Source organism: Chelonia mydas, chromosome 3 (genome assembly GCF_015237465.2).
Source record: "Chelonia mydas isolate rCheMyd1 chromosome 3, rCheMyd1.pri.v2, whole genome shotgun sequence".
In the NCBI taxonomy this organism is placed as follows: Eukaryota; Metazoa; Chordata; order Testudines; family Cheloniidae; genus Chelonia; species Chelonia mydas.
In genome coordinates, this window is record NC_057851.1 from 201,128,883 (window position 1) to 201,266,428 (window position 137,546).

The 137,546-nt window shown below is 52.5% G+C and overlaps 8 protein-coding genes and 2 long non-coding RNA genes across 22 annotated transcripts in view; 4 read left to right on the forward strand and 6 right to left on the reverse strand.

Moving 5' to 3' along the window:
• The first annotated feature begins 1,347 nt into the window (after positions 1-1,347).
• MEA1 (male-enhanced antigen 1) lies at positions 1,348-7,085 on the forward strand. Its single transcript, XM_037896299.2, has 4 exons — positions 1,348-1,610; positions 3,842-4,136; positions 5,981-6,083; positions 6,302-7,085. Exons 2-4 carry the CDS (start codon positions 3,858-3,860, stop codon positions 6,463-6,465), a joined length of 546 nt encoding a protein of 181 aa, XP_037752227.1. The 5' UTR covers positions 1,348-1,610; positions 3,842-3,857; the 3' UTR covers positions 6,466-7,085.
• PPP2R5D (protein phosphatase 2 regulatory subunit B'delta) lies at positions 6,966-54,146 on the reverse strand. Of its 2 annotated transcripts, XM_037896297.2 has the most exons (16): positions 53,949-54,146; positions 51,416-51,505; positions 39,596-39,785; positions 37,592-37,791; positions 37,025-37,135; positions 35,720-35,812; positions 34,477-34,607; positions 33,986-34,045; positions 32,888-32,996; positions 31,577-31,630; positions 27,772-27,942; positions 24,082-24,209; positions 21,595-21,696; positions 12,482-12,554; positions 11,750-11,866; positions 6,966-10,370 (listed from the first exon to the last, which is right to left on the reverse strand). In XM_037896297.2, the coding sequence occupies exons 1-16, from the start codon at positions 53,973-53,975 to the stop codon at positions 10,233-10,235; spliced, it is 1,794 nt and encodes a 597-aa protein (XP_037752225.1). In that variant the 5' UTR covers positions 53,976-54,146; the 3' UTR covers positions 6,966-10,232. The 2 variants fall into 2 exon arrangements, with proteins under 2 accessions (XP_037752225.1, XP_037752226.1); XM_037896298.2 differs by lacking the exons at positions 6,966-10,370; positions 11,750-11,866; positions 12,482-12,554 and adding an exon at positions 17,834-17,876 and having other exon boundaries at positions 53,949-54,100.
• Positions 54,147-55,586: 1,440 nt separating this feature from the next.
• LOC119565720 (cell wall adhesin EAP1-like) lies at positions 55,587-58,806 on the reverse strand. The gene is made up of 3 exons (XM_037893562.1): positions 58,558-58,806; positions 58,062-58,153; positions 55,587-57,887 (listed from the first exon to the last, which is right to left on the reverse strand). The coding sequence occupies exons 1-3, from the start codon at positions 58,804-58,806 to the stop codon at positions 57,053-57,055; spliced, it is 1,176 nt and encodes a 391-aa protein (XP_037749490.1). The 3' UTR covers positions 55,587-57,052.
• Positions 58,807-59,543: 737 nt separating this feature from the next.
• On the forward strand, positions 59,544-88,164 carry PEX6 (peroxisomal biogenesis factor 6). Of its 6 annotated transcripts, none has more exons than XM_037896301.2 (17): positions 59,556-60,470; positions 61,040-61,203; positions 63,694-63,777; positions 65,210-65,312; positions 65,964-66,100; positions 66,419-66,530; positions 70,158-70,366; positions 71,093-71,288; positions 72,082-72,158; positions 72,634-72,766; positions 74,119-74,324; positions 74,434-74,495; positions 78,606-78,714; positions 81,896-82,012; positions 82,890-82,967; positions 84,318-84,457; positions 85,994-86,241. In XM_037896301.2, the coding sequence occupies exons 1-17, from the start codon at positions 59,583-59,585 to the stop codon at positions 86,089-86,091; spliced, it is 2,913 nt and encodes a 970-aa protein (XP_037752229.1). In that variant the 5' UTR covers positions 59,556-59,582; the 3' UTR covers positions 86,092-86,241. The 6 variants fall into 6 exon arrangements, 4 of the variants coding, with proteins under 4 accessions (XP_037752231.1, XP_037752229.1, XP_037752230.1 ...); XM_037896302.2 differs by having other exon boundaries at positions 59,559-60,470; positions 86,001-86,241; XM_037896300.2 differs by lacking the exon at positions 85,994-86,241 and adding an exon at positions 86,505-88,164 and having other exon boundaries at positions 59,568-60,470.
• Positions 88,165-89,870: 1,706 nt separating this feature from the next.
• GNMT (glycine N-methyltransferase) lies at positions 89,871-95,932 on the reverse strand. The gene is made up of 6 exons (XM_037896304.2): positions 95,678-95,932; positions 93,282-93,409; positions 92,308-92,421; positions 91,411-91,553; positions 90,692-90,813; positions 89,871-90,392 (listed from the first exon to the last, which is right to left on the reverse strand). The coding sequence occupies exons 1-6, from the start codon at positions 95,881-95,883 to the stop codon at positions 90,221-90,223; spliced, it is 885 nt and encodes a 294-aa protein (XP_037752232.1). The 5' UTR covers positions 95,884-95,932; the 3' UTR covers positions 89,871-90,220.
• Positions 95,933-97,142: 1,210 nt separating this feature from the next.
• Positions 97,143-108,746, reverse strand: CNPY3 (canopy FGF signaling regulator 3). 2 transcript variants are annotated; one of them, XR_005224970.2, is made up of 7 exons: positions 108,290-108,746; positions 106,620-106,743; positions 103,707-103,803; positions 101,807-101,929; positions 101,435-101,552; positions 100,961-101,257; positions 97,143-98,923 (listed from the first exon to the last, which is right to left on the reverse strand). XR_005224970.2 is itself a non-coding variant. In XM_037896305.2 (6 exons), exons 1-6 carry the CDS (start codon positions 108,408-108,410, stop codon positions 101,022-101,024), a joined length of 819 nt encoding a protein of 272 aa, XP_037752233.1. In that variant the 5' UTR covers positions 108,411-108,636; the 3' UTR covers positions 97,143-101,021. The 2 variants fall into 2 exon arrangements, 1 of the variants encoding a protein (XP_037752233.1); XM_037896305.2 differs by having other exon boundaries at positions 97,143-101,257; positions 108,290-108,636.
• Positions 108,747-108,819: 73 nt separating this feature from the next.
• Positions 108,820-115,292, forward strand: LOC119565878. Of its 2 annotated transcripts, none has more exons than XR_005224972.2 (2): positions 108,820-111,171; positions 112,529-115,292. It is a non-coding gene; the product is annotated as an uncharacterized LOC119565878 (long non-coding RNA). The 2 variants fall into 2 exon arrangements; XR_005224973.2 differs by having other exon boundaries at positions 112,593-115,292.
• PTCRA (pre T cell antigen receptor alpha) lies at positions 112,422-123,303 on the reverse strand. Of its 2 annotated transcripts, none has more exons than XM_043544187.1 (5): positions 122,919-123,303; positions 120,521-120,838; positions 118,542-118,583; positions 114,851-114,956; positions 112,422-113,558 (listed from the first exon to the last, which is right to left on the reverse strand). In XM_043544187.1, exons 1-5 carry the CDS (start codon positions 123,301-123,303, stop codon positions 113,351-113,353), a joined length of 1,059 nt encoding a protein of 352 aa, XP_043400122.1. In that variant the 3' UTR covers positions 112,422-113,350. The 2 variants fall into 2 exon arrangements, with proteins under 2 accessions (XP_043400122.1, XP_037752236.1); XM_037896308.2 differs by lacking the exon at positions 122,919-123,303 and adding an exon at positions 121,351-122,843.
• Positions 123,304-123,369: 66 nt separating this feature from the next.
• On the forward strand, positions 123,370-128,924 carry LOC114019321. 2 transcript variants are annotated; one of them, XR_006290003.1, is made up of 3 exons: positions 123,370-123,526; positions 124,683-124,756; positions 126,210-128,924. It is a non-coding gene; the product is annotated as an uncharacterized LOC114019321 (long non-coding RNA). The 2 variants fall into 2 exon arrangements; XR_005224971.2 differs by lacking the exon at positions 123,370-123,526 and having other exon boundaries at positions 123,581-124,756.
• POLR1B (RNA polymerase I subunit B) overlaps positions 128,920-137,546 on the reverse strand; it is a 34,940-nt gene continuing 26,313 nt past the window's right edge. For all 3 annotated transcript variants that reach the window (XM_037896306.2, XM_043544185.1, XM_037896307.2), the window contains 3 exons: positions 135,095-135,291; positions 133,905-134,158; positions 128,920-131,559 (listed from right to left, as the gene is read on the reverse strand). In XM_037896306.2, the coding sequence (XP_037752234.1) occupies positions 130,677-131,559; positions 133,905-134,158; positions 135,095-135,291 (1,334 nt within the window). In that variant the 3' untranslated portion in view covers positions 128,920-130,676. The remainder of the gene's footprint in view (positions 131,560-133,904; positions 134,159-135,094; positions 135,292-137,546) is intronic.

Here is a 137,546-nt window from a genome sequence, read left to right on the forward strand (position 1 = left end):
TGGGGTGACTCAGAAAAGGACACAGGGATCATTGTGGAAAATCAGCTGAACCTGAGCTCCTAGATTTGATGTGGTAGGTAAGAGAGCAAATATTATCCTTGGATATATAAGCAGGGGAGGTGTTATTACCACGGTACAGGGCAAACAGAGCCCATTACGGGAATACTGTGTCCAATGTATAGGTCCACACTTTGCAAAGATGCTGACAAATTGGAAAGGATTCAGAAAAGGACCACAAGAGTGTTTCACAGTCTGGAAAACCTGCCTTACGGTCAGAGACCAAAGAAGTTCAACGTATTTTATTTCCACAAGAGCAGTTTAAGTGGTGGCTTATCAGTTATCACAGTCCATAAGTATCTAGTTTGGGAAAAGATTTCTGATAGCCATGGGGTCTTTAATCTAGCACACAGAAATACAGCAATATCCAATGGCTGGAAGGTGAAACTGGAGATAGGAAGCAAATTTTTAACAAAGGGTAATTAACCATTGGAACAATTTATCTAAGGCTGTGGTGGATCCTCTGTCACTTGAAGTCCTTATATCAAGACTAGACATGTTTCTAAGAAAGACACTCCCACTCAGCAGGAATGGGCTCATAAGAACGGCCATACTGTATCAGACCAACGGTCTCTGACAGTGGCCAGTGCCAGATGCTTCAGCAGGAATGAACAGAACAGGACAATTTTCCATCTCATCACCCAATCACAGCTTCTGGCAGTCAGAGGTTTTTGGGCACCTGGCGCATTGGGTTGCATCCCTGACCATCTTGGCCAATAGCCATTGATGGACCTATCCTCCAGGAACTCATCTAGTTCTTTTTTTAAACCCAATTTAAAAATTATGTAGTAAAATAAAGGAATCACTGGGTGACATTCTCTGGCCTGTGCTGTGAAGACCAGACTGATCATATTGGACCCTTTCCATTCCTAAAGTCTACAAATCTGTGAAGAAGAATATGCTGCCTTGTCACAGTAAATATTAAAAGCAAAAGTTTTGGTAGCAATATACATACACACTGCTGCTTCAGAGTACACGCCAACCTCTGACTTCAGAAGGAAACGTTCACTGGGACCAAGTTGTTCCATAACTACCACTGCAGCATATTTCATGGGTTCTGGTGGGGGTGCCATAAGGGGCAGGGAGGCCAATGGAGGACTCTGAGGGGATGACGAAGAGAAAGGGCCATGGGGGCTCTGAGGGGAGGAGGATGATGGGGAGAGGCCATGGGGGGCTCTAAGCGGGGTGATTTGGGGAGGAGGAAGAGCCAGGAGGCTCTGGGGGTGGTGACAGGGGGGAGGAGGGAGGGGCCATGGGGGGTGTTGATGGGGGCTGTGGGCGAGGGCTCTGGGGGATTTCAGGGGGAGAAGGGAGGGGTTATAGGAGCTCCTAGGAGGAGATATGGGGAGGGGAGGGTGCAGGGGGCTCTGAGGGGGGTGAGGGGTGAGGGGCCATGGGCGAGGGGGGCTGGGAGTGACAATGTAACTACAATACCCATAAGGCCTGTCTGTGACGTCATCCCCATTGGACAAATACGAATTTCCGCGTCCGGGGGCTAAAGCCGGAAATCTCGCTCCTGCCTGGAGACCGGGAGAGACCCGGGCCCGGATTTGGTGAGCTGCCCCTGCAGGCAAAGGGGGCCGGTTCGAGGGGGGGGGCCCAGCACGGGGTGGGGGTGTGGAGCGGGGGCCGGTTCAAGGGGGGGGCCCAGCACAGGGTGGGGGTGTGGAGCGGGGGCCGGGTCGAGGGGGGGGCCGGGTCGAGGGGGGGCCCAGCACGGGGTGGGGGTGTGGAGCGGGGGCCGGGTCGAGGAGGGGGGGGGGGCCCAGCACGGGGTGGGGGTGTGGAGCGGGGGCCAGTTCGAGGGGGGGGGGGGCCCAGCACGGGGTGGGGGTGTGGAGCGGGGGGCCGGGTCGAGGGGGGGGGGGCCCAGCACGGGGTGGGGGTGTGGAGCGGGGGCCGGTTCGAGGGGGGGGGGGGCCCAGCACGGGGTGGGGGTGTGGAGCGGGGGCCGGGTCGAGGAGGGGGGGGGCCCAGCACGGGGTGGGGGTGTGGAGCGGGGGCCGGGTCGAGGAGGGGGGGGGCCCAGCACGGGGTGGGGGTGTGGAGCGGGGGCTGGGTCGAGTGGGGGGGGGCCCAGCACGGGGTGGGGGTGTGGAGCGGGGGCCGGTTCGAGGGGGGGGGCCAGCACGGGGTGGGGGTGTGGAGCGGGGGCCGGGTCGAGGGGGGGGCCCAGCACGGCCTGGGGGTGTGGAGTGGGGGCCGGTTCGAGGGGGGGGGCCAGCACGGGGGATGAGGAAGGGAGGCTGGTGGGGGGGCAGCACGGGGTGCGTGTGGGGGGGGGGGGCGGTTTGAGGGGGGGCCCAGAACGGGGTGGGGGAGTGGGGGCCGGTTCGAGGAGGGGGCCCAGCATGGGGGATGTGGAGGGGAGGCTGGTGGGGGGGGCCCAGCACGGGGTGGGGGTGTGGAGCGGGGGCCGGGTCGAGGAGGGGGGGGGGCCCAGCACGGGGTGGGGGTGTGGAGAGGGGGCCGGGTCGAGGAGGGGGGGGGCCCAGCACGGGGTGGGGGTGTGGAGAGGGGGCCGGGTCGAGGAGGGGGGGGGGGCTCAGCACGGGGTGGGGGTGTGGAGAGGGGGCCGGGTCGAGGAGGGGGGGGGGCTCAGCACGGGGTGGGGGTGTGGAGAGGGGGCCGGGTCGAGGAGGGGGGGGGGCCCAGCACGGGGTGGGGGTGTGGAGCGGGGGCCGGGTCGAGGGGGGGGGGGGGGGGCCCAGCACGGGGTGGGGGTGTGGAGCGGGGGCCGGGTCGAGGGGGGGGGGGGCCCAGCACGGGGTGGGGGTGTGGAGCGGGGGCCGGGTCGAGGGGGGGGGGGGGCCCAGCACGGGGTGGGGGTGTGGAGCGGGGGCCGGGTCGAGGGGGGGGGGGGGCCCAGCACGGGGGGGGGGTGTGGAGCGGGGGCCGGGTCGAGGAGGGGGGGGGGCCCAGCACGGGGTGGGGGTGTGGAGCGGGGGCCGGGTCGAGGAGGGGGGGGGGGCCCAGCACGGGGTGGGGGTGTGGAGCGGGGGCCGGGTCGAGGAGGGGGGGGGGCCCAGCACGGGGTGGGGGTGTGGAGCGGGGGCCGGGTCGAGGGGGGGGGGGGGGCCCAGCACGGGGTGGGGGTGTGGAGCGGGGGCCGGGTCGAGGAGGGGGGGGGGGGCCCAGCACGGGGTGGGGGTGTGGAGCGGGGGCCCGTTCGAGTTGGGGGGGGGGCCCAGCACGGGGTGGGGGTGTGGAGCGGGGGCCGGTTCGAGGGGGGGGGGGGCCCAGCATGGGGTGGGGGTGTGGAGCGGGGGCCGGGTCGAGTGGGGGGGGGGCCCAGCACGGGGTGGGGGTGTGGAGCGGGGGCCGGTTCGAGGGGGGGGCCAGCACGGGGTGGGGGTGTGGAGCGGGGGCCGGGTCGAGGGGGGGGCCCCAGCATGGGGGATGTGGAGGCGAGGCTGGTTGGGGGGGGGCCCAGCACGGCCTGGGGGTGTGGAGCGGGGGCCGGGTCGAGGAGGGGGGGGGGCCCAGCACGGGGTGGGGGTGTGGAGCGGGGGCCGGGTCGAGGAGGGGGGGGGGCCCAGCACGGGGTGGGGGTGTGGAGCGGGGGCCGGGTCGAGGAGGGGGGGGGGCCCAGCACGGGGGATGTGGAGGCGAGGCTGGTTGGGGGGGGCCCAGCACGGCCTGGGGGTGTGGAGTGGGGGCCGGTTCGAGGGGGGGGGGGCCAGCACGGGGGATGCGGAGGGGAGGCTGGTTGGCGTGGGGGGTGAGGCCCAGTGCTGGAAGTCTGCGTGGGGGCTGGAGCTTCTTTGACCCAGTCCCCCCATAGGCTGAGGCGCTGGCGCATGGCCGCGGAGCTGGTGGCTGCACGGACAATGGGCCCTGAACGGATCTGTCCCAACGAGCATGAGGAGCTGGGGCCGCAGGAAGTGCCTGAGGGAGCCCTGGACCCCCCTGGAGACTGGAGCAGTGAGGAGCCGGAGGAGGAGGAGGAGGAGGGCGGCGATGGCTACTTCTACCAGCCCCTGAGCCAGGATCCAGAGCTGGGGTCGTGGGACACGGGTTCGCTGGCAGCTGAGACAGCCCCTGTAGAGACAGCCCCTGGCATCCAGGAGCGATTGCAGGTCACGTGGGGGTGTCTGGCGTGTGGGGGGAGTGTGCAGGGCAGATGGGGTGCTCTGCTGCCATCTTGTGAACTTATTGTGAGTAAAGTGATTTAGGCCCTTGCTGGGGGCTGTCTCACCATGACACGAGGAGCTCTGTCCCTCACGTGTTTTTGCGGAAGCAGAATTTGAAAGCACCCGACTCCCCTCACAATGCCCTGTAAGCCTAGGGGCACTAAACTGCATCATTGGAGATCATGAGTCCTAGTCCCAGCTCTTCCACTAACTGCTGTAACTATTCCTTGCACTTCACATCCCGTATCAGCCAGAGGCTCATACTGCTGCCTTGGGGGCTAACATATCGATCACCCTTTCCACAGACAGAGTAAATGAGAGCTTATACAAGGTCCCTTCTGGCAAAGCTGGAAGTAGAGCTCAGATCTCTGCAACTTGGCTCTGTTACTTTATATACTTTGTGTCTCTCCTTCACCCTGTCTTTCAGAAATAATAGTCCATGACCCACACTGACACAGTATGGCTCAGTCATCTTTTAGCAGCTGGGCCCCATAGATGTTTATGGCTCCATGCTTGTTCTTTGCACATGATTTTATAGACCTCTATCACATCCCCCCTTAGTCTCCTCTTTTCCAAGATGAAAAGTCCTAGTCTCTTTAATCTCTCCTCATATGGGACCTGTTCCAAACCCCTAATCATTTGTTGCCCTCTTCTAATGCCATGAGGGGACCACATCTGTATGCAGTATTCAAGATGTGGGTGTACCATGGATTTATATAAGGGCAATAAGATATTCTCCATCTTATTCTCTATCCCTTTTTTAATGATTCCTAACATCCTGTTTGCTTTTTTGACTGCCACTGCACGCTGCGTGGACGTCTTCAGAGAACTATCCATGATGACTCCAAGATCTTTCTCCTGATTAGTTGTAGCTAAATTAGCCCCCATCATATTGTATGTATAGTTGGGGTTATTTTTTCCATTGTGCATTACTTTACATCTATCCACATTAAATTTTGTTGCCCAATCACTTAGTTTTGTGAGATCTTTTTGAAGTTCTTCACAGTCTGCTTTGGTCTTAACTATTGTGAGCAGTTTAGTATCATCTGCAAACTTTGCCACTTCACTGTTTACCACTTTCTCCAGATCATTTATGAATAAGTTGAATAGGATTGGTCCCAGGACTGACCCTTGGGGATCACCACTAGTTACCCCTCTCCATTCTGAAAATGTACCATTTATTTCTACCCTTTGTTCCCTGTCTTTTAACCAGTTCTCAATCCATGAAAGGATCTTCCCTCTTATCCCATGACAACTTAATTTACGTAAGAGCCTTTGGTGAGGGACCTTGTCAAAGGCTTTCTGGAAATTGCAAGTGTTAAAAGTTCCCATCTAATGGATGTTTGTTTATTGTATAGATAAGATGGGGGCGGGGGGGGGGGGGGAAGTGTGTTACAGACACATTATTATGCTTGCACTAGTTTCAAGGCTTTTCAGAGCCAGGCCTGTCTTTTATGGGGCCCTGAGCTCAGTTGTGTTCTTTAGTGACAGCTCTTTCAGCAGGGCCCAGAACTGCATTACGCACTCTAAATTTGTCAGCACTGATTGTGGTACACTGAGTGAGGGAGGAGGGGAAGTTAAATCAAGACAGACCAAAAATCCTGACCTAGTCATGTATTAAATCTCATGATTTTGGGGGATCTGACTCATGACTCTTTGGGTTGGCAATACTGGGGAGCATGCTGAGGCAGAAGTGTAATGAGGGGCTGTACAGGAGGATGGATGCAGAGGGAGACCATGTTTCTGCCCCAGGCTTTGCTGAAACTTGAGGATTTTGTTGTGCACTGCAGATGCTGAGGCTGCATCTGCCAGACCCCCCTGTGGATAGCGAGGAGGAGGAGGACGACGGAGCTGCAGCTCAGAGCAGCCGAAGTTCCATCCCTATGGATCCAGGTAAGAGAATCCCCTTCCCTCTATTCTAGACTGAAGTGGCATCTGTTGGGGCTAGAGAAAGAGGCAGCTCTCTCATGCTGGGCGTGGTATCAACACCAGTACCTGGCTGCTTGGAGGTGGAGCAGAGCTCCCAGAGTCTGTCTGTTTGAAGGCTTTGGGCCTGGGTGCTGTCTCAGCAGCAGGATCTGGTCTCATGCTCTGACTTTGTTTGGCTCTAGCACATGTGGAGTTGGTGAAAAGGACGATGGCTGGCGTGAAGCTCCCGACCCTGGGAATCCCCACATGGGCCAGCGAGATCTCAGATGACCAGTGGACGGCTATGGTGCAGCGAACGCTGCAGGCCAGGCAGAGTCTCAGCACCTCTAGGCCGGAATGGAAATGAAGTGCAGAGCCAGGGTCAGGTCCCTCTGTACTCAGCTACATCAGCTCTCCTGAAAGTGCTACCCTGTGCACTTTAAGCTCCGGTTATATATGGGAGGTCGACCACTGCCATCCTTCTCTGGAAGGGTCAACAATGTGACTTTACCTCCCCACAGTGCTGAAGTGCTAAGATGTTCAGTTTGTCTCCCACTGAGGAAATCTGTTTCCTTGTCTCTTCCTTTCCCACTCCCAGCTCTTGGATAGTTTGATGTCAGTTATTGTGGTGTCCTCATGCTAGCCCAGTAGTAGTTCTCTGCCCCTAAGGAACCAGACTGCCTTCGTAACCTCCAAGGGCAGAGTGTTTATTGGCTCTAGCCAGGTCTGTCTGTGAGGAACAACAGATCTGCACTAGGTGCCATGGATCACAATGAGGGAAAGGGTATTTCCCTCCTCACCCATGCATGTGCTGTCGAGGGCAAACAGCTGTGCTATACCATGTCACAGGAGGTGGAGTCCAGGGTGTTGTCTTTTCAAGAGATCCATTTTATTTAGTTCTGTACATACAGGGACATCTGTACAAAATCCAACACTTTCATACTATAATGCTCTACTGAAAATAAAGTACACCATATGTACATATGACCTGTAAGCAGTTTAATACTTGTGTCCAGGGGGTGACTGCATTGTTTAGTTTTGCTTTTCCCTCATGAGGGGAGGGGCTATGTGAGAAGTGGCAGAGGCAGCTCCAGCTCTGTCTGTGTGAGTGGGGAGGGCACAGGCAGAATGCTAGGAAATAAATTTTGTACAAAAGACAACTGTGGCATAGCAGACAGTTACCAGCGGCCGAGTACTAGCTGTAATTCTGTTGGATGATAGTTCTGCAGAGGTGCCACATGCACTCACCCCTTTCTCACACTGCCCCACCTTACATATATAGGACACGGGAATGAATAGGCAGCAAACAAAATTTAATGTTAAAGTACTAAACACAAAGTTCCCTGCCCCCAAGAAGATTAAAAAGAGGGCTATGTATACATCTAAGTCATCCAGCCCACAATGCTCCATCGCTATGCCGCAGTATACAACCCAGCCAGGTACTAGTGCTGTCCTGGATAGAAATGGAGGTGGAACGTTTCACTGCTACTCCCTTCAGGACAGGCCCCAGAGCCCACCCCCCAGGAAAATCCTAGCCTGAAATGCAGCTACATCCTCCATCTCTTCTACTGCGAACCCACTTCTCTACAGGATTCAGGCCACCTACACCCAGTGCACGCTCCACTGGGGCAGGTGCCTGCTCCCTGGAACCTTCTGGAGCATTTCAGAGGTGGGCTGACAGGCAGCTTGCTTCATTGAAGGCTCTTGCTTATGTGTGTTACAACCCCAAGGCCAAACTGACTTCTTCCTTCTTCCCATTCCCTTGCAAACCCCTTCCATTTCCTCAGCCCAGTGCCCCTTTCTGCTCCACCAGTGTTATGAAGGGCTCAGGAACCCATCCCCACGGACTCCTGCATACCTTCCTTGCCCCTACTCCAGGATAACAGCTGCTATGTAGCCAATAGAGGTGCTGGGCCAGGCATGCGGTAAGTGTTTAGCACCTGGCTCCATGCTAACGATCACATTCAAAGTAAGCAGTAACCGCCCCAATCTGTGATTCATGGATCCAGAAGAGACTTTAAGTAGCTCACAGGGTGAAGCAGATAGAGAGGCCATTCTGTTTGGGGCTGGGAGGGAAGAGAGAAAGATCTCCAAGGGATTAAAGAACCTACTATGTAAATTACCACCCCCCCCCCTCTGCTGGGGGAGACAGGCACATCTAGCATGAGGGAATTCAAAAGAACATGAATGAGCCAGGGTATAGAAGGAATGACTTAGGAAAAAGCTAAACAGGGGGAGGGGGAGGGGGTAGGGATGGGCAGGGGAAAGGAGATACCTGTGAAGGGTCTAAACAAGGAGAGGAATTTAACATGAGTTAGGGGTCAGAATTAAAAGTAGGGGCAGTGGGGTGAAGTTAGGGAAGAAAAGACAGGCTGAAGGTCAGGAGTGAGAAGTATGAGGCTAGAGCACTGTCTCCCAAGGGGAACCCCGGGAGACAGACAACACAGAGATGGAGCAGGGAATACCCTTAATATGAAGAGCAGACCTGGTACTCTAGGGCTCTTCCTTTTGTAATTTTCCATGATTTGGAAATGCAGTTAGGGCTTGAGTGGGTTGGCCAGTGCTGTCAATCTGTGTTATGAGCGAGGCCAGTATTTGTTTAAAGGTAGCATAGAACAGCGAACCCACTCACGCCCTTTAAAAACTAGTCTCCCCAGGGTGACAACTGGGAGAGCTGTGATACAAAATCAAGTGTTCAGGAGAGAACCACCAAAACACTGCAGCACCCCGGCCAATAGCACCCACAGATTACCTGCTAGGATGAAGGCCCTGGGCTGCTGACAAATACATTCCTAATGATGAAGTAGTATAACTAGTCCCTTCTATGCTACAAGAGAACTAACAGCTGCACAACAGACAAGAGAACTAGCCTCCTACATGGCCAGCGTAAGGTGAGCCTCACTCAACGCCTGCAGCAGCTACAGATTCCAAAATGCAGAGGCAACAGAATGCTCCCAAACTTAAAGTGACCCAAGACCCACCTATCACTTTAGTGCCAGTGGCTTACAGGAGTGAGGCTATCCGCACAAGCTTCCTGGACACGACAGCGGGTGTAGCGATGGAGCAGCAGATGCCCCCGTGATATGGCAACAAACCACGGCTAGCACAACTTCCGGTTGAGTATGCAGACACATCACAGAACAGGGACACATTGGTCACGTGCCCCTGAAATAGCATGTTGAATTCGGGCACTTCATTGCTGGAAATACAGTGACAAGTTTGAGGGAACTCAAGACAGGAGCAACAATGGTTGGAGGAAGTGACAATCTTTCCTCATTAGAGCTTGGCCAATAAAAACCTTCGGGGGTGGGGTGGGGGGGAAAATCATGCTAAACGAAGAAGGGAGAGGGTAATTAGTTGAGGGTGGTAAAAAGGAATACAAGTAATAATGGGCTTACATTCAGAGACTGCAGAGCACTTCACCCAGCAAAGGATTAGCCCACCTTATTGGGGGGGATGGGGGGGAGGAGGAGAGAATAGACTGGGGAGATTCAATTAAGTAAAGGAAAAGTTAAGGTAAATATCTGTTTTCCTGCCAAGCCAGATTATTAACCAGTGGAATCACCTCTCATCGAGAACAGTTACAATTCGACTGGAAAAGGCCCTTGAGAAATCACTGTAGTGAACAAATCTGCCCTGGACTTGATTCAACCAGCTGAGCCTCTCTCTGCTGTCATGGCTACAGTTCTCTGATGCACAGATGGAGCAGGGTGTGGGTGTGGAGGATGGTCCATGCACAGGGCCTTGGGCTGTGTGCAGAACCATGTGACGTAGTCTCTGGCTGAGAAATCCCATCCAGACACTGAGCATTCGGGAGGCTTTGGTCCTGCGTCAGTAAGCAGCAGGGAATGGAATGAATCCTGCCTGGAATGATGCAGAAATGGACTGGTTGGGCTCCCTTTGCAAACGCACACACAAAACAGCGTTAAAGGAAAAAGCAGGAGGATGTGACAATGCAATGAGATACGAGGTACAATGTAAAACCAAATCTACCCTGAAAGAATGAGAATGGCGTGGACAGGCACAGCTCACCATGTTCATTCCCTAGTTATACATTAGAACCAAGTGCATTTCTGGGTACCCCTGGGGGGGAGGAAATGGGGGCCAGGCCTCCCAGGGCAGCTCCCTAACCCGTCAGAGCGCCTCTTGGCTTGAGGTGAGGAATTCTTCTGCTCTCTTGTGGGCCTCCAGGGCTTTTATAGTGTAGACATCCTGAGGAAGCTCAGATTTCCGACGCAGCAAAACCTTCTCCTTCTTGATGTCTTTCAGCATCTAGAGACAAAGTCCACGGTCAGCGCTCAGCTTCTGGAGATGAACTAACTTCCCACCCAGCGAGAGCCCCATGCCCCTCACTCTCACCCAGATCAACTTTGATCATCTCCCCTTCCCCCAGCCCAGAGGGACAGAGGAGGCTCTTGCTCATGTGCCCCTTGCCTCACCCTGTGAGAAGAGACAAAGCTGAGCAGTAACAGCAGTGCTCCACCCAGCTGCCTATGTTTAAGGAGGCTCCGCTTGCTGGGGAGGGATTCTGCCTACTACCCAAAGCCACATGCGGCCCTACCAAATTCGTGGTCCATTTTGGTCAATTTCACGGTCATAGGATTTCGAAAATCATAAATTTCATGATTTCAGCTATTTAAATCTGAAATGTCACGGTGTTGTAATTTTAGGGTCCTGACCCAAAAGGGGGGGAGGGAGGGAGGGAGGGGGGTCACAAGGTTATTGTGGGAGTGAGGGGGTTGCAGTACTGCCACCCTTACTCCTGCACGGCTGCTGGTGGCGGCGCTGCCTTTGGACCTGGGCAGCTGGCCGGGACCCAGCTCTGAAGGCAGAGCTGCTGTCATGATGGCATGGTATGGTGCTGCTACCCTTCTGCGCTGCTGCCTGCAGAGCTGGGACCTCAGTCAGCAGCTGCCACTCTCCGGCCACCCGGCTTGGAAGGCAGCAATGCAGAGGTCAGGACGGCATGGTGTGGTATTGCCACCCTTACTTCTGCACTGCTCCTGGCAGGGTGCTGCCTTCAGAGCTGGGGGGAGGGAATGGGGGCCAGGCCTCCCAGGGCAGCTCCCTAGCCCGTCAGAGCACCACTCTCCGGTTGCCCAGCTCTGAAGGCAGCGCAGAAGTAAGGGTGACTATACTACAACCCGCCTAAAATAACCTTGTGACCCCCTGCAATTCCCTTTTGGGTCAGGACTCCTGATTTCGCTGGTCTCCCCCATGAAATCTGTATAGTATCAGGTAAAAGCACACAAAACACCAGATTTCACGGTCTTGTGACACGTTTTTCATGGGTGTGAATTTGGTAGGGCCCTAACTATAGACACACTCCTGGGCTCACATGTGACCTCAGCACGACTCAAAGGGGAGCTGGACATTCATATGGAGCGCAAGACTATGCAGAAGTATAACAGCCAATGCTAAATTTTTGAAGGGCGATAAATCCTCCTCCTTCAGGGTTTAAGAATCTCTAACTGTCTCACCTCTTCCTACTGTGGAGTTTTTAACATTTCCTCTGAAGCATCTGGTGCTGGCCCCTGGATACTGGACTCAGCTCTGATCCAGTCTGGCAATATCTTTGTTCTAATGGAACCACCTATAGTGGAGGGACGGCCTCTGAGGAACTCTGCCTAGGGTGCTGGACCATGACTCACCTGCACAGCCTCTGTCTCCACTGTTTTCTTCAGTAGCTGAATGTCCTCGGCAGTTGGGGTCTCTGTCTCCATGCAGTAAACAGGAGGCAAAGGTGGGGGCGCGTAATACATGGGGTACTGCAGACAATCCGAACAATCCGGGAGGTTAGTTCAGCACGCAGGCACACAGCACTCCAGCACCAGAATCCCCCATGTCTGGCTGGGCCCCAGGGGAATTTCACATGCTCCCAACCTAATACTGCAAAGCACCTTCTACACCTCAAGCCAGCACAAAGGGGTTAGACAGTATTCCTGAGCCAGGGAGACTCCTGCCCTTCGCTGTTCCCACTCTGCCTGCTGAGCAGTGGTGGTGTGCCATGCACAATGCCTAGGCTGGCACAGCAGGAGAGTGCTGGCCACTGGCACACTCCCTACTTGATAACCTGGAACACACCTAGGCTTTCCAGGGGACAGTTGCTCCTCCCGTATCAGATGGTCAATGCCACTGAAGTAAGAGGCCAGCTGGGAGACTGGAGGTATCTCCACTAGCTTGGCAACATCCTCAGGTAACTGCACTTCATGACAACAATAGGGGACTGAGACTCAGGCTGCCACTGGGGCTCCATGGCTGGTCAGGACCTTCTGCGAGGAGGAGCCCAGTGACAGGTTCTGCTCTTTGCAGGCCAAGGCAGCAGGCGTTTGGAACCCCAAGGCTCTCTCTCCCGTCCATCCCATTCCGAGTGACATCATTACCTGGGGGTTCTGCCGGGCCAGCTCCTCAACCTTGTGCCACATCTCTTCTCGCTCCCTCAGCTTGAACCTCCCTCTGCCGAGAAAGGGAAGAAGTTAAACTCTAGGGAAACGTGGCAGAGATGGAAATCCGATGGGGGGCCTGGAGACAGCAGGAGACATGGGGGGAGGGGAAGTGAAAAGGGGGTCACTAATTTTGTCCTTTACAACAAAACAATTTCTGGGTGGGGGGGTAACACCTGGAAACTGGGAACACCTGGCAGCTGGAGGAGGATGCATTCCATTCAGTGTGCCTGGGAAGATTTTGGGTGGGCACAGAATGGCTGTCTGTCTTTGGGGGGTATCAGATTGCTAGCTGGGGGATAGTTGGAGGGTAAAGCACTTGGAAGCGGGTTGTTTGAATGATCAGTTCATGTGTTTGAGTTTGGAGGAGGGAAGCATGTGGATCTGTCCCCAGGATTACGTGCTGAGGCTAGTTTGGAGTTACCACTCTCGTTCCCCAGGCAAGGCACAGGAGCACTGCAACTGCCCTACCAGATCCAAGCGAGGGTCCATCTAACTCAAGGTCCCTCTCCAACACTGGCCAGGACCAGAAGCTTCAGAGGATGGCACAAGAAAGCCTCAGGTGAGCAAATCAGAGATTTTTCATACAGTTTAAGTCCAGAAGGGACCATCTGATCATCTAGTCTGATCTCCTGTATAACACAGGCCAGAAAATGTCACCCAGTTACCTCTGCATTGAGCCAAACAACTTGGGTCTGGCAGATCTTCCAGAAAGGCTCCAGTCTGGGCCTGAAGGCATCAAGAGATGGAGAATTCACCAGTGCCCATGGGAGTTTGTTCCAAGGGCTAATCACCCTCACTGGTAAAAATCTGCACCTTATTTCTAAATACATTTTGTCTGGCTTCAGCTTCCAGGTGCTGGTTGTTGGTCTGCCCATCCCTGCTAGACTAAAGAGCCCTTTAGTACCTTGTACTTTCTCCCCATGAAGGCATGTACACACTGTAATCAAGTCACTTCTCAATCTTCTTCTGATAAACTGAACAGATCGAGCTCTTTGAGTCCCTCACTCCACGGCGTTTTCTCCAGCTTGGGGCTCTTTTCTGCATCTTCTTCAAATTTACAACATCCTTGTAACATGTGGACACCACAACCGGAAGCACTTGTGATGCTGCACTCCATATGCTTTATGAAAAGATGCTTATAAATGTGACTATGATGTAACTGGAATATGCTTTATGCAAAAGGTCTCTTGTAAGGTATCATAACAAAGTTTATAATTTACTGAGTGTGTCCACCCGATTGGTCGCATGTGTTATTTCTATGTCTGGAGTTAGGAGAATAAGATGTAAATGGCTCTTACTGATGTAAACATATTAAGTGGAAGCCATTAAGGGTGCTTCAGAATCAGTGACCTGTACTTGGCTCTGTTTATCTGCAGTCCTTCCTGTGTACGTGTGGGCCAGCCCAGGAAGAATGGAGGCTGGGGTCTCACAGGACATGTGACCATGTCACCTGATACTGGAATCCATCTTAAATCTGGGACTTTTCCATTTAGAAGGAGGGGTGGGGACCCAGAGAGACAAAAGATTCCCACCTTGTGCCAAAGCTAGAAAAGGGGGTGGAGCAGGACAAAAGGGGCTGCCAGTCATGAGAAAACGCCTAGTTATCACCTAACATGTCTGCTGGAACTAACAAGGACTGTACCAGGGGAAAGGATTGGGTCCAGACTAGGAAGGAGTCTAGTCTGTGAAAAAAGCTTATTGGAACATCTCTGAGGGTGAGATATTTCCTGTAATCAGTTTCTTAACGTATTAGGCTTAGACTTGTGTGTTTTTGCTTTATGACTTACTTTGTTCTGTCTGTTATTACTTGAAACCACTTAAATCCTACTTTTTATACTTAATAAAATCACTTTTGTTTATTAACAAACCCAGAGTAAGTGATTAATACCTGGGGGGGCAAGCAGCTCTGCATCTCTCTCTATCAGTGATACAGAGGGCGGACCATTTATGAATTTACCCTGTGTATGCTTTATACACAGAGTAAAACGGATTTATTTGGGGTTTGGATCCCATTGGGAACTGGGTGTCTGGGTGCTGGAGATAGGTAACCTGCTGAGCTGTTTTCAGTTAAGTCTGCAGCTTTGTGGGCATGGACCAGACCTGGGTCTGTGTTGCAGCAGGCTGGCATGTCTGGCTCAACAAGGCAGGGTTCTGGAGTCCTAAGCTGGCAGAGAAAATGGGCTCAGAGGTAATTTCAGAACGTCAGGTGACAGTCCCAAGGGAATCTCTGTGACTGAACCTGTCACAGCAATATTCCAATATTGGGATCACCAATGCAGTATGCAGAGGTAAAAATCACTCCTCCCTGCTCCTACTCACTATTACCCTATTTCTACATCCAAGGACCGTATTAGCCCTTTTTGCCACAGGATCATATTGGGAGCTCACGTTCAGTTGATTATCCAGAATGGAACCCCTGTATTTTTTTACAGTCCCTGCTTTCCAGGATACAGTCTCCCATTCTGTAGGGGCTGGCAGCATTCCTTGTTCCAAGATGTATGGCCTTGCATCTGGGCTTCATTAAAATGCATTTTGTTTGACTGGGCCCAGATTACCAAGAGATCCTGATTGCTGTGTGTCACTGAGCCCTTTCCTCAGCATTATTTACCACTCCATCATTCTTTGCGTCAGCAGTAATTTCATACTTACTACCACATCACGCTTGAAAATGCTGACTAGTGCCTGCCTAGTACCAATCACTGCAGAACCCCGCTACAAACACCCCTGTTCTATGATGATTCCCCGTTGAGGGCTACTTTCTGACACCTGTCAGTTAGCTAGTTAATTCACTTAATGTGGGCTCTTGCTGATATTGTACAGTGCGCAACTAAGTCAAATGCTGACAAAAGTCTCGGTAGGTTGCATCTATGCAGGTGCCTTTATTGACCAATTTGTAATCTCACCAAAGAACAAAATTGTGATTCTTTACCAAGACCTATTTCCCATAAACCCATGCTGACTGGCATTACAGGCCTATGATATACACGTGCAACGCCATTCCATAAGGGAAGTTTCTTCCTATTCCCATCAGTCAGAGAGTGGTTTTATGCCCTGCAGCAGGACATTTTTTAATTCCATCTGATGTTACAAGAGGCCACTTACCAGCCTTTACTCATTCTCCCACTATATTGCCTGTACAGACACACTGTGGGAGTGGCCTGCCCAGCCAGAATGCACAAAGCCTTTCTGAGCAGTAGGTGGCTGGGAAAGCCCTGCGTTCTACAAACTGAGGGTAGAGATACCCTACCCCCTCAGTTCCCTCCGCTCCACAACCAGCTACAAGAGGGAGCTAATAAACCTGTAATTAGTTTACTATAGAATTGGTTGCCAGTGTAGTCTTTGGAGTAAGATCTGGGGTAAGTGATTGGTCTCTTGGGACTGGGAGCAATCTGATGTGTGATTTTTGGTTTAGGTGACCATTATCACTAAGTTCAGTTTGCCTGCGTGGCAAGATAGATTGAGAGTCTAAGGCAGGGGCGGGCAAACTTTTTGGCCTGAGGGCCACATCGGGTTTCCAAAATTGTATAGAGGGTCAGCTAGAGGAGGCTGTGCCTCCCCAAACAGCCAGGCGTGGCCCAGCCCCCTACCCCACCTGCTTCTCGCCCCCTGACGGCCACCCCGGGACTCCTGCCCCATCCACCACCCCCTGCTCCCTGTCCCCTGACCGCCCCCAGACCCTCCACCTGTAACTGCCCCCCGCCGCCCCATCCAACCCCCCTCTCCTTCCTGACTGCCCTCCCGGGACCCCTGGCCCCATTCAACCCATGCTTCCAGCTCTCTGACCGCCCCGCCCCCTTTCCACACCCCCAGCCCCTGACCACCCCCTCGAACTTCCCTGCCCTCTATCCAACCCCCCACCCCCTTACCGCACTGCCTGGAGCACCGGTGGCTGGCGGTGCTACAACCGCACCGCACAGCACAGAGCACTGGGTCAGGTCGGGCTCTGCAACTGTGGTGCCCCAAGAGCTTGCAGCCCCGCCGCGCAAAGCATTGTGCCCGCGGTGTGCTGAGGCTGCGGGGGAGGGGGAACAACAGGGGAGGGGCTGGGGACTAGCCTCCTGGGCCAGGAGCTCAGGGGCCGGGCAGGAGGGTCCCGCGGGCTGTAGTTTGCCCACCTCTGGTCTAAGGGGACTGTCTGTGACTTCATGGTAAGACTGGTATAGTGATCCAGGAGTTCACATTTGCTACTGGCTTGGTGAAATCTAATTGTAGAACACACTACCAACTTGGGGTGTCGGCCCTGTTTTCTCACCATCTGCCCTGAGGTTGGCACTCACAGCTGCGAGAGGCTCCAGACAGTGATCATGAAGGCGTGTCCACAACTCCACCCAGCCGCCCCTCAGCTTTCACACAAGGCAGTGTGGACACATGCTCCTGAGCCTGCCATCCCTATAGCTGCACCAGGCCCAAGCTACTGAGGTACAGACGATCAGCTAGTTCATAGCAGGACCAGATGCACCATCTTATAGGGCTTGACCTTCTAATTCTTCTCCAAAGGTCTGGCCTTCTGAGCAGCTTAACCCTGTTTAAGGAGTAACTAATCGCTCTTTGGACATCAAGGTGCATGGCCTCATTTCTCCCGAAGGGCTATGGGGCTCTAGAAAAGGATACCAGCATTGCCATCAACCCACTCAGTGTATGGCCCAGGGGAAATGGGCATGCCTTGAACTGCCCAGTGCTGCTCACAAAGGTTGTGTGGCTGCAAGGTGCGGGAAGTGATCAGTTCTGCAGAGGCAGGCACTGTGGGTGGTCATTAACCATTTAAATCATAGACTTTAAGGTCAGAAGGGACCATTATGATCATCTAGTCTGACCTCCTGCACAACGCAGGCCACGGAATCTCACCCACCAACTCCTGTAACAAACCCCTAACTTATGTCTGAGCTACTGAAGTCCTCAAATCATGGTTTAAAAACTTCAAGGTGCAGAGACTCCTACAGTAAGTGACCTGTGCCCCATGCTGCAGAGGAAGGTGAAAAACCGCCAGGGCTTCTGCCAATCTGCCCTGGGGGAAAAATGTCTAATCCTTTTATGAATCGTCCTAAACTCTTGGCCTCAGTGATACCTTGTGGCAGTGAGTTCCACGGCTAACTATGCCTGGTGTAAAAATAAGTTTCTTTTTATCGGTTGCACATTGGTTGGCTATCAGCCTTATGCGACATCCCCTTGTTCTTGTGCTATGACACAAGGTGAACAGGAACATCCAACATACCTTCCCTATCCCTGTAATTATTTTGTATACCTCCTATGTGCCCTCTTCTTTCTAACCTAAACAGTCCTCATCCTTCTCAATCTCTCCTCTCCTCAGTCTCTCACTGAAGGGGGCAGGGTCCTATGGAAAAAACAGCACGTGATCATGTAATTACAGACACTATTATTATACATATGCACAAGAGGGACGAATTAATATTGCACAGGCAACCTTTATACTGGCATTTCCTATCTTCTAAGCGCTTGACTTTGCAATGTTAATAATGTTCTTTGAACACAGTTTTGTGCATGTAACTTGCTAACTTTGAAAAAAGCAAGCTGAAAACACACAAATTCCATCATGTGGCATCAAATTGACCCCCAAATGGTCATCAGCTGGGTTGGAAATTTTAGAACCACCCCACTGACCTCTGCAACTTGAGCTAACAGAATAACTGACAGCATTAGTAGATTATCCTCCTCTATGTGGGCCAGCACTAGAGGAGAATGAGACACACACTTCCCCAGTTGATTTCACAAATATTTACTGACAGCAGAGGAACGGTGAGACTCAGGAATCATGGACTCCATTTCAGGTTCTGGAGGGGAGTATTTCTAATGGGCACAGACTCTTCTGCCCTGTCCCCTACAACCTGCTTGGCCCCAGTCCCGTTTCTTCCCTACCTCAGCTCTTCATCCCAGTCTCATTCTCCTTGTGAAGAATCACAGGTCTTGAACCGAGGCCCGCAGACAGTGCTCTGCCGTAGCTACCACCCAGCGGAAAACCCAAACCAGTAGAGAAGGGTGCTAGCAAAGCTCTAGTTCACAAAGTCCCCTCCACAAAGCTCCTAACTGGGGAGAATATCCAGCCCCATTCATTGGCTGGGAGGCACTACTTAAACCCAAAAGAGGCATAGGAGGTTGTCCAAGGTAAATCCTGGGCTGGCTACTACTGTACTATGGACACTGTCTACTTGCCTGATTCCTGAGCCCTGTCTTCCTGCCTCCCAGCCTGTTCCTGATTTCTGCCCTCTTTATCCTAGTTCCCATCTGCTCCCAGTTCCTGCTTTCCTACCTCACTCCAGGTCCCTGTTCCTAGACCCTACCTCTGATGCTGACTCCGGCTCCAGCCCTCAGCTTGGCACCTGGCTCCACCTTGGCGCCTGGTTCCACCTTCAGCTTGGTGCCTGGCTCCAGATCTAGCCCTGGCCCCTGGCTTGGTGCCTGGCTCTGGTCCTGGTTCCAGTTCTAGGCACCTGACTCTAACCATTAGGCATGACTGCCCATACCCTGGTCCCTGTATGCCTCACCTAACCAGTCCCAGTCTTTTCCCAGCAAGTCCGAGTTTCGCCCCTCTGGACTCTCCATCCCAGGTTCCCCCACAACCAGTCCCAGTCTCCTAGCCCAGCATATCCCAGTTCTCCTTCCTCCTGGCTCCTCATCCAGGCTCCTTCCCCACTCACTCACAGTCCCAATCTTCTTCCCTGGGCTCCAATTTCAGTGTCCCCCGTGTCCGTTGCCTTGTCTCTTTGTCCCAATCTCTTTGCCCAGCTAGTGCCAGTTCTCCCCTTGCAGCCCGGCTCTTTGTCAGGTCTCTCTCTGCTCCAACTCCCTCATGGGTCCTCAGCCCCAGTCTCCCCCTGGTTCCTCATTCAGTCTCAATCCCCCCTGATACTGGCTCCCAGAATCCCAGTACCAGTCTCCCCCGGCTCTCCTGGTCTCCTTGCCCAGCCAGCCCCAGTTTCCCTCACCCTAACTTTCAGGCCCAGTTTCCCTCTCCCCACCCCTGCCAGACTCCAGTCCCAGCCTCCCCCTCAGGCTCCTTGTCCCAATCTACTCTCCCCACTACTTTGCTGGTCTGGCTCTTGTCCCTTCTGCATTAGAGTCAGCCAGCTCTCATCTCCACACTGCCTGGGCCCAGCAGCCAGGGGGTCATTAAGAGCACAGGAAAGAATCTCCCTGCTCTCAGTCCAGGGCCTGGACCCAGCACAGCCCAGAGCTGCAACTGCAGGGAAAGTCCTGCTCAGCCCTGGCTGAAGCATGCCCAGTGCAGATCGAATCCTTGGGGAATTTAGCTGCGAAACTCTTGCACATCTCTACTCGACAACTGGGTAAAATTTGGGCAGATTTTCACATGGGATCTCAAGAGGCATATCCCTGCCACAAAAGTCACCTCCTGCCACATTTCAAATCGCTGCTCCAAAGCGGGGGGTTGTGGGGGGGGGGGGGGGGGGCAGAAGAATACAGCTTTTCACAGACCAGGCTGTCAGAAATTTTTAACATGAGCAAAACAACGTAGTTCCATGCTTCTATACATTTTATGTTCTCTGACCAATTTTGGCTGAAATTTTCTAAAACCATGCAGTCAGAGCCAGACCTCCTGCATGGAAAATGTCAGCCGGAACAGTTAAAGTGTGGAAAAGTCATAAGTTAATGAAAACAAGGTGTTTTAGGGTGTGTCTGCTACTGCAGCTCAGACTCCCACCCAAGTACCTCCATGCAGGTGGCTGGGCGAGTCTGTACTTGGGTGGCTTGCCTGAGCTGCGGCCACGCTGCTGTTTTGAGTTCACTAGCTGGAGCAGAGCAAACAAGTCTGTCTATCTGCACTGGAAAGCACCTCCCAGCTGCAGTGCAGACATACCCTTAATGCAAAGTGCTGGGCAACCCCACCTACATTACAGATATATTCCTTCTAACAGCAACAGCCCTAGTGTGGACCCTTGGGAAACCCTCACTGTCATCAGCTTTCAGTGTGACAAAGTTCATTTATCCCAGCTCTTCGTTTTCTCTCTCTTAACCACTTTCTGATCCATGATGGAACTTTACCTCTCAGCCCAGGGCTACTTTGTTTCCTTACTAGCCTCCTGTGAGCAAAATAAATGATGCCATCCTGTTCTTTATCCACTGTTCTTCTGATACCTTCAAAGGGCTCTGCTAGGTCAGTGAGGAACAACTTTCCTTGGCAGACGCCATGCAGGCCTTTTTCTCAGCCTATCCTGTTTTACTAGGTATTTTTTATTCTAGTTCAACCTACTTACCAAGTACCAAAGTAAGGCTCGCAGGGCTGTAACTACCCCCAGAGACATTTTAAAAATAGGTACAATATTTGTTACCCTCCAGTCCTTGGTACAGTACCTGACTTTAACAAGCATGTACGTATTAGCAGCTCAGCCACTTCATTCCTACATTCCTTCACAATTCTTGGATATATCACTAGGGGCTGGGGACCAGAGCCCCTTTAATTGATCAATTTATTCCAGCACCTCCTCTTTTGACAACTAACCCCAGACAATTCTTTATAATATGAGAACAGCAGATACCTCCCCAAACGTCCTCTGTAGGGAAGGCTGCAAAGAAATCATTATGGCCCCAATTCAGCAAAACCCTTAAGCAGAGACTTAATTTTTAAGCATGTGCTTAGGTTCCATTGAAGTCAATGGGAGACGAGAAGGTGCTTAAATGCACTGCCGAATCAGGGCCTTCGTTTCTCTGCAGAGTCCTTCTCCTCCTCCACTTCTCCCTTTGTTCTGTGATGGCCCAGCAAACCCACCAGTTCTGCCATAGGCTTCCTGCTTCTGATAGACTGACAGGATTTCTCAGTTGTTTTTAGCTTTTTGCTCTTCGGTGTCTACCTCTGCCATCCTAATTTCCATCTCGCTTTTTTCCTGCTTTCATTTATACTCCTTCCCCTTGGCTTCCCTAGATTCTGAACAGTCCCTGTTTGACCTGAGCAACCACTTAAACCTGACTGCTAACCGTACTGGCTTTTAACTTGCCTCCAGGACTTTCACCATATGGTCAAGGAGACTCAGATATTAGTTTAGGTCAGCTGTAGGGAGGCACCTGCCCAAGCTACTCACTTCTGCTTCTCTGCCTTGTATTGCTGCGTGCAGTCATCAAACAGCTTCTGGTTCATCTCCATGAACAGCTTCAGGGCATTGTAGATCAAGCCATGGATCGTCCTGCAAAGAAGATGGAAGAGGGACACTGGGTCACAGGTAACATCAAGGTGCCTGTCCCTTATCCTGTTGGGAGGGAGACAGTCATCACTTCTGCTTGTGAGAGCTTGACCAGAGCCCTTCCTGTGGTCCCAGTACTCAGTGTGAAAAGAACTGAGACCTGAATCCATTTGACTATTCCACAGGGCGAGGGAGCTCTCTTCACAGTGACTGGGGCTCAGTTCAATGGAGCCGTAACTAGTAATGCTGCTGCGTTGGTGGTTCCCAACACAGATGTCAGCAGGAAATCAGCATTCAAGCCTCCAGGGCCTTTCCTATTGGGCATCACATAGTTGAAGAAGCTAGAGATGGAAGAAGCTGGGGGACAGCTTGGGGATTTTCCCTACAGGGCTTTGTTCAACACAGTTTTAAAGCTGCATGTGATGGGGGTTCGCAACGTACCAGCCGGATTGTTTGATTTCCCCACATGGCTTCACTCCATTAGCTCAGTTACTGTGTACAGCAGCCGCTGCAGCAAACTGGAACGTACACCACCTCTGAAGGGGGGTACTTAATAGCAATTTGGAACCGGGAACTAGCGCTCCGTGCACTGTGAGAGCAAGCCACCTCCTCCTCTGGTGTCAACGATGCTTGCATTGTGTCACGCCTTATTCACACTACACCGTAAGCTCCTGGGGCAGGGACTGTGTCTTGTCTGAAAGTGCCCTGCCTGTTTGTGGTGCTGGGAAATCAGAACACAGATTGGAATCATGCCCAGAAGCAGCATGGGCTAGTAACACAAGGGCTGGAAGTCACGCAGTCTGGCTCCTGTAAGTCACCTCACCTCTCTGTGCTCCCTCCTCAGCCAGGAAAGAGGACTCAGGATGCTAATTGCCTTTGGGAACAGTTTGCAATAAAGGGATAGCTCCTCAGTGTTATTTTTTGACACACAAAGTGACTGAGTTGGGGGAAGGAAGGGGAGAACTTCTGGGTCCCTCAGCCCATTCTGGGAAAGCAAGGGTGGCAGTGAGAAAGCTCTGAGGGAAAGCAGGACTAGTAGAAAAATACCATCATAAACTGGAAAGAGGCAGAAACAAAGTACAAGAGCTGTCCTGTGCTGCTCCTGGGAAAGTACCAGGAGAGAAAGGCAGACAAAGGAGGGGGAAGATTAGACAAATGAGAAAAGAAACCTCAGAACCACTGGAAATGGCTCTGTCAAGTGGTGCAAAGCACATTTCTGAATCATGATGGGAGAAAGGTGGGCCAAACTACATGAAGAAGTGCATGTGTGAGAAGTACTGGTGTGAAAGCCAAGGCCACAGTTACTATTTCCTTTCCTGTTGGTGAGCTTAACATTTACCCTGCCCCTTAAGGTGAGCTGCAAAGGGAACAGTTAGGTTTGTGCCTCTTTCTGATTCTTTATGGCGAAGAGGCGAGCGAAAGCAGAAACAGACAATGGTGCAATAGTTTGCAAACAGTTTTTATTCTGCAGCCAATTTCTCTGTATTACAGACACACTGAATTCCAGCTCCGTCAAGCTCCCCCTAAATTGTATTAAAAGTGCCCCAGTTTTGCCTCTTTCCAGTGTCCAGAGAAGGCCCAGGGGCAGGGGCAGGGAGGGCTTTCCTGCCTTCTCCCCCCCACAGAAATATCAGGAAATGCCCCCTCCCCAGGCTTCAGAGCCCAAGCCTGAACATTTACACAGCTATTTTTAGCGCTGTAGGGCAAGCCTAAGCTCTGAGACTTCCTGCCGCAAGTTTCTGCTGGCCCTGCAAACGTACCCTCAGGGGTCTCAGATGTGTGGTGTGAGCTTCCTAAGTCATTCACCCAAGCAGCAGGAGGTTCAGTCTTTTAACTCTCTTAACCCCTATTTAACTGAAACAGCTAACAACAGTTGGAGGAAGAGCTGGGTGGTGGGAGGGTCACAGGAGGATCTGGTGCCAAGCACCAGTGTGAAGACATTTGCAGCAGTACAACTGTCCTGCGGGTTGTGCTCTCTCAGTGCTCTCTCTGTTACCTGGCAGCTGGAGACACCAGACCAGCACATTCACCAGTGCCTCTGTTCAGCCCCGCAGGCCGCAGCGCTCCGTGGCTTGTGAAACTGGGCTAGACAATCCCGACACACCTACCAGTCAGACTCCAAGGGCTAGAGATATCAGTCATCTAACGGACCGGGTTGGCTGAACAGCCACCCAAAATGACACGTTCAGGCCCAGGCTGCTGTCGTCTCCTTGGGCCTTTCAGATCTAGTACACCCATCCCCTTGGTATCTGAGCTCCACGCCTCCTCTCTGCCCCAAAGCCACCCGCGGCACCACAATGTGCCCCTGCAGCCAGCAGCAGGCTTGCGTGATCCTGGATGCCCACTCACTCATTCCTAACGGCCCCCGGACACACAGAAAGGACCTACTTGTTCCAGTGACTCTTGGAATTCTTGTAGAGCGCCGGGAACATGATCGGGAGAATTTTGGCGGCGTTGTCGCTGATCAGGCTCATGATGTACTCATTGTTCCAGTAGTACAGCGCTCGCTCTGCCACCTGCAGGAGGAGGGAAGCAGATCTCTGTATAGGCTCCTTGCAGACAGGTCATAGGGTGCATGTCAGAATTCCACTCAGCACCAACCAGGCAAAAGTTCTGGCATTACCCAGCCAAGAAATCAGACGCGACAGTGCTCCGGCTGCGGAGCTTGTCTTTGCCACCTCTGGCAATGGTCCTCTGCCTGGAGAGACCCATCCCTTGGTTTCCGGTCTTTCCTAGTTTACATTCTGCTGCATTTACACCAAGAGCTCCTCCTCTCCGTGTGCAGGTAGGGTCCTCAGGGCTATGCCTTGGGTAGCCTCATTTGGTCACATGGCTTCAGCTGCTATTGTTATATTGATGACTCTTTTCAGTCATATCTCCAACAACTCTTCCTCGTACTGTCCAGCCTCCAGCCAAAGCTCAACAAGGGCTAAAAATGGAGTTCTTTCCTCCCTGGAATCTCCCCTCCCCGCCCTGTCCAACAGGGGCATCCCTCTGTGTTCTCTCTTCCTCTTGACCCTCCAAACTGACATCACTGCTAAGCCTGGTCAGTTTCTCTCCACTACTGTCTGTCCCCAACTTCTTGTCCAGGTCCTGACCATGTTTCACCTCCCTCACGGCAACTTCCTTCCCTTCAACCTCACTCTCTTCAACCAAAAATGCTGTCAAAACCTTTTCCCCTGCCTGCTTCTCTGACCACATAAGACCCTTCTGCAAATCTCTCCCAAGGCTCCCCTTTGCTCTCCGTACAAAACTCAAGTCCCTTGTCTTCACCTTTGGGTTCCTGCACAAATTGGCTTCCACCTTAATGTTCTTGTCTCTCTCTGCTCCCCGGACCACCTTCCATATAGCTCCCGAGGCTAAGACTCCTCCCTGACCTGCTCCCCAGTTCCTTTACCCTCTCCCCCTTATGCTATGCCTTTACTGCACACTTAACCCTGGTGACTGGCACTCGGGTCTCAGCACTGGGTTAGCCTACCCTGAGTCTGAGGATCCCCACTGCAAAGGCCCATCTGTGTTACTGTGTCCCCACTATTTCTGCACTCGCCCGTGTGTGTCTGGGGACATATCCCATGGTTCTTTATCGGAGACACTCTATGATTCTGTCAACTGTGGGAGAACCTGTTGGTCCTTCAGTGGGACTGTGGGAATGGACTGGAGGACTATGTTCCAGCTCGAGTTAAAGCGGAGCTCAGGTTCTAACCCACCCCTGGAGGTGGGTAAGCTAAGCCCAGGGTTAAAGCACCTCCAATCCCTGTGTGGCTGTATGGGGACTCTGGGCTAAAAGTCATGTAAGGGCCTGGGTTAACTGTGCAGTAAAAATTTATCCTATGAGGGCACTTCAGCAACAGTCCTCACCCTTCCTTCAGGGAAGAGAGAAGAAACCTTCTCTCTCAAAAAACCCCAAATGAAAAACAAAGCAAGCCCTGTGGCTCTATCACGCCAGGTCCCTGCCCATTCTCCCTGCATGTCCCTGCTCAGCTGCAGAGTCATAGATTTAAGGCCAAAAGGCAACATTGTGATCATTGGGCCTGACCGCCTGTAGAATACAGGCCATAGCATCCAGTAATTCCTGCTCTGTGGTTGAGCTGGAGTATATCTTTTAGAAAGACATCTAGCCTTAAGACTCCAAATGATGAGGAATCTACCACACCCTTAGGTAAGTTGTTCCAATGGTTAATTACCCTCACCGTTAAAAAAAAAAAAAAAAAAGAGAGAGAGAGAGAGAGAGAAAGAAGAAAAAAAGAGCCTTATTTCTGGTCTGAATTTCTCCAACTTCACTTTTGAGCCATTATATCTTGTTATGCCTTTGTCTGATAGATTAACAAGCCAGCTATCAGACACCTCTTCCCCACAGAGGCACTAGACTATGACCAAGTCACCTCAAACTCTCTGATAAGGTAGTCTCTCGCTGTAAGGCAGTGTTTTCCTCACAGATCTTTATTTTCATAGCTCTTTTCTGAACCCTCTTCATTTTTTCAATATTACTGGACACCAGAATGGGACACTATATCCCAGAATGGTTTCACTAATTCTGTCCATGTGCAGAGGTAAAACCACCTTCCTACCCCTCCTCAATATCCCCTGCTAATACAGCCAAGAATTGTATTAGCCCTCTTAGCCCACAGCACTGCACTGGAAACCCATGTTCAGATGGATTTCCATCATGTCCCTAAGTCCTTTTCAGAGTCCATGCTTTCCAGGATACAGGCCCCATCCTGTCAGTGTGGCCTACAGTCTTTGTACCCAGCATTTGGCTGTATTAAAATGCATGTTGTTCAGGTGACCAAGTGGTCCAGATCATTCTATACAATTGACCTGTCCTTTTCTTTAGTTACCACCCCACCAATTTTTAGGTCACCAGCCAGCTTTACCAGAAATGATTTTACGTTTTCTTCCAGATTGTTGATAAAGATGTTGAATAGCACTGGGAAGAGAACTGACTGGTGTGGAACCCCAGCTGATGATTCCATTTACAATTGCTTGTCGAGATCTATCAGTTAGCCAATTTTTAATCCATTTAACATGGGCCACGGTGACTTTGTACCGTATCAATCTTCAGATGATCATGTGGGACTAAATCAAATGTCTCACAGATATCTAAGCAATGTATGTCAACACAATTACCTTTGTCAACTAAACTTGTAATATCATTAAAAAAACCCTGTATCACATTAATTCAACAAGACCTATTTTCCACAAAACCCATGTTGATAGGCATTAATTATTTTGCCATCCTTTAATTCCTGACTTTCTTGATGCATGCCTGCTTTTGTGTGGTGTCTACCTACACTGTGAGTTGTGTGGGGAACAGACCACCTCTTTGTATGTATCTGTGAACCACATGTCACACTGATAAACAACAAGAGGCAATGCAGCGGAAGGGTGTGGAGAGGAGCAGCTGCTGAATGGCTCTATCCCAAAAATACCAGGCCTGCCTCTCAGCACTGTATCATGGTGTTAACATTTCCACCTTCCCCAGCTCCCCTTGGGTGTCCCTAAAATGGAACCATCAAGTGACCATGAAGATCTTCCATCCTTTCTGCTCTCCCCCTCCACAATGGATGATCTGCTGCCCCCAGAACCAGGCCAGTGCAGCGCAAGGTATCCTTTCTGCGGGCATGCAACACTGGGAATTCTCATAAGAACAGAGAGTCTCACTGGCTGATCATCCTCCAGTGCGGCAGACAAGTAGATAATTTGATCTCAAAAGGGCCTGGGCACAGTACTCAAGGACATGAGGAAGCTGAATGGGGCCCATCTCCCACTTACGAGAGGCAGCACAACATACCTGCGCTAGCTCCTCAGCGTTGTAACACTCAGAGCTGGGGAAAACATGATCGGTAGCTTGGGACGACATTCATAGTCCTACTTTTCCTAAACTATTGGTCTGGTGGCTCACTAATGCCTCCTGTTTTTGTGCCATCCTCAGGAGTCATCCTGATCACTGCTGCCACAAAATTTACCATAGACTCCTCTAGCGATCACAGAAACATGCTCCAGAGTGTCAGATTCATCCTAAAAACAGGACCCGGGTGCAAAGCAAAGCCAGATGGTCTTGCTGAGCCTGGAACCTACCTGGAAGTGTGGGCTGGACACACACTTGGCCAGCTGCCTGAACAGGGGCTCCATGACCTTCACAAACTCGGAGGGCTCGATCACATCCAGTATTTCCTCCAGCTCGTTCAGAAACATCACCTCCTTGGGACTGTGCGTTTTCGGCCAAAACTTCAGCAAGCCCACGATCACCTGAGCAGGTAAAGAAAGGAGCTTAGGAGCAGAGTGCAAACCTACTGGCAGTACTGTCTAGCACCCCCGACCACAGAAACCCAGCACAGCCACGTCCCACCCACAGCAGCAGACGCAGCACGCAGTGCCTGTACATATGGACTCAGTCTCTGACTCACTCAGGTTAGGCACACAAAACACCAGCTCCTTCATGCCTCTGAACCCCACCCCCTCCCCCATAGCTCTGCATCCAGAGACCCTCCACCAGCACAGAGGTCTCGAACTGCTCTGTCCTCCCAGACCTTAGGAGGCACTAAAGAGGGCTCCATCAAGGTATTTGGCCCTCAGAATCCCAGTGTCCGGGACAGTCCTTTGAACTATACGAGGCAGGACAGGCACTGGGTGAACTCTCTTCTGGACTCTCCTCCTCAATTCGGAAACAGCACAGCTTCCCTTGCTGCTCCTCTCCCTACCTTGCCAGAGCCACTGACTACCTCTCCAGCACACGGATCCTCTGGGCTGCAGACCCAGAAGCTGAAGGCACCTATACCACCCGGCGCCTATCCCCACGTTTCCCTGCAGGCAGCTTGGACAGGATCTGGCTGCACAGAGAGGTGGAGTGCATAGATGCTGGCTCTGACCAGGAGTGCCACCTAGCAGCAGCCATAGATCTTTCTTCCCTGGCTACACGCTCTTTGTTCTGCTCAGCTTCTCATCATTCCCGTCAGCGTGGTGGCTGACAGCCTTCTCAAGCTAGGGCACTAAGCAAGGAGACTACTTCCCCCGGCCCCTGCTCCTTCCCAAGCAGAGGAAAGCTGCATGGGTAGTGAGTGGGTTTTCTGGTAATTTGGACTAAAAAGTTCCTTCTGACCCCTGGCTTTACCCATTTTGGGACTAGCCCATGTCCTAAGGGTTCAGACTATACAGGGAAAAGTGATCATCGCCTGCTTTTCACTCTGTCCCCATGAGAACATGGGGCCACTCAAAGTGACATGCTGGTGAATAGAGAGCAACAGTGAGAAATTCTGCTTCCAGGGAAATGCAGCTGCCGTGTGGTGCTCACGGCTGCAGGAGACTCATGACAGGGACTGGAGACTTTTACAAACAGTCATGTTTGTTATAGGGATGCTGAGACTCAGATGTTCCAAACTGATGCTTCAGGGTGTAAACTAATCACCATGGGGTCAGAACGGAAGTTCCCTTCCACATGCAGGAGCGTACCATTTACTGAGTGTAATATGGGGGGAGGGGAGGGGCAGGGGTGGTGTCCACTGTCACCTGAGGCATCAGGTACTGGCAGGGGAGGGATACTGGACTCAATGTACCATGATCTGGCTAACCTATTGTCCCAAAAGGGATGTGACAAATCCACTGAATGCCAAATACCAACACTTGGTACCTTTAAAGTCAGAATCCAGAATGCACTGAGTGAAAGTTTTAGCCAGTCACTTCCAAATCAAATCTCTTTCTGAAACAGATACAGCCACACGCTGCAGAGTCTGCAATTTGAACATTGATTTGGGAGAGATGCATTGCATGAAAACTGCACACGCCGGCTTCAAACAGAATGCTTTGCAAGAGCAGTTCTCCTAACATTGTTTGTAGTTCAACAACCGGGGTTATGAAGCCGAAGTGTCAGTGGATGTTCAGAGAGAGCTTACAGGCTGCTCAGATAGCACTGGTTAAAGCTGAACACAACACTCATGGCTGCAGTGCCTGGTTGGTGCTGCACAACTGAAAACATTTTGGAAACACCAGTCTTTCAGCAATTCCTAGGAGAAGCCTGAAATGCTGAGCTTAGCCCAGGCAAGCAGCCTGAGGGAACAGTAGTGGGCATAGAAGCAGCAAGAGGAAGGCTGCTTGCATGATGTTTCCATCATTCCAAGGGCTCAGCTATGCAGGGACAGCTCGGTGTCCACAGCACTGGTAGTTTTGCCATGCAAACAATAATTCGTTTCAGTGACTCCAAAGGCAGTTTTCCCTAGAGCTAAGGTTGGGCGAGATGCACAGGAACTGGTCTTTGCTTTGTTTGGTTATCACTAATACTGCCATTCTGGAGCATGTTTTATTCAGCAAGATTTGGTATGGCAGCTCTTGCATTATGGCTGAACGAAGGACAACCAAGGCAGGGATCAAGCAAACAAGCACCACATGAGGCCCCTGGTTACTAAGGCTTGGACACTTTTACACAAACACAGTGCGTTCTGTGAGGACGCTGCCTTGTCTTCACAGAATCTGTTTGGTCAGTGCCTGATACAATGCCCCTTGCAGTGAGTGGGAGTCCTACCATGGGCACTGAATCAGGCCTCTGCTCACTGATTTGCAAAATTCAGTAATGAGTGTTTGAGTCGTCGGTATGGATCTACCAAGCTTCGCTGTGTGAATGCACAGCGAAAACCCTGCAGAAATTCTCTGCTTCCCTCCCCCATCTCAGCAGCTCCAATACTTTGAGTGGCAGGCTCAGCTAGATCTCTCTTGCCTGGGATCAGCAGGGCGGTGAATTACCTGGCACAGGAGACATATGATTCGCCTGGCAATGAGAATATGGATGACTTGGGGGAGTGAGTGGGAGGGCAGGAGGAGGCCTATTTCCAGAACATGCAGTATGGGAATGCTGGAGCTAGAATGTGCAAATGGCTGAACACAGACAGGCTCATTGTCAGCGTGCAGCTTTGCCAGCTCAGGTGCAAAACCACCCAAGCTGTAAATATTAGTAATTAAAATGCCATTTCCACGCATGAGCCAGTAGCCGTCTGCCAGAGCTGAGCCTGTGTAGAACAGAGCCACGTGAGGCATTTCTCCGCACTCTGCCCTGAGGAGTGGAGCCCTTGATCTTCCTCTCACGCCCTCTGTCCCGTCACCATTGTTCTGCTTAGTGTTACTTAGTTTGGGTCTGCAGAGCCACAATGCAGGAAACACATCTGGGCCCTGTTTGCACTAGAGCACCATCTTGTGAAAATTTAGTCTTCAGCAGCATTACAACTTGAAGGCAAACTCAGCTGTCAGGATTCAATGTCCCGGAGGTGAACTGGCTGGAGGGGATATGATACTGAGGCTCCAACAGCTCAGTAAAACAAAGCCCTCCACAAGGGACAGCTCACCCAGGCTAAACAGACCTTTCTGGTCTCCAGTTTCCACACCCTCGCCCGTAGTCTTCCGACCAGCTCTAGGGGGTTTGGATTGAGATCTCAAACACCTGCACTTCTCTATCAACTCTTGCTGGTTTCTTCGGATGTCCAATTCCCAACCATCTTCTCATGGCAGAAGCTGCGTAGCCAGAAGGGGAGCTGCTACGGGAGAGAGGGTCTTTGCATGCTTTGCATTCTGCTATAGCAGGACTGGAATCACACAAGACAGACTCACTCCAAGCTGTGCTCCACTTGCTCATGTCTTGTTTCCAAACTGAGCCTGCTCAGACCCCCAAAGCCTGCCTGGCTGTGCATGATGAGACTATCTAGTCCTGCCCTGTGCTTGTGACATGTCAGATGACCGATACCTTTCTGCAGGCCAGTTCCAATGAGCGAAAAAATCCAACTTATGCCAGGTCTCTCTGGAGTGGGGTCAGAGTAACTTAGCTGCTAAAGTGTCCAGAAATGATCTTGTGATGTGAACTGGGGCCATGGCTGACATGACAAAGCCAAGCAAGGGCACTCACCGGTTCTGTCAGGCTGCTGTCTTTCTCCAAGAACTGCACAACACAGTATGCCAACTGCAAGGAAAACACAGCCCAGTTAGAGCTCCTCTCTTGGCTAAGCAGACGGCAAGCGGCAAGCACACACGGCATCAGCACTTACCACGGCCCTTGGCTGCGTGCCAGGTCAGACCTGCTCCAGCGTGTGTGCCTGGCAACCTGCAGCAGCTCAAAGAGTGTATAAGCCCCAGTGACTCATAGCGAATGGTGAGCTTGTCTCCGTTAGGCCAAGCAGAAGAACCCTGGGCTTTGGGAGCCAGAAGCCCTGAGTTCTGTCCCTCATGTTGCACCCAGCTGTCGTTTGTGGCCACATGTTCACAACAAGCAGGCAGCACACTAACGAATCTGTGGCTACAGACAGGTAGATTAATAGATTCTAGGGCTGGAAGGGACCACTGCGATCATTTAGTCTGACCTCCTGTATAACACAGGCCACAGGACTTCCCAGAATTAATTCCTGGGTGAACTCGAGCAGATTTCTTAGAAAAACATCCCATCTCCATTTAAAAATTGCCAGTGACAAATTGGGCAACTGAAAAGCCCTCCCCCTCTCATGGTCAGGGAAGTAACAGGATGCAAGAGAGCTTCACCATTCAGATCCGGGCTTTTGTCCCATCTTCTCCCTAGATCAATTGCTACATAGGCAAGGACCTTGCCTCCATATCTGTCTAAGTACACAGCACACACACACAGGGGCTGGGCAATGGAACTCAGGGACTTCAACTCTCCGAATACAAGGGAAGCAGTGAGTAGCAGATATTTAAGGATAAGGCCCAAATAGTTACAGGTATTTAGGCGTTCTGCACTCAGCGTTGTAATGCCTGACTGATTTAGGAGCCTAAATCTAAAGTGATTTAGGCACTTAGGAGTCAAATTCCATTGATGGTTGATGGGATTTAGGCTGCTAAATCAGTCAGGCATTGCAACGCTGAGCGCTGCAACGCCTAAATACTGCAAAAACCTGGGCTGAAATCATCCATGAGCTTCCAACAGTCGAGGATGAGTCGGCCTGACGTTCAAATCAGCAGAGGACAATGAACCTTCTCACACTGCCCAGGAGCAAGAGGCAGCAAGTTAACAGACAAGGGTGAAGGAGGCTGGGGACGGACAGCTCAAAGCACATGCTGAGGGATGAGCGGTACAGTCAGGCGTCAGAGGGGGTGAACGTACAGAGGCCCAGAACCCCTGCAGCAAGATTTTGATAAGTAAAGCCTGGTGGTGGCTGTAAATAAGTCTGAGTGTTTGACCTCTCTGGTAACTGACAGAGCCTCTCACCTGTGGGTGGTAGACACTCAGCGATTTCACCTTGTGCAAAGGTAGCAAGACCCGAATGAGGAACATCTTGTGCTCTTCCTTCAGAGGCAAAGCGAACCCATTGATTATACTGAGTAGGAGAAGGGAGAGAGGCATTACGGGGTCAGGTATTACTGAGCATGTACCAGAACAATCACAGTATAAAACCAGCCCCAAGCCCTACCATACCATATTAACATCTCCAGGAAGCACCTGGCTTCAGGGCTGCAGTCACTAAGGCCCCAGCCCCAGGGGACCCTGAAAATGTGTCCCGAAAAGCACATTCCCTCCAATGAAGGCCCCATCACATGCAGGGTGGGAAACCCCACACCACAGGGTGACCTGGTCCTTTAAGAGGGTTGGGGCTCAGCTGCCCCCATGCCACACTTAGCTCCAGGTGGAGGAGAGGAGTTCTGCAGTAATATGTCAAGGATCACATGATTAAGCCAGGCCTGCTGGGGAACCGAACCGAGATGGACTCCGGGGTGAGAAGCCCTGGCAGTTATGCTCTACAGAAGAGCAGGTGGACTGGAGTATTGGAAGAGACCCTGGGAAGGAGATGTAGAGCGTGGTTGAGGCTATGGGGCAGAAAGCCCAGCTGTTCAGAGTTCCTGGGCTGGGATTCCACATAGGCGGGCAGGTGTGGGTCCCTCCTATGCTGCCACTTGGCGTGGGGATGCAGTGACCTCTAAACAGAAGGGATATGGAGAGACTGTGCAGAGCCCAGCAGAAGAGTGCCTGGGGATGTTATGACAGGCCCTTGGGAAGGAAGGGCTGTGCCCAGACTGGGGAGGGGCACTCTTTACTTGTGCGTGTGTTTGGACTCTGATACCCGAGAAGGAGAAGACTTTTGTAAATAAGCTGGAGAGCTAAGTCAGCTCAGCAACCCAACTGTGCTGGAAGGCTGAGAGGACCAACATGTCTGAGGGGAAACTGAGGCAGCAGATGGGCCTGAAAGCAGATTGGATAAGTCCCTGCTACACCACACAATACACTAGGCCGTGAGATCCCACCCGGCTCAGAAGCCCTGGAGCTCCTAGATGTGGCAGAAGAAACACAGAAAGGGAGAAATGCCCTTACCTGCCCAAGATCTCCAGCAGCTCTGCAATCCCATTGTGATGCTCTGTTTCATAGATAAACCTGAGAAGAAGGGTTGGGGATGGGAGAGGAGAGGAGTCATTGCCAAGCACAGGACATAGCTCAGTAAGGAGAAGCCTCCCAGAAAGAGATGACAGAGGATTCAGGGAGAGACAGTATTGTCCACACTCCAGGACGTGCTACACAAGAGTGGGTAAGGGATCAGCCCAGGCTCCCAGATCAGCAGAGGGCTGCTGTGGGGCATGGCAGTGGGAAGAAAGCCCTACCACTTCCCACATTAGTCAGAGGCATTCTGCACTACTGAATCCTCAATATCCCTGTAGCACAGGCAAGTACTATTCCCATGTCCAGAGACACGACCTGACTCGCCCAGTCACTGGTGGGGCTGGGAACAGAAGGAATGCTCCGGCTTTGCTTTCCCCAGGTCCTCCAAGCCCGTTCCCAGCACTGCTGGGCCTGGCAGAGCCCCTCACCTGTAAAATATGTTGTTGATCTGCCGCCTCACGTACGCTCGCAGGCCCAGGAACTTCCCGTAAATTCGGTGTAAGATGGTCTTCAGGAAGTCTCGCTCTCTGGGATCTTCGCTGTCGAACAAATCCAGCAGCTGTGGAAAGAGGGATTCAGTTAGTCCTGAGGCTCTCTCCCCTGGACACGGGCTGCTGATTGCACAGGGGAAAGCTTCTGCTGATCAGTGTAAGTATGTTCCAGTTTGGAGCGCACCCGTCTGCACGCAGTGCACGCTGCTGCCTCCCCACGGCCAGCCACGTCTGTTGTCGCTAGCAGCTGCTCAGACTCCTGTAGCAGAGCAAAGGCTACGCCAGTGCAGGCTCCCGAGTCCTGAGTCCACCTCTCCTCACGCAGCCCAGCTCTAGGGCAGGGAAACCCTTGCTGCTCTCCCAGGCCATCAGGGACCTTCTCTTTGGAAGCAGCTTCTAGAGTGAGTTTCAATGGTGGCAACCTTGCAGGTTCCCCCAGCACTGAGCATCCCCAAGGGCTCCTCCAGTGAGGGCATGAAGGAAGGTGGAGCTGCCCAGGCACTGCCTAAGAACGGCCCTCCTGGGTCAGACCAAAGGTCCATCGAGCCCAGTATTCTGTCTTCCGACAGTGGCCAATGCCTGGTGCTTCAGAGGGAATGAACAGAACAGGGAATCCTCAAGTGATCTATTTCCTGTCTCCCATTCCAGCTTCTGGCAAACAGAGGCTAGGGACACCATTCCTGGCTAATAGCCATTGAAGGACCTATCCTCCATGAATTTATCTAGTTCTTTTTTGAACCCTGTTAGTCTTGGCCTTCACAACATCCTCTGCCAAAGAGTTCCACAGGTTGACTGTGCGCTGTGTGAAAAAAAATATTTCCTTTTTTGTTTGTTTTAAACCTGCTGCCTGTTAATTTGGTGATCCCTAGTTCTTGTGTTATGAGGAGTAAATAACACTTCCTCATTTACTTTCTCCACACCAGTCATGATTTTATAGATCTCTATCATATCCCCCCTTAGTCATTTCTTTTTCAAGCTGAAAAGTCCCAGTCTTACTAATCTCCCCTCATATGGCACCAGTTCTATACCTCTAATCATTTTTGTTGTCCTTCTCTGAACTGAGCCTATTACCCATCCTCTCTGAGGAAGCTATGGGGGCTGCTTGGGTAGTGATATGCAGGGTGCCTGCTAAGCACCCCTTCACAGGGGTCTGAGGTGGGGGGAAGCTGGAACTACTTACTGACAATACAAACTTCTGGTCAATGTATTTCTTGGCTATATTTGGCTGAAAGTCGGGCGACTCCAGAAACCGCAGGAAGAATTCGTACACCAACTGAGGAGAGCAAGAGGGGGCTTTTTAAAAAAAGAAAAGCTTTACTTAATTCTTCATGCTTTACACGCGTCAACAATGTTCCTTTTCCCATCTGATTAGTAAAAGGCTAAAGATTTTTAATGGTGGCTTGTTACAGCAGGCGTCACCAGCGCTAACGTGCCAGGAAACAATTAACAGTTGAGAAGAGTTTTGTTAGCATCTGACCCGAGCCGCACCCCCTTTCCCAACACAACATACATTACCCCACATGGTTACAAAATTGTATCTCATTTCCACTCTGAGTATTTCTCACTTCAGCTTCCAGCCACTGGCTCGTCTTCTGCCTTTGTCTGCTAGATCAAACAGCCCTCTGCTAACAGATACCATCTCTGTGCGTAGGTACTTGCAGAACCTGATCTGATCAAGTTTTCTTAACCTTCTCTCAGAGCTCTGTCCCTAGATTGATTGATATATATATATATTTTTTGCTGCTTCCACCACAACCCCCTTTCCCCAGAATGCTACTCAGTTTTCAATTCCTATCTGTGTCCATGCCTGAGGAACGGTGGCTCTGTGGGCATGTAGAAGGGAGTCCTTGAGCACCTCCCAGTTTGTGCTCACACGTCTCTGCTGAAATGTTTGCTCCCTATCAGTTTTGCACATAATTATTTTTGCCGGTTAAAGTGTGAAGTAAATGGTCTGGGTGTCCAAGTACGGCTCTTATGGGGACCTAATAGGTCCCACCCACTGTGGAGGGCCTGAGGCTCCTGGCCAGCAGGCTTTGTGCCAGAGGGAGGAAGCAGCAGCAGCACTGGTTCCTCTCACGGGAGCTCTCTCTCACCCTCCTGGGCCAGAGGCAGGGGAGCAGAGGCTTGGGGCTTCTAAGAGAGAGAGAAAAAATAAAGGGGGGAGTCCCAAGGGTCCTAACTTCAAAAACACAAGACCCCCTAAGCTTCTTAGACTAGCCATTCATTCCCAGTCTGCACCAACATCCCTGGGGCTAAGCAGCACTCGCTTTGGGAGGCTGCAGAATCCAAGGCCTCATTTCCTGTGCTGACCCCCAAAGAAAAATAAAAGTATCCACAGGGAGAAGATATTTGAAATCTGTGCTTTGAAAACTCAGTACCTTCCTTCCCACTCCTACCTCTTGGTGTCTGTCACCTGGCCAGGCGGCCCCTTGCACTCCATTCACCTACCATGACCTGGAGATGAGGCTGGCAGACTCTCTCTTACCTGGAGATGTGGCCAGGCAGCTTCTAGTGTGGGTTCATCCTCCTCGGGGTCAAACTCTGCTCCTGTTGGATTGGACGAGGGGGGGAGGGTCCGGAAGAGGTTCACTGAAAACTGAAGTGAGAAGGCAGATGAGTGACCTTTCCACGCCTTCCCTTTGGCCCACGGACTGACATTCTTGCAGTGCCCAGAGCTGAGGCTCTTTATAACTGTTCCCAAACACCTCCCGCTCTGGAGGCCAAAGGGTTACAGCTGCCATGCTGACGTCAAACACCTCCAGTGGTGTCTGTGCTGCGGACAAATGCTTTACGCTGCCCTATACCCGACCTATTCCCCCATCCTTCACACACACACCCCAGTCATTCTCTGGATGGCTAATAAGGGTTTAAAGATGTCATAGTCATGTTCCTCCCAAGCAAGTTGTTCTTCCTCTCTCCAGCTGCCCCCACTTATGCCTCTCACTACGTCCAATTTCTAGGCATGCAGACAGAAGCCTCTTCCAGTCCTGACTGCCCTGGCACCTGCTGGGGGGCGATCACAGAAAACCGGCCATAGTCCTGCTAGTCCTACCATGATGACAGCTTCAGGGTAGATGGCCTCGGTGACGACATCCCGGTTGTGCGTGATGTACTCCACCATCTCATTGAGACCAGCTCGCTTCACCTCTTTGAACTTCAAGTCACTGAGTGGGTCGGAGATGAAGTCAAAGAGAACACAGCATTGTCGCAGCTTCTGTATGAAGAGCTCTTCTCGTTCATGAGCGGGAGCATCTGGCAGGGACAGCAAAGCACGTTTCACTCCTGTGCTAACAACTCTTATCTACGGTACTTACACGGCCTCCAGTACTGTGGTATTCAAGAGCGTCAATGTGTAACTGTATTTATCCTCACGGGAGGCAGGGAAGTGCTGTTATCCCTTTATACAGATGGGGAACTGAGGCAGACAGACAGACTAAGGTTTTGTCTACCCTGGAAAGTGTTACCAGTTATACAGATCTAGTTACACACACACACAGAGCAGACACTTGTATTCTGGTATATGAGTGGCTTCCCAAGCAATGTAATTTAAACTGAAAAGAGGCTCTCTTACATTGGAATAAGAGTGTCCACGAGGGCTCTCATTTACTGTAGTCTGTGTAGCCTTCACCTCCTCTTAGGATATGTCTATACGGCTATCAAGGGGCGTGACTGCACCTCCACCTCAAGTAGACACACTGAGCTGGCTTTAATCTAGCTAGCTGCAAGACTGCCACGAGCTAGCCCCATGACTAATTACCAGGATTCTGGCAGGCTCGGCCAGCCTACGCTGAAGCACGTACTGCCACGACTTCGCTGTGCTGGTCCCTGAGATAGCTAGATTAAAGCCAGCTCAGTATGTCCACTCGAGCCACAATCACCCCCTGGGATTGCAACATAGACACGCCCTGTGATAGTGCCACGTCACAGCGTGAACTGAACTCACCTCTTACCTGCATCTGTGTTCTTCTCAGAACATGCGACTAGTGGCTGTGAGCGAGGCAGCAAGCAGGAAATAAAAGGCAGGTCCCCGCTCCCCAATCAGCAGTGGGATCTGGAGAGTACAACAGCCCGCTGCAGGGTGAGGGATGTGCAAGAGATGGTCACTGTGGTCTGGGTGGGATTTACACTGGGGTTCCCAGTTGAGAGGGAGCTGAGAAAGCAGGTGAGCCAGGCTGGGAAGCAGCTCTGGAGGAACAACCAGGTAGAATGTGGAGGCTAGAGTGGATGGCCCTTTTGCTGCATAGGGGCCCAGGTTTGGACCCCAGGGTAGAGGTAGGACGTAGACTGTCCTACTCCTCAGCTGCACCACCTTTGGAGGGGGAATGTAGATATGCCCCACAGTCCAGGGGAGGAGCTCTGTAAACCCCTAGTACCAAGGGGAAATGCTCTGAAAACTCCTGGGAGAAGCAGCACTCGCACACTGATGCTAAAGAGAGGGCTGTGGCTGGACCTGCTGGAGCCCCTGTCCCACTGGGAGAACACTCACGGGGTTCCTTTTACTTACTCTGAAAGGGGAGGGCTCTTACTGTGGTTGCAGGGCTCAGCTACTGCCTACCACACAGACCAGTATTGTCTCATTGTTTGCTTGTACTTCCCATCTGTCGTCTCTTGTCCTGGGGCAGGGACTGTCTTTTTGTTCTGTGTTTGTACAGCACCTAGCACAGGGAGGGCCCCATGGGAATATAAACAACAAGCTACCCTATCACCAAAGGGGGACTGAAGCAGCATAAGGACATAGCTGCAGCCAGACAGCAATGGGCAAGGAACCCTGGAACCTCAGTTGTGGCTCCTCACTGGAAGCTCTCAGCCCCCAATGGCTGAGGAAGTGGCAGCTGCTTTCACTATGGTACTGTAGGCATCAAGGCTAGCATGACTATTGCTGGGCTGTCTCCAGAGTGACCACTGGACTGTGGCTGTCCTGCCTCGAGACGGGTTCCAGTGAGCCAGGCAGACCTGAGACTTAGCAGACATACACACCCACAAACCTGCCATGTCATAGAATATCAGGGTTGGAAGGGACCTCAGGAGGTCATCTAGTCCAATCCCCTGTCCTTACCTTTGAGCGCAGGGAGCTTTTGCAGTTCCCTGTTTTTGCTCAGGTTGAAGCGGGAGGAGCTGTGCCGTCGCTCCTTCTTTACAATCTGGGGTCCTCCAGAATACTTGATCTTATTCAGCTGCGTTGGTGGTGGGGTGCTGTTACTGGGGCGCTTATTTGAAGTCGGTGGTGGCGGCTGCTGCTGCTGGACCTGACAGGGGAGATCAAGAAGAGAATAGGACAATCCAGAACCCCAGATCTCAGCTCTAGTAACCTGATACACAAGCATGTGGTGGGCTACAGTTTCACAGGTTGTTTACCAAGACAATACACTGTCAGCCTCCTCTTGAACTGAAGAATCTAGCAGCTCGAATTATGGGGAAGAAACAGGGGGGCCTAGACAATAACTCAGAGCAGGGTCTAGCAATCATGCCACGTATGCATGACAACTACAGCAAGTTTGCGTCAATTCTGCGTTGAATGTCCCTCTTGATATCTGCCGCTGGGAGCATTCAGTCGATAATTCTAATCTTGGAGTGCTTCTTTTTCCCTTAACATTTCCATGTCTAATTTTAAAGTGCAGCATGTCCTACTTTTCCAATTAATCTATTCTGAATTCATTTAGAAAATAAAGAGTTAAAGCTGCCCCATACTGAACTGCAGGCAGAGCTACAGTCAGTGATTAATTTCTGCAGTATTCACGATCTGGAGGATGCCTCTTTCTGACATTCCTTTGTACATTTCTAGCAGTAAAATCAAAACTAGCAGTGTAAATTGCAGGGGGAGGAGGAGTCAGAAACCAAATCGTGCTACCCTCTGTATTTTATCAACCCTGACTTGTCATTAATAGCTAACTTTCTTCTGTCTCCTCTCCCTGCTTGCATAAACTTTTGTAACTCATTTCCCCCACCAGCTGACGGGGTGTGGGTTATTTCCGTTCTGAAGTGTCCACATTTTTGATGTCACAAAACAAACGTCAAAGAGTGCAATGGGTTTCCCCTCCTGATGAATATTCTGGCCCAGATTTTCCAAGAGCTAGTGCCCAACCCCTACCATTGAAGCACCTAAGGGAAGGGACCAGATTTTCCAAAGAGCTCAGAACCCAGGAGCGCTCAATGGGACTCTGGACACTTCATTTAAGAGCTTATCTTTTAGGAAAATCTGGCCCACTGTGGTCCAGATTCTGCCCTCATTTACATGCACCTGACCCTGGAATGCATTTTCCTCATTTTTCTGTTCCTGAGCCCAATCCTGAAAACTCTTCCTCACCTGAGTATTGCCAGTGACTGCAGTGAGGGGACTGGGTGGGTAAGGACTACTTGTGTCAGGATCAGGCCCTCTGTATGCCTCTGGTTTTACTCCAACCCCAACCTCAGGCTCTTACGCTGATGCCCTAACTGCATAAAAGCAACCTGTCTGGCCACCCCTACAGTTGTTTGTGGGGTGCTTTCCCTCACTGTCTTGCTCCCAACACTGGGCTCACCGCCACCCCCCACATCCCAGACTGAACTCAGCCCAGGTGAGCCAGGAGGAGGAAAGACATAGACAGGAGTTGGATCCCTGCAGGAGGACAGGACTCCACTCGAGGGGGGCCAAACAATGCCACCCCAGGGAGAAGAGGGGGCATCAGGGTGGGTGCTCTGCATGAGGACCGGGGAGAGGTCGGGGTGTCAGGGATAGAAGGAGGCAGAATGGGTGCTCTGCATGGGGAGCAGGGACAGTTGGAGGTCAGGGATAGTGCGGGCAGGGTGGGTGCCCTGCATAGAGAACAGGGGGAGGTCTGGGTGTCATGGATAGAAGGAGCAGGGTGAGGTCAGGGTGTCAGGGCTAGAAGGGGTCAGGGATAGAGGGGGCAGGGTAGGTGCTCTGCATGGAGAGTGGGGGGGAGGTCGGGGGTCAGGGATATAAGGGGTTGGGTGCTCTGCATGGGGATCAGGAGGAGGTCAGGGCTACAAGGGGGCAGGGTGGGTGCCCTGCATGGGGAGCGGCGGGAGGTCAAGGTGTCAGGGCTAGAATGGGGCAGGGTGAGGTCAGGGTTTCAGGCCTAGAAGGGGGCAGGGTGGGTGCTCTGCATGAGGACCGGGGAGAGGTCGGGGTGTCAGGGATAGAAGGAGGCAGAATGGGTGCTCTGCATGGGGAGCAGGGACAGTTGGAGGTCAGGGATAGTGCGGGCAGGGTGGGTGCCCTGCATAGAGAACAGGGGGAGGTCTGGGTGTCATGGATAGAAGGAGCAGGGTGAGGTCAGGGTGTCAGGGCTAGAAGGGGTCAGGGATAGAGGGGGCAGGGTAGGTGCTCTGCATGGAGAGTGGGGGGGAGGTCGGGGGTCAGGGATATAAGGGGTTGGGTGCTCTGCATGGGGATCAGGAGGAGGTCAGGGCTACAAGGGGGCAGGGTGGGTGCCCTGCATGGGGAGCGGCGGGAGGTCAAGGTGTCAGGGCTAGAATGGGGCAGGGTGAGGTCAGGGTTTCAGGCCTAGAAGGGGGCAGGGTGGGTGCTCTGCATGAGGACCGGGGAGAGGTCGGGGTGTCAGGGATAGAAGGAGGCAGAATGGGTGCTCTGCATGGGGAGCAGGGACAGTTGGAGGTCAGGGATAGTGCGGGCAGGGTGGGTGCCCTGCATAGAGAACGGGGGGAGGTCTGGGTGTCATGGATAGAAGGAGCAGGGTGAGGTCAGGGTGTCAGGGCTAGAAGGGGTCAGGGATAGAGGGGGCAGGGTAGGTGCTCTGCATGGAGAGTGGGGGGGAGGTCGGGGGTCAGGGATATAAGGGGTTGGGTGCTCTGCATGGGGAGCAGGAGGAGGTCAGGGCTACAAGGGGGCAGGGTGGGCGCCCTGCATGGGGAGCGGCGGGAGGTCAAGGTGTCAGGGCTAGAATGGGGCAGGGTGAGGTCAGGGTTTCAGGCCTAGAAGGGGGCAGGGTGGGTGCCCTGCATGAGGAACGGGGGGAGGTTGGGGTGTCAGGGATAGAAGGGGGGCAGGGTGGGTGCCCTGCATGGGGAGCGGCGGGAGGTCAAGGTGTCAGGGCTAGAGGGGGGCAGGGTGGGTGCCCTGCATGGGGAGCGGGGGGGACCAGCTGGGTCCAGGCTGGGAAGAGGGGTCCTGGCCATTCGTGTCTCTCCCCAGAGGCTGCTGCTCTCAGTCTCTGCCCATTCACCGCAGGTCCTACTTTCTCCCTGGCCCAATCGCAGGCACTGCAGTGGCCACTCCAGCTCCTGTGTCCCACTCCCACCCTCACAGCAGCCACTCAGCCCTGCCCAGCTGAGTCACCAGCCTGGCCCTGGCAGTGCCCGCTCCGGGGGAGAGGCACAGTGTGTGACATGTGTGGTAAACGGAAGACAGCTGCGTGGCTGCGCCACTGAGCACTTTACTGGGAACACTTGTGAGAGGGGGGCCAAAACACCTCCCCGCCACCGGTGCCTTTGAATCAGGCACAAGTGAGATAGCCCCTAAACATTGCAAGGCCAGCCCAGCCCCCTGTAATTCAAGCACTGAGCTTTCTCTGTTGTCCCTGCTCCTGAGCACATCCTACAAATCCCTGCATCCCTCCTGTCCAGTCTGTTGTATTTACAGCACCCGCGCAAAGTAAAACTCACGCGCTGGGTGTGTCCAGACATGCCACGGGATAGCAACCTCTGCTGCAGAGCTCCCAGCCTAGGTTTATGGCTCTTGTATCTTGTGTGTGTGTGTGTGTGGGGGGGGGGGCACGAGAACTTTCTGTGCCACCAGTAGCAGTCACCCAGCTATTGCCAGAGTCCTGTGCGCATGACCGCACAGGGAACCCCTCAGAACCATGAGATGGCAGCTGGGGAGACAGTGTGAAGGGACCTGGAGAAGGAGCCCAAAAGGTGGTACAGAGCGGCCTGGATACCAAGGCGAATGCTCCAGAGACAGAATGGGATGGAGACTGGGTCAGTCTAAAACCCGCTTTGCTCTGCTCCTTTGTTGTGAGAGCAAAGTAACTGCCCCCGAGCCAGCAGCCATTCCTCCATGCTGTACAGTCATTGCCTACTTGGCCTCACCCTGCCCAACCCAGACACCGCTCTCTTCCGCAGCCTTGCTCTTTGTGCCCTCTTCCATGGCCGGCCTTGCAGCTGAGAGCCTCTCTCTGTGCAAGCCACCTGTACTCCCCTCTCCATCTTCTGCCCCCTACTCCACTAGGGTCTGCTGGAAGCACCTAGGGACATAAGTGCTGGAACTGGGGGTGCAGGAGGTGGTGCAGCACCCTCTGGTTTGAAGTAGTTTCCATCATATCCAGGGTTTACAGTTTGGGTCAATGGCTCTCAGCCCCCCCACTATACACATTGTTCCAGCCCCCCCGGCCTAGGGAGACCCCGGCCATCTACAGTATTTACCAAGCACATCATCACATGCAATAGCACCAGAGGATGTGCCAGGATGAGGAGCTGCTCCACCCCACCAAACCTCCATCACACCACTTCTGCCTCTCCTGTGAGTCCTTGTCCCCTGAGCCCCCAGTAAGCTACCCCATCCCTGATGCTCAGAGGTGCTGCCCAGCACGTGGACTCAAGGGGCAGAGGGTGTGAGGCAGGCCAGGCTGGATGTGGGGTACCCCATCATTAACCTCTTTCCACAGTGAAGTTTAAGTCTGCGTGCGTGGGAGCAAGGGATGGAAAACACAGGATTCCTGAAGTTGACACAGAACAGGACACCAGGCTTTAGAACTCCACCAGGGACACAACCCTGGGACTAACCAGCCCTCAAAGGCAATGGAGACTGGTCTGCCTGGGACAGCTACGCAATGAGCACAGAGAACGCAGGCCTAATGTTAACTTGCCACTGGACTCTCATACATTGGGGGCTGTCTGGCGATGCACAGAGCACAGCTGTCCAAGCAGCTCTCACGCACCACAGAGCGGATGTGCATGGCGCTGCCCATGCAGAGAAAGGCTCAGCTCAGAAACGGTGTGGCAACTCTTTTTCAGACTTGTTTCTTTGGTGGATTAATGTCAAAAGACCTTTCAAGAATGAGTTTTAGGAGGGGTGCACTTGGCACAGGGAGGGATAGCCTGAAGAAAGAGAAAAGAGAAGAGCGAGGATACACCATTTCCACAGCTCAGCCATGAGAAGGGAGGATACAAAGGGGGCAGGTATGCAAGAAGTTTGCGGGGAGCAATGAAGCAGGAGGAAATGAGAGCAGAGATGCAGGACAAGGTAGAGTTGTGCAGAACAGGGACCACGAGTTTTAGTGGAAGGAGAAAGGAAACTAATGGAGGGAGCTGGGGGACTGACATGATCAGAGCTGTGGGATGTCAGCAATGTAGGTGGAAAGCAGGCACCCACGAGGAAGCAATGGCAGTAACTGGAGTGGGAGATGACCAGAGCACAAAGGCTCTTAAAACCCATCCTTTCCAGCCTGGTTATAGGAGAGATTCCTGAGTGGGGGCTGGCAACCTAGATACAGGGAGAGGAGAGGTGGGTGACAGAGGAAGTGCTGGAGAAAGGACAAGGGGAACGAAGAAGAGCTAACACAGGACATCAAGGGAGAGATTTTAGAGGCACTTGGGTGCAAGGCTGAACAAGGAAGATCTGAGAGTCATCGGGGCAAAGGCGGTAACTGACCTCCCTCCCCCTATAGCAGATGAAATCCTAGGAATAAGATGTAGATGGAAGAGAGACATGGTGGAGAAGTAGCCAAAAGGAGATCCTGAAAGAATAACTGCAGAGACAGGAATCAGCTGCATCCTCCAGAAGCTTGGAGCAAAGGGGAGGAGGGAGATGAGATGCAGGTAGAGGTAAACAGGTCAAAGGAAGGTTTGGAGACCAGGGCACACCTGACTGCTCAAGAAAACAAATCCTATGAGAGTGAGAGAGGAATGGGTGTCGGAGATAGTGGAAGTAGCAGAAGGGAAGGGTGCAGGGGACATACCAGAGGATTAAAGGTTAGAGAGGCCCTTGAAGACTGAGCCTGAGGGAGGGAGGGACAGATGCCAGGTGGGCACACAGCACAAGCTGGCTAGACTTCCTGACAATGTCAGTGTGTTGCAGGGCAGAGGTAAGCCAGCAGCAGAGAAGAGATGATCCACACAAGGCACAGGAGGTGTTCAGCAAGGAGAGGCTGAGCTGTTTAGCAAGGAAGAGGGCAAAGAACAGAGGTCTCGCCAAAGAGGCCTTCCCAGGCACTCAGTGGTGCAGGGGAGTCGTAGCGGACACATGGGGTGAGTGGGCAGGGGAAAGAATTACTAAACAGGATGCTCATGTAGGCCAGTGGCGGCTCACAAGACACCAGCACTTCTCCTTCACTCCTACCTGATAAATCACATTTCAAGTTAGTGAAAATGTTACTTTCCTAACAGATTTCCACATAGGCCATTGCTGTAGCTGTCTCAGCGGCTGCTTGTTTGCTTGTGGGAGGTGAGCTGGCCCATGTAATGATGAAGGCTGGAGATAAGACACTAGCAACAGGTGCTATGAAGCTACTGGGGATGCTATTCCAGTACTAGGCTATTCCTGAATATTGATCTCTCATTTGATGCCTTAGGCCACTGACTCCATTTGGCAGGATTTCCACTGGACACTTTTTAGAGTCCCAAAGTTCTGTTCCTCCCCTGACTATTCAGCCTTTGGAATATCCTTAGCAACTCACAGGTTTGTTCAAACACCGCTAAGGAACTTAAAAAGAAGGGAGCTCTCCAAGCTAGTTTATGCCCTTTGCACAGGGCAGAAGAAAAGGCAGAGAGTCCACAGGACGGGCCAGCCTGAAGGAGAGACGTTACAGCCAGAAACAAGGAGGAACACAGATGGCCTGAAACCTGGAAACACTCTGCGGGAAGCACGGCAGGAAACAATACTTTCAAAAGACATCTGAAACTGATGGGATCTCCCTTCTCCTGGTCCCCCCTTCTCACCTGGAGAGGTGACAGGGAACTCTACCAGCTCAGAGACCACGCTGCATACTAACAGGGTCTGGCTGCAGGCACTTCACTGGGAGTCTGGGAAGGGCCTTGGTACTTTACTACTCCTGCTTTTGAAGAGCCTTGAATAGCTGCTGTAGACGGAGGGAAGCACTGTGTAAAGTTTTAACAGCTGGAGAGTCAAAATAGCGAAGATTTGCTGGGTAGAGAAAAGCCCAACAGAGAAATCCTGATAACACAGAACTCCTCTCTGCACAGGGAGGGGCTCTGTACACTCCCAGCTCAGGCTAGGGATGGGGGTTTATAGTTATTCCTTCACACTGCTGTGCTCCGAAAGATTTTAGTGGAAACCGGTACCAGGCGGACTTCTTACTCTCATCACGCACTACCCGTGGTAGGTTTGTTGTCCCACAGGTTTGCTGGCAGAGCCAGCCCATTGGGGTCCCCCACCCACTCCTGACTGGGCCGGGGGAGAAATGCAAACTCAGAAGACGATTTTGCATTTTCTTCTAAAGAGTTTCTAGCCTTGAAAATGCAGCAGACATAAATGGATCACTGAAGCTGAAAGCTTGTCACCTAATGCACAGAGATGTCCACCTTAAAAGCCCTTCTCTCCAGATTAACACTGCTCAGCGGCTGGCTGGTCTCTGAGAAGAATGAGGCTGGGCACTCATCTCCTATCCGGATAAGACAGACTTAGACGCCTTCACACTACGCCAAGGCAAGGCAGCTCAGGGAGGCTGCTACACTATTCCCCTCTGAAAGAGGCTGCTTTAAAAACTAATGTCAACATTTGATCCACAAGGAGTGTGGAAGCTACCTCCTCCTCGAGCAGCCCCCTTGCTAAGGCCCAGAGGACATGCCAGCCACGACCAAAGCTAAGTTCTGGTTCTCCACTCTCACAGACTCTTCCTCCCCATAGCCAGACACTCTCTCCTCCTCCTCCTCCCTGGGGACTTCGCTGTGTCCTCAGATAAGCCCCAGGCCCTTGACCTACTCTTCATCCTGGACTCCCAGAGCCTGCGTGTCATTCTCCCACCCATACCCTTGAGCTCACAGGTTCTCCTCTCTGTGCTCTCACATACTCCAGCCACTCCTATTTGTGGCTGAATGCTCTCTCTGCTGCCTCACCCCTCGGTACACAGTCCTGCCTCACTGCTGTCTCAAGCTCCTAAGCTCACCAGGGTTTTCAGCCCAGATTTGCTCTCAGCCCCTTCTTTGCTGACTCTTCTTCTCCAGCCCCTGGAGCCAATACATGTAAGTGTCTCTTCTACCGCCTCTAGCCAACGGCCTCTATTAAAATCCACCTCCCCACACCTGAAGCAACCCTAGTTCAATCAGCTGCAGACATCCCAGCATACTGCAGTGACAAGTCCCATAGAAATGCCTATGAAGTGCATGAGACAGCAACTCAAAGAACAACAGGCATGTCCCTATCCCCCATGAGTTGGGAGTCTCATCCCTGCCTCTCCTGAGCCACTTTCCAGGCTGCAGAGCAACTTCTCCACCCTTCCTCCCTCCCCATGCGCTGGCAAGCCTCACTCCCTCTTCCAGGCCATTAACTCTCTTCCACCCACCCACTTCACCTGCCCCTCCCAGTCTCTCTCTGGCTAGAGATGAGTAACTCTCCTCCTCCTCATTCCCCCAGCTAATACTGAAATGATTTGCAGCAGCATCTCCTCCTCCAAGATCTACACTGACACTTCTTCCATTATCACCCAGTTCCTTAAGGAAACCACTTCCCCAGAGGTCCCTTTCTCCCCCATCTCCACAGATTTACTCCTGAGATTCCTAGCACTGGTAACTTCTCTTTTGGAGCAAAGTAGGTACCTTAAAAGCCCCGTGCCTAGCTACTAGGTGCTGCTGCCACTTGACCGTTGATACTTTCACCTTAGCTCAGTGACCTCGTGACCAGGTAGAAATGAATGTACATTTTATAGGCATTAATCCTGCATCCTCCGCTTTCCCCCATCACTGGCATTGCTGAATGTTTTGAACGGCTGGCGGGTCTCTGCACTCGCGCATGGATTTAAAGGTTTCCCTTCTCCAGTACAGATCCATGATTGGCTTGCATGGTATTTTTATTTGCTCGTCCACAATAGCGGAATTCACCACTAGCTTACAGCACAGGCATCAAAGTGCTGAAACTAAGGGCTTAGTGCAGGTTCCCAAGCCTGCTGCCCAGCCCCTCACCTGCTTCACACTCACCCTGATTTATTGCCTCACCCGCCTGTAGACCTGCTAAAATTCACAGAAAGAAGTCCCAATTTGCTGCACCTGTAAAGTCTGCCAGAGCAGGGCTTCTCTATGGAGAGCCTTAGCCCATTGGAAAAATGCTTTGTTCTGGAAGCAGAATTTGAAACTCTGTTTGAGAGGCAAGTTTGGCTGCAAGTCGCCTGCTTCTTCCTGTGATGTGGTGGGAGGGAAGAGGGAGACGTGCTGGAGCAGGGTTGCCCTCTTGCTCTACACAGTACTCATTTAAATATCTATTGATAACTTCAAAACAGGAAAACTCTCCCCCCCCCCAAAAAAAAAAAAAAACCCCAGAGGAAACAAAACTTCTCTTAAGAAAGGCACCTGAGCAACCTTACCTCTCTCAAAGCAATCAGTGACAAACTATGAAATCCCCAGTTAGGGCGACATTCGAATCCAGTCCAACTTCAGCCCACATGCCTTACCCCTCAAACACATTCATGGACGCATCACTAACCCAAACTCTCTTTTGCCTTCCACAAAAAGGATCACACACAATGCACGTCTCTTGTTCCATTCACCAACTAATCCATCCTCCAAATATTCAGGTAGTAACAACATGTGATGGATTGCTGACTTACAAGTATGTCTGCTGATAGCTCTGTATGAATGTTTCTGAGCATTACGATTAGTCACTTTGTCTCCTGGAAGAATTTAATCCAAATTAAGAAAAAAAATGGTTACGTGTCAAGAGACATGTACTCATCCATTCCACAACAGAGCGGTCTGCCACGAAGGGGGAGAGAGCACAAGAGGAAGTACAGCCTTGAACAGAGCCTTACAGGTAACCCTAATGGGAAAGAAGGAGAAGAAACACACAGTAGGGAGCACATTGTAGAGCTGGCTTCTCCCTCCTCCTGGCTGTATCACCAAAAGAGAGCTGATGTTCTACCTCAACAAGGAGCGGGGTGGTTGTTTGGGGTTTGTTTTGCTGTTTTTTTTAAACCATTCTAGGTTTCTTCTACATCCGTAGCAACCAACATTATTTGCCATTTCGGGTCACTGAAGGAAGCTTGCGAGCGATGCTATTTATACTCTCATACTTCATCACTTGGTCCTAGGAATGCAGCACTGCAGCTTCTCACCAACCTGACTGGGGACTGCTCAATATTAATTTGGTTGCTTCTGATTGTTGATGGCCACCTTTGTGTTTGAAGACATGAGACTTGTGCTCTTCTGTACAGCACTGTGGGATCCAAGGATCAAGACTGCTCTACAAGAGGCAATGATTAACTCACGTGGCTGGTGTTGGTGTCCCCTTGCTTCCTTCTAGCCAGGACGAACTAAGGTGGGAAATTGTTTTTAAAACTGTACACACCAAAAAAGGGGAAAAATCCAACATGGAAAAGGAGTGGGGACCAACAGGCTGAGACTAAAATGGAGCGGAGACCACGGATCACTAAACAGGAGTCCCCCAGGCAAACTACTCCAGCTTCAGACTCTGTTTCAATTACACCTTCATTTAGGCATAATAAGTGGTAACACGGGGTCTTCAGAAAGAACAACTACTATCAGTACAGATGTTGCTTGAGCCGTTTACAAATTTAATGTGTTTATCTTTGGGGGTGGGGGAGCTTATAAATTAATACTCTGTTTTGATGACAGACAGCCCCACTGAATTGCTGACTTTTTACCCTTCCTCCTCTCTCTAACTTTGAACAAGTTAACAACCTCTAATTCCCAGGCTAGAGCTATAGTACAACACATTTCAATTTTCTCAAGAACAGCACATAGCAAAGACTTAAGCACACACTCTCCTAATCAGACTGTATTAGATTGAGATGGAAGTGGGGAGAGTCTTGCTTGAAAAAGTAAATTAATGGAAAAAATAAGCATGCCTCCTTAGATGGCGAGTAAAATGCTTCCTGGAGGCTGAATCTCTATCTCCAGAGCCCAAGACAACCACACTGTTTGAACACCGAATGAGATCAATCTTACCAAAACATTCATATCTGCCTGAGTTCCTGCTCATTCCAGAAACACTGTGTGTTAATATGCTACATTATTTGTTATAGCAAGTTACTCTGTATTGACACTACTCCAGATGTGTCTTTCTTGGCAGCACCAGCACCCAGGGCAAAGGACGCTCTGAGTAGCACTTTTAATATAGAATGTGTGTTTGCATATATTAGATCTTCCCCTGCTGTCAGTAAAGGTGTTACAATAGTGAGAAACTCAAACTTCCTCTAGTACCTTCTCCATATCTCTCAAATCCACCACTCTTCTCCCCATGCTTAATTGAACTCCAATGTCAATTTATCCCAGCTCTTGCCTCTCTCTCCCAAGCAAACTGCAAGCTCTCTTCCACCACTCAGTTCACCTCTCAATAACATTTTGGACCATGCTAAGGAAACTTCTGTTCCATTCAGGCTTCCTTCTTTCTCCTAGCTATGTCTTCTCCTCTCCACTGTCCTTGCTGTCAATGCAGGCTTCACTAGTGTAATCTAGCCCATCTGCATAGGTGGCTCTGGCATATCTAACTGCGCTCCCCCTCAAGTCTCTATTTCTACAGAGCGGCACAGGGTTCAGTTCTCACCCTCTGTCTTTTCCAACTACCTTCCCGCCTCTATCAGCCTCTCTTTACCTTTGACGTTGACTACCACGTTTAAGCGCATTAAGTTCCTTATTCAGAAAAGCTGTTGAAGAGACAATTTGAAAGAAAGATGCCATACAAGAGAGAGTTGTATAGGTGTGATGCTTTGCAAGATGAATGCCTTACCTCCTCTGAATTCTCTGCCCCGGCATCCTTCCCACCACCACTGCTGCCGCTGCTGGGCTTTGTGGTGCTTTTAGCAGACTTTGGAGGCTCCTGGGACAATGAGAAGAGAGCATATTCAGTTGCACTGGGCTTGGAAAAGATTTAATTCTGTTCAGTTAGACACAAGTTTCTGTGGGCTTGGCTACACTGCCCCACTGTTCAGACCTCAGGGGTGCAAAGAGCAGTGTCTTGTGCACCAAAGTGCTGCCCTATAAATCCACTGCATGGACTTTGCGGGGGCAAACTAAAAGGTTCCTAGTTCACTTTAACATAGTCCTCTTCAAACAGGGCTACATTAATGCGAACTAGGAACCTCTTAATTTGCACCCGCTACATCCACACAGAAGAGCTATAGCGCAGTACTTCAGTGCACAAGGCACTGCTATTCACACCCCCATAGTCTGAACGGCAGGGCAGTGTAGACATTGCCTATATCTGCTTCACTCTTTCACAGACTGCCACGGAGACACCACCCCAGCAATAATCCACGATCCATGTCTCTTAAAATGGGGGCTCCCTGAGATACTTCTTCCCCTTCACATTGGAGAACTCTGCACCCAACTAAGACTGGGGCATCCCAACTGTCCAACCATTACATACATCATATCCTCTTCCCAGCCGATTTGACTTGGTAACCCACCCCCTGCAGTGTGGAAAGCTGGCAGTTAACCTCCCAAACAGAATCAGGCTACAAGAATGCTGTCACACTCCTAAAGATTCCCTCAGAGGACCTGGGGCCTGTCCATGGCCCACCAGAGATGGGTGATGGGGAATGCAATGCCAGGACAGGACAGCAGCTGGGGAATTAGTTTAGGTGGTTACAGCACAAATGTTCCTGATGCAACATGTGGCTAAAACACCAGCCCTACAAGAGGGCATCTGACAGCAAAAAAGGTACAAAGAATTAGTCAACACGGGACTCACAAAAGGGTTGCAATTAAGCCATGAGCGCACCAGGTACAATGGGAAGGAAAGGGACTAAAGAGTGCTTGTGGGGGAAGAAACAGAGCACTGGGGAAGAAGAGGGTGGGGGACAGGAAAAGAGGTGGGAGAGCTGGGGTTGGAGAGAAGTGGGAGAAAGGGGAAGTAGGGGGGAGAGAGAAGCCAGAGCCAGATAAACAACAGACGTGCAGCAGCCAGGAATGTGAGCGAGGCTAGTGCACCCAGAGGACAGGCTTAGAGTGCAGTACTCTAGCCTGCTGCCTGCAGACACCAGTGCAACCTGCATGGACAGTGTTTTCACTGTGTGTGGCCAGTCTGTGCTGTGGTCCATGGCAATGTATGTACCAGATGCATCGTGTATGCACAGGCCATGCCAGCATGTTCCAGGTGGGTTTCCACACCACGACCTGTGAGTGAGCACGTGTGGGTGATATGACCCTGGGTTGTGGCAACATGTTCACCGAACATGTCCTGCCCACACACTGCTTGCTATGGCACTCCATGCAATGCTGCAGCCCGACAAGTGCCTGAACCTTGTCACCACTAGCATCGAGGCCACGTGTGTGTTTGCACGACGCAGGGATTGCACCATGCCGCTGGAGCTGTTGCCTCTTTTTGCACCAAATGTGCCTGGACTGTGTCAGAGTTCACAGGCAGGTGCTGATTTATACCTGCACTGCAGGCCTGGGGCCCCTCGTGTCTGCGCCATAGTGCTATGCTATTGCCCACGTACCCCTGCCTGGGGCACCGCTGCCCCTGCCCCTGCACCATGGCACCTTGTTACTGACCCCCTATCGGGGCAGCACTGCGGGACCCACTGCCCCCCACCCTTTCTTCCCCCTGGACTACAGCCTCCATGCCTCTTTACCCACAGACCCCTCTGCCCCGGCACTCTGCACCCTCCTGCCCCATAGCTCACTCCAGGCTCCAGCCCCACAGACCCCTCTGCCCCACAGCCCCATAGGCCCCTCTGCCCCCGCATTCTCCACCCCTCGGCCCCATAGCCCCCTCCAGCCCCACAACCCATGCCCCATAGCCCCCATGCCCCTTTGCCCCCAGTCCCATAGCCTCCTCTGCCTACCCGCCCCATAGGCCCCTCTGCTCCCACATTCTCCACCCTTCTGCCCCATAGCCCCCGTGCCCCTCCGCCCCCAGCCCCATAACCCCCTCCGCCCTGGCACCTCCACCTACCCGCCCCATAGGCCCCTCTGCCCCCACACTCTCCACCTCTCTGCCCCATAGCCCCCTCCAGCCCCACAGCCCATGCCCCATAGCCCCCTCCAGCCCCACAGCCCATGCCCCATAGCCCCCGTGTCCCATAGCCCCCACAGCCCATGCCCCATAGCCCCCGTGTCCCATAGCCCCCACAGCCCATGCCCCATAGCCCCCATGCCCCTCCGCCCCCGGAGGCTGCAGCCCAGGCCCCGGCCCGCGGCCGGCCCCTTTCCCTGTCCTGGCGGGAGGCCGGGCCGGGCCGGGCCGGGCCGAGCCGAGGCGGGAGCAGGCCGCGGGGGAGCTGGGGGGAGGGAGCCGCGCTGCCCGCCGGCCCCACCTTCTCTTTCTTCAGCTTGTAGGGCATCCCGGCTCCGCTCGGCCCGCTCGCCGCCGCCGCCTCAGCCGGGCCCAGCCGCCTCCCCGGCCCAAACCTGCCTAGCAACAGCCTCGCCGGCCGCACGTCACTGGCCGGCGCCGCCGGCACGGAATTTCCTCATTGGTCCTCTGCCGCGCTGCCTACGCCAGCAGCCGCCGCGGCCGATTGGCTGGAGCGCGACCCCGCCCCCAGAGGGCCCATCCTGGCCCCCCCCTCCCTGGCGCTGGAAGGGCGGGGCCGGGGCACGGAGAGGGGCCCAGAACAGCCCGCCGCACCTCCCAGGCAGGGCCACGTGGCGCCATGGGAGGAGGCGCCCTGCCGCGCCGCCTAGCGGGCGGGAGGGGAACAGATCTGTGGCTGGGCCCCCAGGGCAGGGGAAAGGCTCTCCCAGGCGAGCAGGCCTGGCTCTACCCAGACCTCCAGGAGGGCATAGCACGGCCCCCTTTGCAGCCCCGGCCTATTCTGCCCGCCACATGGCTGCTGACCCTTGGCAGGGCTGAGTGACCACGCTACCTACGCAAGGAGGACGTGTGGCACCTTAGAGACTAACCCATTTATTTGAGCATAAGCTGTCTGAGCTGTAGCTGTAGGTCATGACAGCTTACGCTCAAATAAATGGGTTAGTCTCTAAGGTGCCACACGTCCTCCTGTTCTTTTTGCGGATACAGACTAAGACGGCTGCTACTCTGAAAGCTACCTACGCTAGGTGCTCCCCCTCCCCACGGGGCTGTGGTTGGGTCCACGGGGGAAGCTCTCCCGTCCACCTGGTGCTGTCCACACCGGTGGTTAGGTCACTGTCACTGCATTGCTCAGGGAGGTGGATTTTCCCACCGTTATCCCCACATATGTTGGTAGTGCAGACAGGGGCTCAGCTGCCGGTGTGGGATCGTGAGCCAGCAGCATTAGGTGACTTATACCTTGGTGCTGCAGGATCACAGGCCTCCATGTTTACCTTGAGCAGCGAATGTGTGAAAGCTACAGCTGGCCTTATCCACACTAGGATTGTCATGTACGTTTGCCAACACTTGTTCCAAACTCACCTTTTTCCCTAGAATAGTCATCCACAGCTGACAGGCACCCCCAAGACAGGATGGGTAACCTCACCTACCTTTATTCTGAATCAGATACATTTTGACTTGTTTTTACTGCTGTAAGAGGGCACCTTTATATGTCCATTTAGCTGCCCACCAATGTCCATCACAAGTAGGATCGCACTGGTAGTCTCCTGCTGCATGAAGGAAAGGTGTTTTTTTTAAAATCACGTATTAACTAATACAAGTACAATCCTAGTGAAATCAAGGCAACTGTGGCTTTAACACACGTTAGCAGATTGAGGTAAAGACTAGGAATTTTGATTTGCTAACATGTTAAAGCTACAACTGTCGTACAGTCACCTGCCCCAAAAAACACACCTGTCCAATCTTTTTTAATATTAATATCTGATAGACATGCCTGATTTGTTAAATGAGTGCAATCAGGGATTTCACTTGATTTAATAAAATCCCCAGAAACAACATGTTGTGGGAAGTGTAAAGATGCTCACTTTGTAACATGGTAACACCCTGTTAAACAGAGAGAGCTCATGATTATATTACAGTATAATGTTTCTCTAAATAAAAGTTTACTTTAAAATCTGTTAACATTTCCTAAATAATTAGTAAAACAAGCAAACCACAAAACCTACCACTGGCTTGAATTCTCTAGGATTTTTCCGTGTGTCAATTACCATGTGTTAGCTAGCATGTAGTAAAAACTTAACTTTTTTCCTTAGTGAAGACAGGGCCTTAATGTCTTGAGAGAGAATCTGATGTCCATGGAATGTTTGGTATATGAGTTGGTTGTGTCAGGATTACTGACCATATAAGTTTCCTTATGGAAAGGCAGGCAGCAGCAAATTATTCAGGAATTCTAGGCCATAAAGAAACTTCATTGCAGGCAAAACAGCATCTGATCATGCAGATCTGTAGGAATGCTTTAATTCAGGTGTTGCCGCTGTTCAGCACTAAAGACACAACAACAACTGCTCAATTCATTAAAATATTTTATAATAAAGAACTATTTTCTGTGTGAGTTCATTGGTGAGCGTAGTGATTGTCTGGTTTCACTCAGATAGTATACCCTTGAATTAACTCACACTGAAAAGTGATAAAAGACACAAACACCCTATCACTCATGGGAGAACACTTTTCACAAAGATATTGCCTCACCCACCTTGTCTTTCTCACATGTGTCATATGGATTGAACAGGGAGAGAATGGAAGTGTCTGGGATGAGTTTAGAGGGAGACTGTGAGGCTGAGGGAATGTGGGGGCAGAGAAGGGGAGTATGAGGCTGGCTGACTGAAGAGAAGGGAGGGAAAATATTTGGGGGGGGGTTAACAGAGCCACACCCTTCCACTTTATATCTCTGTGGGTTAATGAGTCCCCCTGTCTCAGGGAATCAGCAGAACCCACTTAACAATGCCCAGTTGGACCAACATTTGCTAATTGGGTGGGTGTTTCAGACAAACTGCTGACCCCACCATATTAGTCTCTGATTACTTTCTCCAAAACAAAGAAGAGATGCTTTGGGTTCCACAGCCATCTCTCCCCCTGGACACAAGCAGCCACTGGCCAGTGCTGCATCACATCTGCTTGAGGCCAGCTTGGGAAGCCAAGCAGCTACTTAATCTGAAAGAGCAGGCAGTGACGATGAGTAAACAGATTTGGGGATGTTGGAGTGCTAGGGCGGAGAAGGAAACCCATGAAAATGGGGTCTCACTCTGCAGGAGTCAGAGACCCAGTATGTCTCACCTATCAAGGATGGCTGGGAGAGGAGAAAGATTCTCTGCATGCACTTAGCATAAATATGATAGCAACTAGCTTCCATTATAAAGCCTAGCTTAGCACCCCATCACTTGCACAAGGCCTCCTCATTCAAACTCTTTTCTGCAGTTGGTGCTACAGACAAAGGGGTCACCGGCTTGGCTGCTAGTGAGTTGGGACAGCTGCTTCTTATGCCTCACTATTTCCTTCCACTGACTCACCCCATGTTTCTATTACATCCCTCTATCATCCTGATTCCCACTAGTCTGGCTGCCGTGTTAGGGCCACACACAGCACAACGGAACCTGTGTCTTCCCTCTGTGTCTGTGCAACACCTAGCGCAATGGGACCTGTGTCTTCGTCCAGTGTCTGTGCAGCGCCTAGGGCAATGGGGCTCGTGTCTTTGCCCTGTGTCTGTGCAGTGCCTAGCGCAATGGGGCTCGTGTCTTTGCCCTGTGTTTGTGCAGCGCCTAGGGCAATGGGGCTCGTGTCTTTGCCCTGTGTCTGTGCAGCGCCTAGCGCAATGGGGCTCGTGTCTTTGCCCTGTGTTTGTGCAGCGCCTAGGGCAATGGGGCGCGTGTCTTTGCCCTGTGTCTGTGCAGTGCCTAGCGCAATGGGGCTCGTGTCTTTGCCCTGTGTTTGTGCAGCGCCTAGGGCAATGGGGCTCGTGTCTTTGCCCTGTGTCTGTGCAGTGCCTAGCGCAATGGGGCTCGTGTCTTTCCCCTGTGTTTGTGCAGCGCCTAGGGCAATGGGGCGCGTGTCTTTGCCCTGTGTCTGTGCAGCGCCTAGCGCAACGGGACCTGTGTCTTTGCCCTGTGTCTGTGCAGCGCCTAGCACAATGGGACCTGTGTCTTCGTCCAGTGTCTGTGCAGCGCCTAGCGCAATGGGGCTCGTGTCTTTGCCCTGTGTTTGTGCAGTGCCTAGCGCAATGGGACCTGTGTCTTCGTCCACTGTCTGTGCAGCGCCTAGCGCAATGGGACCTGTGTCTTTGCCCTGTGTCTGTGCAGCGCCTAGGGCAACGGGACCTGTGTCTTCGTCCAGTGTCTGTGCAGCGCCTAGCACAATGGGGCCCTGGTCCCTGACCAGACACTGCTGATAGCTCAGTGGTTTGAGCATTGGCCTGCCAAACCCAGGGTTGTGAGTTCAATCCTTGAGGGGACCATTTAGGGGTCTGGGGCAAAAATTGGGGATTGGTCCTGCTTTGAGCAGGGGGTTGGACTAGATGACCTCCTGAGGTCCCTTCCAACCCTAACCTTCTATGATTCTATGACATGCTCTGCACTCGCTCTCTATGGAGACAGGCGCTGCTCTGTGCTCGCTCTTCGTGATCCCGGCTCTGAAAGGCCGCCCTGGGCTCGCTCTCTATGGTGCAGAGGCAGCGCTCTGACGCGCTCTCCATGGTCCTGGCTCTGGCTGCGCTCGCTCTCCATGTCCCGGCTCTGGAGCGGCGCTCTGCGCTCGCTCTCTATGGTAGAGAGGCACCGCTCTGCTTTCGCTCTCCATGTCCCCGCTCTGGAGCGGCGCTCTGCACTCGCTCTCTATGGTACAGGGGCACCGCTCTGCGCTCGCTCTCCATGTCCCGGCTCTGGAGTGGCGCTCTGCGCTCGCTCTCTATGGTACTGAGGCACCGCTCTGCACTCGCTCTCCATGTCCTGGCTCTGGCGCGGCGCTCTGCGCTCGCTCTCTATGGTACAGAGGCACCGCTCTGCGCTCGCTCTCCATGTCCTGGCTCTGGCGCGGCGCTCTGCGCTCGCTCTCTATGGTACTGAGGCACCGCTCTGCACTCGCTCTCCATGTCCTGGCTCTGGCGCGGCGCTCTGCGCTCGCTCTCTATGGTACAGGGGCACCGCTCTGCGCTCGCTCTCCATGTCCTGGCTCTGGCGCGGCGCTCTGCGCTCGCTCTCTACAGTGTCAAGGCACCACTCTGTGCTCGCTCTCCATGGTCCTGGGTATGGTAGGGCGCTCTGTGCTCGCTCTCTATGGTAGAGAAGGGCCGCTCTGTGATTGCTCGCCATCATCTTGGGTCTGGCGGGGCACTCTGCGTTTGCTCTCTATGGTGCCAAGGCGCCGCTCTGCGCTCGCTCTCAATGGTCTTGCCTCTGAGGGCCGCTCTGCGCTGGCTCTCTATGGCCCCGATGCGCCGCTCTGCGCTGGCTCTCCATGGTGCCGGGGCGCCGCTCTGCGCTCGCCATGGTCGTGGCTCTGAGGGGCCGCTCTGCGCTCGCTCTCTATGGTAGATAACGGATTGCTCTGCGCTCGCTCTCCATTGTCCTGGGTCTGGTAGGGCGCTCTGTTCTTGCTCTCTATGGTAGAGAGGGGCCGCTCTGCGCTCGCTCTCTATGGTAGATAACGGATTGCTCTGCGCTCGCTCTCCATTGTCCTGGGTCTGGTAGGGCGCTCTGTTCTTGCTCTCTATGGTAGAGAGGGGCCGTTCTGTGCTCCCTCTCTATGGTACACAGGGGCCGCTCGGTGGTCGCTCGCCGTTGTCTCGGGTCTGGCGGGGCACTCTGCGTTTGCTCTCTATGGTGCCCCGCTCTGCACTCACCCGCCATGGTCCTGGCTCTGAAGGGCCGCTCTGTGCTCGCTCTCTATGGTGCGAGGCGCCGCTCTGCGCTCCTCCTCTGTGGTCCTGGCTCTGGCGGGGCGCTCTGTGCTCACTCTCTGTGGTGCCGAGGGGCCGCTCTGCGCTCGCTCTCTATGGTAGATAACGGGTCGCTCTCCCTGGTCCTGGCTCTGAAGGGCCGCTCTGCGCTCGCTCTCTGTGGTAGAGAGGCCGCTCTGGGCGGGCTCTATGGCGCTGGCGGTGGTGCGGCCGCTGGAGGCCCTGCCCGCGGAGCTGCCCCCGGGCGTGGCGGTGCTGCTGGCCCCGGCCCCGCTGGCGGCGCGGCTGCGCGGGGCGGGCGGGCCGGCGCTGGTGCTGGCGGTGCGGCCCGCGGGCCGGCCCGGGGCCCAGCCGGCGCTGCTGAGCGCGGCGGTGGCGGCGGCGGGCGGGCCGGGCCGCGGGGCCGAGCTGTGGCTGCGCGGCGGCTGGCGGCGGCGGCTGGGGCTGGCGGCCGGGCGGCGGGTGGCGCTGTGGCCGGTGCGGCGGCCGCCGGCGCTGGGCTGGGCGCTGCTGGGCGCTGCGGGGCCGGGGGGCCCGGGGGGGCCGGGGCTGGCGCGGCGGGGCGAGGCGCTGCCGGGCGCGGGGCCGCTGGTGCTGGAGGCGCGGCCGGCGCTGCAGGGGCTGCTGGGCGCGGGGACGCGGCTGGCGCTGACCGAGCTGCGGCCGGAGCGCGGGGCCCCGGGGCCGGGGCCGGGGCCGGGGCCGGCGCCGCCGCTGGTGTCCCGGTTCGCGCGGGGGGCGGGGGCCCCGGCCCGGCTGCGGGCGCTGCGCGGGGACCCGGCGCCCTGGGGGCTAGCGGCCGGGGACGGGGCCGGGGCCGGGGCGGGCGCGGCGCTGTGGGTGACCCGGCGCTGCCTGCGCGGCCTCGGCCTCTTCCAGGGCGAGTGGGTGCGGCTGCGGCGGGAGGGCGAGGCCGGGCCCGGCGGGGCGCACCTGGCGGCCGTGCTGGCCCTGCATCCCCGCTGGGACTTCCCGCAGGAGCCCCGGCAGCCCCCGGAGGGCACGGCCGTCCTCCCGGCCGCGCTGGCCTTCAACCTGGCCTGCGACCCGCTGGGCGGGAGCCACCTGCTCATCCAGGTACCGCGCTGGGCCTCGCCCTCCGGGGCTTGGCGGAGATGGGGGGCCGGGGGGATCCCCCGGCGGCCAGCGAGGTGGGGGAGAGGCCTCCGCCCGCATGTTGGGTGGGGGCTGCGAGGTGGAGGCGGCTGGCCGGCGGTGGCCCGAGGGAGGGGGTTGGTGGCCAGAGATCTCCCAGGGATGGTGTTGATGGAGAAGCGTTTGGGAGGGTGGAGGAAGACGAGGTACCTCTGTGGGAAAGGAATGGGCTGGCTCGCTGGGGAAGCCCTGGGCAAGGCGGGTGTGGGAGTGACAGTGGAGAGTGGCTAAAGCCCCAGGTGTAGTTGATGCTTCAGCCAGAGCTGGCGGGAGCTCTGCAGTGGCACCAGCCCAGCTGCCTTGGGGAGAAGCTGCTGTTGTCTTCCTCCCTCTCAATGGAGAAGGTAGAGCAGGTTTTCAGCAGTGTGTTGGGGGAAGAGGGCTTGCTCTGTAGGTTGTTGCTATCTGGAAGTTGAGGACAAGTGGGTCATAACTTCCTAGTGGTGATACAGCTCCATTAAGGCTCTATAGGGCCATTATTTCCTTTGCAGAGGTATGGGGAAGCTTCTGGTATGGAAGAGAGACAAGGAAGTCGTTCCTTGCTATTCACACCACCCTTTGCGAAGGAACTGCACATCGAGATTGTCTCCTCACCAGTCTACAGTACCAGAGGAGTCTATGACAGTATTCTCCACCAACACTTCCAAACTCCCAGGTTAGCCTTTTGATAAGGATGACATGTTATTTTTGTCCCTTTCATAGCCCTAGGAAGAAGGGAGCATCTCAATGCCATGCTTCATCGCTGCTTGTTAAGTACACAATGAGCAATGCACCTCCAAAGTATCCATAGCACAGTTGACTAAACCCATTAATACTCACTAAGAATGATCACAATCTAACTTCGGGATATTTGGGACATCCCACTGTGGTGCCTGCTTAACTCAGCAAAATAGCTTAGGGCACGTACTGAGAACTGTTTTGCACTATGGATCCACCCTACCTCCTCCCCCTGGGATATCCCCTGACCTTGTGCTAAGCTTCCTCAGTCTCCTCCTCCAGATCATTCCTCAGTACTCCCTTCGCCTGGAGTGTTGTCTATAACACATGGGAGGTCATTGTCCCGCTCTGCTGGGCACTGGTGAGGCCGCAGCTGGAGTCCTGTGTCCAGTTCTGGGCGCCACCCTTTAGGAAAGATGTGAACCTACTGGAGAGAGTCCAGAGAAGAGCAACAAAAATGATAGGAGGAAAGGTCAAAAAAAAAATTGGGCACGTCTGGTCTTGAGAAAAGAAGACTGAATGGGAACCTGATAACAGTCTTCAAATATGCTAAGGGCTGTTATCGATTGTTCTCCATGTCCACTGAAGGTAGAAACTTCCATTGCTGGCCGTTTCCAAACATCTTCATTCTGGGCACTGTTTATAAAACCATTATTAAACTTAATTTAAAAAAAATCTGATGAGTAACAGTGTTTGTTATCAGAACGGCCCAGTATCCTGTCTTCTGGATGTGGCCAGTGCCAGGTGCTTTGGATGCAATGAGTAGAACAGGGCAATTATAGAGTGATTCATCCCTTCTTGTCCAGTCAGAGATTTAGGGATACCCAGACCATGGGGTTATGTCCCTGATCATTTTAACTAATAGCCGTTGATGGACATATCCTCCATGAATTCTTTTTTGAACCTGGTTATACTTTTGACCTTCACAGCATCCTATGGCAACAAGTTCCACAAGCTGACTGTGCATTATATGAACAAGTACTTCCTTATGTTTATTTTAAACGTGCTGCCTGTTAATTTCATCACATGATCTCTGGTTCTTGTGTTATGCAAAAGGGTAAATAATGCTTCTCTTTTCACGTTCTCTTCCCCATTCATGATTTTATAAACCTCTAACATATCCCCCCTTAGCTGTCCCTTTTCTAAGACTGAACAGTCCCAGCCTCTGTAATCTCTCCTCATATGGACGCTGTTCTATACCCTGGATCAGTTTTGTGGCCCTTCTCTGAATCTTTTCCAATTCTAATATATCTTTTATGAGATGCGGCAACCAGCACTGCATGCAGTATTCAAGATATGGATGTACCATGGGTTTGTATAGTGGCATTATGATATTTTCTGTTTTATTAGTTATCTGTTATTGCCGTCTAACGTTGTTAGTGTTTTTGATGGCTGCTGCACATTGAGTGGATGTTTTCAGAGAGCTATCCACAATGATGCCAAGATCTCTTTCTTGAGTGGGAACAGCTAATTTAGACCCATCATTTTGTATGTATAGTTGGGATTGTGATTTCGGATGTGCATTACTTTGCACTTATCAGCATTGAATTTCATCTGCTATTTTGTTGCCCAGTCACCCAGTTTAGTGAGACCCCTTTGTAACTCTTCACAGCCAGCTTTGGACTTAACTATCTTTAGTAATTTGTATCATCTGCAGATTTTGACACCTCACTATTCACTCCCTTTTCCAGATCATTTATGAATATGTTGAACAGCACAGGTCCCAGTAGTCTCTCTCTGTATCTGGAGAACTCCCTCATAACACTTCCCTGTTTGCTGCTCTGTTCACTAGCTCTCATGATGTCTCATGCTCTTTCTCTTACGTAACACTTCCCTCCCCCCAATCCCTAACTTTGTCATCATGCCCTGTTATAGGATGTCTACATTAGACTGTAAGTTCATGAGGGCAGGAGCTCTCACTTTATCTGTAAGGTGCTATGCACCCCTATGATGCTGAATTAAAAAAAAAAAATAGAATCATAGAAATGTCAGGCTGAAAGAGACTTCAGGAGGTCATCTCGTCCAGCCCTCTGCTCTGAGGCAGGATTAAGTTTATGTAGATCATCCCGGACGTATGTTTGTCTAACCTGTTCTTAAAATACCAACAATATCTCTATTTCCACACCAAATTCTTCAAACATGGTAAAGCTGCATTCCCCGTACAGGAGTCCAGATGTGTCTGGCCATTTGCTGTCCACTCAGGAACCTGGGAGTGCAAAATCTGGCATTTTAAACCAGTTGTCTGAGCTTTTAGAGCACAGAGACGCACTTGAGGGGTTTGAATGGCTTTCCCCCCTCTTGCTGAGGTAAAGGTAGCACTGCTGATGGATTGATTTACTGTTTCTCACTGGTTTAATATTCTGAGGATGTGGATGACTGTACAACCTAAGAGAGTGGATCATTCACCATGACTATTGCTTTGTTGCAGGTTGGTCCAGGAGGGTGATATCCTGTGTATTCCAACAGCTGGACATCCTGAGTTCTTGGAAGGAAATTCAGAGAAATTTCTTAGGTATGCAGTGATCATCCTATGCTTTTTCAGGCAGCTGTTAAAAGAGCTACTTTTCCCTTCTGGCCCAGTTGAAGCCAGGTTATAGTCTTTTCTGATCCGTCCCTGGAGCTCAGAGTTGGTCTGTTGTGGGGCTTGGGGTTTTTTTGGATTAAATGTTTGTATTGGATTTTAGGTGGGTATGCAGTTACACATCAATTCAGCAAAGCAGCCCTCAGAGAGAAACTGGTGGGGAAAAGAGAAGGCAAGAGGGAGAGAAGTAAAGGAGAGGGAGGAGTGCTCTGCAGCTGTTCAATGACAGAAAAGCAGATTAAAGTAGATGTTTGGCCTTGTCTAAGTGGGAATGTTATAATGGTATAAACTAAGGTGTGAATTTAAACCTCTGGAGTTATACTGGTATATTTCCCCATGTGAACATTCTTATTCTGGTGTAAGAGGGCCTTTTAGGGGGTTTAATTTATATAGCTGAGTGGCAGATACCAATTTGTTTGACTAAATGTATCCTCTCTAGCATATGCACATTATACCACATTTGAAAGCATTATTGTGTCTACTTTAAGATGAAGTCTGATGTGAAGCGCTCAAATGGTTCTGTTACCATAGAAACAGGGATAAACAATGCCATCATCAAAACATTAAAATGACCATTTGGAAATATTTGCATTAGTTTGTGTTAGTTTAGTGACTCTGTATATTATTTCAAGACATAAAAGTGGATTTCTTTTTGACTTCAAAGCATCACAACTATCTAACAGGTAAAACAAAATCTGGTAATAAATGTGTACAGATATCATTGAAATGTCATAGTGTTGGTGACAGCATCATTATCATCTTGTTCATCACACTCTCTGTCGAGAGTGCATGGGTTACCACAGTCTTCATTGCCTTAGCATGTACACAGTTCTGTGCAGAGAAGGTGGTTCTGACTACAGTTATAGTTGATAGTTTGTGTGTGTGCGGTGGAGTGCTTTTCAGGCCAGCCGAAAGACATTTTTTTAAAAATGTGGACAAAACAAAACAAGTCTTTGGGGTTTTTTTATGCAAAAGATACATATTCTCGGAGCAGAGTTGTTTCTCAGGTCTGGTCTACACTGCACACCTATATCAGTATAACTGCGTCACTCAGGGGTGTGAAATAGCCACACCCCGGAGAAATGTAGTTATACCAACCTAACCCCATGTTGACAGCGGGATTATTAAGCAACAGAATGTGCAAAAGGCTCAAAATAATACAAAACACTTACGGACAGATACTTTCCCACTCTCTGCCAGCCGGGAGGGGAGGGGACACAGTCTCATCGTGCCCCCTCCTGTTCTGGTTTATTATGTGTGTAACCAGGGGGCCTCGAGGCCCCAATTGGCTCCTGGTGAGGAAAAGCTCAACTTGCTTCTGAGGCCTCGGCTGCTGGGATTCAGGCTGCTTCTCTTCCTGTAGCTGGCCGGAGCTGTACTTCAAGGTGAAGACGATTGTAGGAGTGGTGGAAGGAGAGCAGTCTGTGGGGTACCTGGCTGACATCCAGAACACGTCTCTGTATCTGGTAAGGTGTCAGCGGGAGGCCGAAGAGGGTGTATAGGAGACGTGTGAGGCTAAGATCGCGTGGCCAGGATGGAGGGGGAGGGATAGCTCAGTGGTTTGAGCATTGTCCTGCTAAACCCAGGGTTGTGAGTTCAATCCTTGAGAGGGCCATTTAGGGATCTGGGGCAAAAATTGGGGATTGATCCTGCTTTGAGCAGGGGGTTGGACTAGATGACCTCCTGAGGTCCCCTCCAGCTCTGATATTCTATGATTCTATGACATAGGAACACTGAATTGGTATGGAAGAGGTTCATGGCTGTACACCCAAGATAGGTGCTTTAGGGAAGCTGTTCTCAAACTGTGGGTTGGGACCCTGTTTTAATGGGGTCGCCAGGGCTGGCGTTAGACTTGCTGGGGCCCAGGACTGAAGCCGAAGCCCGAGCCCCTGAAGCCCATGGGGTTCGGCTCTGGGCCCCCCCCCCATCTGGGGCGGTGGGGCTTTGGCAGGCTAAGGCTTCAGTCCCCGCTCCTGGGGTCGGGTAGCAATTTTTGTTGTCAGAAGAGGGTCACAGTGCAATGAAATGTGAGAACCACTGCTTTAGGGGATGCAGGGTGACCTGAGAAGACGTCCCTTCTGAGGTATGGTTGGAAAGAGTTATTTCCTGCCTTGCAGATGGGTTCAACAAACAGCGCTGTGCCATCTTCCCCAAGCCGTGGTGGCCATGGGTTTTGGAGCAGCCTGTCTCCTGCCGGGCTCTCTGATGTGGTGAAGCAGCTCTGTGATGCTCTCCGGCCTCATCTGAACAGTAGGTAAGGTCACACTGATACAGCCCCCTTGTACTGGGGGGTTCCATCTGCTATGAGGAAGGGCTGCTTAGCATGGGGCTGTTTTGCGTTGTGGGTTGGTTTTTGCTCTCCGGCGTTACCCAGGACACTGGTTGTCTTTGGCAAGAGCTGCAGGTGTTTGGATCCCATGATTTCTGAGGGGTCTTTGCTTGCAGAGGTGCTGGGGCTTGGCACAGAATCTCTCTGGTGCTGGAGTCTCACTGCAGTGGTATTAAGATGCCAGTGAGCAAGTGGGGGCCCACGCGCTCCATGGTGACGAGGATAGCTACCTTTGTGTTCCAGGGGGACCGCGCTACGTGGAACAGGCAGCATTCTACTGGCGGGACCCAGTGGTGGGGGGAAACTGACGGCAGTCAGAGCTGTATGTAGCTGCCTCAATCTCCACTTGTTCAAGGTAATTCCTTTAGTTGAGTTGCATGTTGGGGATCACTTGGTTGGGGGACTTACCATGTGTAGAGAATTCCAGGAGTTTTCTCCAACACAGGTGTTGAACTACGAATAAGCAAGTGAAATAACACCAAAGAGCTACTTTCTCTCCCCCAAAGGCTGTCTCCTCTGCCCTTGGTTCTAGCAACTCCACCCCACTTTATCTCCCTTCTCTCTATTTCCTGCGCAGCTGGTTTCCTTCGTGCCCTACCCCCCACTCCATGGATGTGTGCCCATCACCCTCGCCCCACTTCGTCTCCGGAACTGAGATTGCAACAAAGTTTCCATTATAATTTAGCTGAGTTTGGTATGTCACCAAAATTTGTGTTTTATTTTGTGTTGGTAAAAGCTCCTGTTCCAAACTCTAGGTGCCTGAACATTTTATTAATCTCGCTCTCTCTTCTCTCTCTGCCTCGAGACCATCCACTACTTCTGGATAAACTTAAGTTCAAACGCCTTCCATTTTAAATGGAGTTACAATTTTTTTTTTCAGTTACTGTAGATAGTCAAAGCAGGGAAAACTCTCTCCTTCCTTAGTTTTCGAAGACTGGGGTTTTTCTTTTCAGTTTCAAGCTGTTCCCATTGTTTTGATGGTTCCTCATTTTTTCCTGGCATGCACAATGGCTCCTTGCTCATAGCCAGTCTCCCCTGGTTGGGGTGGTAGCCCCCCCTGCTGTCTGCTTCACCGCCCTGTTGTGAGGTGATGCTAAAGTCGTTCTGCAATTTGAGTGCAGTTTTCTATATACACAAACACATACATTCATAACCCCAGTCCTTATATGTATCTTGTAATGACCATCAAGTTCAAAACATTGCAAGCTTTCATGGAAGACCTTACTCGGTATATTTTCATAGAACAGTAGAACCTCAGAGTTACGAATGCCTCAGGAATGAAGGTTGTGTGTAACTCTGAAATGTTTGTAACTGAACAAAACGTTCTGGTTCTTTTAAGAGTTTACAACTGAACATTGACTTCATACAGCTTTGAAACTTTACTATGCATAAGAAAATGCTGTTTTTCACAGTGAAGGGCCCGAGGCACAGCCCGCCCTGTAACCATGGTGAAACGGGTTGGTGTAGTCTGGTGATCCAGTCTAAAGCAGGGTGTCTTGTGCAGTTCTCTGGGAGAAGTGCAGGCAGAGGCCTGTCCTTGGAAGCAGTGCCGGTGGAAAGGCTGGGAGGGAGATAACAGGACACACACCCCGCGTGCACAGACGAAGCAACCTGCGCTAGGGTTCTGCAGTTTCTCTGGCAAAGCAGATTGAAATGTCCTAGACCCAGAGTCTGGTGCACAGTGCTTCAGAGCTCTCGGTCCAGAAACTGTAGAATGTAGTGGTGGGACTCAGGTGCCTCCTGGCACTACCCAGGCAATGTGATTAGGCCTAGATTTGTGCTCTCCCTGTCCCTGTCAGGTTGTGGGAGTACTCCACGTTCAAAGACAGCTGGTGCAGGGAGGGTTTGATCTCTCTCCTTGTCACCCAGGGTTTCACCAGCACCTCCTTCACTGCCCCATTGTACAAAGCTGGCTTAGTTACCCCCCCGCTTCCTCCCTTCTCTCTCCTAGAGAGAATGCACCCCTTTACACTGACACTCCAGTTCTGAGTCATCCCAGTGGGATTCAGTTACGCCCACTTGCCCATAATCACTGTAATTTAGCAATAATAATTTCTGCTCCACGGTCTGTAGTGCATTTCTGTGTCGTACCCCGCCACACACATCCCTAGTCCGCCTCTTCTCTTGCAGAACGGCTCCATTTTCTCTTTAAATGGGAAGTACGTCCCAGGTAACTTGCGTTAAATGGAGGCTCCCCCGTCCCTACCCGGAGCCTGCCCAGCTCAGAACTGCAGCCTGTTAGCGCTGAACCCAGACTTGCATAACCCAATCTCTGTAAGTGGAGACTGCCTGATCTGTTGAGTTTCTTCTATGCTGCATGAATTGAACCCCCTGCTCCCAACACGAGCAGCTGGGCTCCACTCACGAATGGAGAACGAGGTCTGAGAGGATCGCCTGAATCAGCCTCCATCTTCAGCTTTTTCCCAGGTCCCAGGAGATCTGTTGAATATCCTTCACTTATACTGTTTTTTCCGATGTGAATAGTTAGTGGAAATTTCCAGTATTCTTCAGGGCATGCTGGGTCCTTCTTGCGCACCCTTTCTCTTGGCACCTTCAAGCTGCATTTCCCACTGTGGAGCTGTTACCTGCACACTCTAGGGCACTCCACCTTTACCCTTCTGTGGGCTCAAGGCATAACCTGGTTAATTTAGGCACCCCTACCCTTTCCTAGTTCCTAAGGCTCAGGGCCACTCTCACCCAGTTCTTAGGGCTCAGGGCGTAATCTTCTGCGAGTTTGCAGGGCCTTTTACCAGTGAACGAGCCTTACACAGTAATATCCTTAACCTCTGTTAACAGTTACCAGACAGAATACACATGCTAAGCGTACAATATGCACCACTCCCAATAAGGCAGATGAACCTTTCCTGGTGGCCAGTCAGGATCAGGTCGTCCTGGGCTCCAGTTTCTGCACTGTGTGATTGGCAGGGTGTTAAGGTCTGGCAGCTCTGATCTTGGGCTGTGTCCTGGAGTTGGTTCCAAAGAACTTCCCTTTGGACACCAGTTCATATCGTTAAATTTGGGTCCCGCTTAACTCTACTGTCACCAGCCATTGTAAACTAAAGTACAGTATTTTTCACCAGTCCTAGCCCATTATGAAACCATTCTTCAACCAATCACATCCCATCATCTTAGTTGATTTAAATCTTGTAGAATTAGTTACACAACAGACAGAAACAGACCCTACAGCTAAACCATAGAGACGTGGGGACCGTAAAGGCCAAACAAGAGACGTAGAGATTTCACAATCACAGGGGTTGATAAGTGGTTCCTTGCCAGGCAGAATGCTGTCAAACGAAGTTTTCTTTAACCATCTTAAGCCCCGGTTCCTTTATCTGGTGTTGGTGGGTGCAGTTAGTACAGGACCCTTTGTAGCCGCCCGATATGACACTGTTTTGATGCAATTTAGAGGGAACGTGAGGATGTGACTCTGTTTCTTAGCTCATGACTGCTTCTGCCCTAATCTGGCTGCTACTGCTTACTGCGGAAAAAGGTCTCAGACCTTAGAGTCCCGCACTGAGGTCACTGGTTTCCTCTCCCTCCCTGGCGGCTCCTTTCAGGGTTTGCCGCTGGGTCAGTGGCTGGGCCTCTGTACACCTCTTGTCTTTTCTGCCTGCTCCTTCTCCTTTCCCCAGACTGGTTGTGGGCGTGTTGGCCAAATGGCTCCGGGTGCCTTTCCCTTTGCTCTTCTTACTGCCTCTCCCAGCTGCCATGTTTCTCCACCCTCCTGGGCCTCCCCCACAGCTCTCCCACCCGCACACCTTCTGCCTTGGCCTCAGTGGCCGCTCTGTGTCCCAGCTGCTGCCCCTTCTCTCTGGTGCTGGCCCTGGGCTTACCCTGCGAGCATCCAGCTCTGTCAGCGCCTCACTGTGAATTTCGTATGGAGAACTCGTGTTTGCCCCTTTGTTCCTCTCTGCAGGGTCTGCCCCCCTCGTCTCAGCAGAGCAACCCCTAAAGTCTCTGTGTTCTTGGTTGGTTTCTGCAGGTGGATTGCGTTAGTTTGTGTGGAGACACGAGTGGAGCTACAGAGATGAAGCTGCAATCTGCCTTTGCACGAGCTGAGCTCTTCCGGCCATGTGTGCTCCTGCTGAAGGACATCGAGCTGTTGGGACGAGACCGGGACGGGCTGGGAGAGGACTCCAGAGTCACTGCTACACTAAGGCAACTCCTCCTGGACCGAGATGCTGGATCTAGGTATGGACCCTCCCTGGACACTGCCAGCTTGCACCTGAGGCCCTTCCCCTCTCTGTCTCGGGAATCCCTAGGGCAACAATCACTGTAGTGTCTAGGCATTAGCTTCCAGAGCATCCCATTGGGCTTCGGAGTAATTTTCCAGGCTTGCTCAGTTTATTTCAAAAAGCCTCCGTGGTTTGCTAGCAGAGCAGCCCTGATGTGTGGGGAATTAGAAGATTTGGCCTCTGGGGCCGAGAGGATTCTTGTTTTAGTTCCCTGGGTTGGCTCCGATGAGACATTAAAGCAGATATAGCATATCTGGGGTGAGGCAGAGCTGCAGGATATCATGGAAAGTAGGAGCAATGGAATACTTATGAGATTGACAGCAGGTAACAGGAGCTGTGGGGATGACACAAGAACAGAGGGCTGGGAGACATGGGGAGGGAAGATGTGATGTCACTGGTGGGGGTCCCTGTGGCTTGTGGGGCGAGCTTGCAGGCGCCTGGGGGCAGAGTGGTGTAGGGTTGAACAGGGCAGTGGAGTAGGGATAGTCTCCCAAGCTGCTCTCAGAACTGCAGCTCTGCCCAGCACCTCTTGCAGCCGATTGTGCTGACATGCAAACATGCCAGTGCGTGGCAGAGGAGTTTTGTGTGGGGATGGTGGCCGTGTGGCCGCCATGGATGTTGTTTGCAGGTTCTCTGATGTGTGCCTGACAGCTCTTGTTTCTCTGGTGTGTTTGTGTCTCAGCGGTTACCCAGTCCTGGTGGTTGCCACCACATGCAGGCCTCAGGACGTCCTGGCTGACGTGCAGACAGCTTTCCTCCACGAGGTGACAGTCCAAGCCCCGTCGGAAGAGCAGCGGAAGGCCATTCTGAGCACGCTCACTGCCAGCCTTCCGTTGGGCAAGGAAGTGAGCTTGGCCAAACTAGCGCGGAGAAGTGCGGTGAGTGCAGCCTGCCTGTGGCCCGGGGAGGGGGGTGGCCCTGTCGTGTGACTAGGCAAAGGAGGCTGTTCTGAGCCCCTCTGACTAGTCCTTCAGTTACTACGCTGCAGAAATGACGGCAGCTTGAGCCTTGAAAATGGACATAGGTGATGGTCCTCAGGAAGCCTTGATAGAGTAGCCTCTGCGGGGGAGGTCTCCCCACATGTCATGGGGCCTGGGCAGGAGCTGCCCTTCTCCTCCCGGCAGGCAGGCAGATCGCCCACACAGGGGTGAGGACAGCTGGGGAGGAGGCAGGCCCCACCCCGTGCACTGGCTTGTGGGTCGGGGTGCTGCATCGTGGGACAGTCTGTCCGTGTAGCATGCAGGCTGTGCAGCATGGCTGGGTCTGTGTTGCTCCTGGAGCCTGAATGTCCTTGGCATGTCATTCATGTCAGCGGTTTTTAACAATGCAGCTTCAGTGTTGCAGTCGTTTGGGTTTTTTATATTAAATCTGGGGCAAACTTTCAGAGGGGGATGTTTGTAGGCCGTGGTGCAGAGGTGCTTGCAGAATTGTGCACCAACACTTGCCTTTGCGGGCACTAAAGATGTGTGCTCAGCTGGCTTGTTAGGTGTGATTGGTGTGAGGAAATGGGGTGATTACCTAGGTCAGGCTAAGCACCCAGTTGCACACAACACATCTGTGCAGGTACCTCTACCCTCCTTGTCTGAGAAGGAGGCTGCGCTTGGTTCCGGTGTGCCCAGTGGCACGGATGCTCTTCACCATTGGACACGGGTTTTGTTTCTATGTTCACAGGGGTTTGTGCTGGGAGATTTCTGTGCTTTGCTGGCCCAAGGTGGCCAGGCAGCTTGCACCAGGATCTTAACCTCAAGGTAAGTAGATGGGCCTGTGAGTGATCATCCGTGGACTTGCAGAGTGCCTGCTTGTATCCAGAACATTAATTACTGGGAATGAAAAGCTCCATTTCCGCTGGTGGAAAGATACAGTATTTCATCCTTTTTTCTCTGGGAGGTGGGAGCACGTGCAGTGAATGTGGCTGTGATCAAGACAAACCCATGGTGGAGACATGGCAAAGACTACATGGCGGTGGGGACAAAGTGCAGCGAGGGAGATGCAGTGACTATGTGCAGTGATTATGGCCATGGTTGAGACAGCACAGTGAGGGAGATGCAGTGACTAGCAGGAGTGAGGCAGGGACAGTGCCAGGTCTGGGGCAGTGGGGACCGTGCAGGGGCTAGCAGAAAGGGGCAGGGGTGGTGGGGACTGCTCAGGGAGAGATGTGCTGTTGGCGGTGAATTGAGCGTGTGAAGAGAACAGACTTAGACTTTTCTCCTTCTCTGTGGCCAGTTTCCCAGGGGGGCTGAGTGAGGACGAGGAAAGAGATTTTTGTGCTGCTGGGTTCCCTGTTCTCGCGGAGGATTTTAACGTTGCCTTGGATCAGCTGCATGAGGCTCATTCGCAGGCAGTTGGAGCCCCAAAGGTATGAACCACTGAGCGGGGAGGAAGGATACAAGGCTCTGGTATATGTGCCACTTGCCAGGTCCGTTTGAATGGCCCTCACCCCATCCCTCAGGACATGAAGCCACACTACAGTAGATAGGCACCTGATGGTCACTCGCAGAGCCGGACGTCTGAAAAACATTTGATTAGCAACAGCCACGCGGGGGTCTGTCCCTCACTGCACTCCCCACTCGGAGACCAGCAGGCTGGGTGCCATGCTGGGATTTCCACTCCATGACTGCCTGGAGTGTACGCTCTCGAATGAACTCACGCAGGAAAGTGACAAAAACTCCCTCTCACCGGTGGATGAACACTTTTCACAGAGGGATCGCTCTATACCCGACCTCCCAGTCCCTCATCCTCAAAGGAAATCTGCACAACACCTTCCAAAGAGGGGTTTGGGAGCTTAAATATGTAACTTTGCTAGACACTAAAAACCATGGACTGAGCAGAGACACTGGCCTTATGGCCTATTACAACAATCTATAACCCACTACTTCTCCCCTGTGACTGGAGGAGTGTTAATGGGCCACTTCACCTTGAATGGTCTCTTGAAATTTGTGTTAACCACTTATACTAAACAATCTGTTCCACCTTGAGTTTAGCAGTGACACTCTGAGTTAGTTTCCCAGACCAGAACAAGAGCTCAGTGTAAGCTCGAAAGCTTGTCTCTCTCACCGACAGAAGTTGGTGCAGTAGAAGATATTACCTCCCCCACCTTATCTCTCTAATCTCCTGGGACCAACACAGCTACAAGGACACTGCAGACCCTGATGGGAATAGGCAGTCGTTCCTGCAGCCATGCCCATTATTTATGTGTTTGTCATGCAACATTTTGGTCCCATCACCAAAGTTCTCTCCCTCCAGTTACTGTTCCAGCTGTGTGTATGGAAAGCAGGCAGCGTGCTTGGCACTGCGCAGAACGGCCCCTGTCTCTGGGAGCTTGCCATTCAGACACCCCGTGCCCCGGGTTTGGCCATGAGACTGGTGGGGGAGGCTGGGTTTTCAAGGACAAGGTAGAGCAGCAGGGAAGGCACTCCGTGTGAAGGAGGGCGTGGAGTGGAGGGTGGTGTGACCTTTGAGGAGGGGGCTGAGAGCTGCGGAGGAGTCTGAGATGATGAGCTGGAGTTTGGGGGCAGGGAAGGTGTGAGAGAAGGGGGTGCAATCAGATCAGGGATGTACAACATGCACACTGGGCAGGGAGCACATGGAGCGGGGGTGTCAGAGTGCCCTATTCGCACAGCTGCCAGTCAGTCCTGGAGCTGGGGACTGGAGCAAACCTGCTCTGGGCTGGGGACGAAGTGGGTGACTGGGCTGTTGGTCTCGCTGCAGATCCCCACGGTCACCTGGCAGGACATCGGCGGGCTCCAGGAGGTGAAGAAGGAGATCCTGGACACCATCCAGCTGCCTCTGGAGCACCCGGAGCTGCTGTCTGTGGGGCTGCGCCGCTCTGGCCTTCTGCTCTACGGGCCTCCTGGGACAGGAAAGACCTTGCTTGCCAAAGCTGTGGCCACTGAGTGCACCATGACTTTCCTCAGGTGAGGAGCAGTTGGCCTTTCCCGGGGTGGGGTGCTGGTCCTGTGCTGTGTGTGCAGGGCTCCTTTGCGCAGGGTTGGTATAACTGGGTCCCTGCTCTCTCCATTGCAGTGTGAAAGGGCCGGAGCTCATTAACATGTACGTGGGGCAGAGTGAAGGGAATGTGCGTGAAGGTGAGTAGTAGCCCCGGCTCCTGGGGCTCTGTGCGCCCTTGGCTCATGGTTGTGAGCGTGGCTGGCAGGATGCCTGTGCGCTCCGGGAGCCTGCTTCTCCTCCTTGGCGTAGGAGGAAGGGGATAGAATTTGGCCCTATTGCTCGTCCAACAAACTTCTGCTCACAGCGAGGCTGCTGGGGACAGCGGACCAATCTGGCCTGTGTCCTGGGCCAACTGGCTCAGCCTCCCTCGTCCCCCCTGTATCAGGTTTACTAAATCCTCTGTGCAACACCCCACTTCTCCCTCTCTTCCCGTCTGCTCTCTCTTCATTGTCCCAGCTCCATACTGTGGCCATCTCTAGCCTTGAGTCCCATAATGGCTCTTGTCTGGGCCTCCCTGCTCCTTGCCTCTCCTCTAATCTGCCACTGCAGTCATCACATCTCTTCCTTGAATCCCTCCATTGGCTCCGTGCCTGCTCCTGCTCCCAGCTGCCTGACGTCCCTGCTGTATTAATTCATGTGGACTAAATGGACCCAGAGAGTCAAAGGTGCTAACGTGACCCTGAAACTGTCCAGTGTTAAACCGCACTAAACAAGGTCAGGGCTTTGGCATACAGAGACCTCCGCCTGCTTAGTGCCACAACAAACACACCATCAAACAGCCTTATGACCATCTATTAAAGAGACAGAAAAGATGGAAAAACGTTCAAGCATTTGAAATGTCAAGTATTAAGTCAGGCTCTCGTTTTAACGACGTTCCTTGTTCCCTTTCCCTTTGGCTGGAGAGAGAGTGTCTCCCTTGGTTTGGCTGTCTCACTGTCCTTGGGGAAAACAGAACAAGTTTGTTGAGATGCACTGGTGCTGTAATGGTTAAAGTCTGATCCCGTTTCCTAGAAGACAAAACAAGACACGGACCCAAGAGGGGAGGGAAAAGAGCAGCAAATATAGAAAATGCAGCTTCTGTCTCTGGTGCTGACCCTCACTTGCAGCCTTGCTGCTGGAAAAACTCAGGCCCAGCACCTGGTCTGATCAGCATTGAGCTGTTTAGGGCATTGCTTTTAGCTGCCTCTTTCTGGTCACGGGCTTGCTGAAGTGTTGCAAAATATGCAGTCTTGGCCAACGAAGCCAGATGCTCCTTAGGCAGATGGCAAAGGAGAGAGATAGGAAAGAGAAAAAATAAGGTGGGGAAGGAAAAGAACACACAAGGGGGGTGGCGGGGGTGACAGTCTCACATCCCAGGTGGTGTTTGAGATCTAGTCAGAGCCAGTGGAGATGGTGATGTCATCTGGCTCCCTCTCTCTAGCCTGGTCTGATCAGGGCATCTCAGGATTAGGACAAAGGAGGCACCACAGTGTCATGTTGGATCCTGGAGTCCCAGGAGACAGTCTGGGATGGCAATCATGATGGTACAAAAACAACACGGAGTCCGGTGGCACAAAAGTGTTTTTTTACCCACGAAAGCTTATGCCCAAATAAATCTGTTAGTCTTTAAGGTGCCACCAGACTCCTTGTTGTTTTTGTGGATACAGACTAACACGGTTACCCCTCTGAATTATGATGGTGAAGCTCTCTGGAGCAGCTGTTGGCAGACAGCTGCTGCTTTTTTTCCCATCAGCACTTGTTGAGTTTGCTTCGCCTCTGCTAATTTTCACCCCCAAGTCTCTTTTTAAGGCCCCCAAAAGGGAGTAGCCCTCCCACATAATGTTGTCCACCTATCGGGTCTCACTTCCAACACACCAATTTTGGGCCATTGATTGCTGGTCCCACACCTGGCATGATTTGAACACAGTCCTTGAATTATATCAGTAGGACTTTTTGTTCTTTCTGTCTTCCTTTGGCACCTTTTCCCATCAACATGGACTATTACAGGTTATTATCATGCTCTGTGAATTTTCACTCACTTCAAGCTGAGCTCACGCTAGGGTAAATTTGTTGGCCCAATTATCGCAACATCCCTTGCAGAGCCCTCCTATGCTGTTTGGGGATCACCCAGACCAGTGAGGGGTTCCGTTGCCGCCTGCCTTGTAACTTTGGGGGCCTTAATACTGTGTTGCTCTGGCTCAGAGCCTGGACACCAGGAGCCAGCCCACAAGCACAAAGGTCTCACCCGAGATTCCACCAGCCTTGTTATTCCTGGCAGGGTGACCCCAACAACCCTTCTGGTCCCCAGTCTCCCGAAGTCCCTCTCCCCCATGTTCTTAATTACTAGACACTTGGACTTTTCACCTCTGGTTTGTCACCCCTGAAGGAGTGGAACCTGCCCCCAGTTATCAGCTCACTTTGGCACGCATATTCCATGCTGTTTGCACGCCAGAGACCTGCATGGGCTAAAAATAAACAAGGTTGAATTAATGGGAAAGCCACCGATTGGAAGGTGAAATAGGGAAAGTAAACACACACACAAGACACACAGAAAATAAACATAAAGATGCCACTGCAGGTTTCACACTTCTCTATTAGCTCAGTTCCCTTTTCTAGGATAAGGTATTTCCTGAACAGTTCCCTTATGTACCCCATCATAGAGGGGATCCAGCATTTCATGGCCAGCACCCCTCCCTGCTGTGAGGTGGATCTGAATTGTAGTACAGGTTATGAGCACGGTTTTTGTATACTTAAAGAGATAGATTCATAACCACCATCTGCCGACATATCTCATAATGACCATCAAGTTATGAACATCACAAGGTTTCAAAAAAGACCTGACTTGCCATATCTGTCATGTTGTATACGACCAGTTGCTTCAATTGCTCATTCTGCTGTTCTCCCTTTGGGTGGTCTGGACCCTGATTGTCACACCTCTGTAATCACACCCAGCTGCATCTCTCCCCTTCTGTGCTCCATGCTCTTTCCAGGCCCTTCACCGTTATTGCTGCTGTTTGTGTTACGTCAGTCCCTTCGGGCCACAGACCAGGCTCAGGACCTCAGTGTCTGGGTGTGTCCAGACATGTCATGGGAAGCCAGTTGCTGCTGCAGAGCTCGCAGACTGGCTCTATGATAAGACCCAACAGGTGGACAAAACGGACAAACGGGGGTGGCTGAGGGAATGGTGAAAGGAGCCTTTTTGCTGTAGCAGACAGATGGTGCCTCCTTTCCCCCCAGGAGCCAGCTAGTGACTCCAGCCGGTGGGGACGGGAGCCGGCAAAGCAGGGCCCTCTGGACAGTCCAGGCAAAAGGGCTGAGATTTCTCTGACTTTCTCCACCCTGTGCTGAATGGCTGTGTGAGGGAGGGCTGGGGCATGGCTTCACACCACACTGCTCCTCCTCCCCGGCCCTCTCCTGCTCCCGTTTAGCTGATCCCCTGCTAACTAAACACACCAAAAAAAGAGAAAAGAACAAAAAATCATGGCGCTAACGTGCCATCTGCTGCCATCCCATTGGTCACTCTGCCTGTGGGTGCTACTGCATCCCCCCCTCCCCGTGTCTGTGTCGTCTGTTTACACAATTGTGCCTCATTGTTTCCTTGCATGCCCCTGTCTGTCCCCATCTGTTGTCTCATGTCTTATACTTTGACTGTAAGCGCCTTGGGGCAGGGGCTGTCTCTCTGTCTTGTGTTTGTACAGCGCCTAGTGCAGTGGGGCTGCTCCACGATGGGCTGCTAGATGCTACCGTAATACACCCAATAAATAACAGTAATGGTGAGTAGCAGTCCCAGGGTGCCACCTGCATAGCTGCCCTCTTCTTTGTGCTTTCTGCCTTGCCTCGTGCACCCCTGTGCCTGGAGTACATGCCCTGTTCCTGTCTGCCAAGCAGCTTCCTCCCTGAACAGCTGTGGGCATGTTCTGTCACGTCCCAGGAGAGATGGCAGAGCTCTGGGCTGAGGAGTGTGTGTCTGCAAAGCAGGATCCAGTCATTTTCCGGTGATTGCTCATGTCCATTCAACTTACATGTGTGCTCGCCACATGCACCGGTGCCGGTAGTTTTCTCCCTCAGCAGTATCCGTAGGGGACTGGCTCTGGCGCCCCCTTGACTGGACTTGAGCAACACGTCTCGAGGAACACCAGTTATGGAAGAGGTAACTCTCTTTTCCTCCCACTCTGGACTGCTTGCTCGATGGGGGCTCCCCACTGTGCCAGTTCTCTCTGTGCAGCCTTTCTTGGGTGGCCATGCTCTGCGTGTGTCTTTCCCCCCAGTGTTTACCAGAGCCAGGGCAGCTGCCCCCTGCATTATCTTCTTCGATGAACTGGATTCCTTGGCACCCAACCGTGGACGGAGCGGAGACTCAGGTGGAGTTATGGACAGGTGAGTGCTTGCTGCGCCCTTCTGTTTTGGCAGCTACATTAGGATTCTGGGTGATTTGATACACGCCAGGCATGTGTGAGATTGCATGGCAGGGCCAGGCACACACAGCTTGGTGGCAGAATCTCACCCTAGTTCTTCCCTCATTGCCTCCCTGCTCCTCCCAGTCCTCTCCTTCGCTGCAGTGGGCTTGACACCTGTTTTCGCACTGCCTCACACGTGGGGCGTTGTCATTATCTGTTGCTGATTGTAGTAAGTCCTAAGGGCCTCTGGCTGAGATCAGGCCCTCCTGGTGCTGGGCATGGGGCAAACACTTATTAAAATGACAGAGGCTGCTCCAAGACCTTACAGCCTGGAATAGCTTCCTGCCTGCCATGGGCTTCTCTGTCCCCTTCCCAACTGTTCTGCCATTTCCTCCTCACCTCTAGGTGTTGTTTACTTGCCCCGAGCTAGGACCGGAGAGGCCTCAGTCAGGATCAGCATTCAGGCTGCTGTGCAAACATATATGAAGACACAGTCCTTGCCCACGAAGAGCCATCACTGCTGAAATCATAATCCATGTCTTGTTTCTTTCCCTCTGTCGGCTGGGAAGCGCTTCAGGGCAGGGAGTGCTGTGTGAAGCACCGCACACCTTTCACGTGTCAGCAGAATCTCAGTCACGTTCCTGCAGCCCAGCGGGGTGCGGCAGGAGGCCTGTAGGTGGGATTTTTGGGAGCACGTGCCTCTGACGGTGACTATGTGCAAGGCTCAGCTGAGCACAGTGAGTTGTAACCTGAAGCGTTATGAAGGTGGTGTGGCTGTGCTCGGCTGAGCCTGACAAGGCATCCACAGGCTTGAGGGTAGCTTCTTGTGTTTGTGGGCCTAGGAATAGAGTCTGTTGGCTAGACTAGACACAGCAGGGTATCCAGAGGCCTGACGCTGCAGTGTCTGCCACTCACAGTTCACCTGACTCCCTGTGGGGTGGCTGTTGGGTGCAGAGGGTGCACACCGGTCTGACTGCCAGCAGTGCCTTGCAGGTGAGCTCGTTACGCAAGAGTACACTACGGGGCAGGTTCCTAGATTCCAAGGCCAGAAGGGTGCATTGTGGTCCTCTAGTCTGACCTGCTGTATAGCCCAGGCCAGAGACTGCCCCAAAGTAATTCCTGGAGCAGAGCTTTTAGAAACACATCCAGTCTTGGTTTAAAAATTGTCAGTGATGGAGAATCCACCATGGCCCTGGGGAAGTTGTTCCAATAGTTAATTACTCTCATTGTTAAATTTATGCCTTATTGTCCAGCTTCAACTTCCAGCCACTGGATTATGTTCTACCTTTATCTCTTAGGTTGAAGAGCCCATTATTACATAATTGTTCCACAAGTAGATATTTATAAACTGTGATCAGTTCACCCTTTAACTTTCTCTTTGGAAAGCTAAACAGATTGAGCTCCTGGAGTCTACCGCTCTAAGGCAGGTTTTCTAATCCTTTAATCATTCTTGTGTCTCTTCTCTGACCTCTCTCCGATTTATCAACATCCTTCTTGAATTTTGGACCCCACACCTGGCTGCAGGATTCCAGCAGCAGTCGGACCAGTGCCCCAGGCAGAGGTAAAACAGCCTCTCTGCTCCTACTGGAGCTTCCCCTGTTCACACATCCCAGGGTCACATCCGCTCTTCTGGTCACGATGTCGCACGGCGTTCAGCTGATTATCCACTACAACCCCCAAATCTTTTTCAGAGTCACTGCTTCCCAGCATAGAGTCCCTCATCCTGTAAGTTTGGCCTGCCGCCTTTGTTCCCAGATGTACACATTTACATTTAGCCAATTTAAAATGTATACCGTTTGCTTGCTCCCAGTTCACCAAGTGATCCAGATCGCTCTGTATCAGTGATCTGTCCTCTTCGTTATTTAGCACTCCCCCAGTTTTTATGTCTGCAAACTTTATCAGGGATGATTTTATGTTTTCTTCCAGGTCATTGATAAAAATTTTAAATAGCCTAGGGCCAAAAACCAATCCCTGCGGGACCCCACTGGAAACACACCCACTCGATGATGATTCCCCATTTACAATTACATTGTGAGACCTATCAGTTAGCCAGCTTTTAATCCATTTAATGGGTGCCATGGTAATGTTATATCATTCTAGCTTGTTAATCAAAATGTCCTGTGGTATCAAGTGAAATCCCTTACAGAAGTCTAAGTATATTACATCAATGTTATTATTTTTATCAAATTTATAATCTCATCAAAACCAAGTTAGTTTGACAGAATCTATTTTCCATAAAGCCATGTTGATTGGCGTGAATTATCTTACCCTGCTTTAATTCTTTATTAATTGAATCCCGTATCAGCCACTCCACTGTCTTGGCCAGGATCGATGTCAGACTGACAGGCCTATAATTACCCAGGTCATCGTGTTTACCCTTTTTAAATGTTGGCACGACATTACCTTTTTCCAGGTCTGAGCTGTGGTTAGCAAATGTCTCTGTAGGGAACATGATCCACAGAGATGTGTGTCTGTCTATATATGGTCCCTGTCACCAGAGCATCGGAGCGCTTCTCAGACATTAGTGCATGTATCCTCACCAGGTGCCGGGGGGCAGGGCAGCGTTGGGAACGAAGGCTCAGAGAGATGAACGGGCTTGCCTGAGATCACACAGAGAGTCTGGCAGAGCTGGGAACTTGCCTTAACCACAAGGCCATTTGTGTTCTTGCCCCAGGGCAGGGGTCTTGGGCTGTGCTCATGTAGTTCCCTGTTAGAGAGGCCTATGGGTCTCAAGGGCTGTGTATGTGTGAGGTGCTTTTTGGGGGTGGGGGGGGGTGCAGGCGTGCTGTGGGTGGCATGGTCTCGGGGACTGGGGACTGGACAGGAAGTCAAAAGACTTGGGTCTTGTGACCAGCTCTGCTAGTGACCTGCTGAGTGAGCCAAGATGCTCCACACACACACTCTGTCTCCCTCTCTATTTCTTGGTCTTGTCTGTTGAGCTTATAAGCTGCTTGGGGCAGTGACTGTCTCTTATGGTGTGTCTCCACCATGCCCGGTACAATGGGACCCTGGTCTGAGCTGGGGCTTGTGGGTGATCTGGTGATGATAATACTGCTAAGTGTCTATGGATCTGGGGAGTGGGTTTGTTCACAGCTTGAGGTGGGATTAGCAGTAACTCCAGAGGGTCCGTACCTTTGTCGTTCCTCTCTTGCCCTTGGTAGAGTTGTCTCCCAGCTGCTAGCAGAGCTTGATGGACTTCATTCCACCAGAGACGTGTTTGTGATCGGTGCCACCAACAGACCTGACCTCCTGGACCCAGCACTGCTCCGGCCTGGCAGGTACATTGCTCGCTGCTCTGCGCTTGCTTGGGCACATGGGTACTGTTCTTGTCCATATGTGGGGAGAGGCTCCTTGGGCACTGCCTCGGCCTCTGGGCCCACGGGGCAAGTGGCTGTCGGGCTTCAAAGGGATCACGTTGTGCCCAGTGCAGCCTACATCACCATGTTACCTTATCACTTTGCCCACCCCAGCCCCCTTTCCCTCCTGTGGTGTGGTATGTTCGCTCGTCTCTTTTACACTGCAAGCTTTTCTGGGCTGGGCCCGTCTCTGCCTATGTTTGTGTGCAGGACAGAGCGTGACACAGCCCTGGTGCTGATTGCGGCCTTTGAAAGCTACCACAGTGGAGACAATGGGGGCGATGGATTTCCTGTTGCCCTCCAGCCTCTTTATTCCAGTCTGGCGGCATATTGGGAGCAGAAACAGTCCTGGGCATTAGCCCTGGTGTACGGGGCTCCCCAGCCTCTGCAGAGCTCCTGCAAAGGGTGCGTGCTGGCTGCCCACTCAGTGCCTCTCGTCGGGCATGAGCTGGAGGAGGGCTGAGGCAGGGCTGAAACATGTTGATTCTGGCTACCCGGGCTGGCCCTCAGCCTGTGGGGACCATTGCAACCCGAACATAAGCTAGAGCAGCCCTCATGCTCCTCTGATTTACCCTGGGGTGGGACAGGCTGAGAATCGGGTGACATGAGGTCACCTCTGTCTCCCCAGTCCCTGGGCTCAGCATGAGAGTGGAGCCTGGTAACACTGGTGCCAGGGAGCCACCGACCGCCCTGGTGCTGGGGGCGGGGCTGTTGTGCTGACGCTGGGAGCATGTGGCTTGTCTGTTGAAGCAGGTTTTTCTTGATCTGTCCTTGACTGGCTCTTTCCCTCCACTGCCAGGTTTGACAAGCTGGTCTACGTCGGCATGAATGAGGACCGTGAGTCTCAGCTGCGGGTGCTGAGCGCCATCACCAGGAAGTGAGTGTTCGCCCAGATGCCTAGCTCCGAACAAGCCGCTTCCTTACTTAGCTGTGCATGCGCAGTGTGGCTGGGGGGCTGGGCTAAGCATGGTTGGGGGATGGCTGGCAGAGTTGAAGGCAGTTCAGAGGTGCCAGTCATGGTGCCCAGAGCTCTGTGGGCTGCCCCTAGCTTGGAGCTGGAGCACACAGGTGCCTGGGCAGAGGTGGAATTGGTGCACAGGCCTCGCTGCCGCAGCACTGCTCCCTAGACTCTGTTCTGGCCTGGGGATTTGTTTTGGCCATGCTGGCTGGCAGCAGGGTGTGTGAGGTGTCAGGCCAGGCAGACAGGCCTGCTGCCCAGGAGAGAAGGAAAGCCCTGCAGCTGTGGGCAGGAGCAGGGCTGTACCGGGCTCCATCCAGGCCTACATGAGCTCACACCACCTCTTCAGCTCCGGGCTCGACCTTCACACCCACAGCCCCTTCCTGGGCTGCAAGAGGCCTGGCCTCAGCCAAAGAGATGTGGAGCGCTGTAACAGGGCTGTGTCTGCACACAAGGGGACAGACCCTCAGCAGGAGAGTTATGTGCTGCTTTGTTGAAGTCAGTGTTGCTTGACACCAGCTGAGGAGCTGGCCCTGCACTATAGAGGTTGTGGTGCCAGGGGGGTCCCGTTGGATCTGCCAGTGTTTTTACCCTGCCTGCACTGCAGGGCCCCAGGGAGTCTCCCATCCCTGTCCTAGGGATTATCCATGGTGTAGAGCTGTGCTTTAACCTGTTTGGAGGTGTTTTAGTTTCCCCATCTGGCTTGTGGACGATCACTGCTGTTTCTTCCAGCTCAGGCCAGGCATATCCTGGTTGGAGAAACGAACATGTGCGTTGCTGAAATCTGTGTCGTATGCTCTCCGGTCTGGCCGTGTGGCTGGCCCGTCTGCCAGAGCCCTTCCTGTTAGGGGAGACCGAACCTCTGGGGTGTGGGGTTTGCACAGGAATTTTTGATATTGAGACCACTTTGATATAGGTAGGTACGGAAGCTCTCTTCTGGGAGGAGTCTGCAGCCAGGAGCCAGACCTGCAGACGCCTGGTCTTCCCTGATTGACAGATTTGAATTGCCTTTGAATCTACCCTGCGGGAGTGAGACTCCACTTGTGATGCGGGCCAGCAGTGTTCTTGAAGGAGGGAAATGAACGAGTAGGTTAATCGAGTGGTGGAGCCTGTGATTATGGAGAACCTAATGCAGAGCCCAGGGGGGCTGCACAGGGAGGAGCTGACGTGGGGATCCGAGTCCTCCTGCCCACAGCCTTCTGGCTGGATTCTGTGTGGCTGGATTCAGTCTCCAGCTGTCTGTGGATCTAGCGTTTCCCTTCCTGGCAGGTTCAAACTGGACCCTTCAGTGAGCCTCAACAGTGTCCTGGATCAGTGCCCTGCACAGCTGACGGGAGCAGATCTGTATGCGCTCTGTGCAGACGCCATGATGTGTGCCGTCAAACGGAAGGTGGATTGGATTGAGGAAGGTAGGAGCCAAGCCCCTTCCCCTTGTGCACTGTGCAGAGGCTAAAATCTCTAGAGACAAGGTGGACCCCCAGCCACTGGGAGGGGAGTGATGCAGAACAAATTATGCCAGGCAGACATGGGGGTTTCCCTTGATAGGGTTTAAGGGCAGTGAATTGGGTTTTAGTGAAGCATTTGATACAGTGTTTTGTGAAATCTTCCCTCATCAATTCACACTGGCTTGGACTAGACTCGGTTGGGGGTTGGGACAAAGGGGAACGCCAAGTGGCCAAGCCAAGTCGAGAGGAGGCTCCTCCGGGGATTACCATGGGGATTCAGGCTAGGTCAGGTCTTGTTCACCAATGATCTGGGCATTTTGGGAACACTCACAAGGGATTGTAACTAAACTGGGAGACATGCACACACCAAGGCAGATGAAAACAATGGAGAGGCAGCATTGTCCCTTAGTTAGAGCAGTGGACTGGAGCTAGGAATCCCACTGTCCAAATCCTAGCTCTGTCACGGGGCTCTTTGAGGCTCCGCACAGTGGGGTCCGTCTGCGTGGATCAGCCTGTGTGATGGGCATAGGTATGTCTCGGAACGGAGCTCCCCGTCTGTAGAATGGGGTCATGATCCTGGCTTCCCTCTCCGGGTTTGACTCCTCAGCATGCTGTCTAATTTTGCAGTATTAAGAAGGGTCTGAGCGAGGCAAAATAAATGGAAAGTCAGACTTAAAAAATGCTCTGTCCAGGGACGAGTGAACCATGTGTCAGGCAGCAGGGAGAGCCCTGGGACCCAGCCTTCCTGCCTGGCCAAAGCCGGGGTAGTGAACAGCGACTGAAAGGAGACTTGTCATTGGCTGTGTTTGGTCACCAAGTGGCGTGGCAACCTTTTCTCGCTCCAGCCACTCTCTCTTGTACGTGTGCCTTAAGCTAGGTAAACAAACGTTATATAAATGGGCTTGAAGTGGACTCTGCTCCGCCATCCTGGCGGTCAGCCACTTCCACCTGGGTTGTTTGTCCCCCTGCTCTCGGCACAAGGCAGCTGCATAGTGATGGGTCTGGCACCAGGCTCTGAGAACAGTCCCACCAGGGCTTGTTCAATCTGATCTGAGCAGGGAGCCTCACGGCCCGAAAGTGACCAAGGGCTGGTGAGGTTGACACAGGAGGGGAGAGTCTGAGTGCCGAGTACGTGTAGCTTGGCTCAGGGACTACGATCCCCCTGCCCCAGTGTAACCCCAAAAAGTCTGTAGGCACGCTTGCTGCTGGAGTGAGGAAGTCTCCTCTGCTCTCTGTTGTTGCCCCCCTTTCTTCTTCTCACCAGCTGCTCTGCAGCTTCTCTCTGTGGAAGGTTAAAGGGAAAGGGAGTGGCTGCGGAGAAAGGCATGAGCTGTCCCCTCTGGTCACTGACAGGCAGACAGCTCCCATGTGCACGAGGCAGAGCGGGGTTTAGAGGTTTGCCAGCCCAGAACATTCCACAGTCACCAAGCAGGCCCCCTAAAGTCCTGGGATTTAAGAAGAGAATAGACTGTGGCTTCTCTTTCATTTCTGATTTTGGAGCTCTTAGGTGGCACCTGGACCACGGTTTCAAGCTTTTCTCTGCAACCATGATGGCTAGAAACTTCATTACAAAACCAAGAGCTGAGAGTCACCCGTAATCACATGATTCTAGAATATGGGGCTAAAGAACATTCTCCACTGCAAGACGCGGCAGGGTGCCCTTCGCCCTCTGGGGAGCTGGCGTGGAGGCGTTCTCCAAGCACAGCCCTTCTGCCAAAATTGAGTTCACGCATCTGCCTTCCCACAAGGCAGGTTCTTATTTGCCTAGGCTTGGGCAGTTTTTGTTAAGCCATGATTCTGAATGCGAGAGAATGTCAGGGGAGGAGCTGGAGGCAGGGGGTGGGGCAGGGTGAAATCAGAGCCTCTTGTGGCTGTTCAAAAACTCATGCAGAGTCTAGAGTGGGGGCTGTCAAGTCTTGCCTGGCTGGGGGCAGATTCCTGGACTGGGGGTGGGGAAGACCAACTCTCTGTGCCATGTGCATTCAGGTGCCCGTGTAACTCTTTCCCCCAGGCCTGGACACGGAGAGTTCAGCTCTAGTTCTGACCATGGAGGATTTTGAACAAGCTGCTGCAAGGCTGCAGCCATCCGTTTCGGAGCAGGAGCTGCTCAAATACAGAGTGATCCAGCGGAAGTTTGCTGCCTGCTAGCCTGCAGTGGGAAGGGAAGGGAAGGCGCTCACGAAGCACTAATACGGAGAAGTCCAAGAGGATTTGGGACAGCCTTGTGGGCTGGTGACGTGGAGAGGCGGAGGTGTCATCACCTGCTGGCTCCTGGCCAAGCCTGGCCCCCGTTCATGGACGTGGCGTGGATCTGAGGCTTTGGGCAGCACAGCTGGGGTTCATGTTCCTCTTCTGTCCCAGGCCCCCTCCTCCAACCTCACGTCTTGGGTGCACCACAGCCTGGCCCTCACTCCCACAGCCACCATCCCGCCTCCATGACCTGGTGTGTGAGGAAGGGGCTTTAAGCTGAGTTGTGGATCTCAAGGGAAAGGAGTGCGACCAAAGCCCCTGTGAGACCCTGCACTAGTCATGGATGTCCCATGACCCTGTGCCTTCCACCTGGAGTAAGCAGAGATCCTGGGCTTGGGGGTGGATTGTCTCTTCCCCTCTCCCACAGCCTCCCTGGGATGTGAGTGAATTAGCAGACGCCGCCTTCTCAGGATCAGTGTTGTGGTCAGTGCAGGAAATGGCTTCCCTGCTGCTGGGCTGGGGGCTGCGTTCCATGCTGTGGATAAGCTCCAACTCATGCCCTTCTAGGGCTCCTTCTCATCTCTCCGATGGGCTGCCAGGAAGCACAGCAGCTGCTTCTCCCGGGCTGTATGCCATGGTGCAGCATGGCAGGGTCAGTCTCTGTGCGCTGGTGCTGACCTAAGATCTGAGTTGGAGAGAAACTGGGCTTGGTCTGTTTCACTAAATTAAAGGAGAGCTGCAGGAGCACCAAGGAAACATGGAGCTGTATCTCTCGGCAGTTGCCATAGCTGGGGGGCTGCAGCAGGGCACTGTCCCAGCTCGGGTGGCAGGGGGTGTAGCGGGGGAGACTATGAGAGCAAGACAGTTCTGGGAGGAGGTGAGGTAGGAATGGGGGTTGGTGCAGATTTGTAAGTGTCAGAAGTGCACTGTTTCAAGCAGATATGTCTGATTCTCCAAAGCTATCATGGTGCTGTGCCAAGGAACGGGGCCAGGGTGGTTGTAGACAGCTGGGGGCTCTGGGAGTAGGTCTCGGACTTTTCTCCTGGCGAGAGGGGAATTCACACCCACAACTCTTCTCCCTGGGTACAGGGCTAGCATAAAACCTGGCACCACTGAAGGGTGGTCTCGTGGTGGCCCTTGGCATGGAGGGGAATCTCATCCTGAATGAGAGAGAACTTCCTGTGGTGGGAGGGTCTGCTGCTGCTTTCCCTCCTGGCATATGCACTACAGCTAGGGATGGTGCTTCCGATCACTCAGGCAGCCACCACCAAGACAGGAGGGGAGCCAAAGCGGCAGGGAGGAAGCATGGGTCACCTGAGAAGTTTCTGAATCCCCCTGGTCAGCTCCTAGCGCATGGGTAGTACACAGGGAAGAGGCCTGGAGCACCTGAATTGTGTGAGGATGCGGCTGGCTGCATGGGCAGGGGGCAGGGGTATGTACTGTACATAGGCTCTCTCAATAAAGGGGGAGTTTCTGGTCTAGTTTTCGGCTGTGTCTGGGGATTTATTGCCCTCTCTGCAGCTTCTGTCTTCACCTGGGGTCAGGCGTTCACAGATAGCTGCCGGAGGGTGTTACGGTCTGAGCACACAGAGGGGCATTGACTCACCAGGCACGCGGGTCGCAAGAAGCAGACTCTGGGCTCCTGTCAAGCCCGGCTTGGTGTCATTGTACCCACTTACCAGCTTCTGTGGTGGGGCTTGCAGGGGCGGAGCTGAGCCAGCTGGGGCCTCACGCGAGCCTGGCAGGGAGTTTGGGTCTATGCCAGGCAGCTGCGCCCAGCAGTGCTGGGCCTGCAAAGGCTGCCTGGGCTGTAGCAGTGCCCCGGCCCCTATCTGTGTGGCTGGCTCTCTGGGGACAAGGAGACACTGTGGGGCAGTAAGACTTGGTCAGTGATGCTGGCTTCAGCTTTTCTCTCGCATTGCCTGGCCCCAGCTTCCTCTCCCAGGGGAATTGCAGCAGCCTGTCCTCAGCAGTGCCAGCGATTAGTAGCAGTTCTAGCAGCCTGTGGTCACGCCTGGCATTCTCCCCTGGGGAGGGACTGAGCCGGCTGGAGCAGCAGAGTGCTTCTTTCCAGCCACCAATGCACACTTACGCTGCTGGGAGAGCAGCCCAGCAATGGGCACGCTGATGGGGACGGGGGGGCGGGGAGAGGAGCTGCTGAGTAGGATGCTGTCCCGGAGCTGGGCTGAGGCATGGGCACCAGTGCTAGGCACAGCGCTTCTGAGCACAGGCCCCGAAGCTGCCCCACTAGTGGCTGGCTGTGTTGCACCCCCAGCCTTTCGGGGTTAGGCTGCCACCTCCCCTCTGGGGCCAGAGAGACCTGCTGCTGCCTCGAGCAGCCGCCAGCCGCCACGAGCACCTTCTCGTTCTCGCTGCCCTTTTCAGCAGCAGGGCCCTGGGGCTGACCCCTCCCAGTGCTGCCAAATGCCTCCAGCCTGGCTGGTCTACCCCTTCGTCGCTCTCCCCGCACCCTCGGCCATGCAGCTAGGTGCTCAGCCCCCTGCTCACCGGCTGAATGCTGACCACACCTGGAGGAAGCGAGCTCAGGGCCAGGATCCTGGGGCCGGACAGCAGCCACCTTCCCCAGCCAGGTTGCGCCCTGCACTGGGAGGGAGGCGGGTACTAACTGTTGGCAGACGAGGACCTCTCCCCCCCACTCCCAGCCTTGAGCAGCTGCACCAGCTGGCAGTGGTTTTCCCTGCTGCGAGGCTTGTGCCACCTGCTTTTCTCTCTCGACTCCTTTCCTTGCCCTCAGCTAGCACCCGGGTCAGGCTCACGCTGCTGCTACCGGGCAGCAGGCCACCACCGGGCAGCAGGCCACCAGCTGCACCCCGCCGGTCCTGGGCCGCGCTCAGCAACCCTTGCTCGGGCCCCTCCGGGCTGGAGCCTTGGCAGCTTGGGGAGTTGGACAGCTGCTGACCCTGGAGCCAGGCCACCGGCCGGGGATGTTCTCCAGCTGCCGCTGCTACGAATACCCAAGCCCGTGGGCCTGGGCCTTACCCGCAGCAACCAGCGTGAGCCGGCCCTGTCACTCACCCGTACAAAGGGCACAAAGGCGCTGCCCCCCCCCTGGGTGCAGAGAGATCCCCATGACCGGCACCAGCAGAGTCCTGCTCACACCAGCTCCAGCCTCCTCGGAGCGTTGCATCCCCAGCCCAGGCGCAGAACAGACACGCAGGACCACGTGCACTGGTAACTCTCCATGAGCGTTGTTTCACTTTCCCCGCAACAGCCTTCTGGAGAGCCCTCCAGCCCTGAGATCTGGACAAACGCCCCCCACCCCGGTGCAGCCTGGCAAATGCGAGAAGCAGAGAGGGACAAGCAGCAGCCGTACAGGCCAGTCTAGCCAGCCACAGAGCCTTACGGAGGCCTCACAGGCAAACCCTGGGGCTTTCCCCTGAAGTGGCCGGCTGGTGGAGCGTCCCATCAGCCGCCCAAGCAGAGCTGTTCAGACAGGAAGATGGAGAAGCGTTCCACGTCCTCGTCCGTCGCCACAGGGCCGGGGGCGCAGTCCAGCCAGCAACGCCAGGCAGTGCCTCAGCCGGTCTTCTTCACCACGTGGATGAAGTAGCAGGGGGTGTAGGCCTGGCCGGGCTGGTAGGGCTGGAAGTCACCCAGGACGCTGTGCTGGCACTGCCCCTGGAAGGCGTTCTTCAGCAGCTCCGTGAAGGCCTCCAGGCAGTGAGGGTAGTAGGAGAGACGGAATTTGCTGGAACACAGGAGAGAGACCACAGTGAGGGGCTGGGGCAGGCGCCTGGGGTGGGGGGGCCTCTGGCCTGTGCCAACGTGACCCTGCCAGGAGCCTGCCGTGAGTGGGGGAGTCGGGCTGGCAGGGATGCAGCCAAGCCGCCCAGGGCTTGTGCTTCTCTTCAGCCTGCAGGAGTCCCCAGCTGGGCAAAGCAGGACAGGCCCCTGCGGCGTGCGCCCTGTGCCCAGACACCTCGTGTGCATGTGGATTGGGGCCCACCCCTGCTCTCGCCACCAGTGACTGTGCCGGCCAGCACATACCTCAGTTCCGTGACTTCCTCTGGCTCCTGGGCTGGGACCTGCAGGGTGTAGTCCAGGGTCACCATATGGGCTTTGTTGTTCACTAGCAGCACGGATGTGGTGATGTCCTTCGTCAGGTCACTCTGGGAGGGGCACAAGGCCAAGAGTTACCTCCTCCCCCTCCCATGTGTCAGCCCCCAGGCACAATGGGGGGAGTTGCCCCAGGTCTGCTGGGGTGGCATTAGCCGCCCCCTGCCTGCTCGTTCTGGGATGGAGCCTGCCCCCCTGGAGCTGTGGTGATGCTCCAACCCCAACACAGCCTGCTCTCCTGGTGTGGTCTGCACAGCACCCAGTGATGCCTCTGGCCGCGGCTACCCCCGAGGGCATGTAGGGGGCTGCTACACTCTCCTTCCTCCGCTCCGTCCTCACCTGTGCCTCCAGTCGGTTCAGGCTCCCCCATTACCTCCCTAAGCCCTGTCCATCATTAGCCAGAGCTGCCCCCTCCTATCAGGCCAGCTGAGGATTCATGCCACCAGGGCACCAGAGCCCATGGCATGGCTGGGGGACTGCCAGAGCCAGGTCGTGGGGCCAGGGAGGACGTGTGGGGTGGCGGGAGGATTCTATCTCCCCATCACTGAGTGCCAGTCAGCTCTCTCCCTATCCTGCAATGGGACAAGACAAACAGAGCAGCCCCCCCCAGTGACCTCCCCCTCCACCAGGGAGGCCTGAAGGGCAGTGACCTTGTAGTAGATGTTCTTGCCAGGGGGGGCGCAGCCCGTGGCCAGGATGTAGTCATAGTTGCGATGGTCGATGACCATGAGGCCGCCTGGTCGCACCATGCTCGCAATGTTCTTAAGGGCCAGTTTATGGTCACTCTGGTCACCTAGGCAAAGGGGCGGGATTCAGCTATCCCCGTCTGCAACACACCAGAGCCCATCCCCCACCCCAGCTGCCCACGGCATCTCGCTCTGTCCTACAGTGGCGCTGACAGAGAGCAGTGGACGTGTAGGGGGCTCCGGGGCCCTGCGGGCCTCAGCTAAGCAATGCTTTACTGGCCACAGCCAGCTAGTCTGCCTCCCCAGGAGCCCCATTTCCTGGCTGGAGATAAGCAGGCCCTAGCACGGCCCACACTGGCCATCCAGAAACGCCCTAGCATAAGAGGGCCCCTGGAGCAGGTACAGCCAGAGGACCAGCCCAGTGCCCTCAGGGCAGGAAGGGGGGGCTAGGGTAGGATGGGGCAGCTGGTGCGCACTGCACAGACAGCTCATATAGGGCCGCTGCAGCACAGTGTAAGTTAGAGCAGCCCCAGAATCCAGGACGCTCCAAGGTGGAGCCGAGCAACCTTCTCTTCTCTCCCTCATTCCTGCACCACACAGGGAGTCGGGACCTTGGTTGTATTCTGGACACGGACTGAGCATGGGCTGGGAGTTCGAATCCTGCTGCCATCCCAGCGTGGACTTGAGCAAGTCTCAGCAACCCCCTGCAGCAGTAAATGGGATGGTGGGCCCGTCTCGCCTGGCAGCTGCCGAGGGCTGGTGCTTTGGAGATGAGAACCCTGCATGCGCACCTGCCCCCGGCCCTCAGGGCTCTGGCTGCAGGGCTGGTCCCCGGAAGCAGACCCCGTTCACCAGGCTCACCTTTGAAATCGGGCAGATGCGCAAAGGAGTTTCCCAGGCAGATGACAGCATCAAACCCGTCTCCAGGCTTCTGCAGGTCCTTGTCCAGGGTGAGCCAGTTGGCCTCCTCAATGACTGCACCACACGAGAGCTGGTTACACACACGCACGCACGCGCGTGCCTTGCCTTCCCTTAGCTAGGAGGCCTTCCCTCCTGCACACAGATCCCCACTCCTCCTGCCTCAGCTCCCATTTCCACTGCATCCCAGAAAGCACTGCCGACCCCCAGCACGCACCACACAGAGCTGTGCTAATTGAATCGCTCGGCTCAGAGAGGCACTGCCATGGCCAAAGACAACAGCCGCAACACTCAGACACTCGCTACCCTGGGGAGGTGGGACGGGGCATCATTCCCATTTCAAAGCCAGGCACAGGGAAGCTAGTGCTGCATCATGCGAGGCGGGCGAACGGGGTGTGATATCGAAGCGTCTTCCTTAATGACTTCAAGGGAAGAGGGGCACGCAGCACGTTGTTACACTTGCTGGTGACCCTATGCCAGGGAAATGTTCCAGTAGGTCCCTGAGAGACAGGGTACCATGAGGGGGGTCTGCCTTGGACATGCAGCTTACAGCACCTAGGGACTGGACGTTGATCCCCCCGGGGCAGGGGAAGCCTGGCAGAGCCGGCAGCAGGCGTTTTAATGCCGGGATGAGCAGCAGCAGGAGTCCAGCGGATTCTGAGCTACCCCTACAGAGGCATCATCACCCCCAGTGCCAGCAGGAAGCTGTTCTGTTCAGCCCCAACCGCGCTCATTGCCAGCCAGAGACAAACCAGGAAGGGTTCAGAGCCTGAGTGGCTCATTTCCAAGGGGAAATCAAAGGCGTGCGTGTAGCATCGGGATAAAAGACAGGACCTGGGGCCTCCCCACCCCAAGGCAATCCAGGGGCAGGCACACTGCTCCGTGGCCAAGTGTGCGCCCCAGGGCACAGTGCCTACCCCACTTGTCAAAGGCCTCTTCCTTCCGCCGGTTCCACCGCTCCTTCAGGGCGTACTTGAGCATCTTGTCACTGGCATCAACGCTGGTCACGCTGAACCCGTCCTCCACCAGCATGATGGAGTCCACCCTGCCGAGGGCAGAAAGGGTGTGACACACACCTGCAGGGCACATGAGCGGGGTGCCTGGGTGCGTGCCAGGGCTGGGGGCATCACACAGATGGCGTGGGATGGGGTATCCCATAAGGCTCCATGGGTGTAGAGGTTCCCCTCAGGCCCTGGGAGGGTTGAAGAAGGGTCTCACATGCACAGAGGGGGGTGTCCCCTCGGTCTCAGGGGTTCATACACACATGGGGTGAGGCTGTACAGGGGGTCTCACACACACAAGGCAGGGGTTTCCACTCACACACAGGATGGAGGTTGTATGGGGGTCTCACACACACATGGGGCAGTAGGGGTTCCTGCATATGTGGGGGGGGTTTTCCCCACACACACCACAGGGATGTATGGGGGGCGCACACAGGGATAGGGCTGTATGGGGAATCTCACACACACAGGGTAGGGAGAGTTCCTGCAAACACACAATGGAGGGAAGGGTTGGTGGGGGGGGAGGGTCACACCTACAGGGTAGGGGAGGGTTCACACACACAGGTAGGGGGTCACACTCATGGGGGGGCTATACAGCGATTTCACACACACATGTTGGGGGTTCCCCCTCTGTAGGGGGCTCTCTCACAGAGAGGGATGGGCGGGTCCCACACACGGGGCAGGGGGGTTAAGGATCTCACTCACAGGGGTGTCTCAGACACAGGGGGCTGTATGGGGATTGCACAGACTGGGGGGGGGTCTCAGACACAGGGGGATCCGACAGACTGGGGGCTGTACGGGGATGTGACACACAGTGGGGGGCTCTACGGGGATGTGACACACAAACACACGGTGGGGCTGTACGAGGATTTCACAGACGGGGGGTCTCAGACACGGGGGGGGCCGTACGGGGTGTCACGCACACACACGGGGGGGCCGTACGGGGTGTCACGCACACACACGGGGGGGGTGTACGGGGTGTCACACACACAGGGGGGTTGTACGGGGTGTCTCTCACACACGGGGGGGCTGTACGGGGTGTCTCACACACGGGGGGGGCTGTATGGGGTGTCACACACACGGGGGGGCTGTACGGGGTGTCTCACACTCACGGGGGGGTGTATGGGGTGTCACACACACAGGGGGGTTGTACGGGGTGTCTCTCACACACGGGGGGGTGTACGGGGTGTCACACACACGGGGGGGCAGTACGGGGTGTCTCTCACACTCACGGGGGGGTGTACGGGGTGTCACACACAGGGGGGGGGCCGTACAGGGTGTCTCACACACGGGGGGGGGCTGTACGGGGTGTCTCTCACACACGGGGGGGCTGTACAGGGTGTCACACACACACGGGGGGGCTGTACGGGGTGTCTCTCACACACGGGGGGGGCTGTACAGGGTGTCACACACACGGGGGGGCTGTACGGGGTGTCTCTCACACACGGGGGGGCTGTATGGGGTGTCACACACACGGGGGGGCTGTACGGGGTGTCTCTCACACACACGGGGGGGCTGTACGGGGTGTCTCTCACACACGGGGGGGCTGTACGGGGTGTCACACACACACGGGGGGGCTGTACGGGGTGTCTCTCACACACGGGGGGGTGTACGGGGTGTCACACACACGGGGGGGCTGTACGGGGTGTCACACACACACGGGGGGGCTGTATGGGGTGTCTCTCACACACACGGGGGGGCTGTACGGGGTGTCTCTCACACACGGGGGGGGTGTACGGGGTGTCACACACACACGGGGGGCTGTACGGGGTGTCTCTCACACACGGGGGGGGCTGTACAGGGTGTCACACACACGGGGGGGGGCTGTACGGGGTGTCTCTCACACACGGGGGGGCTGTACGGGGTGTCTCTCACACACGGGGGGCTGTACGGGGTGTCTCTCACACACGGGGGGGGCTGTACAGGGTGTCACACACACACGGGGGGTTGTACGGGGTGTCTCTCACACACGGGGGGGGCTGTACAGGGTGTCACACACACACGGGGGGGCTGTACGGGGTGTCTCTCACACACGGGGGGGCTGTATGGGGTGTCTCTCACACACGGGGGGGCTGTACGGGGTGTCACACACACGGGGGGGCTGTACGGGGTGTCTCTCACACACGGGGGGCTGTACAGGGTGTCACACACACACGGGGGGGCTGTACAGGGTGTCACACACACACGGGGGGGCTGTACGGGGTGTCTCTCACACACGGGGGGGCTGTATGGGGTGTCTCTCTCACACACACACACACCCCCCCCGGCGGGTGGGCGTTCCGGGCTCCCCGGCCCCGCTCCCCGGCCCTCACCCGGTGCCGCAGGCCACGTCGAGCACGGCGCGGCAGCGGTGGCGGCGGAGCAGCGCCAGCAGCCAGCTGCGGTACTCGGCCGTGCGGCCCCGCGTGTCCCCGATGTAGAGCTGCCAGACGCGCGCCGCCCGCCCGTCCGCGTACTGGTCCGGCAGCCCCTCGGCCGCCACCCCCAGCGAGCGCGTCCGGTAGATGCTGTCCACCATGCCGCCGCCTGCCCGGGCTCTGCCGGGCCCCGCCGGCTCCGGCCCCGGGCCCCGCCCCCGGGCCCCGCCCCAGCTCCCGGCTCCCGCCCCGGGCCCCGCCCCCGCCTGCAGCGGCTCCCCCCGGCCTCCTGCTTTGGAGACCCATTGCAGGGGCCGGGGGGGATTAAGCCAGCAGCCTGCCCAGGGCTCTCCGAGCAGCAGGAGTCCCTCCTGGGCTGGCTCCGGAGCGAACGAGCGATGAAGGACCAAGAAAAGGGAAAGTTCTCACTCCCGGGAGGCCCAGCACTCGGGCTGGAAATTTCCCGGGCCTGGTTTGTGACACGCAGGTGAGCCAAGCTGGGACTGGTCGCAGCTACCCGACCCTGCATGGGCAAGCCTGCACCCCCCTGGCCCCTCGCTGCCGACTTCCTCCAGCTGCTGTTACAGTGCTTACCAGCTCAGTCCAGTCCCTCGCTGTCAGAGACAGGGAGGGCGTGAAGGCAAGTTAATTAACACTCTGCTAGGGAATACAGGGGCACGATTTAGACCTGACAACAGCCAAGGGACTGGGGACAAGTGGAGGGGAATACACACACGGGGGGGGTTGTCCCTATTTGGGACTTTTCTCCCAAAATACCATTTCCCATGGGAAGAGATTTCCATTTCTTGGCCCACTGTAGCAAGGTGTGAAGTGCACACGGGTTACTCCCCTGAGATACAGATCATCAGGGGGAGGGCTAGTCAATTTTGCTTTTCCCTTTTAATTTGCCATTCTTTGTGTTTACAGCTTTCAGCCAACTCAGACTCACACTTCAGAGAGTCCCATTCTGGGACTTCTGGAAACTTCTGTTTGCACATTATCTCCCAGTTGTCCAATTCACATTAGCATTCTTCATTATATTGCATGAGGGGAAGATTTAGCAAGTATCCCACACTGACCCTACAATCAATTTGCTAGATCAGTGTCAATTCGTACACCCAACAGGAAACTAGGAGTCAGATTCCTATACACAATGCTACTGTCCACAGATCTAGAAAGAAGAGGTTTGACTCCAGAAACACAGGATTCTGGCGTCTGACCACTGCACCTCTTCATCCCCATAATTCAGAGTAGGTGTCCCTTTCTGACCTGAAGTTCAGACCTTTGTTCTCTTGACATCACAACTGCAGCTGCCTAATGTTTGAGATAAACATGGATTATGGTTAAATTCCAGCTGGGAAGAGAGAGAAAGAGAAGATGAGATGGGTTAATATACTTAGGAAACAGGACAAACAAACCGTTAACAGACTTGGAGTTTATTTAAAAAATAACTGCAAATAGCACACAAGAGTGAATTCAGGGTGAAACTATGTGACCATTAACCAGATTCACATAGGATCACAGGCCACTATCTACACAAGAGCGTTGGCTATGGAGCCGACAGGGCCCTAGACATTTAAGATACAACTGCTCATCTAAAACCTAGCCCTCTGGGGAGGCAGGGGAAGAAAAATGAGAGGTTAATAAGAGCACCGTAGGGAAGGGCTATCAGCTACTGCTCTGTCACCATGGCTGGGTTCTGTAATCCAGCCCAGCCCGGAGAGGACTAGGACGGTACCATCACCCTCTTTGGCTCAGCACCTCACTGTTCTCAACTGCAAACAGGGCCTGACTGTCCTGTGTCGGGCAGGACATAAAAAAGCTTTGCACCCTCCCTGCCCTGTGCATGCACCAGCTCACTGCTGTGCCCACATATGGAAACCCTGCAGCCTCTCTGAGCTATCTCAATGTTGCCACCGTGTAACAGACGGATTTGGGTCTCTGTCAAAGGCAGGTTCCCTCTGTTCAGCACAGGGGTTTGTATTCCTTGGGGTTTGCTCTGAAGTCAGCTGGATGCTATCTCTGCATCGTTCCTGGGGCAGGCCCAGTTTGCTGCAGTGCTCTTGATAAGGAGTCTTAAGATTCCTGTTCATTTGAGAAACTCTCCCATGCTCCTATTCCAGACCTCTGCATGCAGTCTCTGGACATCTCAATGGCTGCAGTCACTCTGGCTTGGACCTGGGCTTTGTCTCCCCCTCAGTCATTGGGTCATTGAGCTGCACCTGGCAAGGGCCTGCCCTATTGCGCCACACTTACTGGCAGAAAGGCTTCAGCTGCAATTACGCAAACAACTACGTGGACCCAGGAACAACAGCAGCAGAGCAGAACTGGTCGATCACCCCTGCTAAGCAGCAGTCAGGGAAGAACACTAGACTTCTGCTGTATCTTGGCCAAAGCAGCAAACACTCCTCCCAGTGCAAAGCACTAGGGGAATCAAACACAATGTGCAAACAAACACCAGGAGCCTCACCTTGGGCTCAGCAACCTCACCTGGAACTGGGCTCAAGGCCAGACAAGTACCTAGAACACAGGGGTGAAAGGCTTGGGTCAAAAACAAAGCAATAAGCCAGGATCTGTGGAAGAGCTGGAGTCTCTTGTTAGGATATTCCAGCAGCAGCTTTACTGGAGGGTTGTATCTACTGAAGGCCCACAGAGCATTTTCTTCTGATCTCTCTGCTTCTCACTGCGTGGGTGCTGCACTTCACTGTCTTACATTGCCACGGAGTGGGAGAAGAGCTGGGAAATGTAGAGGCAAGGGTTGCTTTGCAGCATCTCACTGCTGTGTACATGCCGGGGTCTGTATGGCATACCCAGCCCCTCTCGCTGTGCTGGAGGAATGGTGCTGGAGATCTGGGAGGTGCTCCTGTCTCCAAGGAGCTGTTTACACTCAGGACAGATTCCAGTGGGGTTAGGAGCCCTCATGTTGACAGCCCGCTGGTGTTTTTAACACTGTCACATAATGCCCTGTCTAAGCCTGCTCAGAAAGTCTAATCAAGGCCACTGGCAGCCTGGGGCCCATCTCCAGGAGGGCTCTAGCCTCTGCTAACACTTCCAGAGTTGAAGTCGGTGCTGGAAGCGTCTAGTGTAGGCACGGTAGGGGCAGCATTAGCAGGTGCTGTGCTGCTGGCATAGCAGCTGTCCCAGTAGGTGGAAGGCAGAGGTTCTGGCATTGCAGAGCTCATTACTACCTGTAAAGGAGGACTGTATGGGGAAGAGAGAAGGACAAAGGTGATCAGAGGATAACCTTCCAGAAGAGCAAGGGCTGGAGGCCATGAGGCTCTTAGCTGCTTCAGGCCAGTTTCGCTAACTGGAATGCCAAAAATGCCAAGTCCCTTGCTTGCGGTAACAGATTCCAACGTATAGTTGCGGCAACTCCAGCAGTTACAATAGAACAAAACTGAAAGGACAAAAACTTGTCACGCCAGATAGTCTCACTCATTCCTCTCCGTCACCCATGCCCAGTCGTACCGACCCACCCCCACTCCCACTGAAGTCACTCGATTGCATTACAGGATTACTCCATAGCAGGAAGTGGTGTAAAACTGCCTTGCTTAAAAATAATTCTAAGCTTCCTTCCAATTGTGCCTCTTGGGCTGCGTCTAAATGGCAGGGCCAACCCCCTACATTCAGAACCCAGGGTCTAGCCCCCAACAGCCCCATAAGAATTTATTTATTTATTTAAACCACACATTTGGGGTTTTCTCTGACTTCTGAGCCTTTTAGGCAACACTCTGGTGACACTTTCAAGCTGTCCCCTGTAGCCATGAGGGCTAGAAACAGCTTCATTCTAAAGCTGAGATTCTCTCATAATCCCATGACGCCACGAGCAGAGGTTGTAAAAAAAACCAAAAAAAAACAAAACAAAACCAAACACACACACACCAAATACCAGGAGACCTGTGATAAAGTGGCAAGAGTTGGAAGTGCTGGTGCCTGGAGTATGGTGCCCTGCCTGGGGAACCAACAGTCGCTCACTAGCCTGAAAAGCAAGGTAAGACCGATGAGTCTCTCACTACCTAGGAATATTCCATGACACATGATGGAGCTGGTGAGACGAAAGAGCACTCAGGAACATACCTAATTCTAGCAGAGCAGCCACCTCAGTGCACTGACGTCGGACTCACTGAGCTGCAGTGCCGAGATCACAGTCAGCCTGGCTGGACCGGACCAGACCTAACCCCACTCCCAGGCTGGGGTCCCCACGTGCTTTGATGAGTGTTAGAGCTGATGGGAGGCTCTTGGGCACGTGCAAGAGGGACAAAGACTGCATTCAGAGTTATCCGGGTGTCACTGCAGGCCGTAGTGGGTCTTGCTCCCGCACCCCACGGGGAGAGTGTTAATATCTACTGGCACTTGAAGAGAAACCACCAACAGGTAGCAAAGAACTGCATGAAATACAAGTGATCCTCTCCTTGCAAAGCAAGGAGCTGCTGTCCACAGTGCAGCAGGGAGAGTGAAAGCTACTACAGGGAGCACACGCTAGACCAAATGAAACAGGACATTAGCAGAGGGGGGAAGGGTCCTCTCTGCAGCAACAGCAGGAGCCACAGGCTTCCAGGAAGCTGGAGTGGTTGCTCCTGAGTGGAATGGTATTACGGGAGTGGGGTGGGCAGCAAGCTTGCAGAGCAGGAGGATAACTCATTGTGGGACCCCAGCATGCTCAGTGGGACTGCCTGGCGTAGGGGAGGGCAGGACTGGGCCCAGCCTTTGTGGAACAGACCATGTGTCCAAACCCACCAGGCTGGCCACGCAGAAGCCACTCTCCTTCCAAGCCACTGCCAAGTTCCCTGCCCCACGGGCAGCTGTAGACAAAAGCCAGAGGCTCCTCCGTGAGCAAACCAGCCTCCTTTCTCCCACTTCCATACCCGCTCAAACACAATCACGCTGGGCAAGAGGCGGCAGGTCTCTCCCGCTGAAGGCAGGATCTGTATTGTCTAGGGAGTACTAAGGGGAGTTTAACAAGCTCCACGTACTCAGAAGCATCTCCTGTCCGGCCCAGCTGCCCTGCATGTGCAGGGGTCTCTGCCAGCTGCTGTGATCCATGTGGCACCACTGCTCATGGTAATGCTGACTAGCTACGGCGTGACTGGCTGAGATCTCCACCCAGCAGGAACAGGCTGCTGCCCTTGGAGCAATAAGTTGGAAGAGTTCTCATTTATTTCCCTTCAGTAAATAAGGGGTCACCATCTTGTGAGGCAACTGGCTGTTGCAATGCCCAGAGCGCATCCAATATCCCACCTGTCCAGAGTGTCCGCTGTCCCTACCATGGGCTGCAAATTGGCATGCGGAGTCCAAGAGACTACAGCTCGTCAGCTGGGCTGTGCGCAAGGGGAGCCTTTGGCTGGATATCCCCCTCCTCCTCAGGGCTCCTTTCAGCACTTGGGGCCAGGTGGCTTTTTGCTTCCTCAACCTTCTCTTTGTTTTTCTTTTTCTTCTCTGCTGCCTTCTTGTTCTTGCCATCCTTTTTCTTTGTCTTATTCTCCCCTGTGGTCGCTACATCTCCCTTCTTGCTGGTCCACTGCTCTGCCAGGCAGCCTGCAGGGATGACATCATGGAGAAAAGGGAGCAGTGAGGCGGTCAGGTTTCCTCTCCCCACCCCACGCCCCCTTCCTGCTCACACTGAGAGACGGCATTTCAATGCTCCTCTGGAGCACGTGTGCTGTCTCAGCAAATACAAGGGGACATTGGCCTCCAAGCAGAGGTCAAACTCACTTGTGTCTTTCCCTTTCAGCACATGGTTCGCACAGAGAAACTGAGCCAGGTCTTCCTTCTGGTGATGCCTGTACCAGTCCTCGATCACGTCTTCGAATTCCTCCACCAGCACATCACACTAGTGCAGAGAGAAAGCACAGTCCAGCACCAGGAGACCTTCCCTACTAACCCCACTCCCAGGGCCCCTCCCAACGTGGGGAGCAAGCGCAGCTCCAGGACGAGCTTGCCAAAGAGGGGCAGCTCATACTCTGCAGTGAACTCTTGGAGTACGATACCCACACCCAGCCTGAGCCAGTCTTCCCAGATCTCCCAGCCATTACTGCCCTCCGCGCTAGTGCCCCCAGTGACATTGTGCTACCGCACGGGCAGTACCTGCTTCTTGAGGTCAGCCACTTCAGCAGAGGTCTCGTTCCACAGCTCATAGGGGATGTCCATCACCACTTTCACCCCCTTGTGTACCAGGTTGTGCAGGGTTTCAAACGTCTCCGACATTCCCTAAGGAGACACAGTAATGCAAGTGACCCCACCTTCGGGAAGAGGCAGAATCCCAGCTCCACACGCACGACGCTTGTACTCAGGGAGAGAGGGGAACTCTCATACAGCTCCCCTACATGGGAGCCAGCTCAGAGCCCTGCAGAAGAGGGGGTGCAGCACCAGGAGTCATGGCACCAGTGTAGCATGAAGGGAGAAGCCTCAGGGGCAAGTGGCTGAGCAGCCTGCTCACTTCTCAGGAGGGTGCGAAAGCCTGGCCTTATCTGCTGCCCCCCGCACATCCCTCTGTATGGCATCCAGCAGCTCCAGCTGGACTGGGACCCCAACACGCTTGTTGCTTGACAGACAGTCCCGGCCATGAAGAACATGCCATCAAAGATGACCAGCCTGAGGAGGAGGAGGGCAGGGGGAAGGCTATGACACTTGTTCGAAGTTTGTGCTTCCATGACTGAATGAACATGGACTTTCCTCATCTGCCCCTTAGGCACCGAACACGGTGGCGGATTCCTTGTCAGCATCCTGGCGCGAGTGGTTCTACATGCAGGATTTGAAAGAGGAGAGGGCAGTGGCTGTCTGGTTCAGTTTGGGGAGGCCATTCTATGCACGAGGAGCAGACAAGCCAGAGGAAGAGGCTGCATCCCTGGTGAAGTGGAGGTAGGAGGGGCAGAGCTGGGGAGGGCCTAAAGGGTCAAGCAGTTTGTTCTTGGTGTGGAGTCAGGGGAGGGACTCATAGGAGGGTGACAGTGTGAGCGATGGCCAGGGAAGATGGTCCTAGCAGCCCTGTTTCAAATGGCTGGTGCAATGCGGGTAGCAAGGAGGATGCAGTCCATGGCAGCACATGATGAGGCTTGGCTGTCCGAACAGGCAGAAAAGGCTGGATTCCAGCAGCGTTCCAGAGGAAGCAGTGGCAGGACTCAGATGTGGCCTGGATGTGAGCGGAGAGGGAGAGGGGAACGCTAAAGGGACAGGCCTGACTGTAAACGGCTAAAGTCACAGTGGGGACTGACTCTAGGGCATAGCAGTACCACAGTCCTTTGGAAAGGGAAGCCTTGCTTTCCCATTACTAAAGCCTCAGCTCATTCTCTGGACTGATATAGTCTCTACAGAACCCTGCCTCTTCCATCACAGGCATGATCCCTGGGCCCAGCCCTGAGACTGCAAAGTGTCTTTATGAAAGGCAAACTCAACCAAACCCAAAGGGTTCTCTGGGACGCTCTGCCCCCTTGTGCACAGACCTTGCAAGAGTCACGGTTTCACAGCTTTCCCTGCCACGCTGATAGCGGATCACACTGTTTCCCTTGAAACCCTGGCAGGTGCAAAGCCACAACGCAAACACACAAGGGGCAGTCAAAAGGATGGGACTATCCTTAGCTTTAACATTACTGGAGCAGCACGTTTACCTGGGCAGCTAGCGATCTCGACCTACACTTTTAAAATGGAATTGTTAATCCGTACATGATCCCAAACCACAGGCGGAAGAAGCCACTCAGTACAAACCCATTACACTAAGAGGCTTCCTGAGCACCTCCCCACTCCACCCATGAGAACAGGTCTGCTACACCTCCCCACCAGGATTCTTGGTTGCATGCAACCCACCAGCAAGGCCATGGAGAGAAGGTTACACTAACAAGTTGAGGGAGGGAGAGAGGCTACTTCTATACCTGGGAAGTCTGTTTTGCAGATGCAGACCAAGGACACAAACATGGATGCTCTTGGCAAGGCAAGGCCTAGGGGCATCTGACTAAAGCTCCAGTGAAAGGGAACAAGCAACAGTACAAACCTTTGCAAACCTGTTACTGCCAGTTCTCTCTTTGTGCAGGTTATAATCCAACAGCCTCTTGCAGATGGTCTCTGTCACCTCGATCAGTCGGATATCCCTGCCCAGAGGAGAAGTTGGTGAAACGGGGAAGGATTTAGTACCGCTCCCCGAGAAAGGCTACAGTCCATTAACAGGGCTAGAAAAATTCTAGTTCGAGGACTAAGCCCACTGGCTAGAGATGGGCACAAGATGAAGGGGCTGGGGCAATGGCTAGTCTCTGCAGCTGCTGGGATTTCCACCAGCTTGCTGACCCTGGGCCAGCTTAGAGGCCCCACCTTTCAAAAGGTATCAGCCTCTTGAGGATAGGTGTCTAATCAACTGGAACTCCACTGCCTGCCTCCCTCCCTCCAAGTGCCAGAAGGGAAAAGATGCCGCCTCTTACCTCCACAGCCCCTGGCTACTGTAAAGGGGTGGGGGCTCCACCCCTGGGCTCCCCCTACCTCCACCTGGCTATTGAAAGAGGGATGGGCTCCTCCATCACAGCTTCCTGGCAACTGCAAGGGGTCTACACTACTTCACTCCTCTCCTCGAGACTCCTGGCTACTGCAAGGGAGGTGCGGGGAGAAGGTGTGTCTGCTGCATAACCCCCATCACAGCCTTCACTTTCTGGTCCATATCCCATGTTGCTAGCGCCAGCCTTTACTCCTGCCCAGAGCTTTGCCAAGCAGCAGCAGAACGGAACTAACATTAGAAGGGGCATTTTTGCCGTCAAAGGTCTGAATAGTAGCTGTGAAACCACCACTGTCTCATCCAGTGCACGGGAAAGTTCTGAGCAACAGGCTGGAGCTGCCTGCTGTAGACTCAAGCAATTCATGTTTGGCAGATCATCTTTGCAATCTTGAGGGCTCAAACTTAATGTACGCCCCTAATCTTATACTCTAGGTACCAGACACAAATTAAAGGGCCCCATCAACTTACAATATCTCACTGGTGCCTGAAGTTGTTTACCCACTATTGTTATTTGTAAAACCTGTAACCAGGGCAAATGAAAAGTGTTTCCTTTGTGTGCAGCACACACCATGTGTACACAGCAGCCTTACTGTTTCACCATAGCCAGTTTCTTCTCTTTGTATCTGTATTTCCTCATAATGGCCAGGGAGAAAAACATTTAAAGAGAAGAGTGCAGTTGTAAAACCATCAGAAGTAGGCAAGGGGGATTCAGGGTCTGTCTGTACAGCAGCTGGAAATGTAATGTCAAGCTCGATAGCTCTGATTGAGCTAGCATACTAAAAATAGAAGTGTAGCCATGATGGCACCGGCAGGCTAGCTGCCCCGAGTACACACCTAGGGTCTCGGACAGGATCATCTTTGAGGCAGCTGTTTTTAGCACGCTAGCTTGATCAGAGTTAGCTCCAATGCAGACATACTTCAGGGGCAGGTAACGTCCCTGGAGTTCTTAAAGTGACTAGATTTCGAGCTAACTGTGTCTTGAAAAACAATTACATTCAATTAAAAAATGAATACCTTCCCACACTAATTGAACTGCCTCCTCCAACAGGAATATAAGCTGCCGAGTGATCCTGAAGCAACGACTGCCCACATTGGACAAACCCGGTCCATTTATCAGCACCCCCACCCCCTCCGAGACAGGTGGGTTTTGCAGCATGACTGGAAGTTCACAAAGCCAGGCTGTGGGGAAGCTATTTCCAAAGTCAACAGGTCCTCAGAGAACATCCTTTGAAGAGCCTCTTCCCCATTTACACTTCAAGGGCTCCATGTCTGCTGATTGTGGCACAACAAGGTCACAGAGGGTGAGACAGGTGGCCCACGTCATTCAGGGCTCTGTAGGTTAGAGTCATTACTTTGAACCACACCCAGAAACATACTGCCAGCCAGTACAGATCCCTGAGCAGCAGCGTAGTGGGTTCCCTGTGCACAACACCTAAGAAGCAGGCAGATATCTTGTTTAAGCCTCAACTCAAACTGTCTCTGTGCACAGCCCCAAGAGGAGCTAACTGCCTTGACAAAAATTGAGATTAACAGCAATGATGACTGGCACCGCCCTACCTCTGATAGAAGAGGGTCCATGAAAGGCTCTCTTTCCTTCTCAACTGTGAGGGATAGAAAACTTGAAAAAGTGAACTGAATGTAACTGGTGCAGTGAGGTTTGCCCAAGTGGGCAGAGTCTGAAGCAGGTCTAAGGGAGCACACCACTGATCTCACGGTGACATGTTAACTCTGGAGTTGAATGACAATTATTTAAATTCCAACTTAGGCTACTACTTCATCCCTGACCACTATAGCAGAAAAATCCAGCTAATATGGTTATCCTACAATCCCAAAGGTGCCCAAAGCCACAATTGTCCCCTCCTCAGCTTACAGAAACCCCACTTTTGTACGACAGTTTCTACAATGCAGATATCTGAGGCACACTGACAACTGAGTATGTTGGGAGAGCACAAGATAAATGGAATTTAGCAGCAGTGACCCAAGCTCATTGGACTGATACATGTATTAAAAATTAATTAAAAACCTACTTTCAAAATGTAAATGAAGCTGCCACAGAATTGTCAGAGTGCTGCAGAAAGCTAGCAGCAGAATCTCCGTCCAGCTTGCTGCAGGTGACAGAGGTCCCGAGTTAGGACTGGGCAGCACGACTACGCTCAAACCACCCCCCGTGACTTCGCTTTGGATCTGCAATTCTTGGTAACTAGTGGAGCGGTACCACTGCATCAAACCCTGCTAGGGACTCAACATCCATCATATCTTGCCAACACGAATAACTCTGGAGAAGGGATAAGCAACCTTTGCCCCCAAGTGTGGTAGGTGGCCAGGTCACCCCCTGCTTGTGAGTGCTCTTTGTGGAGGTATTTATTAATCCAGAGGAGCAGCAAAGAGGGCCACTGAGCGGATGTCACTGATTGATTCACTTACGATTGCGTGTACTTGATTCCAGACCCCTTTCCGCCCAAAAAGCCATACTGTGTGTCAATCACCTCCTTTGTCTTCCCGGTTTCCTCAAAGGCAGATTTCAGTTCTACTGCCACATACTTGCACACTGGAGAAGAGAAGCAGGTTAGTGGGTGCACTGAACTGTACTGCCCTGCTAAGGGTTTTGCCTGCTTTAGGTATGAGTAGGCCATTTCCAGCAAGCAGGGCTATTTTAAAAGCAGATGCTTGGAGTTAAGTATGACTAACTAAAGGGTCCTCGTGGAGCTTGTTTTCAGGGAACACACGCTATAATTATTTACTAGAAAAGACAACACACAAAACCAGACATCCCAGCTACTGTATTTGGGAGAGGGAGTTTTTATTCCAGAGTTTTTTGGTTGAGAAATTAGTGAACTATTGTGCAACTGCTAACCAAGAGACACTCAAGTCAGTGGGGGCACCAGAACTGCTGCATCACCCAGAGCAAGCAGTTCACCCATCTCTAGATATTTCACATCACATCCTCCACTGCTTCCCCCCCCTCCCCAATCACCATACATACTTTGGCCTGCTTCTCTCCCGCACCCTTACCCCCCAGAATCTATTATTCCTATTTGTGCCTCTTCTCAATCACCAGCAGAGGCATGGGATTTTTTCAATAGTTAGGTCTCTCCTTTACTTTCTTGCTTAAATGCCTTGCATGGTAGAACACTCCCCCCCCCCCCCCCCCCCCCCCCCCGCCCCACATCTGACAATGTGAGCTATGACCACTGGAGCAAGAAGTAGCAGTTCCCTTTTCTCACTGGGCCTTCTCCCCACCCACCACAGGAAACATGCCTCTATGAGCCACAGTGAGAGAAACTTGGAGAAAGCACCAGAAGCCACAACTGTCAGCATGGAAACTGCTGTCCTTTCCTCCAGGGCTGCCTGGGATACCATGGACCTCTTCACCCTATCAGATTGCTTGTCCTGCCTCTACAGCATCCACATGGGTCCATTATCCGTGCTCTGCTACCTCCTATCACTTGCCCTGCCTCCCCCAGCCCCACCCTTAGCCTCCTCCTGAGCACCCCACCCCTCAGCCCCCCTGACCTCCCCCAGATCCCTCAGTGCCCCTCAGCACCCCACCCCCTCAACCCCCTGCCAGATCCCTCAGTGTCCCCGACTTCTCCCACCCTCCTTCCCTGACCTCCCCCAGACCCCTCAGTGCCCCTCAGCCCCCCCCACCCTCCTCCCCCTCAGCACCACACCCCTAAGCCCCCTCCCAGATCCCTCCGTGCCCGACTTCCCCCACCCCCAGCCCCCTGACCTCCCCCAGACCCCTCAGTGCCCCACTCTCCTCCTCCCCCTCAACCCCCTCCCAGATCCCTCAGTGCCCCTGACCTCCTCCACCTCCCAGATCTCCCAACCTCCTCCACCCCCGCCGTCAGTACCCCACCCCTCCCAGACCCCTCCGTGCCCCTCAGCCGCCCCCCCTCCTCCCCCTCAGCACCACACCCCTAAGCCCCTCCCAGACCCCTCAGTGCCCGCGACTTCCCCCACCCTCAGCCCCCTGACCTCCCCCAGATCCCCCAACTTCCCGCACAACTGCCGTCAGCGCCCCACCCCCTCAGCGCCCCCGACCTCCCCCGGGCCCCCAGCCTCCTTCCACCCACCCCCCGCCGGTCTCTCACCCTCGCACTTGCTGGGCAGCCGGACCCACTCGGTGTCCTCGGCGGCGGCCCCGGCGGCCGGGGCCGGGCTCAGCAGCAGCGGGAGCAGCAGCAGGCAGGCGGCGGGGCCCGGCTCGGCCATGGCGGGGGGGCAGCGGCGCTGGGGGAGCCCCACGAGGGGCGCGCGCGCGCGCTTTAGGCAAGCGGCCCCTCCACACTCACTTCCGCGAACGTTCCTTTCTTCCCCCCCCCCCCATAGCGTCACTATAACGACAGCAGCGCGCCCAATCACAGCACCGAGCGTATCAAAGTCCGGCCAATGGCCAGCCGAGGAGCGACCACCCCGGGTTCGGCCAGCCAATGGGGGAGGCAGGAAGCTCGGCCGCCAGCTCAACCAATGAGGAGGCTTCTAACTGCTTCGGCGTCTCTGTCTCCAGGAGCGGCGGGAATCAGAGCGTCGCGGTCTCCTCAGAGCTGCGGACTGGGGTCCGCGCCGGGGCGGGGCGACTTCCGGGCGGGGCGGGGCGGGGCGGGGCGACTTCCGGGCCGGGGGGGGGGCTCCGGGGTGCCCCTCCCCCGCTCTCCCGAAATGGCGCCTCGGGCCGTGTACCCCCAGCTCCAGTCAGGGGGTGGAGGAGGAAACCCCTGTAATGGCGGGCAGCGCGTTTCACTGAGCCCACTTGGGCAACTTTAGTCGCCCACGAAGCGAGCTGTAGCCCACGAAAGCTGATGCTCAAATAAAAGTGTTCGTCTCCGAGGTGCCACGAGGCCTCCTGTTCTGTTTGCTTTACTCTCCTGCCCGCTGAACCGGCAGCCGCCCTGGCGCGCGGGTCCTTCCTGCCTGGGTAGCGCCAGGCACGCCGCCTTGGCCGCCTCCTCACCCGCCGGGGCCGCCCTCGGGGGGCCGAGGCGAGGGGTGTGAGCCTCCCGGTTCCGAGAGAAAACGTGGCTCGCTGGCCCACGCCTGGGACACCAGCAAAACGTGCAACACACCGGCACCGGTGGCAGCCCCCCGCCACCGCAGTTTCAGCTGATTCCCCGACTGCTGTTGGCTGTGCCCACACAGGCCAGGCACGAGTTACAAGCGCAGCCTGGGAAGCAAGAGCAGGGCACAGAAAGGGCGTCAAAAAAATGCAAGTTTGATGAAAGCTACATTGACCTTGGATTTACGTGGACTGGGGACGCTGGATATCCTCAGCCACAGCGTGTCCTGTGCGGTGCAAACAGCACTCTTAAACTGTCCCTTCTTCGCCAGCATCTAGAGACTAAACACAATTAATTTAAAGACAAACCAGCTCAGTTTTTCAATTGCAAACTGGAAGTGCTAAAAAGCAATAAAAAAAATCCTGCCATCGAACTCTTGCGTGGAAAATGTGAATGCACTTTGAGCTTCACACTTCATGAGTTACAGAGTGGCTAAAACAGGAGAACCACACGCTATTACAGAAGATTTCCTTATATCTGCTGTGAAGGCCGTGAGGAATTGCATGCTCGGTGAAAAAGCAGAAAAAAAATAACTTGATTCCATACCCCTCTCCAATGACACTGTCACACTGCATTGCCGATATGGCTGAAAATGTTCTTTTTCAGCTTGTGAATTGGGTTAGGAACAGTGACTATTATTCTTTGCAATTAGACAAGTCCACGGATTTAGACAGCCTAGCTAATCTTTTGCTTTATGTTCCTTATATGTATGAAAGTACCATACATGAAGACTTTCTCTTTTGTCATTCCCTGCCTATCCAAACAACAGGAGAAGAGATTTTTTTTACTGCTTGATAACTTCATGAGTGAGAATAGAATTGACTGGTCCCACTGTGTAGGGATTTCTACTGATGGGACAAAATCAATGATAGGAAAGCACAGTGGAGTCATGGTTCGCATCAAGGCTGTAGTAACAGAAGACACATGGGTGCACTGCAGCATCCATAGAGAGGCCCTAGCTTCCCAAAGAATGCCTGAAAACTTAATGTCAGTGTTGTCTGATGCTGTCAAAATGGTTAACTTCATTAAGGGTCAGTGTCTAAATTCAAGAATTTTTGCTACCCTGTGTAATGAAAACGGGAAATGACCATTTGCCGCTACTAATGCACACTGAGCTTCACTGGCTATCGTGTGGCAAAGTGCTGACATGACTCTTTGAGCTGCACAGCGAGCTTCAATTTTTTTTCACCGATCACTACCCCTTTGCACTGTCATCTTGCTTGGAAGATGCTGCCTGGCTTCAGCCATTAGCCTACTTGGCAGACATTTTTTCTTGCCTTAACGAGCTCAATTTTGGCCTTCAGGGCTTAAGCACCACTATTTTCGAAACACAAGACAAAATCGAATCCATGATTAAGAAACTACTATTTTGGGATAGTTGCTTAAAGAGAAATGTGATTGACTGCTTTCCAACACTGCAAGAATTTCTTGCAACAAATTACAATATGCTGTTACATGAGAGTGTGAAAGCTGACATTATGGAACACTTGCAACAACTTAGCAAACAACTTAGAAAATATTTCCCCAAAATGGACAATGCAAATTCCTGGATATGCAATCCCTTTAAGGTGCCTGAATCTCTTCCAGTTCCTTCTCTGCCAGTGGATGAGCAGGAGAAACTTTTAGATCTCTCCTGTGACAGTGGTCTTAAATTAGAATTTGCATGCAAACCTTTGGCAGACTTCTGGGTGCAAAGGATGAAAGATTACCCATACCTGTCAAAACGAGCTGTCAAGTTTCTGATGCCCTTCTCCACAACATACCTTTGTGAGACTGGATTCTCTGCCCTCATGGCTATCAAGACAGAGTATCCTCAGAGATTAAATGCTGAAAATGACTTGTGAGTGAAGCTCTCTCCAATTTTTCCTGCCATCAGTGATTTGTGTGATAAAAAGCAAGGACATCCATCACACTGATAGGTAAGCATTATATTTTTTTTTTCTTAACATCAATAAGTACTGCACATTAGTCATCAAGAATTTAAAAATGCCAATAATATATTTTCGTATTATCGAGGTTAGCTGTAGAAATATACGGATAGTGAACTTTTCTTTGCCTCCTTTTCTGTATCTTTTTATTATCAACAAAAATACATGATTGGCATTTTTAAATGCTTAGTCACAAACAGGTTAACATGGGTTATGTCTGAGTGATTGAGACCAGCATGGAGGCTTCATTAATTTTAATTAATTACAATAAAATGACCATGAAAACTTCCAGTTTAATGTTTAGAACAACTAGAAACTTGTTTGAGGGACTACTTTGATCCAAAGTGAAGGTATATATGATACAGTTATTATAACGAACAATTTTATCTGGGACAACACACTCCAGGGCTTGTGCATTTTTGCATCATGTTATCCCTTACAGACTTTTTTCTGTTTTCATAGGTATATTATGACCCTATCTCAGATAGGGGTATGTGATAGACTACATTATTTGGAAAGGGGGTACATAGCCTAGAAAATTTATAAACCACTGCCCTAGGATATTCACAGACTAGCTAGTTGGGACTCACAGAGCCTAGGGCATGTCCAATGTAGAGGCAAGAGAGCACAGTGGGCACAACCCTTCCCCCCCCCCCGCCCAGCCCACCCCCTTGCCCAGCCCTGTCCCTTCTGCCCATCCATCCTGACACCCCACCCCCACACCTCTGCTATCTGCCCTGACCCTAGACAGCCTGCCCAACCCCCTGCTCCTATCCACCTCTCCCCTAGAATGATCTAGGAGGTAGTGGGGATAGTCTGTGCAGTTCTTTTATTTGCAAATATAGTGCTTGGTCTCATGTATGCAAATTATACCAATTAAATATGCAATTATTATTAAACATTCCAGCTTTCTGTCCATTCAACCTTAACAGGTTGTAGGTGGCTTCTGAGTGGCCTGAGTGCTTGAGCCATCTGCCCCTCTTCCTCCCCATCTCATTCCCCTCTCCACACCTTTTGCCCCTGCCCTCTCCATGTCCAGTCTTCAACCTCATTCCATGCCCAAGGCACCCTTCTCTGGGGCTGCCGGAGCCTGTGAATGTATTAATCTTTTTTCAGTGCCCAAAAGTGTCTGAGAGAGCCAGAAATGCTGGCTGCAAGAGTTATGGACAGAGGGCTGGGCTGGGGCGTGCTGTCACTGCAGTCTGTACACACACCTACAGAAACACTCGGACACGCATACATGAGGGCATACTGTATGGGTTTGAATTTATTATAATTGTTTATAAAATAGGCTAGGGTTTTCTTTCTCCTCACTCCTCTACATGCTGAGCAAATTCCTCTTCAACAGGCAGAATAGATCCCTTTGGACTCAAAAGGGTTTTCCCAAGTTCTGGTTTCCCTTATAAAAATAGGCAGTGCCTACCTGAGAAGGGGGAACCTTTGAGCAGCTCCCTCAGGTGTTGGAACTGGAGCAGCTTCACTCGGATACAAAAATGGAAACCGCGCAGGAAGAAGTTGCTGATCTAGAGAGAAACAACTCCACTCCTGGATTGGAAGAGTTTCAGACTGTATGTGGTTCTGGTCATGATTTGATTTTAGTTCTGTGTGAAGGGTAGAGCTGGGCACATTTTTTTTTCAACATACTGTTTTTTCACCACAAAATGCATTTTCCCTGGGTGCTGACTCCGAGAGCAAACTGATCTCTTTGCCCAGAAAAGGATTTTCTTTACCAACAAGGTGTTTCCTGGCGCTCGCAAGTAGGGTGCTGGAGATGAGCCCTGTATCACTGTTGCTAGTACATGAAGTACATTGCTGCAGCCTGTGAACGCCATACTCCTCTGCAAACTGTGCAGTTTACCCAGTAAGACATCAATAAAAAACAAACAAACAAAAAATGAGAACAGGTGACCAAGAGGAAAACCTGGGTCCACGCCCAACTCAACACTTGGGCTGGTATGCCATTAGCCTAGGTTTGTTGTCTTCTGTTCTACACTTGGGTCCAGCTTGGGACCATCTGTTCTGCACATGGTACATGCCTATCACGGGTCGTGTCCTGGCTGACATCAGCCTAGCGGACAGAGAGGTGAGCAAACCAAGCGCAACACCTTGTAAACTGCCCCAAGTCCCACTGTGCGGACAGTTGCTAGTGGGTCATTTGATTTGCTCTAGCTCAGATGGGTGGAAGGTGGAAGGAAATGGTGTGGGAAGCTCTGTCTCTGCTAGCCCTGGGATGGCTGGCTCCAGTCACTAACTCCGTCCAACTCAGTCTCTGCCTCGGTCTGCTCTCCATGCTGACGGGTGAGGCTGATTCTCCGTTGCTGAACCAAGCCTGAGCAGATGAACTATTTGCAGAATTCAGCAGTAGGGCTCGGCGTCCCCTGAAAGGAGATGAAACAGTGTGACGAGGTGAGGATAGTAGAGGGCAGGGAACATTTTCCATCGTGTCTCTGCTTTCCAGTCTTTACTCGCTCTTCTCAGGTCTGCTGCTTTATAAAGCTGCCTGACCTGAGAATGTGCTGTGAAGAGCACCAGCAAATCATCACTGCCCAGGATGGATGATGTCTTGCCAAGCTACAACATTCAGCAGAGAGCTCTCACCCTAGCAAGAGGATAATGCACAGGATGACTGGCTTTTAGATGTGCAGAGCACCCACAAACCCTGTTGTGGGCTCAGCACCTCTGCAAATCAGGCCCTCTGTGGTTTGTGGGATTGGCTAATAAATTAGCATTCATAACCACTGGGTGCAGAGCCAGTGCTGGAGCGTGGAAACTGCAGTGCAATCAATGCTGCAGGCACATATGGCAGCCCCTGGTTCCGCTAGTGAGCTCGGAGCAGCTCTGGCAACAGCATCTCCTATGTCTTCTGAGAGAAGTGGTTGCCCAGCAACCCTCCTCTGACTTCTAGGGGACAACAGTTCCCATCCAATGCTTCATTAAGTTCCACCAAATGGGGTATAGCACCACAAAGATCTAAAACTTTACTCACCTTGTCTCTCTAATATCCTAGGACCTACACAGCTACAACTACACTGCATACAAGGAGGAGGGGCAGACAAAGATTGGGAAGAAGAGACAGAAGATGGAGAGAGGAGGAGAGCTGGGTTGGGTGAAGGGAAGCTGGAGACAGGTGGGGGTGAAGGAGGAAGGGGAATTAACTAGTGCGGACCAGCATGTCCATGTAGTTACGGAGGTGATGCAGTGACTGAGGCTGCAGAAGATCTTGTGGTGGGACTGGCCTCCCTGAGGCAATTCACACATCCTGACCAGCTCTGCCTCTGCCTGTTTTTCTCCTTCTAGCATCTTGCCCACTTTAGTGCTACTTCCCACCTGGAGACCCAGGTTGGTGCAATTCCTACTCCAGGGGAAGGAGCCATTCCAAGATTAAAGGAAAGTCAGAATAGGTACCAGGACCTAGCAGTGATCAAACCAGTTTCTGAATGAACCAAAAGCACATCTCTGAAAGTCTCTTCCTTACCCATACATTCAGCTTGGAGTTGCATTCCCAGAATGGTGTTCTGCAAAATGGCAGCCTTCTAAGTCACTTCATTATTTTTGTTAATTGTCATTGACAGTTTAATAACTTCTGAAGTTATTTCAGCTTCCTAGCGACTGGATGCCATGACTAGAAACCCCTTGTGCTCCACAGTTTCCCTGCATTATGGAGTCTTACCCTTTGAAGAGGAAGCTGCAGGTGATCAGTATGTCAAACAGGAGGAACTTCAGCAACAACACTCTGATGGCCAAGAGAAGCAGGATTTGTGAACGGACGGGCAGAGCTGAAACAGATGGGATCATGTACCTGATCAGGACCTGGGGTGCCACACAGAAAAATTACCAGTGGTCCCTATTGGGACTGTGTCTGGCCGCAGTGCCCAACCTTATTACACAAGAGGGCCACATAAACCTAAGCACAACCTTGTGTGAGCCAAACAGCTTCCACATATTTTAATAAGATTTAAAGTAACCTGTATTGATTTATATTTTAAGTTCTCTTGTTTCATATATATTTAGATAGGTTGTTTCTATGTACGGTATTGTCTGTTCACACTCTTGTGTAAACTAAAAAGATGTAAACGTGATGCCAAAACGCTAATAAATCTGCCATTAGTAAATTGTGTTGAAGCAGGCCATGGGTTGTATGAAATGCTCTGGTGGGCTGGAGGTTGGGCACCCTTGGCCTGAGCAATAGGAGTCAGTCTGAAAGACCTAATGCACCTCCTCTAGAACTCAGGTACTTAGTGTAGCACATTCGTTGCTTTCATCAGTGTCGTTATAATGAAATCTTACTGCTACTGTACTTCTACCCCTCCTATGTCCAACGGTACAAGAACAATTGGCCTAGAGGAAGCAGCTCTGGGTTGGGTGCTTGGAACTCTGGTGACTTATCAGCTCTGCCACCCACTCACCTTGGGCAAGTCACAGAATCATAAAAGTGTAGGACTGGAAGGGACCTCAGTAGGTCAGCTAGTCCAGTCCCCTGCACTCAAGACAGGACTCCTAATAACTGGACCATTCCTTACAGGTGTTTGTCTAACCTGTTCTTAAAAACCTCCAATGATGGGGATTCCACAACCTCCCTAGGCAGTTTTGTTCCAGTGCTTAACTACCCTGATAGGAAATGTTTCCTAATGTCCAACCTAAAGCTCCCTTGCTGCAATTTAAGCCTGTTGCTTCTTGTCCTATCCTCAGAGGTTAAGGAGAACCATTTATCACCCTCCTTCTTGTAACAACCTTTTATGTATTGGAAAACTGTTCTCCTCTTCCCTCCCCGCCCCCCGCCCCACGGTCTGTTCTTTTCCAGACTAATGAAACCCAGTTCTTTTCAGTCTTCCCTCATAGGTCATGTTTTCTAGAACTTTCATAATTTTGGATGCTCTGGACTTTCTCCAATTTGTCCACATCTTTCCTGAAATATGACACCCAGAACTGGACACAGTACTCCAGCCGAGGCTTAAATCTGCATGGACTAGAGTGGAAGAGTTACTTCTTGTGTATAACACTCCTGCTGAAATATCCCAGAATTATGTTTGCTTTTTTTGCAACAGTGTTACACTGTGACGGCCAGATCCCTTTCCACAGTACTCCTTCCTAGGCAGTCCTTTCCCATTTTGTATGTGCAATTGATTATTTCTTCCAAAGTGGAGTACTTACTTCAGACCATACTCTTATGCTATTATCTAAATAATTTGTCGCTGACTCTGTGCCTCAATTTCCCCTTCTATAAAATGGTAGATGTGGCTTCATCTTGGATTTCACTGTCTCTTTTCACCCCCATATCCAAGCTGTGCCTAAATCTAACCACTTCTTCCTGTACAACGTCCCCAAGATCTGTCCTTCCCTCTCTGCCCACACAGCCAAAACTGTTGTCAGAGCCTTAATCGTCTCATGCATTGACCACTGTTCTTTCTTCCTTCTCTCTGGCTCAGTGCCTGCCCCCTCTCCTTCTCAAATCCATTCAAAACACAGCTGCCAAGATCATCTTCCATGTTCTGACTATATCACTCCCCTTTTAAAGTCCATCCACTGGCTCGCCTTCTCCTATCACAAACACATACTTCTTGTCCGCACTTACAAAACCTTCCATAATTTAGCCCTCCCCACCTATCCAGTCTGTTACTGTATGCACAGTCAGTTCTGCCCTTCATTCTACCAGTGCCAGTTTTGATCACCCACATCTCTGACAAGCATTCTCAGACTCTGTCCTACGCTGCCCCTTACCAGGGGGAAAAGCTCTCAGTTGAAATCCGTAAAGCCACCATTGTATCCTCTTCCATGTCCCTTCCCCAGACTCACTTTTGCCATGATGTACATCACAAACTACACTGTGATAATGGCTGGGCAGGTGGTGTGCTGGGACCATTACTAAGAATCACACACCTCCTATTCCATTTGTTATCCTGTCACCCCACCCCACCCACCTGTTAATGTCTATGTAACAGGCAGAGGAGATAGAGTTTAAAGCCAAAAGGAACCGCCAGAATTCTAGCCTGACTGCCTGTAGATCACAGGCCATTAACCACACCCAGCACCTGCACATTCAGCCCAACAACTGAAATTAGACCAAAGTATTACAACTCACAGGAGACTAGACTATTATGTGCCACTGGCAGAGACTAGGAGGGACTGATGTGCCCCAGGTCCTTGCAATGGCAAGGAAATGGATTAAAGTGAGATATTCCCAGATGATCCTGGTAAGCTACATTGTATAGGTAATAAGTGTTTATGGAGTTGTTCCTTTCTTGACACTAGGGCCAGGACAGCATCACTGGAAGTTTGTAGTGTTCACAGATAATATTGGAGGATCTCTCTCCAGCCCTTGCACTGAACAGCATCATAAGTGCGGGTTTAGCATCTTGTTTTGTGGCATTTTATAACCTCAAGGACCACATCCATAAATGGTTTTCCCATCCCGCAAATAGTTCTGAGAGTTCCATTTTTTTTCCTGTCCTGAATCAGGACAAAAAGTCAATCTAAAATTTTCACAAACCAAAACATTTTCAGTTCAGATCAATTGAAACATTTTGTTGCAATATTTTCAAAACATTTCCTTTTGATTTCAACCTCTTTCCTTGACTTTTTCCCCCAGTTAACTTAAATTTCAAAATGAAAAGCTGTTTCAAACCAGACAACGAACATTTAGTGTTTAGAAAACATCAGAACACAATGTTTTGCCAACTTCAAAACTTTTCTTTTCAAAAACGTTTCAGGTCAGGATTCGTGAAAACCGACCCCGGTCTGCAAGTGATTTTAATTTTGAGGAATCGACATTTTTAGATAAAATAATGTTTCATTGCAAAATTCCTGACCTGCTCTATTGGGGAGCTGACTTCTCAACTCTGAGATCAACTGCTCTTCCAGACCAGGTCAAATTCAGAAGAGCCAGCTGTGTGGCTCTTTGCCTTTGAGTGGCGATATGGAGATCCTGCACGCATGTCTGCTGCTGCCAGCGCAGATCCAGGGGTTGCATAGCAGAAAGGCTCTAAGAGCAATGCTGCTGACAGCTTCTTTCTTTGAGGCTAAGATATAACCTCTGACATACAGATGTCTAGGTGGAAAAGGTTAGTCAATTCATGACCTGCATCTTTCATCCAATGACTAAAGCTCTTGGAAACAGTGGGCAAAATTCTGCTTTCATTTACACTGCTGCAAATCTGGAATAACTTTACTACTCTAGACTTGGACCTGTGTAAGTGAGGCCAGAATTTATCTCCGTTTCTTCAGATGTTCATTTTCAGAAAAGGCTTAAACTGGAGGTGGTATCCACATGCTTCTTTCCACAGCCCTTCTGTTTCCTTAAAGAATCAGTTGGATTCAAACAGGCAGTATGAATGTGCTGGGAGGAATGCAGAGTTATTGCTTACCACTTCGGTCTTCATCCAGACAGAGCTCTTCCACATGGTCTTCTACAAGACAGAGTTATAACTATTAGTAGGAGGAATTATACTAGTTGTAACAGTACTGACTGCATGGTTAAAGCTCAGAATGGTTCCCACCACAACCTCCTTCTTACACCGTTCTCATAACTTTCCAATTCATTCACCTTTTGGGTTGATATCTTTCTTGGTCTCTGCTCAAAGGGGTGGAGTTTTGGAAAGCCTGAGTGCATTCTCATGAGGGTTTTCTGAGATAATTATGTAAAATACATACTTTTCCTGCTTTAAAACAAGCTACCCCCCACCCCTCCCTTTTTTTTTGCACTGATAATGCAAACAACTCAACTTTAAAACTTCACATTTTATGTGTAAATGCCTCTTCATAAAGATTCTCTACTTTGCCAAGTTTTAAAATGAGACAGGAGAAGTGGGACTGAGCCTGCATAATAAATTAATTAGCTGAAAACACTTCATTAGGGGGTATACTTATAGATGTGCAACTAGCTGATAGAAGGGATGCACACACCAAGTGCCTCTGGATCAGTTAGCTCACAAGCTCTGCTGGTGAACTTGACAAAGCTTGGAAAGGTCACACACCGGCTTCGCGCTTTGTCTTAAAATAGTCATGGTACTAGGATATTAAATGCAGAAAATTGCATCGCTGCACAGACATGCCACTAAAAGTTGGGCAAAGCAAAAGCAACATAAATGCATTTTGTGGTGGGGGTAACACATTGAGCTAAGCAACTGCGGAGATGATTTTCCAAGGCACAAACAAGAGCTGGGAGGTAGCTGCCCAACTCACATTGATTCTCCATGGGAGTCAGGTGCCTGACCCCTCTTTGAGCCTTTGAAAGTCCTCTTACCCCCAATACCCAAATCCTGCAGGATGGGTAAAATATGGATGCTAAGGTTGTGGCTACAACTGACTTGTTCATTTCCCGCCTTTGTGATATTTAACTGTGCAGCCATCACATTGCATCTGTGCACTTCATATTCATTAGACTGAAAACCACCATATAAAAACATTGCTGAACAAAACAATTTCCCAGACATATGGAGTATCAGGAATCTGATCTTATCTTTATATAGAAAAGTGGCAAGCCCAGGCATTAAAGAGTCACGGCTATATATGTACTGTGTTAGATCCAGGCAAAACGCATCAGCAAACTGGAGTTAAGTAATTAATAGCTACATGCCTGAGGAAAAGCAACTACAGTGTTCTCAAGTTTTCCCCTTATGTAATTGAAGCATATTTAGAATCTTAGCTCAACACAGCTTTTTGCCTCATCCATATTTTTGCAAATGTTTCAAAGTATTGGCTCTCAAACACTTGATCCAGTTTCCCTCAACCTTTGCAGAAAGATTTGGAGCCCATCCTTATTTATGAAAATGCAGCTGGTTTAGTTTTGAGAGAAGGTGTTTATGTGTCAAAATTGGGCTTATAGTGGAAGGTTAGCTTCAACCTGACCATGGTGCATTTCCCTGTAGAGATCTCTTCAATGCAGAGAGCTGTGTGTGTGTCTCCTTCCCATGAGTCTCCACTCTCCTACATCTCTATTCCATAGTTGCAGGAATTATGTCAGCCCTGCCAGGTCTGTTGAGGCTAGAGCCTTCTTGACACTTTTGTGCTATATTTGCTATTAATTAAGCTCCCCTTGGGTGACAGTGTCACCCTTTATTTTTCCCTGGGGTGTTGCATTTGAATGAACCGTCTGGCATTTGTACTTTGTCTGCATTGTTGCAAATGGGCAGTGGGAGCCACTGCAGCTGCCACTGCACCCTCACTTTCTCGCCCAGGTCATTCAGGGCTAACACAATGTGACTGAGGGGAGGAAGGAGTCACAGGGAAATGGAGAGGAATGCGGGGCTCCCAGGGGACTGGAGGTGGAGGGAGATGGGGGCAGGGAAGTGACAGAAAAGAGATGGGGTTTGTGTGTTGGATATTCTCTTCCCTCGGTACCTACCAGAGATCAGCAGGGACCTGGCACTCCACACCTGGGCAGTTCTGTTCTGTCTCACGTGGCAGGCGAGAGATTCCCAGGACTCCAGTTCTGCGGTGTGGACGGAGAGGTGAGAGACTGTGCTGAATGTGCCGTCTTCCTCCCTGGAAACTCCATAGGTGAAGGAGTCCAGAGCACTCCCATTCTGATTCGAAAACCAGATAGCATCTGCCATGTCCTGGGAGAGGTCGTTCACCACACAAACCACTAGGGTCTTCCTCTCGCCGTTCACGACCATGGTAAGTGGGGGCGCCAAGGTAGGGAAAGGGGCTGCGGTGCTGCCTGGCAGGAGGACAGACAGCCAGTTAGCAATGCACAGGGCGGGTCTCAGCCACAAGGCCTCGCTGACCCTGGAGCCCTGTTGACCAGGAGCAGCGAGGCTAAAGCTGGTTTCCAACCTCTCGGGAAGGATTGCCTCATGGAGCGAGTATCTCTGCTTGGCCAGCTACGCGTGTCCAACTGGGGGTTGGGTCCATGTCTGGCTGCCCCAGCCCCACTGCTGTTTGTTGGAACAAAACCCCCAGCCCTTGCTGCTCCTTTGCAGGGTGTAGCTAACCCTTTAACAGGGGTACTCACTGGCCACTCCTTTCCTCCCCTCCCACAGTATCTACAGTCTTGGGCCTCTAGCTACACGCTGCCTGCAGAACCCACCCGGCCCAGCATGGTTCTCCTGGGTGTCGGGGCGGGGGGAGGATGCAGCCCACCCTGGGGAGCAGGCAAGCGTGCTGCCAAGGAGGAGAGTGTGGAGCTGAGTGAAGCAAGAGGCACCTGCCCCAGGGGACAGGCATACTCACAGCTCAGAAGCTGAAGTACTGTGGGGGCCAGGAGCTGTCCAAGCAGCCACAAGGGCAGGCCCATGGTGAGAAGCTGCAGCATCTGAGCCAGGCATGAACAACGCAGCAGGCAGAAGGACCCCAGCCTGTCTCTCAGCACCTTTCCCTCCCCTCTGCTGTCCCTGCCCCTTTCTAACGGTCTCTCGCCAGCTGCCTAACCAGCTGCTGTGCTCCCTGGCAAACAAACCCATGCACCCTTTAACCCTTTGCTTGCTCACATGGCTATAGGCAGTGAGAGCCTAAAACCACCCTAATGGCCCTGAGCCCAGCCCTGTGGGAGCACGAGCTGATCTGACTGGGTCCCCCCAACTGCAGAATCCCACAGGCAAAGGGGAGTACAGAGACCCCAGTTTGCAGCTCCATGGGGCACAGCAGATGGCTCTTGTGGAGATGCCCCAGCAGGTTTCCATGAGCCAAGGCAACGGCAAGACCAGGGTCAGCCATTCCCTGCTCCTTGGGAGGTCACACCCACCTGCTGGGTCTGGGCAGTGCCACACACCACATGGCACTGGATTTACCTGGTGCAAAGGGGGGCAGGCTGTGGGGATCAGGCCCAGAGAGCATGGGGCTGAGTGGAGGAGTGCCCCCAACACTGGCTGGCATGCGGTGTGGCATTGGGGAGGGGGCATCCACAGGTAGCCCCAGTGATATAGTGGTAACAAAAGAACTGGGTCAGCTAATCTAACCTAAATGCTATAAACTGGGTAAACTCCATTTCCCCTTGCCTGCAGTGCTGGGTGGCCAGTGCCTACAGCCTGGAGTCTATGACCCCTGCCGGCCCCTCTAGGCAGCCAGATGCTGGATCCTGCCCCTGCTGGCGGTGAGCATCCCCTGCTGACATCGTCCTGAGGGAGACTCAGGCCCAGGGCTGGAGGGAGGCGAGAACAGGAGAGGAGAGCCACTCCCTGTTCTTACCCGGTACCCGGCTGAGGGGAGGGGAACATGACAAATTGCCACGCAGTGTGCCACAGGGTCCCATGGATGGGGCTGGGTGGCTTGGCACAGCGTGTGCCTGGGCAGGGGTCTCAGTGATGGCAGGAGCTGCACCATTTGCCTCCTTGTGGCTGTGAATCCAGACTCAGGTCACTTCTGGGTGGGGGAGTCACTGCAAGGCTCCCTCTTGGGAGGGTGTTGTGCGCAGGTCGGGGGTGTCACTGTGAGGCTCTCTCCAGGGCTCATGGTGCGTAGGGGGAATTGCTGTGAGGTTCCCCTGCAGCTCGTGGGGTGTGTAGGGGAGAGTCGCTGCCATGGTGTGTATGTGGGGCAATCACTGGGACAACCTCCCCCCCCCCCACCAGAGGCCAAGGTGCGGGACATGGGGGAAGGAGCCCATTCGCTCCAGGCTCTGTATGGGATAGCTGAGTGCAGGGCTATGGCCCCCGCAGTCCGTTGCAGGGGGGCGGCCAGGGGCAGCGCCGTGGCCCGCGCAGTGCACAGACTAGTCACAGCAGCCGGAGCAGCGACGCTCCGGGTACGTCCCCCGGCTGAAGTGGTACCTCCCACCCACCCCCGTGCGCCTGGAGTGGTACCGGCCGCTGCCGGGCGGGGCCCGATCCTGCCCCTCGCCGCCCATGGAGCCCGGCGCGGAGCCGCGGAGCCAGGGGGACCCCGGCCCGGCCCCGGCGCCCCCGGCCTCCTTCTCCGAGATCCTCCGCCTGGTGCGGAGCGGCCGGGAGCTGCCCGGCCTCCACAGGCCCCACGTCGCGGCGAGCCTGGCGAGCCCCACCCCCTCGCGCCTGGCCCGCAGGCCCAAGCCCTGGGAGGGGGCGCGCCCGGCCGAGCCCCCGCAGCCCTGACGCGAGCCCGGCGGGAGCGGAGCTCTCCGGCCTCGGCCTCGTGCGGGGCGCCGGGCCGGAGCCGCGGGAGGGGCGAACTCCGGCGGGCGTTACAGGGCCGCATGGGACCGGCCCGCATCCGGCCCGGCGCAGCCCAAGGGCCTGGCGAGGAGGCGGAGGCCCAGCGGTGCCGTGGAAGCCCTGCGCTGGCCCTGGGCTCGGGTCCCGCCCCGCTCCCTCGAAACGTGCCGCGCCCCGGCCGCCCGGTGCCGAGACCCGGCCGCCCCGTCCACCCCGAGCCGCCCCGGCCCTCCCGAGCCGCGCCCCGTCCACCCCGAGCCGCCCCGTGCGGCGCCCAGCCGGTAATAAGCAGCACCCTGCGAGAGAGGGCAGTTGGAAGAAATTACAAAAAATGAAGCAGTTCCCAGAAAACCCGGTGACGGTGGGGTGTGGCAGTGGCCAAATAGACTCAACAGAGCCTAGAAACAGCTGTAAGGACAGCGAGCTACTCCCCTGAAGGCGGCGAGCTCGCTCTCGGTTGGCAGCGCCCCTGGGCATTGCTGGCAGGCAGCATTCGCACCCCAGCCGGCTGTACCCGCAGGGAGCCCCGGCTTGCCGTGCCCCTGGTCAGGGTCACGGAACGGGTGCTGAGCCTGGTTTGGCTGCAACCACAGACAAGGAGCAGCTGCTGCACCTGGCCCTGCCGCTCCTTGTCACCCAGGGCTTTCGGGTTTGTTTTTTAAGGGAAGAACCTGACAGGCTAATGGCCTCTCGCCCCCCCTCACAGCAACACCCCTTTGTTGGGGCAGAAGGTGCCTAATAAGAAGCCGCTGGGTGTCAGGCTGGGGAAGGCAGACCCCCACTCAGACTAAAGCCTATTCTGACTGTGGAGAAGGGGCCAGCTAGAGCAGAGAGGCCCTGTAAGATACTGCTCATTGCCTGAAATGATACAACAGGACCTGTCTCAGCTGGCTCTAGCAGCAGATGGGGACATTCACACCCAAGTGAAATGGCTGACCGGCAGCATCTGTGGAGGGTTCTTGGTCAAACCAGCACAAACTAAACAGGCTTCTCCCTCCCCAGAGACTCTCCTCTAGGTGTGCAGGGAACACCACGGGGGATGGAGCGTCAGGGACCTACGTTCCACCAGTCACTTACAAGCTAGAATCCTCCCCCAAATCAACCCACAGTGACAGTGATTCAGATACGCTTCCGGGTGTTCCTGTCCCCCTTAGTGCCCCATCTGTCCAGTGGGGACATAACAGCCCTGCCCTGCCTCGCAGGGGGTTTAGAGGATAAATGCATTAGAGCGGGGGTTCTCAGCCTTTCTTTCTGAGCCCCCACAATATGCTATAAAGATGCCACAGCCCACCTGTGCCACGACTGGTTTTCTGCATAGCCAGTAGATGAAAAATTGTATTAAATGGGTAGTTATACAGCTAAACACACACACCTGTAATACACAAAAGGAAATATAGGTACAAAAATAAACTGATTATTTTTGTTTTCCTTACTCAGTGTGAAACTTGTTGCCGATCAACAATTCTGTCCAGACGTGGGGGTGTCTTCGACAAGCACATGCATGTGTCATGGTGAGTGTTAATCCCGGCTTGGTACCATGTGTTAATTGATGTCACGGCCAACCTGCACAGCTCCACCCTCTCCACCAGCCAGCTGGCTGGACAACCTGCCCGGCCACAGCCCACCTTACCCGCCCCAGTGCGGTGGGGCTCGAGCTTTGTCTTTCTGCCCTGCGCCCCAGCGAGTTTAATGCTGGCCCTGGTCTCTGGTTTATTTTGGCAGACCCCCTGAAACCTGCTTGCGCCCCCCCCCCCCAGGGGCCGCAGACCCCTGGTCGAGAACCACAGCCTTAGAGATTGTGAGGTGATTAGATATTACAGTAACGGGGACCAGATAAGTACCTAGGATGGATATCTTCCATTGTTGTTTGCAGTATAGCTGTAGCCCTGTTGGTCCCAGGATATGACAAGGTGGGTACATTTACTGTTGGACCAACGTCTGTTGGTGAGACACAAGCTTTGGAGCTGACCAAGAACTCTGTGTGGCTCGGAAGCTTGGCTCTTTCACCAACAGAAGTTGGTCCAATAAAAGATATTCCCTCACCCACCTTTCTCCAATATTGAGACCTATCAGTTAGCCATGGGCCCTGCCTGCTACCGGGAATGGTTGCTGCTCTTCTCTGTAGCCTTTCTGCTATGCCATTTAGGAAGGGGTAAGCAGAGTTGAACAGTTCTGAATTAAGACTGACAAAACGAAACGTACAAAGAAGTTATGTTTAAAAATAATAAATTAGGACTAGATTCTGAAGGGGGCTGGGCCCGTGCCACACTTATTGAAGCCAATAGCAGTTGAAGGTGCTCAGCACCTCTCAGGGTTTGGCCCTTAACTTCTCAGCATTAGTAGAAGGCAGCTTGATCCTGCTAACTGCAAGTCTCACTGACTTCAGTAAGAGCTGGATGGAGTTCAGCCATTCTTCAGAGTCAATACTAAGCAGCAGATGGCTCGGCATTGTTTTTACTGATACTGAATTTTTCTATAAGAGTGCAAAAAATTACAAGGTAAAAGAAAGCTAATTCAGTTATTCAGAACCTACAAGTTAGTCTGTTTTCCTAGTAAATTAATTTTCTGTTGCTGAATAAAATAGAAGCCACATCTTACTGTAATTTTGTGTGTGGCGTAAGAGATCACTAAACAAACTTTGGCAAGTAAAGCCAGCCACAAAGTAGAACAGTTTAACTTTGATCTATGTAGTAGCAAACAGAGAGCTAACCTTCGCTGGCCTGCCAGTTCCTCCTTAAGCAGCTGGGATCATGACAGCTGAAGGTCACTGACCTGCTTTTCAGTTCTTTAGCTGTAGGTGGTACTTGCCCAAACCTGCTCCACTCAGAGAGAGATTTGTTGGGTCTTTTTGTGTTTGTGTGTCAAATCTTAATCTCAATAATGCCATCTACTGGCTGCCAAATTTTGTCTGGTGAGAGAAACCAGAGACTAGATACAGGAATTAAAAGGCTCTGTCTCTTTCAGGACACTGAAAGACCTGGGGAGCAGGTACGCGTAGCTGCTCACAGAGGGACCTGCATACAACAGCTCTGAAGAGCCACCATCCCATGGGAAGAAAGCTGGGGGACTCCTGAGCAGTACTTCCGGATAGAACCTCCCTTGGAATATTCATTCCTAAATGGATGGAATCTAAGACTGATTTGGGTATTGAAACTGTATCTTCTGTACAGGAGTGGCTCTGGCTCCACTCTGAGTAGAAAATGATGCCATTCCCTTATTCACTGGGGGTGCAAGGGAAGAGCTCAATGCAACGCACCATCATTCCCAGCAAAGTTAGGAGATCCTTGAATTCTCCATGATCCTTTTTACCAGGGTGACAAAACGTCAGCCCAAGTACAGCACACGGCTGGGACGCAGTGATAAGAGACTGGGAAGCTGTGTGTGGGATCCTGGCCCCAGGAGGGGAGTGCCAGGAACCAGGTCAGATTGTGGCTCCAGGGATGGAGGGATTAGAGCTTTAGGTTAGGTCTGTAGTGGCATGCATATACAAGTACTGAACTGTGTCTGTGCTTGTGCATATTCCCCTTGCCCATACAGCGTCTCTACATTATACAGTGCAGGATGTGGGTGTAACACCGTATACCTATGTCCACACTGGCGCTGTTAAATGACAAAGCTACCATTTCAGGGGTAGTCTCCCTGGGTTCTGTGCAGACTGGGGGAGACTAGAAACCACTGTGCTGTGTGTAGGCACGGATATTTGCAGATGGCAGTTCCTGATTGCATTGCCCCTCACTGTTTCACTCAATTCTCCTGGCTCAGTCCTTAACCCCAGTACCTTCCCTTCCAGCACTCGCTATGCAGACACTGCAGGTACCACTATTTGCTGGGCCAATTCAGCAGTGAGCTGCAGAGCTCTGAAGTGGTGGGGTGCAGGAGGAAGCCCATTGTACAAACAGCACACTCAAGTACATGGATTTGACCTAATTTTTCTTAGAAGGAAAGTGGCTAAGTAGCAAAAGGTAGTTCTGTTAGAAGAGATAATAGGATTCTATTTCGGACTCTGCCGGAAGTTTTCCACATCCCAGACCTGTGCACTATACTAGGCTATGCTGCCTCCCTGATAGGTAGGGATAAGAGGCCTTGGCCATTGATATGGTTTGTCAAGAGCACGAAAATATCAGTTAGTGGAAGAGGGAACTTTAACTCAGTCTCCTGGCTTGTTGCCCTGAACACCCTACTTGACTCCAGGGAATTTTATTGGGGAAGCTTGCTCTTGCTGTCTCCGGAGACTGTGCACAGCGCTGGCCTTCTGTTTCGGGATCCCCAGAATTGAATAACTTTGTAATAATTAGGTTTTGGAGCTTGTTCTTGGTGCCAGACACTAGATCTCAGAGAGGGGTCCTGGCAATTATAGCTCCAGAGATATTGACCTTCCTCTGAGACTTATAGGGAGGCAGCTTGGAGTAGTGGCAAAAGTGCAAAGCCAAATACAGAGAGTCTGGGGTAGCGCTTTAAACACTTGTGGTGCATTTCAGATTCACTTCTGTGTGTGTTACAGTAATAACTGGTAATAAGCTGAAGTAACATTTAGTAACATCAGGTTTCAGAGTAACAGCCGTGTTAGTCTGTATTCGCAAAAAGAAAAGGAGGACTTGTGGCACCTTAGCGACTAACCAATTTATTGGAGCATAAGCTTTCGTGAGCTACAGCTCACTTCATCGGATGCATGAAGTGAGCTGTAGCTCACGAAAGCTTATGCTCAAATAAATTGGTTAGTCGCTAAGGTGCCACAAGTCCTCCTTTTCTATTTAGTAACATCATTAGCCATGACCAGGTCTGACCATGACTTTGGCCACATCCTCACTTGTTCGCACACACTTCTGAAACCACTTCATGTGGTTTTTTGGTGTATCTGGCTCATTTAGTCAGTGGCAGCCAGCCATGTGTTCAGGCCCCAAGTAGGTGCACCGGCCTGGGATGGGATCCCCATCAGGGGATCTCACCAGTGTGACTCAGGAGCCCCACCCTGTGAGCCTCCTCCAGCTGGCCGACAAAATAGTACACACCATGTACAGGGCTGGGCTGCAGGCGACACTGATCTGCACAGGGGCACCAGTGGAGAAGTCCTGAGAAGTGGTGACACACAACACACACAGTCCTCCTGGTTTTTAAAATGTAATTGCAAAATGTGTAGATTTAAGCAATGTCATAATTACATTTAAACACTGGAAGGATTATGCAAAATCAGGGAGGGCTGGTATCTCTGCTGTCTGGTGGAGCTTGCCCCCATTTAAAAAAAAAATCCACCTTTTTTGTGCAGAGAGGAGAGTTAAAAATTGTGGAATTTTGAAAACTTATCATTTGGGGAAGGCAACCAGTGTTTCAGGAACCCTTTGATCAAATGTCCGCCAATGTGCAGCATATTCTGCCCTGGGCCCTGAATTGGCATGCCAGTTTCCAAGTCCATCTAATGATGGACTTGGATTTTAGAGAGATCACAAATTTCAGCTTTAAACAGAAACCATGTTGCAACTATAACTAATGATTTTTCCATCTTTAGTTTTATAATTGCTAGAAATACACCGTGAACTTGCAACTGATCAACATTTTTGAAGCACTGCTCAATAATATTTATCTAAAACACCTCGTTTGTTTGTTATTACTTATATTTAATACCACAGGGTATTGTGCTGTTTTTCCAAAATCTGAATAAAGTTCTATTTCTCTCATCCGTAATATAAAAAGATTTATTTTGCCACATGTTTAGGTTAGTTAAAAATGAACTTTTACAAAACCAGAGTCACGTTTCCATGGAATAAAATATAAAATTAAACGAGGGATATGACGTAAATGTTGCTGCTGCAGTGTTTGCAGCCCGGATTATGCCAGGAAGTGACACTGACTAGAACCTGAGGGTAACTAGTCTGTGTTAATTGTTCACACACTGAGAGAAGCACAGATAGCAGGAAGTCATTAGACTTAAAGCCCAGATTGTGAATGGCCCAAGAGGCTGCTGCAGGGTGAGCAAGAACTTTGCCCCTTCCATTCCAGTTGTGCTGCTGCCCTGGGGCTAACAGCCAGCTGGCAGAATGGGGCTGACACAGTGGAAGCAGCAATCTGCTCCCCGCAATGAATGGGGCGGACTGTTGGCCCTTATGACAGACTGTGCCTCTCTGAGGCAGGCTCTTTCCAGAGCTCCTCCTTGAGCAGAGCCACTCTACCATGTCCTGACTTCGGGCTGTGCCTTCAGATCACCACAAGCGTTTTCCCCTTTTAATCATCACAGATGTATTTCTCACATCGGCAAAGAAATGATTTTTCCTGGCTGGCTGCACATGACAGTGACACTGTGCCAGCCATTAAGGCATTAGGTTTGATTCTTTTACAAAGAGACTTTTAGTGGTCTTCCAGTGTTCAAAGGACATTCCCCTTTATTTAATCTCTTCAGCACAACGTGGTGCATCCACCACCTGGAACAGTCATCACACAGTTACAAGATGCAGTACCTGTGGAAAGGAGTTAACGCTTTAATTCCCAGCCCACTAGTCCAGTAAATCATTGGCACTGCTCACTTTTCATACCCGACTGTCGAAAGCAGAGGTGGGCAAACTATGGCCTGTGGGACTGTCCTGCCTGGCCCTTCAGCTCCCGGCCAGGGAGCCTAGCCCTCGGCCCCTCCCCTGCTGTCCCCCTCTCCCGCAGCCTCAGCTCGTTGTGCTGCCAGCCCTCTGGGCAGCTCAGCTGGCTCCAGCTGGGTGGCACGGCTGCCAGTCCTGCTGCTCTGAGTGGCATGTAAGGGGGCAGGGAGCAAGGGGGTTGGATAAGGGGCAGGGGGGTCCGGGGGACGGGTAGGGGACAGTTGGATGGGATGGAGGTTGGGGGGGGGCAGTCAGGGGATGGGGGGGTTGGATAGGCATGGGAGTCCTGGGGGGCCTGTCAGGGGGCGGGGGTTTGGATAGGGGGTGGGGCAGTCAGAGGACAGGGAGCGGGCGGGGGTTGGATAGGGGGTGGGGTTCTGGGGGGGGTGGTCAGGGCACAAGGAGCTGGGGGGGTTGGATGGGTCAGGGATTCTGAGAGGGGCAGTCGGGGGCGGGAAGTGGGAGGGGGCGAAAGCCAGGCTATTTGGGGAGGCACAGCCTTCCCTACCCGGCCCTCCATACAGTTTCGGAACCCTGACGTGGCCCTCAGGCCAAAAAAACTTTGCCCACCCCTGGTCTAAAGCGATTTTTGGCGAATATGAAACAAATGCAGAGGATTGTTACAGAGCTAACAGTGACTATTAAGGGTTCTGTACCTCTTCTCCATTTGATTGCTAAGTAATTTAGCAGATTATCTCCCCAGTTTACGTACACAAATCAAACTAATCCCACAGCTGTTGCAGGATTTTAAGCTATGAGTTAATAGTCCTTTTAAATCCTTCAACAGAAAACTCTGGACATTTAAAAATTAGTTTTTCCAGAGTAGTTGACTGGCTATTCACGTCCACAGTTAGTTCACATCGAGTTTCACTTTTATGTTCATGGCTGCCAACTCAGCCACAAAATACCGGAAGACATAAGGCACAGAAACTGTGTCGATTGTGTCGCTCTGATTGCACACAGTACAGTAGTATTTCCTATTGCGCGTGGTGGCCCAGGAAGGCGGAGGCTTCTCCAACAAAGGAGAAAGCAAACTGCCACACTTGACACAGACGTGGGCCACAGACCGATCAGAACAGTTGAAGAGACGGTCATGCAGCAAGAAGGACGTGCCGTGAGCCAACAAGGCATCGCGTTCCATCTCTCCAAAGCGAATCCCGCCCTGGACATTCCTCCCACCGATGGGCTGGTTGGTGACTTTATCTCTGGCTCCTGTCGTCCTCACTTGGAACTTGTCCGAGACCATGTGGCGCAGGCGTTGATAGTATACAACTCCAATAAAGATATCTGCCTCCAGTTCCACCCCACTGATTCCACTGTACATCCTCTCCGTTCCATAGTAGTTATAGCCAGCAGCCTTCAACATCTTGCCAAAGTATTCCAAGGCAGAGTTCTCCTCTGAAAACGTGAAGGGGGTGGCATCGTGACAGAGGCCATGCAACGCTGCAGACTTCCCTGCCATGCTCTCAATCAGCATTCCAATGGTCATTCGGGATGGAAAGCCATGAGGATTGAAGAGAATATCGGGAACCATCCCACTCTCTGTAAATGGCATGTCCTCAACTGGCCAGAGTCTGCTCAAAATACCCTTCTGTCCATGTCGGCTGGCAAATTTGTCCCCAATAGTTGGATTACGAGGGATTCTCATAGTGATGCAAACACTTTTAAATTTTCCATGTCCACTGTCATTGCTGCACACTTTGATGTTATCCACAATGCAACTTTCCTTACTCCTGGGAAGGGGAAAATAACGAAAGTCAATGAAAGTTTCAGAGTTGTTAACTTGGCAGCTTTGTGCCAGGACCTTTTGTCTGGAAAGAGATATGAAGTCTCTTTCTAAAAGCAGTCTGAGATTATAAGTAGTACAGCCAAGCTATGTGAAATGAATGGTTGTCTTGGGAAACTCAGCATTTCCTCAAGGAAGAAGCCATTTTGTAAGCATGGAGATCAAAACTACATTCAGGTTGGTTTTAGAAAGCATTACACTTGAAAAACGGGTTCCTCAAAGGCTGCTGGAGTCATTTCTAATACAATAATCAAAACTATGATTTCTAAAAGATTTTTGATTTATGCACCATGAACAATGTAGAGTAAGAAGCAATTAAAACTGATTAATCTTTGCACTCTGGGAATTGATGGTCAAGCCGAGTTTCAATATCTGGTAAGTTTCTTTACACTTTAAATGTGACCTGCAAACAAGAAAAAGTGGACTTGTGCCCCCTTTTTAATTTTTATTTAAATCATCATGAGCTATAAAGACAACCTGAAAGTTGTGTGTGTTTTTTAAAAAAAGGCTTTTCCTTTTACCCACTCTTCCCCTTTCCATTAGAAATTCATGTCTAGTCTTGACTGCAGACTAAGAGGACCAGAGAATTAGTGAAACAGTGAGATCACAAGTGCCCACAGAGAGAGAGAGCTGATGATCTGAAAGGGGTAGGAATTTTTAGTCAGAATATTTAAAAATGTTTTTGTTAATGCCTGCTTATTGTCAGCAACTAATACTTTAGTAAAAGGAAGGTTGCTCTTGTTGGTAAAAGATTCAACATCTTTGTCCTCTTAGTTTAAGGTGTCAAATCTCACAGATATCTCTGGGATCCTCCAGGGGGAAAAAAAGGAAGACAAACCTTGAGATTGCGGATATTTCTACGGCAGGGGTGGCCAACCTGGGGCTCCGGAGCCACATGCGGCTCTTCAGGCGTTAACATGTGGCTCCTTGTCTAGGCCCCGACTCTGGGGCTGGAGCTACAGGCGCCAACTTTCCAATGTGCTGGGGGGTGCTCACTGCTCCCCCCGGCTCTGCCACAGGCCCTGCCCCCACTCCACCCCTTCCTGCCCCCTGAGCCTGTAGTGCCCTCACTCCTCCCCCTCCCCCCAGAGCTTCCTGCACACCACAGCTGATTGGGAGGGAGCGGGAGGCGCTGATTGGGAGGGAGCGGGAGGCGCTGATCAGGAGGGCTGGTGGATGGGAGGCTCTGGAAACAGGGTTGGGGAGCTGATGGGGGGCTGCTGATTTATTACTGTGGCTCTTTGGCAATGTACATTGGTAAGTTCTGGCTCCTTCTCAGGCTCAAGTTGGCCACCCCGTTCTAATGTATAATAAAAACAGCAGAACCAGCCCAGGCCCCCCAAAACCACCAACTATTAGGCCTTTCTTTATAACCCCAATTTTTAAAATATCCTTTTCGTGTCATCTTTAACATTCTGGGCCTGAAGATCAGCAGATGGAGGAGGCCACCCCCCACCCACACAGAGGAAGGTCACTGATCCTACATGGAGAGGGGTGTGCTTGTCTAGCTAGCGCACTGACAAGGTATCCTGACAAGTGGGTTCTATTCCTCGTTCTGCCGCAGACCCTGTGCCTTGGTTTCTCCGCGAGTAAGACAGGGATACCGCCTACCTCCCAGCAACGTGGTGACGTTTGTTTATAATGGGTACAATTTTCAAACTGCCTGAGCGATGTAGGAGCCTAGCTCCCATTTTCCAAAGTGACTTAGGTCCTACACACCTCTCACTGGAAGTCACCAGAACTTAGGCTCCTCAGTTGCTTAAGCACCTGTAAAAATTTTACCCAGAGTGCCTTAAGAAATACTCGTGAAAGAAGCTATAGAGTACGAAAGCAGTGTAGTACTACACACGGAATGGCTGCAGGGGAAGGGGAGCGGAACAAAGATGAGCCGAAGTTCAGGAGCAGTGGAGAATGGGAGGTGAGGAATCTCATATGCACAAGCTCTCCTCACCAGAACTGTCTCCAGGTTTACTTTGTGGTAAGCCCACCTTTCGTGTGTGTCTTTCCCTGGCTTTGTGAAGAAGCATCTGCAGCTTTTCAACACTTGCAGGGCTCAGAGGAAAGCCAATATACTGGTGTGAAATCCATCTGCAATATTAATTACTCTTCCCTAGAGTGCATGCATCCAGTGAGAGATGCTTTATAAAAAGATACACAGATGCTTTCATTCTCTGGAATCATCAGGGAATGAATAAAGGACTCCTAAACCCTACAGGGCTGTCTGCACGTCAGAGGATTTCTCAGAGCTCTGCATTTGAGGCGGTAACTAGAAGAGCTGAGCTCTGAACTCACTTGTAATAGGTTATGAAGCTCTCCCCGGTATTGAGGTTCAGGTAGCTGTAGTAAGGATCCCCATACTGCAGTATGGATCCAACGTGCGGCAGTCCGTCAGCGTCTAGATTCTGTATAACCCTTGGATCTCCAGGCTTGACTCCAAACACCAGACTGTCATCTCCCTGTTTGATTTTTTCAGCAAGATCTATGCTCTCCGTCTTGTAAACGCTGCCATGTGCAAATCCTCTCTCCCACGAAGCCTTACTTACAATCTGAACAAAAAAACCCAATGAACCAGAATCGTAGAAGAGTCCCTTCAGCGAGGCTTCTTCAAAGCTGACTTACCCAAAACAATCGTTTTTAAACAAGATGAAAACACTTCTTATCTGATTTCAGTCTCTCCATTTTACACATTCACTCTCCCTAGGCTTCTATATTCCCCTTCCTCTGCCCACAAATGCTTTCTGAACCTTGGCAGAGAAAAAATGTAGATATTACGTTGACCCACTTTTTTTTTTTTTTTTTTTAAAAACATCTCTCTAGCTAAATCATCACACCCCTGCCAAAATAATCACAACCCCATAAACACCACACTTCCCACTGACATGACCCACTTCTCAAATGTTGCAAGTCCAGCGCCCAGGACAATGGGGCCGATTGCCAGTCGCAGGTCCAGTGTGCTACAGCAATACAGATCAGAAATGTGAAAAGTGATTTATTTGCCCCTTCTTTACCAGACGGGGAAATTTGTGCGCCAGCAAAAGCAGGCATGTAAACTCTTACCAACGGCTACTTCCATCCTTTGATGTTGCCCCCTGGCCCTGCTGCACAGCCTCTCTCTCAGCATTCCCCAGACAAGTAGGAAGGCAGACTGGACAGCAGAGCCAGGGAGGGAATGGCAGAGGAGAGCACATCATGGGGGAGACCTGCTCCCCAGACACTCCACAGCAGAGTCTAAGCTGTGGGGTGCAGCCTGTAAACAGGTGGAGAAGTAGAGGGCACATACTGTTAGGTGGCTTTTCATTTCCTTGCTTTTGTGCGCACATACACACAAACTAAGATTGTTTGTGGCAAACTAAGATTGTTTGGGTTTTTTTTGCCAATTACTCGAACATGTTTAATTCATGACTTAACTGGGAATCAACATAGCCAGTTCCTCATGTGACACAGTCAAGGCAGTATATTCCATTTCCTTTTCAATGACTTACCATTGCATCTTCCATGTCATAGCCAGTGTAGGAGATGACAGCAACGACTGCATTGGTGCCAATTGGATAGTTGTCCATGTCATAGTAATCATACATGGATGGCCGCACCAAGGGGCTTTGCGGGGTCTGAAGTCGGTACAGTTTATTATCTGAGCGTTCCTTATAAGTCAGAAGTGGAAAGCCCATAGTTTGCTTGCCTAGAACAAAGTAGAGACGGATTAAAACCAGTGGCAAAAAAATCACAATGATCTGTCATAGCTTTGGTAGGGATAAAACTGATCCAGCCTGCAGAGTCTCTTCTTGTGTATAGAGAAAAAGTTGATGTTTTCCCCAAATCCAAAAAGTTCTCCTAAGCTTTCACTTTAAGACAGCACTGATGCAGATAAGAACTTCCCTTCCTGCTCCTCAATCACAAATTGCAAACTACTACTTAAACTCCTGTAGTAATTCATTCCTATCATTTAATAAGGTTTATTTTTAATATTCTCCCTCTTACAGTAATTCTAAAATATCCAGATGGAATGTCACTTTCATACTTACCACAAAAAATTAAAATCAAGGTTTTCTGTATGTGATATTTCACTTATGTCTCTTCTGTCCTAAATTTTCATACTATAAAATATTTTTTAACTCCTGGTCTGAATATTGATAAGCGATGCAACTTCTGAACAATGGGTTGCTATTTTATTCAGTTTACTATTTTCAGACAACCATGGGAAAATGACTGAACTACAAATCTGCTTCTTCAAAACCTTTCCAATAGGATTCTCTACTCCTTGGTCTTTGCTTCCTAGCAGGAGTAAGGTGGAATTCTGAGCTCTTGAAGCACTTTTTCACTTAGGGTGTATTAGGGTTTCACTTAGGGTTGTATGGAAAAGAGCACCCATTCCAAGGAGTAAGTGCCCTTGGTAAACTCTTAAAATACACACCACACGGACTCTGGCAATCACCCATCAATAGCACTGTGCCAGCAGCAACAGGGATTTAACAACATTTAATAAACTCCACGAACAAAAGCCACCCTAGAGTCCCCAGCCTCACTCTTCTCTCAACACCTGCCAGCTGCACTCTCTCTTTTATACCATTGACACTTCAGCTCAAGTGTCTTCACTAACCACAACTGTGGTAGTATGTCATGGGGAGAGAAGGGGTTTTGAAGAAAAGCCAGGCCATTTTAGGGCTTGATAGGTCTAAATCAACACAAAGTCAACCCAGAAACCAACAGGCCATCCGTGCAGATCATGGAGATCCAGTTTAATATGACCATGAAATACACACTGCTTAACACAGAGGCGGCTAAGTTCTGTACCAGATGCGGTTTCCAGATAGATTTAAGATATAGCCTCCCAGTGAGCACCCTGCAAAGTGACAAAGGTATGGATGACAGTTGCATGGTCTGCATCCAAAGGAAATGGACTCAAATCTCTTAGCCATGTGAAGCTTTGGGGAGGGGGAAAGAGGTGATCTTGCTGTGGCAGCTACCTGCTCTTCTAATAGCATTTGAGTGTTACCGGAGCCCAGACTGAAAACCTGATCCACAGATGGCGCAGACACACCTCAAGATGGCCAATATTATTCCTGTTATATCTTCCGATTGTTTCCCCCAACCAATCTGCACCACCTCCATCTTGTCTGGGATGGAGTCTCAGCCAGTTCGCCCTCATAGCTGTGCCAGTCTCCCCCAGACACGGAGCACCACAATGGACAGCTCTGGCCAGGTCAATGGATATGGAGATGTAGAGCTGTCTGTTAGCCGCATACTGCAACCCATGCCTCATCACTAAGCCTCCCAATGGCCTCACATACATATCACCCTGCTTGTTTAACAAAAGAGCGCCTCAGGGAGGAGTAGTTACCCCACACCATGCTCTGAGAGCAGTCAGCAAGGCAAGATCAGGACCATTCAGAGCATCCCACCCACCCTTGCTATGGATCAGAAACAAGTCCACACACCTCATGGTCAATGGTATCAAAGGCAGTTAATAGAGCTAATACCTCTAAGGTCACTAGATACTGCGAGAACCGTCCCTTGAAGACAGCTGGGGGGCACAAGTCCAGTATGGCCATTCATGTGCCATCCCTGGAGCTTAGCCACTACCCTTGGAGGTGCGCACAGACATATCAAGCATCACTCAGCTTTAGAACTCATTGCCAATAGATATCACAGAGACCAAGAACTTCGTAAGATTAGAAAAGGATTAGGAATTTGCATACTTTAATGAGAACATACACAATTTCATCAGACAGTAATAAACCCCCAACGTTTAGAAAGGATATAAATTCTCATGCTTTCAGGCATGAGTCGCGTCTATCTGATGGGGTTAAGACATTTCTTTGTAGACATTTTCTTCAAAATTTGAAGTGAAGTGGAGGATGGGTTCTTGAATTAGGATCCCTGAAAATATAGCAGGCAGGCAGACCCACACACTCTCAACACTCAACTTATTTGCCA

Excerpts from the sequence above, each read along its gene's own strand:
- MEA1 (XM_037896299.2), top strand. The coding sequence starts at position 3,858 with ATGGCCGCGGAGCTGGTGGCTGCACGGACAATGGGCCCTGAACGGATC. Across the intron at positions 4,137-5,980 it reads GCATCCAGGAGCGATTGCAG|ATGCTGAGGCTGCATCTGCC; the intron begins GTCACGTGGGGG and ends TGTGCACTGCAG. Across the intron at positions 6,084-6,301 it reads TTCCATCCCTATGGATCCAG|CACATGTGGAGTTGGTGAAA; the intron begins GTAAGAGAATCC and ends GTTTGGCTCTAG.
- PPP2R5D (XM_037896297.2), bottom strand. The coding sequence starts at position 53,975 with ATGCCCTACAAGCTGAAGAAAGAGAAG. Across the intron at positions 37,792-39,595 it reads AAAGCTCCCTGCGCTCAAAG|ATGCTCCCGCTCATGAACGA; the intron begins GTAAGGACAGGG and ends TGTCCCTGCCAG. Across the intron at positions 27,943-31,576 it reads ACAGCAGCCTGACAGAACCG|GTGATCGTGGGCTTGCTGAA; the intron begins GTGAGTGCCCTT and ends TTACCTGCTCAG.
- LOC119565720 (XM_037893562.1), bottom strand. The coding sequence starts at position 58,806 with ATGGCGAGCAATCACAGAGCGGCCCTTCTCTACCATAGAGAGCGAGCA. Across the intron at positions 58,154-58,557 it reads GAGTGCAGAGCGGTGCCTCA|AGAGCGAGCCCAGGGCGGCC; the intron begins GTACCATAGAGA and ends TCTGCACCATAG. Across the intron at positions 57,888-58,061 it reads GAGAGCGAGTGCAGAGCATG|TCAGCAGTGTCTGGTCAGGG; the intron begins TCATAGAATCAT and ends ACCACTGAGCTA.
- PEX6 (XM_037896300.2), top strand. The coding sequence starts at position 59,583 with ATGGCGCTGGCGGTGGTGCGGCCGCTGGAGGCCCTGCCCGCGGAGCTG. Across the intron at positions 70,367-71,092 it reads GACCGAGATGCTGGATCTAG|CGGTTACCCAGTCCTGGTGG; the intron begins GTATGGACCCTC and ends TTTGTGTCTCAG. Across the intron at positions 78,715-81,895 it reads TCAGGTGGAGTTATGGACAG|AGTTGTCTCCCAGCTGCTAG; the intron begins GTGAGTGCTTGC and ends TGCCCTTGGTAG.
- GNMT (XM_037896304.2), bottom strand. The coding sequence starts at position 95,883 with ATGGTGGACAGCATCTACCGGACGCGCTCGCTGGGGGTGGCGGCCGAG. Across the intron at positions 93,410-95,677 it reads GACGTGGCCTGCGGCACCGG|GGTGGACTCCATCATGCTGG; the intron begins GTGAGGGCCGGG and ends TGCCCTCGGCAG. Across the intron at positions 90,814-91,410 it reads GCAAGAACATCTACTACAAG|AGTGACCTGACGAAGGACAT; the intron begins GTCACTGCCCTT and ends TGCCCCTCCCAG.
- CNPY3 (XM_037896305.2), bottom strand. The coding sequence starts at position 108,410 with ATGGCCGAGCCGGGCCCCGCCGCCTGCCTGCTGCTGCTCCCGCTGCTG. Across the intron at positions 101,553-101,806 it reads TGGCTGACCTCAAGAAGCAG|TGTGATGTGCTGGTGGAGGA; the intron begins GTACTGCCCGTG and ends TCTCTGCACTAG. Across the intron at positions 101,258-101,434 it reads GCTGAAAGGGAAAGACACAA|GCTGCCTGGCAGAGCAGTGG; the intron begins GTGAGTTTGACC and ends TCATCCCTGCAG.
- PTCRA (XM_043544187.1), bottom strand. The coding sequence starts at position 123,303 with ATGCGGGCCGGTCCCATGCGGCCCTGTAACGCCCGCCGGAGTTCGCCC. Across the intron at positions 120,839-122,918 it reads GCCCCGCCCGGCAGCGGCCG|GCAGCACCGCAGCCCCTTTC; the intron begins GTACCACTCCAG and ends TCCTCCTGCCAG. Across the intron at positions 114,957-118,541 it reads TCTGGATGAAGACCGAAGTG|CTCTGCCCGTCCGTTCACAA; the intron begins GTAAGCAATAAC and ends CATCTGTTTCAG.